General features: G+C 45.2%; 5 protein-coding genes and 1 pseudogene across 20 annotated transcripts in view; 5 read left to right on the top strand and 1 right to left on the bottom strand.

Annotated features, from left to right (window-relative positions):
- Positions 1–15,287, top strand: part of AQP10 (aquaporin 10) — a 29,850-nt gene extending 14,563 nt beyond the window's left edge. For 7 of the 8 annotated variants that reach the window (XM_056546507.1, XM_056546511.1, XM_056546512.1 and 4 more), the window contains 5 exons: positions 2,835–2,961; positions 3,245–3,382; positions 12,880–12,998; positions 13,538–13,755; positions 13,874–15,287. In XM_056546507.1, coding sequence (XP_056402482.1) covers positions 2,835–2,961; positions 3,245–3,382; positions 12,880–12,998; positions 13,538–13,755; positions 13,874–14,084 — 813 coding nt within the window. In that variant the 3' untranslated portion in view covers positions 14,085–15,287. The remainder of the gene's footprint in view (positions 1–2,834; positions 2,962–3,244; positions 3,383–12,879; positions 12,999–13,537; positions 13,756–13,873) is intronic. The other variant, XM_056546510.1, reaches the window with a different exon arrangement.
- Positions 15,288–21,880: 6,593 nt separating this feature from the next.
- IL6R (interleukin 6 receptor) lies at positions 21,881–45,776 on the top strand. Its single transcript, XM_056546506.1, has 10 exons — positions 21,881–22,857; positions 27,606–27,842; positions 28,101–28,224; positions 28,895–29,070; positions 30,623–30,783; positions 34,997–35,135; positions 41,345–41,364; positions 41,446–41,503; positions 41,905–42,007; positions 44,987–45,776. The coding sequence occupies exons 1-10, from the start codon at positions 22,758–22,760 to the stop codon at positions 45,159–45,161; spliced, it is 1,293 nt and encodes a 430-aa protein (XP_056402481.1). The 5' UTR covers positions 21,881–22,757; the 3' UTR covers positions 45,162–45,776.
- Positions 45,777–49,888: 4,112 nt separating this feature from the next.
- SHE (Src homology 2 domain containing E) lies at positions 49,889–75,830 on the bottom strand. 4 transcript variants are annotated; one of them, XM_056545908.1, is made up of 7 exons: positions 75,800–75,830; positions 72,065–72,957; positions 64,369–64,495; positions 61,267–61,551; positions 60,391–60,544; positions 60,173–60,292; positions 49,889–50,564 (listed from the first exon to the last, which is right to left on the bottom strand). In XM_056545908.1, exons 2-7 carry the CDS (start codon positions 72,479–72,481, stop codon positions 50,381–50,383), a joined length of 1,287 nt encoding a protein of 428 aa, XP_056401883.1. In that variant the 5' UTR covers positions 72,482–72,957; positions 75,800–75,830; the 3' UTR covers positions 49,889–50,380. The 4 variants fall into 4 exon arrangements, with proteins under 4 accessions (XP_056401883.1, XP_056401880.1, XP_056401881.1 ...); XM_056545905.1 differs by lacking the exon at positions 75,800–75,830 and adding an exon at positions 75,736–75,793; XM_056545906.1 differs by lacking the exon at positions 75,800–75,830 and adding an exon at positions 75,706–75,771.
- LOC130296047 (U2 spliceosomal RNA) lies at positions 53,744–53,873 on the top strand (annotated as a pseudogene).
- On the top strand, positions 67,339–119,201 carry TDRD10 (tudor domain containing 10). Of its 6 annotated transcripts, none has more exons than XM_056545900.1 (20): positions 67,339–67,509; positions 78,276–78,315; positions 80,174–80,223; positions 80,315–80,385; positions 89,179–89,305; positions 90,034–90,073; positions 90,149–90,204; positions 91,762–91,832; positions 101,938–102,091; positions 102,663–102,717; positions 102,880–102,983; positions 103,339–103,412; positions 106,523–106,676; positions 107,972–108,011; positions 110,386–110,440; positions 115,013–115,160; positions 115,229–115,377; positions 117,854–118,008; positions 118,094–118,161; positions 118,964–119,199. In XM_056545900.1, exons 1-20 carry the CDS (start codon positions 67,354–67,356, stop codon positions 119,003–119,005), a joined length of 1,809 nt encoding a protein of 602 aa, XP_056401875.1. In that variant the 5' UTR covers positions 67,339–67,353; the 3' UTR covers positions 119,006–119,199. The 6 variants fall into 6 exon arrangements, with proteins under 6 accessions (XP_056401875.1, XP_056401877.1, XP_056401876.1 ...); XM_056545902.1 differs by lacking the exon at positions 67,339–67,509 and adding an exon at positions 75,966–76,224 and having other exon boundaries at positions 102,880–102,932; positions 118,964–119,201; XM_056545898.1 differs by lacking the exon at positions 67,339–67,509 and adding an exon at positions 75,968–76,224 and having other exon boundaries at positions 118,964–119,198.
- A 23,912-nt stretch (positions 119,202–143,113) lies between these two features.
- Positions 143,114–144,179, top strand: part of CHRNB2 (cholinergic receptor nicotinic beta 2 subunit) — a gene marked incomplete in the record, with an annotated part of 38,373 nt that continues 37,307 nt past the window's right edge. Inside the window, 1 exon segment of the mRNA XM_056546579.1 lies at positions 143,114–143,316. Within this exon segment, the coding sequence (XP_056402554.1) occupies positions 143,232–143,316 (85 nt within the window).

Here is a 144,179-nt window from a genome sequence, read left to right on the forward strand (position 1 = left end):
TATAGAGGAGTGTGTGTGAGGACAGTACAGGAATAGTAGATATATATACAGTATGAGGTGTAGTATAGAGGAGTGTGTGAGGACAGTACAGGAATAGTAGATATATATATACAGTATGAGGTGTAGTATAGAGGAGTGTGTGTGAGGACAGTACAGGAATAGTAGATATATATACAGTATGAGGTGTAGTATAGAGGAGTGTGTGTAAGGATAGTACAGGAATAGTAGATATATATACAGGATGAGGTGTAGTATAGAGGAGTGTGTGTGTGTGTATATATATATATATATATACAGGATGAGGTGTAGTATAGAGGAGTGTGTGTGAGGACAGTACAGGAATAGTATATATATACAGGATGAGGTGTAGTGTAGAGGAGTGTGTGTGAGGACAGTACAGGAATAGTATATATATATATACACAGGATGAGGTGTAGTGTAGAGGAGTGTGTGAGGACAGTACAGGAATAGTAGATATATATATACAGTATGAGGTGTAGTATAGAGGAGTGTGTGTGAGGACAGTACAGGAATAGTATATATATATATATATATATATATACAGGATGAGGTGTAGTGTAGAGGAGTGTGTGAGGACAGTACAGGAATAGTAGATATATATATACAGTATGAGGTGTAGTATAGAGGAGTGTGTGTGAGGACAGTACAGGAATAGTAGATATATATACAGTATGAGGTGTAGTATAGAAGAGTGTGTGAGGACAGTACAGGAATAGTGTGTGTGTGTATATATATATATATATATATATACACAGGGTGAGGTGTAGTATAGAGGAGTGTTTGTAAGGATAGTACAGGAATAGTAGATATATACAGGATGAGGTGTAGTATAGAGGAGCATGTGTGAGGATGATACAGGAATAGTAGATATATACAGGATGAGGTGTAGTATAGAGGAGTGTGTGTGAGGACGATACAGGAATAGCAGATACAGGACAGAAGTGGTTTGGAGAGCTATAGTAGATACAGGACGGGTGATACACTTGTAGCTGTAATAAGAGTTATAAATCACGGGGCAGATGAATGTTATTATAATCAGATCCTCTTATCACTTTATTGCTACTGAGGATGTTAAACTCCAGATAAGTCACACAGCAGCCCGAGTCCAGGAACCACACGAGCCCTGGTGGACAGTCACATGGAATGACCGACTACCAATGCCTAGTCCTACAACTGGGACCAGTGCTCCCTGGGACTCTAGTGGTACCATCTCCATCATTTGCCCTGGTGATTAAGTAATCCCCCTGGTGGCTCGGTGGTGTAATCTCCTTGGTTATCCTTGGTGGTTCAGTGGTGTAATATCCCTGGTGGTGTCATTTCCATGATTATCCTTAGTGGTCCAGTGGTCTAATATGTCTAGTTATCCCTGGTGGTCCAATGGTGTAATCTCCCTGGTGGCCCAGTGGTGTAATCTTTTTGCTATACCTGGTGGCCCAATGGTGTAATCTGGTGATGCAGCAAATAATTTTTCTAACACCAGTGATCCACAATTACCCTGTCCCTGGTGACCTAGTGCTTATTTACCCCAGGCCTGATGGTGCATTGGTTTGGTGGTTTGGTATACAACCTTGGGCATCCATTAAAGTAAATTCAAATTCTTGTCCATGATTCAATGATGGCCTAGTGGTCTCTGTCCTGTCTCTGGTCCAGATCCAGAGGTCTTAGTGTCCAGGAGTGCAATATCTAGAGCAGTGTTTCCCAACCTTTTTCAGTGTGGGATGCACCTCTGAAACATTTTTTACTGTGGGGCACACATTCTGCCCCCCCCCCCAGTAGCTTGCCCCCTTATTTATTTCTCCCCTAGATAGTTTACCCCCTGCAGGTATTTTGACCTCCCCCCCCCCCCCCCCTCATAAGTAGGACATTGTTGAGGTGAGGGCAGGGTGGTCAGACATTGGTGAGGTGAGGGCAGGGTGGTCAGACATTGGTGAGGTGAGGGCAGGGTGGTCAGACATTGGTGTGGTGAGGGCAAGGTGGTCGGACATTGTTGAGGTGAGGGCAGGGTGGTCAGACATTGGTGAGGTGAGGGCAGGGTGGTCAGACATTGGTGAGGTGAGGGCAAGGTGGTCAGACATTGGTGAGGTGAGGACAAGGTGGTCGGACATTGGTGAGGTGAGGGGAAGGTGGTCGGACATTGGTGAGGGCAGGGTGGACGGACATTGGTGAGGTGAGGGCAGGGTGCTCGGACATTGGTGAGGTGAGGGCAGGGTGCTCGGACATTGGTGAGGTGAGGGCAGGGTGGCTGGACATTAGTAAAGACCTGGTCTGTGCTGGTCCTGGAGTATTACATTCCTCCCGGTTCTGCTCCGCAGGGTTTTGGTTGCACAACCTCTTGTGCCTTCAGGTTCTCTATTTGGGTTCACCGCCTTCGGCTTTCAGATCCTGTTTTTTTGTTTTTAGTCCGAATATTGTGCAATTTTCAATTCCTGAAAAAGTCGTAAATAGCCTAAAAGTGAGCGATCCCTCGAAAGATTACCCAACACCTCAACTGCACACTACACTGAGACCGGGGGAATTTGTAAAGTAGCGCACCCAAAAATGGGACCTGATATCACAAAAACAACAACATTGGGCCCCTTTCGCTCTGCTGGCATGCTCCATCAAACTCCCATATTTTTTCTCCGGCTTTTCTCGATCCTAAAATAACGGGCTTCACACTGCCGGAGACAACCGGCAATGTAAACGTAGCCTTAAATGTACTATACAGTGCGATTGCATTGTGGGTAATAGTGTGACTGTGGAGTATTGAGGCCTGTAGGCTTCCTCTGCCCTCGTCTGGTCTCCTCCATCACCATGTTCTTGTTGTCTTCCAGTTTATAACCACTGGGGCCGTGGCTCAGGCCGTCACCAGCTCCGAGACCAAAGGCAACTTCTTCTGTATGTACCTGGCTGGCGCCATTGCTGTGGTCATCGCCATATACGCGTCTGGGGGAGTGTCAGGTAGGGGATATTACAGAATGTTTATTCAGGCAGGTGACATTACTGACTGTTTATGTTGACAACCTACCTGAGGAGGACCAGTCACCGGTAGAAAATTTAAAGAACAGAAGCTCAAGTGATTGGGTTGGGGAACATTTTACCGTTGCACACTCCACTTCCCCTTCCCTTCTGGGATTTAGGCTTCAAGGGTTTAAGATTCATCAACCACTGGATGGGGCATGACCTCCGCTGGGGGGCATTTGTGTCCTGACCACTCATGGTACCATCTCATTCTTCATTACAGGCGGCCACCTCAACCCAGCATACTCCCTCAGCTTGTGCGTGCTTGGCAGATTCCCCTGGTGGAAATTACCCCTTTATGTTCTGATTCAGATGCTGGGGTCATTTACTGGGGCAGCCGCAACATATGCTCTATACTACGGTGAGAAGAATCCCCCATCATGTTCTTCATTCTCAGTTATATAACTGCTTATACATAGGGGGCAGTATTATAGTAGTTATATTCTTGTATATAGGGGCAGTATTATAGTAGTTATATTCTTGTATATAGGAGCAGTATTATAGTAGTTATATTCTTGTATATAGGGGCAGTATTATAGTAGTTATATTCTTGTATATAGGGGGCAGTATTATAGTAGTTATATTCTTGTATATAGGGGGCAATATTATAGTAGTTATATTCTTGTATATAGGAGCAGTATTATAGTAGTTATATTCTTGTATATAGGAGGCAGTATTATAGTAGTTATATTCTTGTATAAAGGAGGCAGTATTATAGTAGTTATATTCTTGTATAAAGGAGGCAATTTTTATTAGTAAAAAAAAAAAAACAGAAATATTACAGTACATTCGACCACAAAAACTAAATGAAAACAATAATCACGTATTATATATCATACACTTGCATTAAAGAGAAAATAAATAAATAACAACACAAAAACATCATGAAGGTGAATATTATTCTATATGTACATTCCTCCATAATGAACGATTTTTCCCATCCTTCCTGACCTCCAAACATTTGATCCACCTCAGTTCTGACATGATCAGGTCCACTGCTCTCCTATCATGGAAGGGTTCACTGTACATGGACACGCGGGTTCTGGTGTGCCAGTGATAGTATTTTATGACGGTGATGATCAGATATAACGTCTCCCGGTCAATGTCCCTCACACTAGATGTTACACCATATATAATTTCAGGGTATTTTAGGGTCTGTAGTCTCAGGATCTTAAGCTTCCTGGATATCGCCTGCCATATGTGTCGCCCTCCCCAACACTCCAATATAAAATGTGTCATGGTCTCCTCCTCCTGACACCCCAAGGGACACTTGCGATCTGACAGACTCAGATATCTTAAATTCCCCCTGACAAATAGTTTGCCGTGTAAGGACAGCCAGGCGATGTCATGAAATTTTTTCGGGAGCCTAACACTATTCAGGAGTCTCAGACTGTCCTGTAAGATGGCGGATGTACAGTCCTTCAGAGCTGGCTGTAAATAGAAGAACGTCCTACACACCATGACATACAGGTCCTTACGGGTCTTACACTCTATATAGGACTTCTCAATGCGCCATCTCTTCAGACATCTGAGCCCGTATTCCAGGTACGGGGGGAGGTAGTCACGCGTCCATCTCCCCCTCTTGAGACTGCCGCCTCGCACCCAAGACTCTGCAAAAGGCAATATCCAGTCCCTGATACTATTCGCCCACAGGGAGCTGTTGTTTGAGTCCATGCAACCAAAATTAACTTTTAGAAACATGGAGTCAAAGAACACCCTTGGATTCAGCATATCCAACCCACCCTCTCTCCTCTGTAGGTAGGTGATCCCTCTTTTTATTGGGTTCAACCTGTTCCCCCAAAACATCTGGAAGAACAGGCTAAAGAGCCGAGCGGAGAAACATTCTGGCAAAGGAAAAACGACAGAGACATACAAGAAGACGGGGACCAGGTAAGTCTTCAACATTGTAACCCTTTCTCTATAGGTCAGCCTCCAGTTCTTCCATCGCTGAACCTTTGCATTTCCGGCTTCCAACTTCTCTTCCCAATTTAGTTTGGCATTATCGTCCCTCCCAAATTTGACCCCTAGGATTTTAATATAGGAGGAGGCTCTCACAAATTGGGGCAGATCAAAGTCTGGATCAGAATCAGATATCCAGAGAGCTTGACTCTTCTCAAAGTTGACCAGAGACCCTGAGGCCTCCGAGTAACTTCTGATGGCCATAGACAACATCTCCACCTCACGAGGCTCAGATATCACTACAGTCACATCATCCGCATAGGCAACAACACTCAGGGGCAGGGAGTGGGGGACCGGCACCCCCTGAAAACCACACTCCTGCAGTGACCTCAGAAACGGATCTAAGGCAAATACATACAGCAGCGGACTCAGTGGGCAACCTTGTCTCACCCCCGCCTCAACCCTGAAGGTGTCACCCTGCCAACCATTGATCAGAGGAAAGCTCTCGGCCTCACAATACAAAGTCTTCAGCCAATCGATGAATTGTCCCGGAATACCGTACTTTGACAAAGTGGCCCATAGATACTCGTGATCTACTCTGTCAAAGGCTTTAGCCTGGTCAAGACTGACAACATATCTCCCACACCTCAGGGCTTTACATCTCTCAAACATCTCCCTTATGGAGATCACTGCCCCAGAGATGTTCCGCCCTTTTACTGTGCCATACTGACAGCCTGCCAACAGTGCCGGGGACAGACAAACTAACCTAGAAAACAGGATTTTTGCCAGAATCTTCCTGTCGACATTCAAGAGGGCAATTGGCCTCCAGTTCTTGATGTCACTCGGCTCTTTACCTTTAGACAGCAGAATCAGCGAGGACACTCTCATGGATGGAGGCATCAGGTGACTTTCTAGACAATTTGTGTAAACATCCACGAGGATTGGGGCCAAGAGGTCTCTGAATGTCTTATAGAATTCTGCTGTTATCCCATCCGGACCTGGTGCCTTCTTCAGATGTAACTTATCAATGGCCTCTTTGACCTCTGCCACCGTCAATTCTGCTGTCAAAGGAGAAAAGTCCAAATCATTAGTATCAGGGAGCGGAGTTGTCTCCAAGAATTGGGTCATCTTGTCTCTATCCAAAACCTTCCTCTGAAACAAGTCAGCATAGTACGATCTCACCACCCCCAGGATACCCTCCCGAGATTCCTGCAAAACACCCTGGGAGTCAGTGAGACCGGTGACAGATTTATTTGCCACCCGCTCCCGGCAATTCTCAAAGGGATCAGGAGACCCTAAGGACCCATAATCCCTTTCAAGAACCAGGGAGGTATACCTGCTGTACTGATACTGCCTTATCTCAGATTTCAGCTGGTCTATCCTTTGTTGGTCCCCACCCGCCGAATATAGTGACTCCAATTCTTTGCGCAGCTTGAGATACTGGCCATACTTACTCCTCCCCTTTTTAAAGGACAGTCTCTTTAAGAGGGTTCTGATCTCATCCTTGACATCCTCCCACCAGGCGGCCATATCATCATAGAAGTCCACCCGCTCTAGCTGACTCTGCATGAAGGAATGAACACATGTCTGAACATAGTCATCCTCCAACATACTAGAGTTGAGCTTCCATAGCCCCCTACCAATATCTGGGCGCTTAGTGGCTCCTAAACAGAAAACCAAGGCCATATGATCTGAATATGGGACAACTTTCTCACACATCTCACTAACCATTTCTGCAGGACTCACAAACGCCATGTCAATCCTACTGCTCCTGTCAGAACATGTGTATGTAAATTTTGGCTTTCTACCGCCCCGTGTAAAGACATCACTTAACCCGGACTGCAAGATCATGTTATTAAGGACTTTTGAGTCCCTGGCCACCGCTCTACCTGAGGACCTGTCACCTGAAGTCCTAGTGACATTGAAATCCCCGGCCATTATAACAGGGACAGCTGTAAACAGATATGGCTTGACATCATTAAACAACTGGACCCTTTCTGTCACTGTCTGCGGGCCATAGATATTTATGAGCCGGAGCCTTCTACCATGTATAGTGACCTCAAGGATCAGACACCTTCCCATGATGACCTCTGTCATCCTATGTATTGTCACATCCCTGGTGGTAAACAATATGGCCACCCCGGCATAAGGCTCCACAGCCAGTGACCAGAAAGAGGGACCAGACGTCCATTCCCTCTCAGCCTCACGTAGGTGCCCCAGTGTAGTCAGGCGTGTCTCCTGTAAGAAGATGACATCTCTGTCCAGATATCTAAGATGGTCATAAACTATGTGCCGTGTCCTCTTCACTTTAATACTGTTCACATTACTTGAAGCAAGTTTTAAAGTAAACCCAGCCATGATAAGATAGTACAAGAAGAGCAGAGACCTGACGCCCATCATCACAAGTCAGAATCTGAGTCCCGCTGTCCACCACCTGTCTCCATGTCTGACTCTGCATTAGCTTTTACAGTCTGGGGTTTTCTTTTTATTGGGGGTTGGTCCCTTGTGTCATCATCACATTCGTCCTCTATTCTTTTTAACTCTGTGTCTAAATCACCGTCAAACTCTGACAGAACCTCGTATCTGTTGGACACGACCATTACTCCTGCCCCATTGTTGACCTTTTTCTGACTGGTGGTATACTCTCTCTCTGGCCTGCGGGATGAGGTGTCTTTTTTCCTTCTTTTAATTTTCTGGGCCTTACTTTCCTCAGATGCAGATGGGGATACAGAAGAGGATACCCCCGGTTGCTGCTGGTCCTGTGGGACAACCTCCATTCCACCTTGTGTGTTTTCTAACTGCTGAGGTGTTGGTGCGGTGTTACCCAAGTCTGGCTGGACCTCCTGTCTTGTTAATATAGACCCAGATATCAAAATCTCCTCCTCTACAGCCTCTGCCCCCGCCACAAGGTCCTCATCAGGAAGCTCCCGGCAGATGTTGTGCCAGGCATTGGGACAGTCCCGGTGAGGGTGACCGATCTCACCACAGAGATTGCACCTGATGTTCTGGCAGTCAGCACTTAGGTGACCAGTTTCCCCACATAGATTACATTTTACCACTGTACATGTATTTGCCAGATGGCCAGGTTTACCACATTTAAAGCACTTTCTGGGCTGACCAGGGTAGAAACAAACGCCCTTTTCCCTCCCAATGAAGAAGGAGTTGGGCAGATGTTGTGTGATGTTCCCATGTTGGCGCAGCTTCACCAGGACCTTCCACCCTCCAGTCCAGATACCGTCATCATCTCTGTTCTTGGTGAGATCAGACACCAGGTCACAATGTCTGCGGAGCCACACCACAATGTCCTGGGGAGGAACAGCTTCATTCCAGAAGATGATGTTTATGATGACGGTATCTGGCTTGGATATGGGAATAAAACTGAATTTACTCCATCCATCCTTGTCTCTGGATCTGGGGAAGTTGGACCAGAACCTATCCAGATTAGACATGAGCTTAAAGCTGACATCATAGCCCTGTCTATCTGGTAGGTTTATTACTGCCAAGATGTCCGCTGGCACAAACCCCATCTGGTGGCACAGGAGCTCCCTCACCACAAACCTCCTATCCGGAAGGTCCTCCTTGGCACCTCTGTGCCGGAATCGCACAACATTCCTCCTTTTAAATGCCTGGCCAGTGTAATTGGCGCTGGAGGTGAAGGATGGAGCACCACGGCTCCAGGCATTTCTAGGAGGAACCTGGCGGGTACCTGCGTCCTGTCTTACAGGGTTGGGGTCTACTCTAGGGGGCCCTGCCACATTTGCTGTGCTTGTGGGTAAAGGGGGGAAATCCTGCACAGTATTTTGTACAATAACACCTGTCCCATCCACCTCTATATCATCATCAGACACAACACCCCACACAGATTGTGCACCCCCTCCAGCCACCGACCCCTCAGGAACATCACAGTCCGCACCCCCAGTCCGTGCCCCAACATTATCACAATCCACACCCCCAGTCCGTGCCCCAACATTAGTGCTCTGCTCCATCACCCCATCACCTTCATACACTGGTAAAAGTCCAATGTCCTGCTGATGTACTGGGACTTCTGGGACTTGTGGTGCCTCTGTTGGTCTCTGCTCCTGCTCAGGCCCAGCTGCAGGTTCCTGTGGCTGTTGTTCCTCGCCATACTTGCATATGTCCCCATCCTGGAAAGAGAACCGTGCCGGCTGTATGAGGGGTCTTGTCCCTTGCTGGGGCTCCTCCGGGGTGATGTCCGGTTCTATATCAGGTTTGGAGTCTGCTTCAAAGTTCAGCCTGTAGTTGGAGAATCGTTCCTGGTTCTTATACGTCTCTGCCAGTGGCCCCATCTTTACCAGTATACAGTCCATCTCCTTTACAATATCTGCGAGCTCAATGCTGAGTGTGTACAGTCTCTTATCATGTAGAGTCTTATACTGGGGATTTGCAGCCTTTAGCATATACACTGAGTCAATCTGCATGTGCAGCATACCCTTCAGGTGCTTGAGCTCCTCCATCCTCCTCACCAGAGCAGGGATCTCCTCCGCCAGCTGTAGCTCTGGTGCCCGGGCGGTCTCTTTGCCCTGCTGGTGGGGTTTGGGCAGTCTCTGAGGCTCCTTGAATGTATCAGACCCATGAGCAGCTGTATCAAGGTCTCTGGCCTGGGATCTGGTGCGGCCTGAGCGGGTCATGCTGGAGACCACATCTTGTTTCTGAAGGTTCTCTTGCAGTGTTTGTCTCTCCAGTGATGTCCTCCTGTGTCTCTGTGCTGGAGAGTGGAGCTGCACACCTGCTGCATATGATCCACTCTGCCCCAGCTCCTGTGCACCATCATGGCCTGGAATAGCAGACTCTGGGTCTCTTACAGAGGTTTCTTTCTTGGAGTCTCTTGGTTGTTCACCAAGCTGAGAGCCTTGGCCGGCCGACTGTATAATATCACACTCACATACACTTGCTGCTTCTTTCTTTACTTTACTCACATCCATGTCTTTACTTTCTTTCTTTGCACTTGCAGTGCTTCCATGCTGAGGACTTCTTTGTGGAAAATCCACTTTAGGATTTACCTCCATATCAGAAAGAGCATTGGAGTTTTCATCCAGTGTAGGCCGAGAAGCCTGGGCCTTGCTTGGGGAGCTTCCCCGCCCAGGGTGGCCCCGCCCTGGGCTTGCTCCAGACATGAGGAGAACCACAGACACACAACCTCACAGCTAGGAGGCAGTATTATAGTAGTTATATTCTTGTATAAAGGAGGCAGTATTATAGTAGTTATATTCTTGTATAAAGGAGGCAGTATTATAGTAGTTATATTCTTGTATATAGGAGCAGTATTATAGTAGTTATATTCTTGTATATAGGAGCAGTATTATAGTAGTTATATTCTTGTATATAGGAGCAGTATTATAGTAGTTATATTCTTGTATATAGGGAGCAGTATTATAGTAGTTATATTCTTGTATATAGGAGCAGTATTATAGTAGTTATTTTCTCTTATATAGGAGCAGTATTATAGTAGTTATATTCTTGTATATAGGAGCAGTATTATAGTAGTTATATTCTTGTATATAGGAGGCAGTATTATAGTAGTTATATTCTTGTTTAAAGGAGGAAGTATTATAGTAGTTATATTCTTGTATATAGGAGGCAGTATTATAGTAGTTATATTCTTGTATATAGGAGCAGTATTATAGTAGTTATATTCTTGTATATAGGAGCAGTATTCTAGTAGTTATATTCTTGTATATAGGAGCAGTATTCTAGTAGTTATATTCTTGTATATAGGAGCAGTATTATAGTAGATATATTCTTGTATATAGGAGCAGTATTATAGTAGTTATATTCTTGTATATAGGAGCAGTATTATAGTAGTTATATTCTTGTATATAGGAGCAGTATTATAGTAGTTATATTCTTGTATATAGGAGCAGTATTATAGTAGTTATATTCTTGTATATAGGAGGCAGTATTATAGTAGTTATATTCTTGTATATAGGAGCAGTATTATAGTAGTTATATTCTTGTATATAGGAGCAGTATTATAGTAGTTATATTCTTGTATATAGGAGGCAGTATTATAGTAGTTATATTCTTGTATATAGGAGGCAGTATTATAGTAGATATATTCTTGTATATAGGAGGCAGTATTATAGTAGTTATATTCTTGTATATAGGAGCAGTATTATAGTAGTTATATTCTTGTATATAGGGGGCAGTATTATAGTAGTTATTTTCTCTTATATAGGAGCAGTATTATAGTAGTTATATTCTTGTATATAGGAGCAGTATTATAGTAGTTATATTCTTGTATATAGGAGGCAGTATTATAGTAGTTATATTCTTGTATAAAGGAGGAAGTATTATAGTAGTTATATTCTTGTATATAGGAGGCAGTATTATAGTAGTTATATTCTTGTATATAGGAGGCAGTATTATAGTAGTTATATTCTTGTATATAGGAGCAGTATTATAGTAGTTATATTCTTGTATATAGGAGCAGTATTCTAGTAGTTATATTCTTGTATATAGGAGCAGTATTATAGTAGATATATTCTTGTATATAGGAGCAGTATTATAGTAGTTATATTCTTGTATATAGGAGCAGTATTATAGTAGTTATATTCTTGTATATAGGAGCAGTATTATAGTAGTTATATTCTTGTATATAGGAGCAGTATTATAGTAGTTATATTCTTGTATATAGGAGCAGTATTATAGTAGTTATATTCTTGTATATAGGAGCAGTATTATAGTAGTTATATTCTTGTATATAGGAGCAGTATTATAGTAGTTATATTCTTGTATATAGGAGCAGTATTATAGTAGTTATATTCTTGTATATAGGAGCAGTATTATAGTAGTTATATTCTTGTATATAGGAGGCAGTATTATAGTAGTTATATTCTTGTATATAGGAGGCAGTATTATAGTAGATATATTCTTGTATATAGGAGGCAGTATTATAGTAGTTATATTCTTGTATATAGGAGGCAGTATTATAGTAGTTATATTCTTGTATATAGGAGCAGTATTATAATAGTTATATTCTTGTATATAGGAGCAGTATTATAGTAGTTATATTCTTGTATATAGGAGCAGTATTATAGTAGTTATATTCTTGTATATAGGAGCAGTATTATAGTAGTTATATTCTTGTATATAGGAGGCAGTATTATAGTAGTTATATTCTTGTATATAGGAGGCAGTATTATAGTAGATATATTCTTGTATATAGGAGGCAGTATTATAGTAGTTATATTCTTGTATATAGGAGGCAGTATTATAGTAGTTATATTCTTGTATATAGGAGCAGTATTATAATAGTTATATTCTTGTATATAGGAGCAGTATTATAGTAGTTATATTCTTGTATATAGGAGCAGTATTATAGTAGTTATATTCTTGTATATAGGAGCAGTATTATAGTAGTTATATTCTTGTATATAGGAGGCAGGATTCTAGTATTTATATGAGTTTTCCTTTGTATAGGAGACTATGTTAGCGTCTCCTGTCTTAGCTTTCTCTTAGTGACTGTTCTTCTCTTATAGAACACGCCATTGAAGATTTGATGTAAAAACAGGAAGTGGTTTCCGTCTTCAGTTGGATATGAACTTTTTCTCTTCATTCACTATAATGCTTCCTCTGTAAATTTCTTGTTCTTTATTTCACAGGATGAGATTTATATTATGCAGAAATCGTGTACCCTATATTGTATACCCTATGGAGAAGAATTATCAAAAACCTGTCCAGAGGAAAACTTGTGGAGTTGCCCATAGCAACCAATCAGATCGTTTCTTTCATTTTTGAAAAGGCCTCTGAAAAATTAAAGAAGCGATCTGATTGGTTGCTATGGGCAACTCAGCAACTTTTCCTTTGGACAGGTTTTGATAAATCCCCCCTATATCTTTAGTTCCATTCACTGATGTCTTTTCCAGACAATAAGATTCTAAGACTTGTCCTGGAACATTTGGTAAATAAAATCCCCCACTTTTTCCTTTCTTACATCAGACGCCATTCATCATTACACCAATGGTAACCTAACTGTGTATGGACCCAGAGAAACGGCCTCCATATTCTCCACGTACCCGGCCCCATATCTAAGCATAAGGAATGGCTTTTTGGATCAGGTATCTTCCATCTATCCAGATTGTGTCTGGTTTTCTTCTTTCCTTCCAATGTCTTCTCTCTCTTGGTGTTACACAGGGAGACCCCCGGAATAGTCGGCTTATGCCCCATTACAATGTAGAATCAGAGAGTCAGGGAGACCATTTTAGTGTTTTTCTGTACAAAAAAATCAAGCAAAAATGCATAAGCCATATGTAAGAGGAGACAGGACCTCTACCATCCGCTAACTCTCTTCCTACAAGGATCATGATTAAGGCCACCCATCCTCAATACTTAGGAACAACCATTGGTGCCATGTTGTATGCCGTGGCTTGGAGTCTAGGTTGGCTCCCCAAAATAGTCAGGGGTGCAGGGAGATCAAGTACGCAAGTGTGATATCAATAGACTGTCCACACCAACAGGGTCCCCAAACCTGGGAAACATTGGCACCTACAGCCTTTTGAGCACTGATTCTACTTGTCATCTTATCCGTCTTCTGCTCCTCCTCTGTTCTTCACCATTTCTGTCATCTCCAGGGATGTGACTTCTGCCTTTCTTACAGGTGATGGGCACCGCCATGCTATTGATTGGGATCCTGGCCATCTGTGACTCTAAAAACAAACCTGTTCCTAAAGGACTAGAACCGGTTGTTGTCGGCATGTTGGTGTTTTCCATTGGTCTGTCAATGGGAGCCAATTGTGGATACCCCATCAACCCAAGCCGAGACCTGGGGCCACGAATCTTCACTTATGTGGCTGGATGGGGGGTGGATGTGTTTAGGTGAGTGGCTGACTGTTTGTCTATGGGGTTATATATTCCAGTCCAGCAGGAGATGGTCCACCACACTTCTTTTGGCAATCTGAGTGGTAACCTTGTCTTATACGTTTCTTTCATGCAGAGCTGGTAACAACTGGTGGTGGGTCCCCGTGGTGGCGCCATGTTTTGGAGGAGTTCTTGGTTCTTTGATCTACCAGCTTTTAGTAGAAATCCATCATCCTTTTAAGGACACCAAAAACGAGGAAGAAGTGAAGGATATCCCACCCGAAAAGGGGAAAGAAATTCCAATATTCACTATAAATATGGACCGTTCACTCTCACACCGGTTATAGATTTTCGGTGACTTCGAGCAGTGAAAGGATTCATTGTAAATCCCCTGGTGGTCTAGTGTTGATCAGGCCAATGGTAGGTTTAGGGTATGTTCACATTACGGAATTCCGTGAACAGAATTACGCGCTGAGAAAATAAACATCAGTGTGAAGGGGTTTCCAAGAGACCCGTTCACACTGCGGAATTTCAGCGGCGGACAATTCCGCTGCTGAAATTGTTCCGCGCAAAAACAAGAATTGTTTGCAATCGGATGTAAACAGGCCTGCAAGGGGCTCATTCCTCCCAGCATAAATTATAAAGAAAATTCCAACCAATGAAAACAATATAGTTTACACTATTGGAAAAAATGGGGGTGCCTAAAACGTAACTTTTACTCAAGTCGCTTAAAACCACACCAAAATCAAAGTGCATATAACAATGCCATCACCTTAAACCTTATGAAAAAATTTACCACATTTCATACCACTATTGAGTGGTTATTTGTATCCACAATAATAATTGCACATGTCCTACGCGTTTCTGCTCAGATGTTGAGCATCATCAGGGGACTAGCACAAACTGCATATGAATATTATAGTTATAATCTAAAAGTATGAAATATTGTTATAGTGGCACCCGATACACAGTGCCTCCTATAAAAAAAAGTTCTGCGCAAAGAAAGAACATGTTCATTCTTTGCGCGGAAGTCCACGAACACTGCATAGCCATCAATGGTGACGGCGCAGTGCCGTGCAGTCCTACCGCCGAAGTATTTTGGCAGTGGCCGCCAGAATTGAATCTCCGCTCCCGGAATTCTGCAAGCGGAGATTCCATTCACAATCTGTAGTGTGAACATACCCTTAGGGTGCTCCTGGAAGTCCTGTACTTAGAACCCTGGGCAATATCCAAGCCCGCCACCCCAAACACTGAGCCTGCCGCCCCAAACCCTGAGCCCACTGCCACATATACTGAGCCCTGCTGCCCCAAACACTGAGCCCGCTGCCCCCTGAGCCCACCGCCCCCAAATACTGAGCCCACTGCCCCCAAATACTTAGCTCGCCGCCCCCCAAACACCGAGCCTGCTTCTTGTTTCTGTGAGAAACCAGATTTCTCAAGGAACAATTACCAAATAATCATGTTGAGAACGAGAAAAACGCTTCAGACAGATCAGACATCATCCAGTATGTATATATGACACATAAGCTGCTTGTTTTATTTGTTGTGACTTTTCAAATCCATGATTTTTTTTATTAAAACTTTAAAATAAAAAAATAAAAATATATATATATATATAAAAAAAAAAAAACTTTTACCGTTTCTCATACCAACTGTCACGATGCCGGCTGGCAGGTAGTGGATCCTCTGTGCCAGAGAGGGATGGCGAGGACCGCGCTAGTGGACCGGTTCTAAGCCACTACAGGTTTTCACCAGAGCCCGCCGCAAAGCGGGATGGTCTTGCTGCGGCGGTAGTGACCAGGTCGTATCCACTAGCAACGGCTCACCTCTCTGGCTGCTGAAGATACTGAAGAAAGGCGAGGTACAAGGGAGTAGGCAGTAGCAAGGTCGGACGTAGCAGAAGGTCGGGGGCAGGCGGCAAGGTTCGTAGTCAGGGGAGATAGCAAAAGTACTGGTACACAGACTATTAAACACACAGGAACGCTTTCACTGGCACTAAGGCAACAAGATCCGGCAAGGAAGTGCAAGGGAGGAGACTAGATATAGCCAGGGAACAGGTGGGAACCAATTAAGCTAATTGGGCCAGGCACCAATCATTGGTGCACTGGCCCTTTAAGTCTCAGGGAGCTGGCGCGCGCGCGCCCTAGAGAGCGGAGCCGCGCGCGCCAGCACATGACAGCAGGGGACGGGAACGGGTAAGTGACCTGGGATGCGATTCGCGAGCGGGCGCGTCCCGCTGTGCGAATCGCATCCCCAACGGCCATGACAGAGCAGCGCTCCCGGTCAGCGGGACTGACCGGGGAGCTGCAGGGAAAGAGACGCCGTGAGCGCTCCGGGGAGGAGCGGGGACCCGGAGCGCTAGGCGTAACAGTACCCCCCCCCTTAGGTCTCCCCTTCTCTTTATCGGGTAACTGCCTCCCCTGGGATGAGGACACCGGGAAAGGATGGAGGGATTCCTCAACGGCAGGCAGAACCGCAGGAGTAGGAATGGGGAGAGAGGGCAGAGGGCGGGACCTGGCACGGGGCAGTGTGACACCAGGACGAGGGCCATGAGGGGACACAGAAGCTTGCCTGATGGAACTGGGAGGGGGGGAGGGGCATTTCCTGTTGCAGGCAGAGTCCTTAATGACCTTAGGGGGACCAGATACAGGAGGAACCACAGAGTTACGGCAAGGGTTACTGGGAACCGGTTTTAGACAGTTCTTGGAACAAGAGGACCCCCAACTCTTGATCTCCCCAGTGGACCAATCCAGGGTTGGGGAATGAAGTTGAAGCCAGGGAAGTCCAAGGAGAATTTCCGAGGTGCAATTGGGGAGGACCAAAAGTTCAATCCTCTCGTGGTGAGATCCGATGCTCATAAGAAGGGGCTCCGTGCGGAAACGTATGGTACAGTCCAACCTGGCTCCGTTGACCGCGGAAATGTGGAGTGGCTTGACAAGACGGGTCACCGGAATACGGAATTTATTCACAAAGGAGTCCCGAATAAAATTCCCAGAAGCTCCAGAGTCCAGGCAGGCCACGGCTGAGAGGGGAGAGCTGGCTGAAGTGGAAATCCGAACAGGTACCGTGAGACGTGGAGAAGCCGACTTGGCATCAAGAGACGCCACACCCACGAGAGCTGAGTGCGAGCGTGCGTTTCCCAGACGTGGAGGACGGATTGGGCAATCCACCAGAAAATGTTCAGTACTGGCACAGTACAGACAAAGATTCTCTTCCTTACGGCGATTCCTCTCTTCCAGGGTCAGGCGAGACCGATCCACTTGCATGGCCTCCTCGGCGGGAGGCCTAGGCGCAGATTGCAGTGGAGACTGTGGGAGAGGTGGCCAGAGATCTAAGTCTTTTTCCTGGCGGAGCTCTTGATGCCTCTCAGAAAAACGCATGTCAATGCGAGTGGCTAGATGAATGAGTTCATGCAGGCTAGCAGGAGTCTCTCGTGCGGCCAGAACATCTTTAATGTTGCTGGATAGGCCTTTTTTAAAGGTCGCGCAGAGAGCCTCATTATTCCAGGATAGTTCAGAAGCAAGAGTACGGAATTGTATGGCGTACTCGCCAACGGAGGAATTACCCTGGACCAGGTTCAGCAGGGCAGTCTCAGCAGAAGAGGCTCGGGCAGGTTCCTCAAAGACACTTCGAATTTCCGAGAAGAAGGAGTGAACAGAGGCAGTGACGGGGTCATTGCGGTCCCAGAGCGGTGTGGCCCATGACAGGGCTTTTCCAGACAGAAGGCTGACTACGAAAGCCACCTTAGACCTTTCAGTAGGAAACAGGTCCGACATCATCTCCAAGTGCAGAGAACATTGCGAAAGGAAGCCACGGCAAAACTTAGAGTCCCCATTAAATTTGTCCGGCAAAGACAGGCGGAGGCTAGGAGTGGCCACTCGCTGCGGAAGGGGTGCAGGAGCTGGCGGAGGAGATGATTGCTGAAGAAGTTGCGACTGAAGTTGGTGCACAATGGTGGACATTTCTGACATCTGGTGGGTTAGATGGGCGATCTGTCGGGCTTGCTGGGCGACCACCGTGGTGATATCAGAGGCAACTGGCAGGGGAACCTCAGCGGGATCCATGGCCGGATCTACTGTCACGATGCCGGCTGGCAGGTAGTGGATCCTCTGTGCCAGAGAGGGATGGCGAGGACCGCGCTAGTGGACCGGTTCTAAGCCACTACAGGTTTTCACCAGAGCCCGCCGCAAAGCGGGATGGTCTTGCTGCGGCGGTAGTGACCAGGTCGTATCCACTAGCAACGGCTCACCTCTCTGGCTGCTGAAGATACTGAAGAAAGGCGAGGTACAAGGGAGTAGGCAGTAGCAAGGTCGGACGTAGCAGAAGGTCGGGGGCAGGCGGCAAGGTTCGTAGTCAGGGGAGATAGCAAAAGTACTGGTACACAGACTATTAAACACACAGGAACGCTTTCACTGGCACTAAGGCAACAAGATCCGGCAAGGAAGTGCAAGGGAGGAGACTAGATATAGCCAGGGAACAGGTGGGAACCAATTAAGCTAATTGGGCCAGGCACCAATCATTGGTGCACTGGCCCTTTAAGTCTCAGGGAGCTGGCGCGCGCGCGCCCTAGAGAGCGGAGCCGCGCGCGCCAGCACATGACAGCAGGGGACGGGAACGGGTAAGTGACCTGGGATGCGATTCGCGAGCGGGCGCGTCCCGCTGTGCGAATCGCATCCCCAACGGCCATGACAGAGCAGCGCTCCCGGTCAGCGGGACTGACCGGGGAGCTGCAGGGAAAGAGACGCCGTGAGCGCTCCGGGGAGGAGCGGGGACCCGGAGCGCTAGGCGTAACACCAACAATGTAATAACCAACTCTAGACTGATATCACTGCTCTCTATATCCTGGTGATTGTGTGTATATGTGTGTGTATATGTGTGTATATATATATATATATGTATATGTGTATATATATATATATATATATATATATATATATATATATATATATATATCTCCTGGTGATCTGGTGTGTAGTACTGATCACTATAGTAACCTCTCACCAGTGATGTATATAGAGTGATATGACATTTTTCAAGAAAATGAAGTATTTCTCACAGAAAAGGATTGCAGTAACACATGATTTGCTATACACATGTTTATTCCCTTTGTGTGTATTGGAACTAAACCAAAAAAGGGAGGAAAAAAAGCAAATTGGACATAATGTCACCAAACTCCAAAAATGGGCTGGACAAAATTATTGGCCCCTTTCAAAATTGTGGAAAAATAAGATTGTTTCAAGCATGTGATGCTCCTTTAAACTTGCCTGGGGCAAGTAACTGGTGTGGGCAATTTAAAAATCCCACCTGAAAGCAGATAAAAAGGAGAGAAGTTCACTTAGTATTTGCATTGTGTGTGTGTGTGTGCCACACGAAGCATGGACAACAGGAAGAGGAGAAGAGAACTGTCTGAGGACTGGAGAACCAAAATTGTGGAAAAATATCAACAATCTCAAGGTTACAAGTCCATCTCCAGAGATCTAGATTTGTCTTTGTCCACAGTGCGCAACATTATCCAGAAGTTTACAACCCATGGCACTGTAGCTAATCTCCCTGGGCGTGGGCGGAAGAGAGAAATTGATGAAAGGTGTCAACGCAGGATAGTTCGGATGGTGGATAAGCAGCCCCAAACAAGTTCCAAAGATATTCAAGCTGTCCTGCAGGCTCAGGGGGCATCAGTGTCAGCACAAACTATCCGTCCACATTTAAATGAAATGAAACGCTATGGCAGGAGACCCAGGAGGACCCCACTATGGAGGAGACCCAGGAGGACCCCACTGCTGACAGAGACATAAAAAAGCAAGACTACATTTTGCCAAAATGAACTTGAGTAAGCCAAAATCCTTCTGGGAAAACGTCTTGTGGACAGATGAGCCCAAGATAGATCTTTTTGGTAAAGCCCATCATTCTACTGTTTACCGAAAACGGAATGAGACCTACAAAGAAAAGAGCACAGTACCTACAGTGACATATGGGGGAGGTCAGTGATGTTTTGAGTTGTTTTGCTGCCTCTGGCACTGGGGGCCTTGAATGTGTATAAGGCATCATGAAATCTGAGGATTACCAATGGATTTTTGGTCGCACTGTACAGCCCAGTGTCAGAAAGCTGGGTTTGCGTCCGAGATCTTGGGTCTTCCAGCAGGACAATGACCCCAAATATACGTCAAAAAGCACCAGAAATGGATGGCAACAAAGCGCTGGAGAGTTCTGAAGTGGCAGCAATGAGTCCAGATCCAAATCCCATTGAAAACCTGTGGAGAGATCTTATAATTACTGTTGGGAAAAGGCGCCGTCCAATAAGAGACCTGGAGCAGTTTGTAAAGGAAGAGTGGACCAACATTCCGGCTGAGAGGTGTAAGAAGCTTATTGATGGTTATAGGAAGCCACTGATTTCAGTTATTTTTTCCAGAGGGTGTGCAACCAAATATTAAGTTAAGGGTGCCAATAATTGTGTCCAGCCCATTTTTGGAGTTTGGTGACATTATGTCCAATTTGCTTTTTTTCCTCCTTTTTTTGGTTTAGTTCCAATAAACACAAAGGGAATAAACATGTGTATAGCAAAACCTGTGTTACTGCAATCCTTTCCTGTGAGAAATACTTAACTTTATAGAAAAATTTCTGGGGTGCCAACATTTACAGCCATGACTGTGTGTGTATGTGTGTGTATATATTAGTGATATCACTGTTCTCTATATCCTGGTGATCTGGTGTGTATACTGATCACTATAGTGACCTCTCCCTATACTCCCCTGAGCACTTCCCTCTTTCTACTGCTAATACATCTCCCTGTACACCCATGAGCACTTCCCTCTCTGCTAGTAATACCTCTCCCTGTACCCAAATTCCCCCTACTTCTAATAACTCTCTCTATACACCCATGAGCACGTATGTAATGATAGAAGAGGTTGGGTCCCTGGTGGGCTTACTCTTGGGCTGTGTGTTGAGCAATCCCCAATATATGATGACAGAAGAGGTCGGGTCCCTGGTGGGCTCCATCTGGGGCTGTGTGATGGGCAGCTCCGAGGATGTAATGATAAGAGTCTGGGTCTATAGAAACATAGAACATAAAATGTTTGGGAAGATTCAGCCCATCTATTCTGCCCAACAATATTATGAATAGTCTCTGGCCCTATCTTATATGAAGGACAGCCTTATGTATATTCTTATCTTATATGCAGGATAACCTTATGTCTATCCCTATCTTATAATGTATATTCTTATCTTATGTGCAGGATAACCTTATGTCTATCCCTATCTTATATGAAGGATAGCCTTGTGTCTATCCCTATCTTATATGGAGGATAACCTTATGTCTATCTCTATCTTACATGAAGGATAGCCTTATGTCTATCCCTATCTTAAATGGAGGATAGCCTTATACCTATCCTTATCTTATATGGAGGATAGCTTTATGCCTATCTTATATGAAGGATAACCTTATGTCTATCCCTATCTTATATATCTTATTGTATTGTGCACAGTACTCCGAGTGAGGTCCCACTAGTGCTCTGTACAGCGGCATGAGCATTTCCCCCTTTCTGCTGCTAATACCTCTCCCTATACACCCATGAGCATTTCCCCCTTTCTGCTGCTAATACCTATCCCTATACACCCATGAGCACTTCCCTCTTTCTACTGCTAAAACCTCAACCTATACACCCATGAGCACTTCCCTCTAATGCTAATACCTCTCCCTGTACACCCATGAGTACTTCCCTCTACTGCTAATACCTCTCCCTATACACACATGAAGACAGGAGGAAAATCAAACATTAAAAAAGGGGTTTGGAACGAGCGCTACTGCTGTTGAAGAAATAAATCAGGAGGCCACGGTAGTACAGGACAGTTTATTGAAGTTCAAGTAAAAGGACAACGCGTTTCGGCACTAGCAGGTGCCTTCCTCAGGTCCAAAAAACTATTGAAGCATAGCGTCCTGTAGCCTGTGTAGTGCTATGCTTCAATTGTTTTGTGTACCTGAGGAAAGCACCTGCTAGTGCCGAAATGCGTTGTCCTTTAACTTGAACTTCAATAAACTGTCCTGTGCTACCGTGGCGTCCTGATTTCTTTCTTCAACTGCAGTAGCGCTCGTTCCAAACCCCTTTTTTTTAATGTTTGATTTTCCTCCTGCCTCCATTGTTTCCGTACCCTTGTGGATACGGAAAGAGGAATTTGAGCTGCATAACAGCCCTTACCGCTCTCCACCCCGCACCCTACCCAAGTGACGTGCTGTCGTTGCTAATCACCACAGCAAGACATCACATCACTTTGGGGGCAGTGGGTACTTCATCGTCCAACTGCTTTCCTTTTCCACACGAGAGAGCGCCCCTCCTTTTTTACTTTCTTTTCACATATACATCCATGAGCACTTCCCTCTACTGCTAATACCTCTCCCTATTCACCCATGAGCACTTCCCTCTAGCTACTGCTAATACCTCTCCCTATACTCCCATGAGCACTTCCCTCTAGCTACTGCTAATACCTCTCCCTATTCACCCATGAGCACTTCCCTCTAGCTACTTCTAATACCTCTCCCTATTCACCCATGAACACTTCCCTCTAGCTACTGCTAATACCTCTCCCTATTCACCCATGAGCACTTCCCTCTAGCTACTGCTAATACCTCTCCCTATACTCCCATGAGCACTTCCCTCTAGCTACTGCTAATACCTCTCCCTATTCACCCATGAGCACTTCCCTCTCTACTGTATGTAATGACAGGAGAGGTTGGGTCCCTGGTGGGCTCCCTCAGTGGCGGTGAGATGAGCGGCTCCCTTAGTTTGTACTCCACCATTGCCGTCCCAGCACCCTGCAGCCCATTGCGTTATCTCCTGAGACCTTCACTGCTGTGGCTGTAGATGGTTCCTCAAATATTTTCCTGTTGATCTGATATTTATTCAGAAGAAAAGTGGGCGGACACGAGAGAGCAGAGTGACACAGGGCAGAGACACTACCACAGGAGACAGACATTACCAGTGGAGACAGTTCAGACACACCGAGGACAGAGACAGCTAGTCCAGAGCACCATGGGGGGCATCTGCAGGCGCTGGTGTCTCCTGATCCTTGTGGTCTCCTGCCGACCCTCCAGCTCCTCTAATGGTCCGGAAACCCTGTGCCCCAAGCCAGGTAACCTTTACCCCCTCACCTATGGGATATAGATCATGCTGGGAGTTGTAGTCCTATCTTAGCTGGTGACCAGTATAGTTTTACCTGAAGAGCTTACAATCTATTGGTTGAGGGTGAATGGATGCCTCGGTCTTGTGGTATTCCATGGCAGAACTCACACTAACCCAAAGAGCTGACAGTCACAGAGGACGCCCCCGTCTACATGGCTGGTTAGGAATGTGTTCAGCTGTTAGTCAGGATGTGACTGGTCACCTAGCTTTCTGAGATACCTGAACGGTGATACACACCCGACACGTTTTGTCCCTTGAAAGAGTTGGATGATCACTCAACTTATTGAGATAACACCTGACTAGGAGGACCTGACATTCAGGTCCCTGGGAAAGCTGGGTGACCATGTTTCGCTGTGTATAGGGGGCGCTGTGATGGGGCAAAGGCTTCTGTGTTTAAAGGCTTTGCATAGGGATTTTCCAGGAACTTGCTCAATGTGCAGGAGTTGTGAGTGCTATACATATGTAGATGTAGCAGAGCTGAATTAGTCACAGATCTCTCATATGCACAATGTGATAATGTACACTGAATTATGTATATGTACACAATGAAGCAGAGGCTATCTGCAGTCCTATGTAACACCACAAAGAACCTGTATCCTAGTACAGAAGGTTTACTTGCAGTCCTATGTAACACTACATATCCATTTTCTGAGCACACATCTTGCTGTAGATGTCACCTGCAGTCATATGTAACACTACAAATAACCTGTATATACCTGCAGTCCTATGTAACACCACAGATATCCCCTATATGAGTTCAGATGATGCAGTAGATTTACCATCAGTCCTATGTAACACCATGATATCCCTTTTCTGAGTCCAGATGATGCAGTAGATTTACCTGCAGTCCCGTGTAACACCATGATATTCCCTTAGTCCAGATCATGCAGTAGGATTACCGTCAGTCCTATGTAACAGCATATCCCCTTAATCCAGATGATGCAGTAGATTTACCTGCAGTCCCGTGTAACACCATGAAATCCCCTGAGTCCAGATGATGTAGTAGATTTACCGTCAGTCCTATGTAACACCATGATATTCCCTTAGTCCAGATCATGCTGTAGGATTACCGTCACTCCTATTTAACACCATAATATCCCCTATCCGAGTCCAGATGATGCAGTAGGTTTACCGTCAGTCCTATGTAACACCATATCCCCTTAATCCAGATGATGCAGTAGGTTTACCGTCAGTCCTATGTAACACCATGATATTCCCTTAGTCCAGATGATGCAGTAGATTTACCGTCAGTCCTATGTAACACCATATCCCCTTAATCCAGATGATGCAGTAGGTTTACCATCAGTCTTATGTAACACCATGATATTCCCTTAGTCCAGATGATGCAGAAGATTTACCGTCAGTCCTATGTAACACCATATCCCCTTAATCCAGATGATGCTGTAGGTTTACCGTCAGTCCTATGTAACACCATGATATCCCCTGAGTCCAGATGATGCAGTAGATTTACCGTCAGTCCTATGTAACACCATGATATCCCCTGAGTCCAGATGATGCAGTAGATTTACCGTCAGTCCTATGTAACACCATGATATCCCCTGAGTCCAGATGATGCAGTAGGATTACCGTCAGTCCTATGTAACACCATGATATCCCCTGAGTCCAGATGATGCAGTAGGATTACCGTCAGTCCTATGTAACACCATGATATCCCCTGAGTCCAGATGATGCAGTAGATTTACCGTCAGTCCTATGTAACACCATGATATCCCCTGAGTCCAGATGATGCAGTAGGATTACCGTCAGTCCTATGTAACACCATGATATCCCCTGAGTCCAGATGATGCAGTAGATTTACCGTCAGTCCTATGTAACACCATGATATCCCCTGAGTCCAGATGATGCAGTAGGATTACCGTCAGTCCTATGTAACACCATGATATTCCCTTAGTCCAGATGATGCAGTAGGATTACCGTCAGTCCTATGTAACACCATGATATTCCCTTAGTCCAGATGATGCAGTAGATTTACCATCAGTCCTATGTAACACCATGTTATCTCCCTACCCCAGTCCAGACCATCAGATGTTTACAGGGGATGGGACCTTATTGTGTAACGATACAAAGTCCAGAGTGCGGTCAGTGGAGCGGAGTGAGTGTCCGGCTGCTACCGAAAGAGAAGCAGATGAGCCAATGAGGCGTGCACCATCCACCGCCACTGCCGGGGGGCGCCCCTTCACCTGGAGTCAGCAGGATTAACACTCATTAGGGGTTATTATATGGTTTATATCGCGGCGCTGTGCCGTACCTAGCTATGGGCTGTTATACTCAGAGCAGCAGTTTGTACTTCAGTGCGGTCATCGTAGTCAGCCATCTTGAAGGTTATAGCGAGTCGTCTTTGGTCACCCAGTCACCTCTTTTATTCACAGTCCCTTCACGCTGAAGCTAATACCACACACCGGGGCAGTAACATCCACATGATGCAGATTCTGACTCCCATATTGAGGTTTACTGGGAGACAATCTGCAATGTGTGAACATCCCCAAGCCTCTGCAGGGAACTGAGTTGAATGTGAATACTAAGAGGGCCCCAGGGGACCACCTTGATCCTTAAAGGGGTTCTCCCGTGGAAAACTTTTTTTTTAAATCAACTGGTGCCAGAAAGTTAAACAGATTTGTAAATCACTTCTATCAAAAAATCTTAATCCTTCCAGTACTTTTTTAGGGGCTGTATACTAAAAAGAAATTCAAAAAAGAAATGCATTTCCTCTGATGTCATGACCACAGTGCTCTCTGCTGACCTCTGCTGTCCATTTTAGGAACTGTCCAGAGCAGCATATGTTTGCTATGGGGATTTTTTCCTGCTCTGGACACCAGTTGATTTAAAAAAAATATATATAAAAAAAAAGGTTTCCCCGGGAGTACCCCTTTAAGTCTTGTGGTCAGGTCTCCTCAGTGGCCCTGGACACGTGTGTGCTGAGCCGTTACACATTTATTCAGACTCTTCTATATCTAGAGTGGCAGTGATTTGCATAGACAGCGCGGTCCGGATGGCTTCCCGCCGCCAGCTCAGCGCCAGCTGCTGCAAAAACAGAAGTTGTGCAGCGCAGGCGAGCGGAGGACTTCCTCTGCCCCAGAACATTCCCAGCCCTGAAGATTGAGGTTCACATGGGGGGGGGGGGGGGGGGGGGTAATATTTTAAAGGATGCGCTCCACCTGCCACTATTACTATACAGGTTGTCACCCAGCTTATCCAAGACCCTGCACTAGTGGCATTAGAACAAGCTGTGCTCTTCCTGTGTCAGTCTACACTGGGGTTCTGGTATTTTATTCACAAACTATATGGCTGTAGAACAGTGTTCCCTAACTTGTGCCCCCCAAGCTGTTGCAGAACTACAACTCCCAGCATGCCCGGATAGCCAGGCATGCTGGGAGTTGTAGTTTTTCAGTAGTACGGATTGTGCTCTTCATATGTCAGTCTCTTGAGCTGTTGCAGAACTACAACTCCCAGCATGCCCAGACAGCCAAAAGCGAAGTAACATTAGCACAGGCTATGCTCTTTCTGTGTCAGTCACCAGCTGTTGCAAAACTACAACTCCCAGCATGCCCAGACAACCAGGCATGCTTGGAGTTGTAGCTTTTCAGTAGCACGGGCTGTGCCCTTTCTGAGTCAGTCTCTCCAGCTATTGAAAAACTACAACTCCCAGCATGCCCAGACAGCCAAAGGTGAAGTAACATTAAATTGGGCTATGTTCTTCCTATGTCAGTCTACAAGCTGTTGTAAAACTACAACTCCCAGCATGACCGGACAGCCAAAGGCTGTCCGGGCATGCTGGGAGTTGTAGTTTTGCAGTAGTACATGCTATGCTATTCCTGTGATTTCCCCCCCCCCCATCTGTTACAAAACTACAACTCCCAGCATGCCCAGATAACCAGGCATGCTTGGAGTTGTAGTTTTTCAGTAGCACGGGCTGTGCCCTTTCTGAGTCAGTCTCTCCAGCTATTGAAAAACTACAACTCCCAGCATGCCCAGACAGCCAAAGGTGAAGTAACATTAAATTGGGCTATGTTCTTCCTATGTCAGTCTACAAGCTGTTGTAAAACTACAACTCCCAGCATGACCGGACAGCCAAAGGCTGTCCGGGCATGCTGGGAGTTGTAGTTTTGCAGTAGTACATGCTATGCTATTCCTGTGATTTCCCCCCCCCCCCCATCTGTTACAAAACTACAACTCCCAGCATGCCCAGATAACCAGGCATGCTTGGAGTTGTAGTTTTTCAGTAGCACGGGCTGTGCCCTTTCTGAGTCAGTCTCTCCAGCTATTGAAAAACTACAACTCCCAGCATGCCCGGACAGCCAAAGGTGAAGTAACATTAAATTGGGCTATGTTCTTCCTATGTCAGTCTACAAGCTGTTGTAAAACTACAACTCCCAGCATGACCGGACAGCCAAAGGCTGTCCGGGCATGCTGGGAGTTGTAGTTTTGCAGTAGTACATGCTATGCTATTCCTGTGATTTCCCCCCCCCCCACCATCTGTTACAAAACTACAACTCCCAGCATGCTCGGACAAGTAGCTTAGCACAGGCTATGCTCTTTCTGTGTAAGTCTCTCCGGCTGTTTCAAAACTACAACTCCCAGCATGCATCCCTGTTGGACAGCCACAGACTGGTGAGCGCTCCTGTAGGTAGTAATGGCGTCCTATAACAATACATGTCACCTCGTTGTTCTTCCCTCCAGCGGCTCCTGAGGACGCCATCTTGGTCTCGCTCCACTCTGCTGTAAACCTGACCTGCGTAGGGTGTGAAGGTTCTGTGTCCTGGAGACATCGTAGCCCCCCGGGATCCCCGAGACATCTGGAGGGGACACAGAGCGGTGGCCATCTTGTTGTGGATCCTGTGACCTATGAGGATGAGGGAGGCTACACGTGTTATAAGGATGGGGCCCCTGTGTGTTCTGTGGAGCTGATGGTGAAAGGTGAGGAGCCTCCGGGGGTCATAAAACACTAAACTAGAGGGGGCGCCATCACTGTGACCCCTCACTGCCAGCCAGCAGGACTAAGTGGGGTCATGTGACACTGATCTGCAGGCCTGGCTCCATGAAGAGGGGGTGGGGCTTGTTGTGGCCTCCATATTGGCCCTCTGGGGTATTAGAGGCCACTCTTACACTTTGTTGTGATGATGGTTAATAACAGGATGGGGGGCACTTACTTATTGTGATGTGTGATATTCACAGATGAACTACAAGACAACGCGCCCCTCCTCTGCTACCACCGGTATCCCACCCATAACATTACCTGTGAGTGGACACCGTCCAAACTACTCCACCCATCATCCAACGTCACCCTCGTAGTATTGCGGTAAGTGCCCCCGAGTGACTCTGATAATATATCAAACGATAGACTTAGGTACAGCGGCTCAGGAGACAGTATCACACAGATAATGCATCACACGATGGAGAGGAGACAGTATCCCACATGGTTGGATTAGATACACAGCTCAGCAGACGGTATCACACATGATAGGATTAGATACACAGCTCAGTAGACTGTACCACATGATAGGATTGGATACACAGCTCAGCAGACAGTATCACATATGATAGGATTAGATACACAGCTCAGCAGACAGTATCACATATGATAGGATTAGATACACAGCTCAGCAGACAGTATCACATATGATAGGATTAGATACACAGCTCAGCAGACAGTACCACACATGATAGGATTAGATACACAGCCCAGCAGACAGTATCACATATGATAGGATTAGATACACAGCTCAGCAGACAGTATCACATATGATAGGATTAGATACACAGCTCAGCAGACAGTATCACATATGATAGGATTAGATACACAGCTCAGCAGACAGTACCACACATGATAGGATTAGATACACAGCCCGGCAGACAGGATCACATATGATGGGATTAGATACACAGCTCAGCAGACAGTATCACACGATAGTCTTAGATACAGCAGTACAGTGAGATACTCAGTGCTGATATGACGTTGTCTCCTGCAGAAACTTGAGGGACCCCACGTTCTACCCCTGCACCTACAGCGCCCCCCGCCAGACGTTCTCGTGCTCCTCGCTGTATACTGAAGGGGACGAAAGCAATCACGCCTTCTACCTGTGTGTGAACGGTCGCACCGACAGCACGCTGGCCGCCAACCTGGACGCTTATGGGAAAGATCTGTGTATGCTCACTCAGTATGGATGTGTCACATGACCAGGGGTGGGGGGTCACATATATAATATCATGAGGAGGGCCCCTGGTATCACTGTGTCCGGGTGACAAAACCATATACTGTACTATTTTCCACATTAGACTGACATCTTCATAATATTACCGCCATCTACATAATACTATATCCACGTAATACCATCACCTACATACTACTGCGATCTACATAATACTACATCCACGTAATACCACCACCTACATACTACTGCGATCTACATAATGCCGCCATCTACATAATACTACATCCACGTAATACCACCACCTACATACTACTGCGATCTGCATAATACTACATCCACGTAATACCATCACCTACATACTACTGCGATCTACATAATACCGCCATCTACATAATACTATATCCACGTAATACCACCACCTACATACTACTGCGATCTACATAATGCCGCCATCTACATAATACTACATCCACGTAATACCACCACCTACATACTACTGCGATCTGCATAATACTACATCCACGTAATACCATCACCTACATACTACTGCGATCTGCATAATACTACATCCACGTAATACCACCACCTACATACTACTGCGATCTACATAATGCCGCCATCTACATATTACATCCACGTAATACCACCACCTACATACTACTGCGATCTGCATAATACTACATCCACGTAATACCACCACCTACATACTACTGCGATCTACATAATACCGCCATCTACATAATACTTCATCCACGTAATACCATCAACTACACCTACATACTACTGCGATCTACATAATACCGCTATCTACGTAATACTACATCCACGTAATACCACCACCTACATACTACTGCGATCTACATAATACCGCTATCTACATAATGCTACATCCACGTAATACCACCACCTACATACTACTGCGATCTACATAATACCGCTATCTACATAATGCTACAATCACGTAATACCATCACCTACATACTACTGGGATCTACATAATACCGCCATCTACATAATACTACATCCACGTAATACCACCACCCACATACTACTGCAATCTACATAATACCGCCATCTACATAATACTACATCCACGTAATACCCCCACCTACATACTACTGTGATCTACATAATACCGCTGTCTACATAATACTACATCCACGTAATACCACCACCTACATACTACTGCGATCTACATAATACCGCCATCTACATAATACTACATCCACGTAATACCATCACTTACATACTACTGCGATCTACATAATGCCGCTATCTACATAATACTACATCCATGTAATACCACCACCTACATAATACCCCCATCTACATGATTCTACATCTTGAGGAGCTCACTGGAGAAACACTGTTCTATAGAGTTCTCTACATCCACCTAATACCGCCACCTACATAATACTACATCCACGTAATACCCCCATCTACATAATACCGCCACCTACATAATACTACATCCACATAATACCGCCATATGGTGCCTACTATATACTGCCTGTGTCACTTCTGACCCTTGTTCTTTCCCTCCAGTGCATGTCGAGCCCCCGCTGAATGTCCGGGTGACCCCGGTGCAGAACCATCCCAGGAGGCTGCGGGTGAGCTGGAGCCGGCCCCGGTTCTGGGAGGAGACGTTCTATCACCTGATCTACCAGGTTCTGTACGGAGTGGAGAACTCCCCGCACCCGTCCAACGTGAGTCACAACCTGTAAAGTTGTTATTGGTGAAAGTGAAACTGGAGGCGACCGCCCCCGCCATTACCGCCTGACAACGCCAAGAAACACGAAGACTCCAGTCACCTCCAGAGCTGCAGTCACAGCTACATCATTTGTCACCTCCAGAGCAACATCCACAATTCTGCCGATCAGCCTGCGCTCACCCTCAATCATCCCATAATGCACTGCATGCAGTCTGTGCAGTGGTGGGAAAATAACAGTGTACAGCCAAGAATGTGAAGCAAAGATGTGACAGCAGAATAGTGAGTGCAGCTCTGGAGGAGAAGACATTGGCCCTGATTTACTAAGAGTGTTGTGGAGGTTTCTTTGTGGGTTTTAATTCCCTACAATTTTTTCCACGGTATTTACTAAGGTTTCCCTACATTTTGCACTTTTTCCTACATTTTGCTTTTTTTACAACTGCTCTGGCATAGAATCTGACAAAACATGTTTACAATAGTATATCAGGGCCATTATATTACAGCAGAATAGTGAGTGCAGATCTGGAGGAGAAGACATTGGGGGAGATTTATCAAAACCTGTCCAGATGAAAAGTCAGATGGCTTCTTTCATTTTGCAGAGATCTGATTGGTTGTTATGGTCAACTGGGCAAATTTTCCTCTGGACGGGTTTTGATAAATCTCCCTGATAATGTTACAGCAGAATAGATAATAACACTTGGGGTACAGATAATGACACTTGGGGTACAGATAATGGCACGCTGACACTTGGGGTACAGATAATGGCACGCTGACACTTGGGGTACAGATAATGACACGCTGACACTTGGGGTACAGATAGTGACACGCTGACACTTGGGGTACAGATAATGACACGCTGACACTTGGGGTACAGATAGTGACACGCTGACACTTGGGGTACAGATAATGACACGCTGACACTTGGGGTACAGATAATGACACGCTGACACTTGGGGTACAGATAAGGATACGCTGACACTTGGGGTACAGATAATGACACGCTGACACTTGGGGTACAGATAATGGCACGCTGACACTTGGGGTACAGATAATGACACGCTGACACTTGGGGTACAGATAATGACACTTGGGGTACAGATAATGACACACTACACTTGGGGTACAGATAATGACACGCTGACACTTGGGGTACAGATAATGACACGCTGACACTTGGGGTACAGATAATGACACGCTGACACTTGGGGTACAGATAATGACACGCTGACACTTGGGGTACAGATAATGACACGCTGACACTTGGGGTACAGATAATGACACGCTGACACTTTGGGTACAGATAGTGACACGCTGACACTTGGGGTACAGATAATGATACGCTGACACTTGGGGTACAGATAAGGACACGCTGACACTTGGGGTACAGATAATGACACGCTGACACTTGGGGTACAGATAATGACACGCTGACACTTGGGGTACAGATAATGACACGCTGACACTTGGGGTACAGATAAGGACACACTGACACTTGGGGTACAGATAAGGACACACTGACACTTGGGGTACAGATAAGGACACACTGACACTTGGGGTACAGATAATGACATGCTGACACTTGGGGGTACAGATAATGACACGCTGACACTTGGGGTACAGATAAGGACACGCTGACACTTGGGGTACAGATAATGACACGCTGACACTTTGGGTACAGATAGTGACACGCTGACACTTGGGGTACAGATAATGATACGCTGACACTTGGGGTACAGATAAGGACACGCTGACACTTGGGGTACAGATAATGACACGCTGACACTTGGGGTACAGATAAGGACACGCTGACACTTGGGGTACAGATAAGGACACACTGACACTTGGGGTACAGATAATGACATGCTGACACTTGGGGGTACAGATAATGACACGCTGACACTTGGGGTACAGATAAGGACACGCTGACACTTGGGGTACAGATAATGACACGCTGACACTTGGGGTACAGATAATGACACGCTGACACTTGGGGTACAGATAATGACACGCTGACACTTGGGGTACAGATAATGACACACTGACACTTGGGGTACAGATAATGACACGCTGACACTTGGGGTACAGATAAGGATACGCTGACACTTGGGGTACAGATAATGACACGCTGACACTTGGGGTACAGATAATGGCACGCTGACACTTGGGGTACAGATAATGGCACGCTGACACTTGGGGTACAGATAATGACACGCTGACACTTGGGGTACAGATAATGACACGCTGACACTTGGGGTACAGATAATGACACGCTGACACTTGGGGTACAGATAATGACATGCTGACACTTGGGGTACAGATAATGACACGCTGACACTTGGGGTACAGATAATGACACGCTGACACTTGGGGTACAGATAAGGACACCCTGACACTTGGGGTACAGATAAGGACACACTGACACTTGGGGTACAGATAAGGACACACTGACACTTGGGGTACAGATAATGACATGCTGACACTTGGGGGTACAGATAATGACACGCTGACACTTGGGGTACAGATAAGGACACGCTGACACTTGGGGTACAGATAATGACACGCTGACACTTTGGGTACAGATAGTGACACGCTGACACTTGGGGTACAGATAATGATACGCTGACACTTGGGGTACAGATAAGGACACGCTGACACTTGGGGTACAGATAATGACACGCTGACACTTGGGGTACAGATAAGGACACACTGACACTTGGGGTACAGATAAGGACACACTGACACTTGGGGTACAGATAATGACATGCTGACACTTGGGGGTACAGATAATGACACGCTGACACTTGGGGTACAGATAAGGACACGCTGACACTTGGGGTACAGATAATGACACGCTGACACTTGGGGTACAGATAATGACACGCTGACACTTGGGGTACAGATAATGACACACTGACACTTGGGGTACAGATAATGACACACTGACACTTGGGGTACAGATAATGACACGCTGACACTTGGGGTACAGATAAGGATACGCTGACACTTGGGGTACAGATAATGACACGCTGACACTTGGGGTACAGATAATGGCACGCTGACACTTGGGGTACAGATAATGGCACGCTGACACTTGGGGTACAGATAATGACACGCTGACACTTGGGGTACAGATAATGACACGCTGACACTTGGGGTACAGATAATGACACGCTGACACTTGGGGTACAGATAATGACATGCTGACACTTGGGGGTACAGATAATGACACGCTGACACTTGGGGTACAGATAATGACACGCTGACACTTGGGGTACAGATAATGACACGCTGACACTTTGGGTACAGATAGTGACACGCTGACACTTGGGGTACAGATAATGATACACTGACACTTGGGGTACAGATAATGACACACTGACACTTGGGGTACAGATAATGACACGCTGACACTTGGGGTACAGATAAGGATACGCTGACACTTGGGGTACAGATAATGACACGCTGACACTTGGGGTACAGATAATGACACGCTGACACTTGGGGTACAGATAATGACACGCTGACACTTGGGGTACAGATAATGACACGCTGACACTTGGGGTACAGATAATGACATGCTGACACTTGGGGGTACAGATAATGACACGCTGACACTTGGGGTACAGATAATGACACGCTGACACTTGGGGTACAGATAATGATACGCTGACACTTGGGGTACAGATAATGACACGCTGACACTTGGGGGTACAGATAATGACACGCTGACACTTGGGGTACAGATAATGATACGCTGACACTTGGGGTACAGATAATGACACGCTGACACTTGGGGTACAGATAATGATACGCTGACACTTGGGGTACAGATAATGACACGCTAACAGTTGGGGTACAGGATCCTGCCACGCTGACACTTGGGGTACAGATAGTGACACGCTGACACTTGGGGTACAGATAATGACACGCTGACACTTGGGGTACAGATAGTGACACGCTGACACTTGGGGTACAGATAATGACACACTGACACTTGGGGTACAGATAGTGACACGCTACACTTGGGGTACAGATAGTGACACGCTGACACTTGGGGTACAGATAATGACACACTGACACTTGGGGTACAGATAGTGACACGCTGACACTTGGGGTACAGATAGTGACACACTGACACTTTGGGTACATATAATGACACGCTAACAGTTGGGGTACAGGATCCTGCCACGCTGACACTTTCTGTCACACAGGGAACGACCTCGGCGCAGAGCTTTCTTATTGAAGATGCTGTGATGGGGAGCAAACATCTCATCCGAGTGCGAGCAAGGGAGGAATTTCAGAAGAATTGGGGTTCCTGGAGTGAGGAGGCCGCGGGGACCCCCTGGTCAGGTGAGACCTTTTTCTGCACCCCTTTAATACTGCATCATCTACAGCCCCACAGACCTTAGCTCCATCTAGTGGTGGAGGCAGGAGATGCGCCGTCCTCTATTGCAGTGTTTCTCAGTCATGGTCCTCCAGCACCCCTACAGGTCATGTTTTCTGGATTTCCTTAGTCTTTCACAGGGGATATAATCCTGGTCAGTGAATCGGCGGTGGCGCTGCGCTCCTCCAGCAGATTATTATTGTACCGGGGAAGAGGACGAGTCAGTGGTGATGGCTGGGCAGGTGCTTCGAATAAGTGGAGGCTGGCTACTAACTTTCATGCAGCAGGCAAAGCGGCGCCCCCATCAAGAGGGCGCTCTAGGCGGCTGCCTATTTTGCCTGTAGGAAGAACTGGCCCTGAATCTGGACTGGCAGTGGGGTCTGCACTGTATTGTTATTTTTATTTTTGTTTTAAATCCAAAAAAATGTATTAAACATTTTTTCATAAAACATACATCATACAAAAACAAAGAAAAACATAAACACAGAAAACCCATCCCACCCACACAGAACCCCCCCCCCAGTGTCCATCCTTCACTGCAAAAAAAATAAATAAAATAATGTTAGAAACTATACAGTGCATTATAATAGATTATCCCACAGACCATAGACAGAGCATCACATGTGATGAAAGTACAACCAGTACGGGAGAGGGGGCAGCAACAAGAGGCACACCAAACCCCAACACAAAATAACAGGGACTCAGACAGAGAAAAACATACCAAGACAAATACAAAACGGGCACAGACAAGCTGAGAGCGATTAAGGAACAAAACACAGACAAAATCAAGGGTTAGACCCCCCCAGAAATACCTCTATTGGAGTCCTCTGCAAATAGGTGGAGGGCAATCGAGGGGTATATCCATGGACCCCATATGGACTCAAATTTACGCATGGCTTTTCTATTACGATACAGTGACCCCTCGACCTACAATGGCCCCGACATACGATAATTTCAACATACAATGGCCTCTCAGAGGCAGCATCAACATACGATGCTTTTTTATGTCAGGACCATCGCATTAATGGCTATCCGGCAGCGCAGACTGCTTCAGCTGCCACCGGATAGCCGTTTACGGTGCCCCGTGAGCTCCGGTGATGGTCACTCACCTATCCTCGGGGCTCCGGAACGTCCTCTGCATCGTCGGCGCTCTCCATCGACGTCATCGCGTCGCTGCGCACGCCGTCCCATCATCCAATAGGAGCGGCGTGTGTAGCGATGTGATGGCGGCGACGGAGAGTGAGGATGCCGAGGAAGCAGAGGCCTTGCCAGAGCGGCGGGGACACCTCGGGGACGCGGCAACTGCGATGGACGGCAACATCCAGGGCAGCGGTGACTAGCGTTGACGGTCCGGAGCGGCGGGGACAGGGGAGTACAACTTCCTCTAACAGTGGTCTACAACCTGCGGACCTCCAGATGTCCGGGCATGCTGGGTGTTGTAGTTTTGCAACATCTGGAGGTCCGCAGATTGTAGACCACTGTCCTATACTTTACATTGCACGGATCCCTCAACACGCGATGGTTTCAACAAACGATGGTTCATTTGGAACAGATTACCATCGTATGTTGAGGGACCACTGTATACCCCTTTTTCCAGTCTAATAACAGGGGCATTAAAACCATTTTAAAGGGGTACTCCGGCCCTAAGACATCTTATCCCCTATCCAAAGGATAGGGGATAAGATGCCTGATCGCGGGGGTCCCGCCGCTGGGGACCCCCGCAATCTTTCATGCAGCTCCCCACTATCATAAGCCTCTGGAGCAAACATTGTTCCTGTTCTGATGAGGTATCACAGCTCCGTCCCCGTGTGACATCACGTCCCCTCCCATAGGATTGCATTGAGGGGGCGAATCCCACACTCAGCCCACCGAGGCAGTCCCGCGTTGATCTCGAGAAAGGCTTCTATATCAATGTTGAGCATAAGGCCAACTGATGGGACTTGAAGCCAAAAGGGGTTCAGTCGCCACAGAGAACCCCGCAACCTAGGATGAGAATTCAAGCTGAGATTAGGGGAGTGATCAGAGAGACTACAGGGGAGATACTCCACCGATGTAACCAGAGGAAAGACCACCTCGTTGCCCAGCGCAAGATCAATGCATGACAGCGTACCATGAGAACTAGAGTAACAAGAGTATTACACCTTGGTAGGATTACGTCTCCCCCAAAGATCTGCCCTCCCCACCTCCTCCACAAACCTAGCCAGACCCATAGTAGGAGTCTTGGGAGGTCCCCGGGTACCAAACCTATCAAGTGTTGGATGTAAAAGATTGTTGAAATCCCCAACCACCAAGAGCGATGCATCAGGCAAGGAGGATAAATAAGATATCGCCCTGTGTAAGGCATCGCTCGAGTATGGGGGAGGGGGGGGGCATAGAGTGCAACCAGTACACACACAGTACAACTAAAGGAAAGGCAAACAGACCTACCCTCTGCATCAATAAGACTAGAAGTACAGGAAAGCAAAATATTCCTATGAATAAGAACACTTACACCCTGGGCATGTGAGGGAAAAAATGGCGTGAAAGGTGTGGCCAAACCAATGTTTGTTCAGCACATTTTGTATAATTTGTCAAGTGCGTCTCAGAGGACACAACACAGCAGGTTGGTAGGATTTAAGCGCCTGAAATATAGCGAGACGCTTAGTGGGAACGTTAAGGCCCCTCACATTCCGCGCCACTACATGTAAATCGGTAGCCATAAGGAAAGCAGGGAAGCATAAGTGAAAACACAGAGGGCGGAAACAGTAGCCGCCAGTGGTCCAGAGGGAAGAGAGACATAGAAAATAGAGCAGTGCATAAAGGCCAGAAGGAAGGACTCAAAACAAACACCCCCGACAGACAAGAAAAACCAAACAGTCGCAACTTGTGACCTGAGGGAAACAAACAGCCCATGTAGAGTGAGCAGGTAACGTGTAGACAGAAAAAACCTTCAGAAGCATGCTATGCTCGAGTCCGAGCAAATACAAACGAAATACAGTGACCCCCCCCCCCCCCGAACTACGATGGCCCCGACATACGATCGTTTCAACATACGATGGCCTTTCAGAGGCAGCACCAACATACGATGCTTTTGTATGTCGGGGCCATCGCATAAACGGCTATCCGGCAGCGCAGACTGCTTCAGTTGCCACCGGATAGCCGTTTACGGTGCCCTGTGTGGTCCGCTGACGATCACTTACCTGTCCTCAGGGCTCCGGCGCGTCCTCTTCGGGATCCCCTGCATCGTCGGTGCTCTCCTTCGTCGTCATCACGTCGCTGCGCACGCCGTCCCATCATCCAATAGGAGCGGCGTGCGTAGCGATGTGATTGCGGCGACGCAGAGCAAGGATGCCGGGGAAGCAGAGGCCTTACCGGAGCATTGGGAACACCCCGGGGATGCGGCGACAGCGATGGAGGGCGACATCCAGGGCAGCGGTGACGGTCCGGAGCGGCGGGGACACGTTAGTATAACCTCCGAAACCAGTGGTCTTCAACCTGCAGACCTTCAGATGTTGCAAAACTACAACTCCCAGCATGCCCGGACAGCCGTTGGCTGTCCGGGCATGCTGGGTGTTGTAGTTTTGCAACATCTGGAGGTCCGCAGGTTGTAGACCACTGTCCTATACTTTACATTGCACGGATCCCTCAACATACAATGGTTTCAACAAACGATGGTCCATTTGGAACAGATTACCATGGTATGTTGAGGGACCACTGTATATATGGGACATCTGGCAGCATATATATCAACTGAATATATGCAGTAAATAATAATAGAATAACATGGGCATAGGAGCACAATCAGGACCATAATGCCTAAATATGAGCCAAGGCACAAGTAGTCCTAATCAGATGAACAGGAACACAGTTAAACACAAAGTTCGCGCAGGAACCTCAGGTACGGGCACGCCGTATTTGCGCCTCATGAACATCCAGCCACTCCGCAGCCGCCACAGAGGGGTCAAACATATGGGTAGTTCCCAAGGCGACCACCCTGAGACGGGCAAGGTAAAGCATAGAGTACACCACAGTCAGTGCACACAGGCGTCACTTGATATTCACATATTTGGCTGTGCCTCTTTCGAACTTCGGCTGAAAAATCTGGAAAGTTAGAAACACGGCTGCCATTAATAGTAAGCGAATCCATGTCCCTGGCTTTGCGCAGGATGATATCTCTGTCTTTAAAGTGTAGCATAGAGGTGTCAAAGTACTCCCCAGGGTCACGACCCTCGGCTTTTCAGGGACGCCCACCAGGCGCACATTGTTCAGCCGTAGGCGGTTTTCCATGTCATCAGATTTTGGGGCAAGTGCAGTCAGATTATTAATCACACGATGCATCTCTCTCTTGATCCTTCAGATCTCCCACTCTTTTCTTAACCGCACCAATCCTCTCAGAAACCTTTTCCATATCATTGCGGATAAGGTTAATGTCCTCCCGCAACCCTCCCAACAACATTTTAACATTAGCGTTGCCCTTGGAGACAACCAAAAAATAAATCTTTCAGGGTAGGCTCAGCAGTAGCAGTTGGAGACAGCGAGGCACCCATAGCAGCAGACACCACCCCAGCAGAGGAGGGGTTAATGGTAGTAGGAAATTGTGCAGCCACAGCTTTCACTGCCCCAGCATATGAGACATCAGGGTGAGGCTCAGCAGGGTCTTTATAAAAGAGGGCAGCAGTGGTAGAGGAATCCCCAGGATATGCAGGACGATCCTGTATGCAGGGGGTTAACCCCAGACTGACCTGCGGTTTCAGGGCGCTCGGGCCTGCTCGGCACAGTATTCAGGGCGCTCGGCACAGTATTCAGGGCGCTCGGCACAGTATTCAGGGCGCTCGGCACAGTATTCAGGGCGCTCGGCACAGTATTCAGGGCGCTCGGCACAGTATTCAGGGCGCTCGGCACAGTATTCAGGGCGCTCGGGCCTGCTCGGCACAGTATTCAGGGCGCTCGGGTCTGCTCGGCACAGTATTCAGGGCGCTCGGGCCTGCTCGGCACAGTATTCAGGGCGCTCGGGCCTGCTCGGCACAGTATTCAGGGCGCTCGGGTCTGCTCGGCACAGTATTCAGGGCGCTCGGGTCTGCTCGGCACAGTATTCAGGGCGCTCGGGTCTGCTCGGCACAGTATTCAGGGCGCTCGGGTCTGCTCGGCACAGTATTCAGGGTCCTCGGGTCTGCTCGGCACAGTATTCAGGGCGCTCGGGCCTGCTCGGCACAGTATTCAGGGTCCTCGGGTCTGCTCGGCACAGTATTCAGGGCGCTCGGCACAGTATTCAGGGCGCTTGGGCCTGCTCGGCACAGTATTCAGGGTCCTCGGGTCTGCTCGGCACAGTATTCAGGGCGCTCGGCACAGTATTCAGGGCGCTCGGCACAGTATTCAGGGCGCTCGGCACAGTATTCAGGGCGCTCGGGCCTGCTCGGCACAGTATTCAGGGTCCTCGGGTCTGCTCGGCACAGTATTCAGGGCGCTCGGCACAGTATTCAGGGCGCTCGGCACAGTATTCAGGGCGCTCGGCACAGTATTCAGGGCGCTCGGGCCTGCTCGGCACAGTATTCAGGGCGCTCGGCACAGTATTCAGGGCGCTTGGGCCTGCTCGGCACAGTATTCAGGGCGCTCGGCACAGTATTCAGGGCGCTCGGGCCTGCTCGGCACAGTATTCAGCACTGCTCAGCACAGTAGAGGAGGCCACATCTGTAGAAGAGACAGAAGCCCCAGCCAGTCAGCACTGTCTCCTCCTCACTCCACTCATCTGCTCGGGCCCACTCCAGCTGATGAGTTACACGTGTGAAGCGCTGCAGGTGCTCCGCAACCCCCACCACCTCCACACAAGATGGTTCCGGCTCCCCCAGCATCTCGGCCTCACCGTCTTCCTGCGCCTGCTGTGTCCTGGCCTCCGCCCAGCCATCCTGACGCAGCGTTGCTCTGGCTAACTTTAGTAATTGGTAGGTGTCAAATAGGAAAAGATTTTAGGCCAGATGCCCAGCAGAGCTCCGGACCGCTCGTCCGCTCACATGCTGCGCCTCCTGCACTGTATTGTTACCTGCAGCCACAGCTAGAGGGCATCTAACACAGACTGTACAATCTATAAGTAGTCAGCTCCCACTAGTGGTGAGGGCAGGTAGACTGTATCCTTTATCAGACACACAGAGCGCCCCCTGTAGTCACATGATGGAAATAATCTGCACTTTTGTTTCCACAGAAGAAGCCACAACTACCTGGGTAAGTGTGAGATAAGGAGGAGGAGGAGGGTGAAGCCCTGACACCGAGGATATCTCATTCATATAAGACTTTATTGAGCAGGTACCCACAGAATACGATCCCCCAACATCTGAGGAGGAAGAGGACCCCATTGGTGAGGGTAAGAAGGAACGATAATAGGATTAGGGGCCTATATTCAGGACAATGATACTTGGGGTACAGGATGATAACACTTGGGGTACAGGATGATAACACTTGGGGTACAGGATGATAACACTTGGGGTACAGGATGATAACACTTGGGGTACAAGATGATGACACTTGGGGTACAGGATGATAACACTTGGGGTACAGGATGATAACACTTGGGGTACAGGATGATGACACTTGGGGTACAGGATGATGACACTTGGGGTACAGGATGATGACACTTGGGGTACAGGATCATGACACTTGGGGTACAGGATGATGACACTTGGGGTACAGGATCATGACACTTGGGGTACAGGATAGAGACATGCCTAATCTTGGGGTTCCGAACCCCTTCATGTTTCCTCACAGAGAAGACGTCGGCCCCTGTCGTTTCATTCCCCCGGATTTCGTGGCTCGCTCCTTGTGTCAGTCTTGGTCTCGTCCTTTTAATCTTCTTCGGGATATGGATCCGGTGAGACCCCACTAATGGGCCGGGAGGGGGGATGGGGGGTTATATAGGGATACCGGGTGATCTCTCCTGCAGGATTGACTGTCACTGATCTTACTATAATGATATAGCTTTGAATTATTTCCTTAACCCCTTAAGTACCCAGGGCGTACCTGTACGCCCGTGGGAATTCCGGTCCCCTCCACATGCCGGGTGGGAACCGGACAGGGATGCCTGCTGAAATCACCGTGCAAACCCCCGGGGGGGTCCTGAGACACTCCCCCAAGTCAATTCAGATCGGCGATTTGCGCTGATTCCGGGTCAGTAGGCTCCCCGGTGACACGTATAAAAAGGGTAATAGGTGCTGTCCGACACAGCATCTTTCACCCTTTAGCAGCAGGCGTGAGGTGGCACTGATGCCGCCTCACGATCGTCCCGATTCGTCGGCCGGTAACTGAGGGGGTGTCCCTAACAGCACCCGTTCTGCCCCTACTCCGAAGTGCGAGAGTGGGTGCCAGGAGTGTGTACCTGTAGTGGGGGCCCTGATTCCCGGCATAGTCGGCAGGATAAAGCGGAGACGGCGGCGGCAGGATGACAGGCAGGACGTGTGCAGCAGGAGGTTAGGCCGTTCCTCCTGCTGTTGACTAGCAACAACTCCCAGCATGCACAAAAAGGCATGCTGGGAGCTGTTGCTATGCAACAGCAGAAGGCACAGCTGCAACTCCCAGCATGCCCTTTAACCCCTTAAGGACGCAGGACGTAAATGTACGTCCTGGTGAGGTGGTACTTAACGCACCAGGACGTACATTTACGTCCTGAGCATAACCGCGGGCATCGGAGTGATGCCCGTGTCATGCGCGGCTGATCCCGGCTGCTGATCGCAGCCAGGGACCCGCCGGCAATGGCCGACGCCCGCGATCTCGCGGGCGTCCGCCATTAACCCCTCAGGTGCCGGGATCAATACAGATCCCGGCATCTGCGGCAGTTCGCGATTAAAATGAACGATCGGATCGCCCGCAGCGCTGCTGCGGGGATCCGATCATTCATAACGCCGCACAGAGGTCCCCTCTCCTTCCTCCGTGCAGCTCCCGGCATCTCCTGCTCTGGTCTGTGATCGAGCAGACCAGAGCAGAAGATGACCGATAATACTGATCTGTTCTATGTCCTATACATAGAACAGATCAGTATTAGCAATCATGGTATTGCTATGAATAGTCCCCTATGGGGACTATTCAAGTGTAAAAAAAATGTAAAAAAATGTAAAAGTAAAAGTAAAAAAAAAGTGAAAAATCCCCTCCCCCAATAAAAAAGTAAAACGTCCGTTTTTTCCTATTTTACCCCCAAAAAGCGTAAAAAACATTTTTTATAGACATATTTGGTATCACCGCGTGCGTAAATGTCCGAACTATTAAAATAAAATGTTAATGATCCCGTACGGTGAACGGCGTGAACGAAAAAAAATTTAAAAAGTCCAAAATTCCTACTTTTTTAATACATTTTATTAAAAAAAAAATTATAAAAAATTTATTAAAAGTTTTTTATATACAAATGTGGTATCAAAAAAAAGTACAGATCATGGCGCAAAAAATGAGCCCCCATACCGCCGCTTATACGGAAAAATAAAAAAGTTATAGGTCATCAAAATAAAGGGATTATAAACGTACTAATTTGGTTAAAAAGTTTGTGATTTTTTTTAAGCGCAACAATAATATAAAAGTATGTAATAATGGGTATCATTTTAATCGTATTGACCCTCAGAATAAAGAACACACGGCATTTTTACCATAAATTGTACGGCGTGAAAACGAAACCTTCCAAAATTAGCAAAATTGCGTTTTTCGTTTTAATTTCCCCACAAAAATAGTGTTTTTTGGTTGCGCCATACATTTTATGATATAATGAGTGATGTCATTACAAAGGACAACTGGTCGCGCAAAAAGCAAGCCCTCATACTAGTCTGTGGATGAAAATATAAAAGAGTTATGATTTTTAGAAGGCGAGGAGGAAAAAATGAAAACGTAAAAATTAAATTGTCTGAGTCCTTAAGGCCAAAATGGGCTGAGTCCTTAAGGGGTTAACTGGTGCCAGAAAGTTAGTGGTACTCCGGTGAAAACCTTTTTTCTTTTAAATCAACTGGTGGCAGAAAGTTAAACATATTTGTAAATTACTTCTATTAAAAAATCTTAATTCTTCCAGTACTTATTAGCTGCTGAATGCTACAGAGGAAATTCCTTTCTTTTTGGAACACTGATGACATCACAAGCACAGTGCTCTCTGCTGACATCTCTGTCGAATTGCTCAGTGGTTAGCATTGCTGCCTTGCAGTGCTGGGGACTTGGGTTCAAATCCCACTAAGGACAACAATAAACAAAGCATTATTATTATTTTATAACGTCAGCAGAGAGAACTGTGCTCGTGATGTCATCAGAGAGCATTCCAAAAAGAAAAGAATTTCCTCTGTTGTATTCAGCAGCTAATAAGTACAGGAAGGATTAAGATTTTTTTAATAGAAGTAATTTACAAATATGTTTAACTTTCTGCCACCAGTTGATTTAAAAGAAAAAAGGTTTTCACCGGAGTACCCCTTTAAACAGATTTGTAAATTACTTCTATTAAAAAAATCTTAATCCTTCCAGTACTTATTAGCTGCTGAATACTACAGAGGAAATTCTTTTCTTTTTGGAACACAGCTCTCTGCTGACATCTCTGTCCATTTTAAGAACTGTCCAGAGTAGGAGAAAATCCCTATAGAAAACATATGCAGCTCTGGACAGTTCCTAAAATGGACAGAGATGTCAGCAGAGAGCACTGTGCTCATGATGTCAGCAGAGAGCTCTGTGTTTTTTAATAGAAGTAATTGACAAATCTGTTTAACTTTCTGGCACCAGTTGATTTAAAAAAAAAAAAAAAAGGTTTCCACCGTAGTACCCCTTTAAGGTGAAAATGGACTGGATCTTTAAGGGGTTAAAGGGCCAGCACTCACTATCTGTGAATATTTTTCAGGTATCAGGAGATACAGATCCTAAAACTACAATGGGGTTTGGTGCGCTCTCTATTCCATTCCTCCTCCAAAGTCAAATCTCCACAGCCCCAGGCGAGCGCCTCCCTCCTTATGGCGCCCTGTTCTTCGCCGCCATCGGTAACGGTCACTGTTCCTCCATTGTTGGGTAAAGAGTGAAGAAAAAGAGAAAAACTTGACTATCAGGGATCCACTATGGCGGACTGCACGGACCAATCAGAGAGCACAGAAATGTTGATGTGCTGTAACCTGGCACGTGGCGCTGTAGATGACTTGTGTATATATACGGTTACAATTTCTCTGATCCTATGAGAATCTTTTGTAATATACTCGAAATATTGCTCAGGTAACCAAAAGGGGATAAACAGGAAGTTGGATGCGCAACCTGCAAATGATTCCCCCAGACAGATGGAACACCAGAGAGGTGGCTGATGTGGAGAAAAGGAGCCGATCACTGGGACATCTGCAGCCTGGAAGAACCTTGTGTTTAGGGCAGTGTGGCCCTTTAAGGCGGTGAATTCTATGGGGGACACTTATATTGTAGTGGACAGGAGTCACGTGACTCGGCAGCATCCTCAGGACCCCGTGGGAATTTTCGGGGAGTTTCCGTGAGGTTAAGGACCTGTTACTTCTGTCGCTATTTTCGGACTCTTGTTAATGGTTTCCAGGAATAAAGAGGAATCGCGACAATTGTCACATGATATATAATGTCACAGACAGGATATACTAGGAGAAGGCGCCCCCCAGAGGTACCTGGTGAGCCCCAAACTGTAATGGCATCCATGGGGTGTCTGCCTGTCCTATAAAGAAGTAATTGGGGGGGGGGATGTCTTTCAGAGCTCAACCCTTTATCACTTTTCCCCCAGCACCACAGTCATCTGTCTCTATATCCAGATCACGTCTCTTCCTCTTTATAACTTCTGCTTGTGGTGAAAGAAAACAAGAAGCCACGAGTACTCTACTAATCCTGTACTGCTATACCGCTACTACCCCACCAGTACTCTACTAATCCTGTACTGCTATACCGCTACCACCCCACCAGTACTCTACTAATCCTGTACTGCTATACCGCTACTACCCCACCAGTACTCTACTAATCCTGTACTGCTATACCGCTACTACCCCACCAGTACTCTACTAATCCTGTACTGCTATACCGCTACTACCCCACCAGTACTCTACTAATCCTGTACTGCTATACCGCTACTACCCCACCAGTACTCTACTAATCCTGTACTGCTATACCGCTACTACCCCACCAGTACTCTACTAATCCTGTACTACCATACCACTACCCCACCAGTACTCTACTAATCCTGTACTACTATACCGCTACTACCCCACCAGTACTCTACTAATCCTGTACTACTATACCGCTACTACCCCACCAGTACTCTACTAATCCTGTACTACTATACCGATACTACCCCACCAGTACGCTACTGGTGGAGAAGTATCGGTATAGTAGTACAGGATTAGTACTGTGTGAGGTAGTAGTAGAGTGCTGGTGGGGTAGTAGTGGTATAGCAGTACAGTATTAGTAGAGTACTGGGGGGGTAGTTGCGGTATAGTAGTACAGGATTAGTAGAGTACTGGGGGGGTAGTAGCGGTATAGAAGCACAGGATTAGTAGAGTACTGGTGGGGTAGTAGCGGTATAGAAGCACAGGATTAGTAGAGTACTGGTGGGGTAGTAGCGGTATAGTAGTACAGGATTAGAAGAGTACTAATCCTGTACTACTATACCAATACTTCTTCACCAGTACTCTACTAATCCTGTACTACTATACCGCTACTACCCCACCAGTACTCTACTAATCTTGTGCTACTATACCGCTACTACCCCACCAGTACTGTACTAATCCTGTACTACTATACCAATACTTCTTCACCAGTACTCTACTAATCCTGTACTGCTATACCGCTACTACCCCACCAGTACTCTACTAATCTTGTGCTACTATACCGCTACTACCCCACCAGTACTGTACTAATCCTGTACTACTATACCCATACTACTCCACCAGTACTCTACTAATCCTGTACTACTATACCGATACTTCACCAGTACTCTACTAATCCTGTACTGCTATACCGCTACTACCCCACCAGTACTCTACTAATCCTGTACTACTATAACGATACTTCTCCGCCAGTACTCTACTAATCCTGTACTGCTATACCGCTACTACCCCACCAGTACTCTACTAATCTTGTGCTACTATACCGCTACTACCCCACCAGTACTGTACTAATCCTGTACTACTATACCCATACTACTCCACCAGTACTCTACTAATCCTGTACTACTATACCGATACTTCACCAGTACTCTACTAATCCTGTACTGCTATACCGCTACTACCCCACCAGTACTCTACTAATCCTGTACTACTATACCGATACTTCTCCGCCAGTACTCTACTAATCCTGTACTGCTATACCGCTACTACCCCACCAGTACTCTACTAATCCTGTACTACTATACCGATACTTCACCAGTACTCTACTAATCCTGTACTGCTATACCGCTACTACCCCACCAGTACTCTACTAATCTTGTGCTACTATACCGCTACTACCCCACCAGTACTGTACTAATCCTGTACTACTATACCCATACTACTCCACCAGTACTCTACTAATCCTGTACTACTATACCGATACTTCACCAGTACTCTACTAATCCTGTACTGCTATACCGCTACTACCCCACCAGTACTCTACTAATCCTGTACTACCATACCACTACCCCACCAGTACTCTACTAATCCTGTACTACTATACCGCTACTACCCCACCAGTACTCTACTAATCCTGTACTACTATACCGCTACTACCCCACCAGTACTCTACTAATCCTGTACTACTATACCGATACTACCCCACCAGTACGCTACTGGTGGAGAAGTATCGGTATAGTAGTACAGGATTAGTACTGTGTGAGGTAGTAGTAGAGTGCTGGTGGGGTAGTAGTGGTATAGCAGTACAGTATTAGTAGAGTACTGGGGGGGTAGTTGCGGTATAGTAGTACAGGATTAGTAGAGTACTGGTGGGGTAGTAGCGGTATAGAAGCACAGGATTAGTAGAGTACTGGTGGGGTAGTAGCGGTATAGAAGCACAGGATTAGTAGAGTACTGGTGGGGTAGTAGCGGTATAGTAGTACAGGATTAGAAGAGTACTAATCCTGTACTACTATACCAATACTTCTTCACCAGTACTCTACTAATCCTGTACTACTATACCGCTACTACCCCACCAGTACTCTACTAATCTTGTGCTACTATACCGCTACTACCCCACCAGTACTGTACTAATCCTGTACTACTATACCAATACTTCTTCACCAGTACTCTACTAATCCTGTACTGCTATACCGCTACTACCCCACCAGTACTCTACTAATCTTGTGCTACTATACCGCTACTACCCCACCAGTACTGTACTAATCCTGTACTACTATACCCATACTACTCCACCAGTACTCTACTAATCCTGTACTACTATACCGATACTTCACCAGTACTCTACTAATCCTGTACTGCTATACCGCTACTACCCCACCAGTACTCTACTAATCCTGTACTACTATAACGATACTTCTCCGCCAGTACTCTACTAATCCTGTACTGCTATACCGCTACTACCCCACCAGTACTCTACTAATCTTGTGCTACTATACCGCTACTACCCCACCAGTACTGTACTAATCCTGTACTACTATACCCATACTACTCCACCAGTACTCTACTAATCCTGTACTACTATACCGATACTTCACCAGTACTCTACTAATCCTGTACTGCTATACCGCTACTACCCCACCAGTACTCTACTAATCCTGTACTACTATACCGATACTTCACCAGTACTCTACTAATCCTGTACTGCTATACCGCTACTACCCCACCAGTACTCTACTAATCTTGTGCTACTATACCGCTACTACCCCACCAGTACTGTACTAATCCTGTACTACTATACCCATACTACTCCACCAGTACTCTACTAATCCTGTACTACTATACCGATACTTCACCAGTACTCTACTAATCCTGTACTGCTATACCGCTACTACCCCACCAGTACTCTACTAATCCTGTACTACTATACCGATACTTCTCCGCCAGTACTCTACTAATCCTGTACTGCTATACCGCTACTACCCCACCAGTACTCTACTAATCCTGTACTACTATACCGATACTTCACCAGTACTCTACTAATCCTGTACTGCTATACCGCTACTACCCCACCAGTACTCTACTAATCTTGTGCTACTATACCGCTACTACCCCACCAGTACTGTACTAATCCTGTACTACTATACCCATACTACTCCACCAGTACTCTACTAATCCTGTACTACTATACCGATACTTCACCAGTACTCTACTAATCCTGTACTGCTATACCGCTACTACCCCACCAGTACTCTACTAATCCTGTACTACTATACCGATACTTCTCCACCAGTACTCTACTAATCCTGTACTGCTATACCGCTACTACCCCACCAGTACTCTACTAATCCTGTACTACTATAACGATACTTCTCCACCAGTACTCTACTAATCCTGTACTACTATACCGCTACTACCCCACCAGTACTCTAATCTTGTGCTACTATACCGCTACTACCCCACCAGTACTCTACTAATCCTGTACTGCTATACCGCTACTACCCCACCAGTACTGTACTAATCCTGTACTACTATACCGATACTTCTCCACCAGTACTCTACTAATCCTGTACTGCTATACCGCTACTACCCCACCAGTACTCTACTAATCTTGTGCTACGCTGAGCAGCGGAGTACCCCTTTAAATTTACTATATAATGAATTCAATAAAGTGTAGAACTTCACCAAATCCTGGGCGGCTTCAACAGAGACAATAAATGTACAAACTCTTTATTAGCCATTAGTCTACATGTATAATACAAGCGGCTACAGGGTGGAGAGTGGCGCCATCTGGTGGGGACTCAGCTGCACTACAGGCTCTTTATTCTTACAGTGACTTTTACCTTCTTATTGTTTGTAGATAACGGATTCGGGAGCCGCACGTTGGTCATGTACAGACATTTCAATCTCTATCACACTTCCTATTCTTTCCATTGCTCATCACGTCCTCTGATCCTTCTCTAACTTACTTTTCATCTCTTTGGAGTCTTTCTTACCTCGAGTTATTGGAGGGGAAATATGCAATAAAAAGCAGATTGTGCTGAAAAGAGGGGGGGAGGGGCAGCCATTGTGTCCCCGCAGGATGGATAAAACACAACGTGACATGTTGAGTCCCAACATAAGGAGCCGCAATCTGTACGAGCAAGCCACGTGGTGAAGGGGGGCAGAGCGGATGGCAGGAGGAGGCGGTGAGGGGTTCACTGGACCCTCGGCACGGGGTATAACAGGCTCATGTGTTCGGCCCCCTTGAAGGGTAACTTCTGGCTGGAGTAGTAGTGGATCACCTCCGGGATGCTGCAGAAGACGCCGCTCGTTTGGTTCAGGGTGAACTTGTTGTCTTTGGTTTGGGCCACAATGATATGGACACATCCTTGGCTGGTCCTAGAGGGGAGAGGTGAAAGGTTACTGAGGGTGCGTTCGATTGGGGAACAATAGGGTCACTTTATAGGAGCAGAGCCTGCACCCCAACCCATAATGCTCCAAGATGTAGTATTACTATATAGAGAGTATAGAGCTGAGCCTATATCCTACCCATAATGCTCCAAGATGTAGTATTACTTTATATAGAGTATAGAGCTGATCCTATATCCATCCCATAATGCTCCATGATGTAATATTACTATATAGAGAGTATAGAGCAGATCCTATATCCATCCCATAATGCTCCATGATGTAGTATTACTATAGATAGAGAGTATAGAGCAGATCCTATATCCATCCCATAATGCTCCATGATGTAATATTACTATATAGAGAATATAGAGCAGATCCTATATCCATCCCATAATGCTCCATGATGTAGTATTACTTTATATAGAGTATAGAGCTGATCCTATATCCATCCCATAATGCTCCATGATGTAATATTACTATATAGAGAGTATAGAGCAGATCCTATATCCATCCCATAATGCTCCATGATGTAGTATTACTATATATAGAGAGTATAGAGCAGATCCTATATCCATCCCATAATGCTCCATGATGTAATATTACTATATAGAGAATATAGAGCAGATCCTATATCCATCCCATAATGCTCCATGATGTAGTATTACTTTATATAGAGTATAGAGCTGATCCTATATCCATCCCATAATGCTCCATTATGTAATATTACTATATAGAGAGTATAGAGCAGATCCTATATCCATCCCATAATGCTCCATGATGTAGTATTACTATATATAGAGAGTATAGAGCAGATCCTATATCCATCCCATAATGCTCCATGATGTAATATTACTATATAGAGAATATAGAGCAGATCCTATATCCATCCCATAATGCTCCATGATGTAGTATTACTATATAGAGCTGATCCTATATCCATCCCATAATGCTCCACGATGTAGTATTACTATATAGAGTATAGAGCTGATCCTATATCCATCCCATAATGCTCCATTATGTAATATTACTATATAGAGAGTATAGAGCTGATCCTATATCCATCCCATAATGCTTCACAATGTAATATTACTATATAGAGAGTCTAGAGCTGATCCTATATCCATCCCATAATGCTTCATGATGTAATATTACTATATAGAGAGTATAGAGCTGATCCTATATCCATCCCATAATGCTTCACAATGTAATATTACTATATAGAGAGTATAGAGCTGATCCTATATCCATCCCATAATGCTCCATGATGTAATATTACTATATAGAGAGTATAGAGCTGATCCTATATCCATCCCATAATGCTCCATGATGTAATATTACTATATATAGAGAGTATAGAGCTGATCCTATATCCATCCCATAATGCTTCACAATGTAATATTACTATATAGAGAGTATAGAGCTGATCCTATATCCATCCCATAATGCTCCATGATGTAATATTACTATATAGAGAGTATAGAGCTGATCCTATATCCATCCCATAATGCTCCATGATGTAATATTACTATATATAGAGAGTATAGAGCTGATCCTATATCCATCCCATAATGCTTCACAATGTAATATTACTATATAGAGAGTATAGAGCTGATCCTATATCCATCCCATAATGCTTCACAATGTAATATTACTATATAGAGAGTATAGAGCAGATCCTATATCCATCCCATAATGCTCCATGATGTAGTATTACTATATAGAGCTGATCCTATATCCATCCCATAATGCTCCATGATGTAGTATTACTATATAGAGAGTATAGAGCTGATCCTATATCCATCCCATAATGCTCCATGATGTAGTATTACTATATGGAGAGTATAGAGCTGATCCTACATCCATCCCATAATGCTCCATGATGTAGTATTACTTTATATAGAGTATAGAGCTGATCCTATATCCATCCCATAATGCTCCATGATGTAATATTACTATATAGAGAGTATAGAGCAGATCCTATATCCATCCCATAATGCTCCATGATGTAGTATTACTATATATAGAGAGTATAGAGCAGATCCTATATCCATCCCATAATGCTTCACAATGTAATATTACTATATAGAGAGTATAGAGCAGATCCTATATCCATCCCATAATGCTCCATGATGTAGTATTACTATATAGAGCTGATCCTATATCCATCCCATAATGCTCCATGATGTAGTATTACTATATAGAGAGTATAGAGCTGATCCTATATCCATCCCATAATGCTCCATGATGTAATATTACTATATAGAGAGTATAGAGCTGATCCTATATCCATCCCATAATGCTCCATGATGTAGTATTACTTTATATAGAGTATAGAGCTGATCCTATATCCATCCCATAATGCTCCATGATGTAATATTACTATATGGAGAGTATAGAGCTGATCCTACATCCATCCCATAATGCTCCATGATGTAATATTACTATATAGAGAGTATAGAGCAGATCCTATATCCATCCCATAATGCTCCATGATGTAATATTACTATATAGAGTATAGAGCTGATCCTATATCCATCCCATAATGCTCCATGATGTAATATTACTATATAGAGAGTATAGAGCTGATCCTATATCCATCCCATAATGCTCCATGATGTAGTATTACTATATAGAGCTGATCCTATATCCATCCCATAATGCTCCATACATAGTAGGTGCCAGCGGTCAGGATTACAGATAATGATCACAGAATGTAGTAATGAAATAGGATAATACAGGATACAGCACAACCTTTATCCTCACTGGAGCAGTAGTATTAAAACTAAATGTAAAATGACCCCTTATAATAAAACACAATTTTGACCCAATGTATCTGAAATCTCCGGTTACCCAACAATGTCAGGTCTCAGCCTAAACAAAGAAACTTATGCAAATCACCAGACTGACTCTGTAAATCATGGAGTACACAAACGGGTTAGTGTACACAACTAATAGAAAGGAGAATTACACAGTAAAATGTAAGGAGGAGAGTCCAAATTATAGGAACAATACACAAAAGTCCCAACGAGTTTCTCACTGGAAGGTATTAGGATCCTCAGGGGACATTTGTGTAGTAAACGTATAGTGTGTGTAAATTGGAGCTATCACACCATACAGTACAGTAATAGATACATGTAAGCATAGTCAGTGGTACATTAAAGGGGTACTTCGCTTCTCGGCCTTTTGGCTAAGATCAAGTGTAGTATCTGTTCTTATCAGTTTCATGCCGGTGGGCAGTAACGCCAGTGTGGGGCTGGTGAGAATGGGTGCTGCATAGTAGGGGCAGGTGTACCATGGCGTTCCGGGGCTGGTTCTGAGGAATCAGCTCGACTGCTGCCCCGATGTGACCTGTTTCCTCCGAGTCTCGCCATGAGGCTGAGACGGTCTAGAGCCGAGGTACCTTAGTGCCTCGGGAGTGATGACCCTGAGGAGCCGAGACTCACTGGGAGGATGGACTCACTGAGTTGAAACACGGGCACCATGATCTCTGCACCTCTTGATTCCCGGTCTTCTGGCCAGGATCGGAGACATTTTTATAGATGCGGCCGGATGTCCGGGCAGTATATCCGCACATTCACTTATTTCTTTCTTTTTGTCACTGTCACTTTTTGCGTGTTGTGTGTCCACAGGATTGTCAGGATGCGGTAGCCCTTCTGGGTGTCCCTCCTAGTGGTCTAGGGGAGGTGTGTGCGGCCATTAGGTTTCTCACCTCCCTGCAAACACCTCAGGTACTCCTGCTTTGGCAGGGTACCAACCGTTATCGGCTCTGCGGGCAGATACCTTGGCTAACGCCAAGGGGTATGCTGAGAGCATTTGTGGTCCCTAGCAGCTTCGGCGAAAAGGGACATCGAACCTGGAACCTCGCAGGTACCTTTTGGTCCGGAGGCGAAGGGTAAGGTTTGTTGGGGGGCCTTTCTCCTGTCGGTGAGGGGCTTGCGATAGACCGCATCCTCTGAGCAAGTTTTTTTTAGTGTAACACGTTTGCACTTTTTCTTGCACTTTGGGCGATTCGAGAGCAGGTTCCTCGGCTCTTAGATATAAAAAAAAAAAAAAAAAAAAAAAAAAAAAATTAAAAGGGTACTCCGCCCCTAGACATCTTATCCCCTATTCAAAACTGGGGACCCCCTGATCTTCCTGCTGCACCCGGCGTTTGTTTTGTTTTTTTAGAGCGTCAGAGGCTTGTGACATCACAGCCCCTTCCATAGACTTACATTGAGGGGGCGTGGCCCTATGTCACGAGCGGGGTGTGACTGACATCACGAGCCCCCGCCCTGCATTGCCAGTCATCCGGCACGGAGCGAAGTTCGCACCATGCACAGGAGGTCTGGGGTGCCGCAGCCGAGATGGGGGGTCCTGAACAGCGGGACCCCCGCGATCAGACATCTTATCCCCTATCCTTCGGATAGGGTATAAGATATCTAGGGGTGGAGAACACCTTTAAGTAGATACCAGACACTAGATGGAAATATACCAAGGAGTAAAGGATTAAATATAAGTAATAGGTGATAATACAGATAATTCCCGGCACCCAATAGAGCCACTCACTGTCTCCCAAGTCCGTGATGTGGATTCAGGAGGTCCTGTGTATGGAGCGCATGTTTTATATGCGTGCGCTGTAGCGTAACTTTAGCGTCACGGCACACCAACCAGCGTCAGAAGATGTGCGCCACATCCGGGAGCAGTCCTAATGACGTCATGTTTGTTTGGTATGTTATAGTCACGATAGGGCCGCGCCGTGTGAATACAAAAGACAGATGACTATAGGCTGATCTCATGCCGCGCCAGGTAAAGAACACCGAGCATACAAGACATCAGCCGATCTGATGCTGCGCAGGGTAAAGAACGCCGAGCATACAAGACATCAGCTGATCTGATGCTGCGCAGGGTAAAGAACGCCGAGCATACAAGACATCAGCTGATCTGATGCTGCGCAGGGTAAAGAACACCGAGCATACAAGACATCAGCTGATCTGATGCTGCGCAGGGTAAAGAACGCCGAGCATACAAGACATCAGCCCAGCTGATGCTGCGCAGGGTAAAGAACGCTGAGCATACAAGAGATCAGCTGATCAGATGCTGAGAAGGGTAAAGAACGCCGAGCATACAAGACATCAGCTGATCTGATGCTGCGCAGGGTAAAGAACGCTGAGCATACAAGACATCAGCTGATCTGATGCTGTGCAGGGTAAAGAACGCCGAGCATACAAGACATCAGGTGATCTGATGCTGCGCAGGGTAAAGAACGCCGAGCATACAAGACATCAGCCGATCTGATGCTGCGCAGGGTAAAGAACGCCGAGCATACAAGACATCAGCCGATCTGATGCTGCGCAGGGTAAAGAACGCCGAGCATACAAGACATCAGCTGATCTGATGCTGCGCAGGGTAAAGAACGCCGAGCATACAAGACATCAGCTGATCTGATGCTGCGCAGGGTAAAGAACACCGAGCATACAAGACATCAGCCGATCTGATGCTGCGCAGGGTAAAGAACGCCGAGCATACAAGACATGAGCCGATCTGATGCTGCGCAGGGTAAAGAACGCCGAGCATACAAGACATCAGCTGATCTGATGCTGCGCAGGGTAAAGAACGCCGAGCATACAAGACATCAGCCGATCTGATGCTGCGCAGGGTAAAGAACGCCGAGCATACAAGACATCAGCTGATCTGATGCTGCGCAGGGTAAAGAACGCCGAGCATACAAGACATCAGCCGATCTGATGCTGCGCAGGGTAAAGAACGCCGAGCATACAAGACATCAGCCGATCTGATGCTGCGCAGGGTAAAGAACGCCGAGCATACAAGACATCAGCCGATCTGATGCTGCGCAGGGTAAAGAACGCCGAGCATACAAGACATCAGCTGATCTGATGCTGCGCAGGGTAAAGAACACCGAGCATACAAGACATCAGCTGATCTGATGCTGCGCAGGGTAAAGAACGCCGAGCATACAAGACATCAGCTGATCTGATGCTGCGCAGGGTAAAGAACGCCGAGCATACAAGACATCAGCTGATCTGATGCTGCGCAGGGTAAAGAACGCCGAGCATACAAGACATCAGGTGATCTGATGCTGCGCAGGGTAAAGAACGCCGAGCATACAAGACATCAGCCCAGCTGATGCTGCGCAGGGTAAAGAACGCTGAGCATACAAGAGATCAGCTGATCAGATGCTGAGAAGGGTAAAGAACGCCGAGCATACAAGACATCAGCTGATCTGATGCTGCGCAGGGTAAAGAACGCAGAGCATACAAGAGATCAGCTGATCTGATGCTGAGCAGGGTAAAGAACGCCGAGCATACAAGACATTAGGTGATCTGATGCTGCGCAGGGTAAAGAACGCTGAGCATACAAGAGATCAGCTGATCAGATGCTGAGAAGGGTAAAGAACGCCGAGCATACAAGACATCAGCTGATCTGATGCTGCGCAGGGTAAAGAACGCTGAGCATACAAGACATCAGCTGATCTGATGCTGCGCAGGGTAAAGAACGCCGAGCATACAAGACATCAGCCGATCTGATGCTGCGCAGGGTAAAGAACGCCGAGCATACAAGACATGAGCCGATCTGATGCTGCGCAGGGTAAAGAACGCCGAGCATACAAGACATCAGCTGATCTGATGCTGCGCAGGGTAAAGAACGCCGAGCATACAAGACATCAGCCGATCTGATGCTGCGCAGGGTAAAGAACGCCGAGCATACAAGACATCAGCTGATCTGATGCTGCGCAGGGTAAAGAACGCCGAGCATACAAGACATCAGCCGATCTGATGCTGCGCAGGGTAAAGAACGCCGAGCATACAAGACATCAGCCGATCTGATGCTGCGCAGGGTAAAGAACGCCGAGCATACAAGACATCAGCCGATCTGATGCTGCGCAGGGTAAAGAACGCCGAGCATACAAGACATCAGCTGATCTGATGCTGCGCAGGGTAAAGAACACCGAGCATACAAGACATCAGCTGATCTGATGCTGCGCAGGGTAAAGAACGCCGAGCATACAAGACATCAGCTGATCTGATGCTGCGCAGGGTAAAGAACGCCGAGCATACAAGACATCAGCTGATCTGATGCTGCGCAGGGTAAAGAACGCCGAGCATACAAGACATCAGGTGATCTGATGCTGCGCAGGGTAAAGAACGCCGAGCATACAAGACATCAGCCCAGCTGATGCTGCGCAGGGTAAAGAACGCTGAGCATACAAGAGATCAGCTGATCAGATGCTGAGAAGGGTAAAGAACGCCGAGCATACAAGACATCAGCTGATCTGATGCTGCGCAGGGTAAAGAACGCAGAGCATACAAGAGATCAGCTGATCTGATGCTGAGCAGGGTAAAGAACGCCGAGCATACAAGACATTAGGTGATCTGATGCTGCGCAGGGTAAAGAACGCTGAGCATACAAGAGATCAGCTGATCAGATGCTGAGAAGGGTAAAGAACGCCGAGCATACAAGACATCAGCTGATCTGATGCTGCGCAGGGTAAAGAACGCTGAGCATACAAGACATCAGCTGATCTGATGCTGCGCAGGGTAAAGAACGCTGAGCATACAAGACATCAGCCCATCTGATGCGCAGGGTAAAGAACACCGAGCATACAAGACATCAGCTGATCTGATGCTGAGCAGGGTAAAGAACACCGAGCATACAAGAGATCAGCTGATCAGATGCTGAGCAGGGTAAAGAACGCCGAGCATACAAGAGATCAGCTGATCAGATGCTGAGCAGGGTAAAGAACGCCGAGCATACAAGACATCAGCTGATCTGATGCTGCGCAGGGTAAAGAACGCAGAGCATACAAGAGATCAGCTGATCTGATGCTGAGCAGGGTAAAGAACGCCGAGCATACAAGACATTAGGTGATCTGATGCTGCGCAGGGTAAAGAACGCCGAGCATACAAGAGATCAGCTGATCAGATGCTGAGCAGGGTAAAGAACGCCAAGCATACAAGACATCAGCTGATCTGATGCTGCGCAGGGTAAAGAACACCGAGCATACAAGACATCAGCCGATCTGATGCTGCGCAGGGTAAAGAACGCCGAGCATACAAGACATCAGCCCAGCTGATGCTGCGCAGGGTAAAGAACACCGAGCATACAAGACATCAGCTGATCTGATGCTGCGCAGGGTAAAGAACGCTGAGCATACAAGACATCAGCTGATCTGATGCTGCGCAGGGTAAAGAACGCCGAGCATACAAGACATCAGCTGATCTGTATCTCAGGTTGTCCTAGTGAATACAGATAATTCCAATCCTTGGATGTTTAACCCCTAGATAAAGTGATTTACAACCAGGGTGCCTCCAGCTGCTGTAAAACTACAACTTCCAGCATGCCCAGACATCATTTTATTCACACTTTGAAAGTCCCCAAAGTTATAAGCAATGTATCCACTGATTACACAATGCCATGGCGTAGCACTGATCAGTAATATCGGCGCTCAGTTTGTACAGTCTGCCAGACTGTAGAAGACGATACATGGAGGGCAGCACAGAAGTAAGGAGGAGACCTACAGCCACAATCTTAAAGGGGTACCCCACTGCCCCAGCGTTCCGAACTTTTAATTCCGAACGCTGGGTGCGAGCTACAGGGGTCACCAGGCCCCTCGTGACGTCACGCCACGCCCCCTCAATGCAAGTCTATGGGAGGGGGCGTGGCAGCCCCAAACCCACCAGCACCTATAATTTGCACCTGTCTAAAGGGTTAAACGATGTCATCAGCGTCATCGCCGATACCCATCATTAGCAGGGAGTCCTGACTGCTTATGGCAGCTGAAACTCACTGGCTATTAAGAGAGCGCAGCTCCTGAGCTCACCTCAAATCCCCCAAAGAACACGACCTACATTTACGTCATGTATGCTGTAAGGGTTAAAGAAGCCCTCCGGATATTTTATTTGCTTATATGGTTCAGCATATACTATTATAGAATAATGTAGAGCTTCTTGTGCTCACCCGTTTCAGCTGGTGAGGCAGGGAGGGGTTTCAGCCATCTTGATTCTACTTTAGAACATAAATGATTTCCTAATGCTGTCTACAATTCCCATGAATCCTTTGGCTTTGCAGAGAGAGGGGGATGTAAACACAGCCTCAGGGGAGGTGTATAACTACTATATATACTGATCCCATTGAGATAGCTGCAGTATACAGATAGAGCTGGAGGGGAGGTGTATAACTACTATATATACTGATCCCATAGAGATAGCAGCAGTATACAGATAGATCTGGAGGGGAGGTGTATAACTACTATATATACTGATCCCATAGAGATAGCAGCAGTATACAGATAGATCTGGAGGGGAGGTGTATAACTACTATATATACTGATCCCATAGAGATAGCAGCAGTATACAGATAGATCTGGAGGGGAGGTGTATAACTACTATATATACTGATTCCACAGAAATAGCAGCAGTATACAGATAGAGCTGGAGGGGAGGTGTATAACTACTATATATCCTGATCCCATAGAGATAGCAGCAGTATACAGATAGAGCTGGAGTGGAGGGATATAACTACTATATATCCTGATCCCATAGAGATAGCAGCAGTATACAGATAGAGCTGGAGGGGAGGGATAAAACTACTATACCTACTTTAATGCAATGGAGTATTTGCTGTTCCCGGATTCGCTGTTGCGCAGGAGGTAGCTGGCCTCCCGACAGGACTGGAGTCGGCTCTCTGCTTCCGCTCGGGTCACTGCGCCGTGATACCAACTGCGCCCATGAGAAGGGTAAAACGTGGTATAAATTACAGGCCATAAAGTAGACCCCCAACCACCACTGCTGCCCCGGCCCCCGCAGCACTCACTCACCTCTGCTTCTCCAGGGGCAGCGTGGGATCCACCTTGTCGTTCTGATCCGGCTGCGTCTGCTTCAGGACTTTGGCGGTCCAGCTCTTCTGGCGCTGGTGCAGCCGCCCGGCCTCCTCCTTGGCTCCGGGGGTCCGCTCACTGGTTTCAAACTGGACTGCAAGAGAAGTGGATCAGGTGCACGGATCAGTACTGTACATATAGTGCGGACCCCCGACTCATCTGTCACAGGGGTTTCCCTATGTCCCTGTATTCCTCTGTTTCCCAATCAGGGTGCCTCCAGCTGTTGCAAAATTACAACTCCCAGCATGCCCGGACAGCCTAAGGCTTACACTCACACTCACTCCTGCACAGAGCTCACACTTACCGGACTCCCCTGCAGAGCTTACACCCACCGGACTATACCCTCCCCCCCCGCCGCAGAGCTTACACCCACCGGACTCCAACGCCCCCCGCCGCAGAGCTTACACCCACCGGACTCCAACGCCCCCCCCCCCCCGCCGCAGAGCTTACACTCACCGGACTCCACACCCCCCCCCCATCCCCAGAGCTCACACTCACCGGACTCCCCTGCAGAGCTCACACTCACCGGACTCCCCTGCAGAGCTCACACTCACCGAACTCCCCTGCAGAGCTTACACTCACCGGACTCTACCCCCCCCCATCCCCAGAGCTCACACTCACCGGACTCCCCTGCAGAGCTCACACTCACCAGACTTCCCCCCCATCCACAGAGCTCACACTCACCAGACTTCCCCCCCATCCACAGAGCTCACACTCGCCTGACTCCCCAACCCCCCGCAGAGCTTACACTCACACTCACCGGGCTCCTGCACAGAGCTCACACTCACCGGACTCCCCTGCAGAGCTCACACTCACCGGAGAGCGCCCTCACGATATGCTCCTTCTTCCACTCCCAGGGCTGCTCATACTCCTCTGCGGGGCGCTCGTCGTTCTCCGGTCGGGTCCCCTCCACTGGCCGCTGCAGGTTCTCTTCCTCACTGGTCTGGGATTCGGGGGGCTCATAGGGGGTGTCGTACAGCTGGGGGGGCTTCCCCGGGGGCTCCTGGGATCCTCGCCTCTTCACCTCCGGCTTGCCCCCCTCCAGTTCCATCAGGAGGAGCTCAGTGATCAGCTGATCCCTGGATCCCTGCCGCCGGATCTCTGAAATATAAGGGGACACAGAATCATGGGAAAATGGACAACACAGCTGCTGCAGAACCTCTTTTAGGAAAGGATGGCTGAGCCAGTCCCTATAATACTGCACAGAACAGTGTTCTCCAACCTGTGTCTCTCCAGCTGACGTAGTACTACATCTCCCAGCATGCCCGGACAGCTTTTACAGAACTACAACTCCCAGCATGCCCGGACAGCTTTTACAGAACTACAACTCCCAGCATGCCCGGACAGCTTTTACAGTACTACATCTCCCAGCATGCCCGGTCAGCTTTTACAGAACTACGACTCCCAGCATGCCCGGACAGCTTTTGCAGAACTACAACTCCCAGCATGCCCGGACAGCTTTTACAGAACTACAACTCCCAGCATGCCCGGTCAGCTTTTACAGAACTACGACTCCCAGCATGCCCGGACAGCTTTTACAAGAGATATAGTTATAGATATAGTTTGCAGCCTGTAGGTGGCGCTGTGTATACACCTAAATAATAAGATAACACAAGACCCTATAACCAGACTGACCCTACACCCCCCACCCAGCAGTCTCCGCCCTTTCTCGTGCCCCCTGCTACATGGACAGGGTCTGGATTGTCTTGGCGCCATGGCAACGGAGCCCATCCTGTTTGCCGCCACTATATCCTTCCTGTTGGAGCCGAGCCGCTCGCCATCGGATGCCGTCCTGAGAGGCAGGAAGCGGCCGGGGGAAGTCACACCCAGGCGCGCAGAGTTTGGAAAATACCTTTAATGAACGGTCTGGGATCCAAATCCCCAGCGCGACGCCATGTAAAGCTACACGGCTTATAATGAGGCAGTGATGACATCACTGAGCGGTAGTCATGTGACCACCTATACATTAGATACCTAGGGGAAACGGCGGACATGACCCTGGTCACTCACTGTCCGATGTGTGTCATTCAAATCCTTCCTCATGACACCAAAATGGATAAAAGGAGGAGGGGTACAGGAGTGACCCCGACCTCAAACATGTGACCAACATATAAGGATTACATGGGGGGTGTAGTCTATCTACTCATGAAGGGGGGGGGGGGGGGTGTAGTCTACTCATGGTGGGGGGGGGGGGGTGTAGTCTGCTCATGGTGGGGGGGGTGTAGTCTACTCATAGTGGGGGGGGGGGGTGTAGTCTACTCATGGTGGTGGGGGGGTGTATTCTGCTCATGGTGGGGGGGGGGGTGTATTCTACTCATAGTGGGGGGGGATGTAGTCTACTCATGGTGGGGGGGGTGTAGTCTACTCATGGTGGGGGGGGGTGTAGTCTACTCATGGTGGGGGGGGGGTGTAGTCTACTCATGGTGGGGGGGGGGTGTAGTCTACTCATGGTGGGGGGGGGTGTAGTCTACTCATGGTGGGGGGGGGGTGTAGTCTACTCATGGTGGGGGGGGGGTGTAGTGTACTCATGGTGGGGGGGGGGTGGTCTACCCATGGTGGGGGGGTATAGTCTACCCATGGTGGGGGGGGGGGGTGTAGTCTACTCATGGTGGGGGGGGTGTAGTCTACTCATGGTGGGGGGGTGTAGTCTACTCATGGTGGGGGGGGGTGTAGTCTACCCATGGTGGGGGGGGTATAGTCTACCCATGGTGGGGGGGGGGGTGTAGTCTACCCATGGTGGGGGGGGTATAGTCTACCCATGGTGGGGGGGGGGGTGTAGTCTACCCATGGTGGGGGGGGGGCAGGAAGTCGAGGTTTCCTCCTGGAGGCAGAGATTGGAGGATACAGAGCCTAAAGCTATCACTGGGTCATGAACTTAACCCTCAGCCTCAACTGTCCGCAACTCCATGTGATGGAGGGGGTGGGGGGGGGAGGAATACAAACATGACTGCCATGAAGGGGTTAATGTGTATATCCTTCCTGACAACTTGTTTGTTTCACCAATAACTTTTTCCCAGGGGGCTACCCACCCCCCACTAAAAAGAGTCACACACATATATATATATATATATATATATATATATATATATATATATAGCGCGGTGATGTCACTACTGTAATATATATAATTATATATAGAGCGGTGATGTCACTACTGTAATATATATATATCATTATATGTATAGAGCGGTGATGTCACTACTGTAATATATATATCATTATATGTATAGAGCGGTGATGTCACTACTGTAATATATATATATATATATATCATTATATGTATAGAGCGATGATGTCACTACTGTAATATATATATCATTATATGTATAGAGCGGTGATGTCACTACTGTAATATATATATCATTATATGTATAGAGCAGTGATGTCACTACTGTAATATATATATCATTATATGTATAGAGCGGTGATGTCACTACTGTAATATGTATATCATTATATGTATAGAGCAGTGATGTCACTACTGTAATATATATATAGAATTATATGTATAGAGCGGTGATGTCACTACTGTAATATATATATCATTATATGTATAGAGCGGTGATGTCACTACTGTAATATATATATCATTATATGTATAGAGCGGTGATGTCACTACTGTAATATATATATATCATTATATGTATAGAGCGATGATGTCACTACTGTAATATATATATATATCATTATATGTATAGAGCGGTGATGTCACTACAGTAATATATATATCATTATATGTATAGAGCAGTGATGTCACTACTGTAATATGTATATATATCATTATATGTATAGAGCGGTGATGTCACTACTGTAATATATATATATCATTATATGTATAGAGCGGTGATGTCACTACTGTAATATATATATCATTATATGTATAGAGCGGTGATGTCACTGCTGTAATATATCGCTCACCGGTTATCATCTGCTGGGCGTCATATGGTTCCATGTAGCCGTCATTTTCGCCAACCCTCTCGGCATCCCGCTGACCTTTGGTGCGCTTAGCATCGTAGGGGTCGGAATAATCCTCTAAGATAATGATCTGGATGGACAGGACGCAAAATGAAAGTTATAATAATTAGGAATTAATAAAAAAGGAGATTTTTATGCTTACCGTAAAATCTCTTTCTCTATCGGCTCCATTGGGGGACACAGACCATGGGTATATGCTGCTGTCTCTAGGAGGCTTGACACTATGGCAACAAGAAAAGTCAGCTCCTCCCAGCAGGGTATACCCGCCCACAGGCACCTGAGGTAATCAGTTTTAGTCCCAGAGCAATAGGAGAAGACCAACAGGTCAAGAGAAAACCACAAACTGTCCGAGCAACCAGAAGAAAAGGTAACTGAACACACCCTCGGACAGATAACTGAAATAGGAAAACCAGAAAAAGGGTGGGAGTGGTGTCCCCCAATGGATCCTTCGAGAAAGATTTTACGGTAAGCATAAAAATCTCCTTTTCTCTATTGGCTCCATTGGGGGACACAGACCATGGGACGTACCAAAGCCGTCCCTTGGGTGGGTAAGGAAATCAGTCAGGTGGACAGCTGGACCACCGCCGCCTGCAACGCCTTACGGCCCAGAGGAGCATCAGCTGATGCAAAGGTATGAATCTGGTAGGACCTTGTAAAAAAGTGCAAAGACGACCACGTGGACGCTTTACGGAACTGCGTGGCCAAAGCCACGGAGCAGAGTGCCCAGGATGCCCCGAAAAACTGGTGGAATGAGCCAAAACCCTGAAGGGTGGGATCTTCCCCTTGCAGCGGCAAGCTTCTGAAATAGCAAACCGGATCCAACCAAAAATGGTGGCTGTAGAAGCAGGTTGTCCTGTACGATAACCTTCCGGAAAAAACAAAAAAAGAAGTCACACTGCTGAAAGGAAAAGGTGACAGAGATAAGTCCGAACAGCCCTCATCACAACAAGTTTGTGGGGCAAACACTTCCTGGTATGAGAAAGGGCCGGTCAAAAGGACGGCAGGACGATGTCCTCATTGAGATGAAAAAGTCGAAACCATCTCAAGTAAGAAGGACGGACCTGGACGTAAAACAACTTTTCCTGGTAAACAACCAGGAAGGGAGAACGGCAGGAGAGAGCTGCCAGCTCTGACCCCCTCCTAACAGAGGAAGAGCAATAAGGAACGCCACTTTCCAGGGAAGGAGGCGAAGAGGAATGTCCCTGAGACGTTCAAAAGGAGCGCCTAAGACCAAGTGTAAGTCCCAAGGGGAAGAAGGGGACCGATAAGGAGGGGCAGCGTGTGCCACTCCCTGAAGCAGGTCTGGACATGAGAATTGAACGCCAGAGGATGTTGGAAAAGGGAGCACTTAAGGGAGCAGAAAGCCAACCCTTGGGCCAGCCCGACTGCAAAAGGTAAAAGGGTCGGCAAAGGAAAACCACGACCTGAGAAAAAAAGGCTGAGGCTCACACCAACGAAAATAAGACCACCATGTATGGTGGTAAATCTTTGCAGAGGAAGGCTTTAGAGCACTCAGCATGGTGCGAACCACTTGGGAAGAGAAGCCGCGGGTCCTTAGAACCGTGGTCTCAACCGCCAACCCGTCAAAACGGTAAATTGGGGTGGCACAGGGGACCTGAGATAGGAGGTCTGGACGAGAGGGAAGGCGCAGCGGTAAGTAGTTCAGGGGCCTGACCGCGACGACGTACCACGCCCGCCGGGGCCAGTCTGGTCCACGAGAATGGCGGGGACGCCCTCTGCTGTGAGTTTCCTCAGGACCCTGGGAATGAGAGGAAACATATAAAAGGTAGGGCAAAGCCCAACCAAGAAACAGATAAGATAGGGCAAAGGCCGACCAAGAGAGAGGAACGCTTCAGTTGTGACGGGACGCGCAGAGGTCCATGTCTGGAGGTTGCAGGTCACTGCAAACTCTTCCGAATGTAGGGACCACTTGCCTTGGACGGCTGAGAAAGACCACTTCCCAGTTGAGTATACCCGGAATGAAAATCGCTGAGATGGCCGGAAACCTGAGTTCCGCCCAAGAGGGAATTTCCCAAAGAAGCAAGCAAAGATAGAAATGCCTTAGTCCCAACATGTTGATGGGGAAAAGGACTTCTCGGGGGACCAAGGCCCTAGACCGGCCGTTCCTTGAAAATACCTCCCCAGCCCGACAGACTGGCAGGAGGGGGCAGGAAGGAGCGCCCCTGAAGAAGCAGGGGAAAACGAAACCACCATAGAAGGGACGACAAGACTGTCGAGATAGAATGATCTTATGATCAAGAGACAATGGAGACCTGTCCCACCGGAATACAATCACCGGTTGATGAGGTAGGGGATGAAACTGGGCGAATGGCACGGCCTCCACGGCTGCCACCAACCGACCCATGACATCCATGCAAAAGCGAATGGAAACTGGAGCAGGGTGCCGAAGTCATCGGACTCCTGACAAGAAAGTCAGCAGATTGTCCGGCGGAGTCGAAAGCGGGCAAACTGGAGCCCCAGGAGAGAGGTTGGACTTGTCCTGATTGACCATCCAACCGAAGAGAGACAAGGTCCGGAGGTCGAGACTAAGACTCTCCAGATTCTGGGCCCTGGTTTGAGCTCTGATCAGGATGTCGTCCAAGTAAGGAATCCCTGAAACAACTCTTGTCCATAAAAGGGGTTTGGGGTTTCCCCGAAAATAGTACCTACCCCGAAAATAGGCCCTAGCCGGATTATCGGGGTGGGCTGCAAGACCCAGACCAGTGGTCTCCAACCTGCGGACCTCCAGATGTTGCAAGTGTTTGCAACATCTGGAGGTCCGCAGGTTGAAGACCACTGACCTAGACAATGCCCGGGCTGCAAATATTAAAAAGCAATCTTTAACTTACCTTCGTCCTCCGTTCCCCCGTTGCTAAGGAACTGGCCTCGCTGTCCTCCACTGTTCTCGCTCGCCGGCCGGCTTCTTACATGACAGTCGGCTTGGCCTATCATCGGCCGAGGCGGGACATCGCTGCGGCCGGTGATAGGCTGAAGGCTCTGAGACGTCACAACACCAGGAAGCAGCAAGAACAGCGGAGGGACCATGAGGCCGGTGCCTTAGCAACGGGGGAACGGAGGACGAAGGTAAGTTAAAGATTGCTTTTTAATATTTGCAGCCCGGGCACAGGAATAGATGCAGCGAAGCGGCTGATAATTATTTGGCAGGGGGGGGGGGGGGTTTGAGAGAAGCTGACCTCGCGGGTGTTAAGTGATCAGTACCCCGATGTGGGGATTGTGGGGTGCAGCGCTGAGCTGATAAACCGGCGGGGGTGGGGGGTTAGGGACGTTGGGGGGCATTTACACCCCCCCCCCCCCATTATCATCATGTGATATGTGCAGCTTGTGCATATCACATGATGATAATGGGGGGGGGGGGGGGGGGGGGGTAAATACCGTGGAACCGCCATGTTGTTCAATGTGCTCATTGCTTATTTATAGATAAATAAGCCCTACCCTGAAAATTAGCCCTAGTGTGTTTTTTGGGGCAAAAATTTATATAAGATCCGGTCCTATTTTCGGAGAAACACGGTATCACAAGCGCCAGGACCTTGGTAAGGCCCGAGGGGAAGTGGCCAGACCGAAGTGGAGAGCCACAATAGAAAAGACCGTCCGGAACTACAAGGCAGAGGTACCGCTGACGACCGGGAAATATTGGAATGTGGAGGAAGGCATCCTTGATTTCCACAAAGGAAGAAAAACTCCCCTTGACCCATGGACGCCAGCGCCGAACGGAGAGACTGTATTCAGAATGGGAAAGCAGAAGATGCTGGGTGAGAGGATTGGGAACCAAGATTGGGCGAACAGAAACGCCTTACTTGGGGACCACAAAGAGGTTGGAATAAAAACCTGGAAAAAAGTGTCCCTGAAGGACACTAACAAGGACAATAACTCCCTGGATGAAAGGGAACTGGAGCGTGCCCCGAACTGCCTTCGCTAGAGAGGGGGACCGGGAAGAAAAAAGCAATCCCATGGAAGGGAGGCAAATTCGACCCTGTATCCGTTGAGTACCACATCCCTGACCCAGGAATCCTGAACGTGCGTGGCCCAGGCATCCCGGAAGGGTAAGAGGCGATACACCATCCGAGAAAAGTCGGCGGGTGGGGGCGACCATTCAAGCCGAGGTAGGCCTACGGCCGGAATGGTTAGCAGACCTCCGGGAGAGACGGGTCAGGAAAGAAGGAGCCCTCTTCCAGTAAAGGCGCCTGGCTGGACCCTTTGTTGGTACCAAGGGTACGCAAGACCGGAAGGAGGAGGACTTACGATAAAGTGGTTCTGCGAGCCTTACCCAGAGGCAATAAGGAGCTCTTTCCGCCCGAGCAATGAGGTCTTTGGTGAAGGGATACAACGCTTGAACCTTCTTGTCAGGGTGCCACCAGGCGGATTCCAGCAAGGCGTCAAATTCAGCTTGAGAGCTGAAAGTCTTGGGGGCCGGACAGGCACAAAAAAAAGGAGACTTCTGGAGCCACCTCCGAAGTTCCTGGGTCCTTTAGATGGGAGGTTTCTCTTATGGCCAAAACCAATGAGTACACCACATCAGGCATATCCGTGCGGTCCTCAGAGTCGGAGGCCGAATCAGAAACCTCATCCACAAGTTCTCCAGGAGAATGGGAACGAGGTGAAGCAGCCCTGGAAGGGGTCGGGCACGATGAAAGGGAACTGTTGGAGCCACGTCCGAAGTTCCTGGGTCCTCTAGATGGAAGGTGTCTCTTATGGCCGAAACCAATGAGTGCACCATGTACGACATATCCGTGCGGTCCTTTGAGTCAGAGGCCGATCGGAAACTTCATCCACAAGTTCTCCAGGTGAATGTGAACGCGTGAGGTGGCCCTTGCTACAAGTGGGAGCAACGGGGAGATGCCTGAGAGGGGCGCGCCCGTGCCTGCCCAAAGACTCGGGGGATGAGACAGATGAAACACCCCTATGACGCTGCGAGAATGTCAGTATAGGGGGAAAACGGGACCCTCCGGAGGGCCAGTGTAGGGAGGGCCTCTCCAAGGCAGTCACCACATACCGTGAGACCTGAGTCAAGTCAGATATAGACTGGGAGAGGGAGGGAACCCAGGCTGGAGGGGCGGCTGAACCCACCGGATCTGGAAGAGCAACCGGGATAGAAATAGCAGGGGGGTTTGGGAGAGCAGTGGTGTAGGCCGAACAAGTGGTTCAGCAGAACTGGACATTTTTTAAGTTACAACCTTTGTTCCCTAAGGCAGCTGTGAGTAGCATTTTGCAATGTCCATGAGAACTGTGGCTGAGATGAGAAAACCTCTGAACCAATAGCCAGAGGGGGCCGTGCTAAACCCAAGGGCTCTGTGATTGGCCCTGCAACAAAAAACCCTATGCGCGCGCACAGCGCTGATTTGTGCTTAGTTCGCGCCCTTATGCAGGCTTCGGCGGCTCTGGGTGGGTGGAGTCAACGAACACCGAAGTAAAATACAGCCGGGACCTTAAAGGAGTACTCCGGCGCGCACTTTTTTCCTTTTATCCCGTCCGGGCTGCAAAATAAAAGAAAACACACTTTCTCTTACCTGCCAACGAGCCCCCGGAGCTCCGGTACAGGTGTTCGGTCCCCGGGCTGTATTCTTCTTACTTCCTGTTAGCCCGGCACGTCACACGGAGCTTCAGCCTATCACCGGCCGAGGCAGGACATCGCTGCGGCCGGTGATAGGCTGAAGCTCCGTGTGACGTGCCGGGCTAACAGGAAGTAAGAAGAATACAGCCCGGGGACCGAACACCTGTACCGGAGTGTACCGGAGCTCCGGGGCTCGTTGGCAGGTAAGCGAAAGTGTGTTTTCTTTTATTTTGCAGCCCGGACGGGATAAAAGGAAAAAAGTGCGCGCCGAGTACTCCTTTAATGGCGCCCGCTCCCGAGCGCATATGCGAAAGTATATGCGCCGCGGGAAAAGGGAGGGAGTGGGCGGGACTTACTGTTGGCAGCCGCGCTGCCGAAATTAAAGTAAAGTATGGCCCGGTCCTTAAAAGGTGCCCGCTCCAGAGCACATATGCGAAAGCATATGCGCCTGCGGGGAAAGGGAGGGAGCGGGCGGGACTTACTGCTGGCAGCCACGCTGCCGAGATGAAGTAAAGTAAAGCCCCGACCTTAATGGTGCCTGCTCCCAGCCCCGAGCGCAAATGCAAAAGCATATGCGCCTGCGGGGAAAGGGACAGTGCGGGCGAGGCTTACTGTCGGCAGCCGCGCTGCTGAAGTGAAAGTAAGAACGGGCGCCGAGCGCCCGCAATGAAGATAAGCGCCGCGGCTGTCTTCAGCAGTCGCGTTACAGTCAAACACCATACACACATGTCCAGTGAAACACCAGACACACTGCTCAGCCCCAGATATAATAAAAATTCCCCCGTAAAGGCAAGGAGCGAAATCCCTCCTGACCAGCCCCAATAGCCCACATATAGAAGAGTGGGCCAGAAACTAGGGGTCTCCAGAGGTTGAAAGTCCGCTCCTGTGATAGAAAAAAGGGGAAAAAATACTCACCTCAGTCAGAAGAACTTACCTCATGAAGTCTTCCTATGAAGTCTTCAGCCAGCATTGTCCCCTGCAGCAAGCCAAGCTCAAAGCGAGGCGAACAGGGAGGTAGGGGGACCCGGACCCATGAGGTAAAACCCCAGGCGCTGACCGTTGGCGAGAGGGGGTTAACAGTACATCCAAGATGCCTGCCCCCTCAATTGCAATGGGGAAACAGGGAACCGCAGTTCCTGAGTCCCCACCTGAAAACAGTAAATAAAAGGGAATAAAAAATCATGTCCCTAAACTTAAAAAAAAAAAAAAAATTATATAAAAAAAAAAAAAGAGACCTGGCCTGGGGAGAACTCCAGACCATGTCTACCTCCTTAAGACACTAAGCTAAAACTGATTACCTCAGGTGCCTGTGGGCGGGTATACCCTGCTGGGAGGAGCCAACTTTTCTTGTTGCCATAGTGTCAAGCCTCCTAGAGACAGCAGCATATACCCATGGTCTGTGTCCCCAATGGAGCCTATAGAGAAAATTATATTATATTATTAACTATTATATTTCTTCACAACCACGCGGCCATTTCAGCACCTGACCACTAGAGGCAGTGAGTATAATCAAGAAAAATCAATGAGTATAATCAAGAAAAATCAGGACATGTTTATGTATATACCAATGGTCTTCAAACTGACGACCCCCAGATGTTGCAAAACTACAACTCTCCAGCCAACGGCCGTCCAGGTATGCTGGGAGTTGTAGTTCTGCAACAGCTGGAGGCACCATAGTTAAGAAACTATCTTAGAGACCAGTTAAAAGTTTTAATTCCGACACATTTCTTTCCCATACAGTAGATTCCTCAGGTGACAGCAGTCTTATGGTATATTTGTAACAACTAAGGTAAATAAAATAAAAAAAATAAACACGAGCTGTCTGGGCATGCTGGGAGTTGTAGCCTTGCAACAGCTGGAGGCACCCTGGTTGGGAAACACTTTCTTAAACTTTTGATCCCAAAGCATTTCTTTCCCATTCAGTAGATTCCTCAGGGAACAGCAGTCTGATATTATATGCAATAACTAGGGTACAAGAAAACAATAAGTTGTCTAGGAATGCTGGGAGTTGTAGTTCTGCAACATCAGGAGGTCCACATTTTGTAGACCTAGGGTCTACTATCTACTCACCGTTTCCTCCTTGATGCCCTTCTCTTGGTCTTGCCCGGCCTCCTCGGAGTCTTGGGTGTTCCCCCCATTCTTCTCCTGCAAGCTGGGGTCCACCTTGATGAGGCGGTTGATGTACGTGCTGTGTCCCTTAGGGGCCCGGAGGACCCCCACCTCATCTTTTGAGTTCTTCCTACTCCTGCCCTGTAAGAAGCTCTGGATCCCCTCCCTGGAGAGCCGGCTGACATCTTTGGCCCCCTTGCTCTGACTGTCGGACGAAGAGTTCTTTCGGGTCTTCACTGAGGGATTTTGGGGGTCATTGCAGGAGTTTTTGCGGGAAGCCCCCACTTTGGGGAGGGTCCTGGCCCCAGGAAGGCCAGGCTTGGCTCTGTCCGAGACATTCTTCAACGACAAAGGGAGATCCTTGAACCACTTTGCCATGACCGTGGTCACTAATGGAAGGAATATTCCCACAAGCCAAGGGCCACAGGGGCCCCAAATCAAGGACTTGCACTATCCAGGTGTTCCCAGTATCCAGTGACTTATCCCCACTTCCCGGGCCCCCACCGCTGCCAGGGTCTCCAAGTTTATTTTAGAGTTGGGCTCAGGTCCTCCTGGGGGTGGTGTCTGTCCCAGTCTTGTCTCTGTAGTGGGTGGTTGACCCCGATGTCTTCTGGCAGAGGGTATTTTGATAGTTTTTTGGGTCCTCTGTAGGACACGTTGTGGCCAGCGGGCACACAGGGATGGTCTCCAGGCTTGTGTGTCTTGGTGGTGGTCTTTATCAGCTCTCGTTGTCTAGTGGTCCCTGGGATCTGAGGAGGTTTCTCCTGGAGCTCAGCACAAAGCAGAGGGCAGACGGGCGGTCCGGGACCATCAGCTACAGGGAACAATGGCCGGGGGTAGAGGTCTGCGCGACGCTGGAAACAGATATGAGAGTGATTAGAAGTCACGTCAGACAGCACTGCCGAAAACAGGCTCTCCCCAGGGAAGGAAGTGCATTTCCTTCATGGTTCAATGGAAGGCGGTCTCTACTGCGGGACTGAGCTCCAAAGTGGTCTCTACTGCGGGACTGAGCTCCAAAGTGGTCTCTACTGCGGGACTGAGCTCCAAAGTGGTCTCTACTGCGGGACTGAGCTCCAAAGTGGTCTCTACTGCGGGACTGAGCTCCAAAGCCGTCTCCACTACGGGACTGAGCCCCTAAGTGGTCTTCACTGCGGGACTGAGCCCCAAAGCCGTCTCTACTGCGGGACTGAGCCCCAAAGCGGTCTCCACTACGGGACTGAGCCCCTAAGCGGTCTCTACTGCGGGACTGAGCTCCAAAGCCGTCTCCACTACGGGACTGAGCCCCAAAACGGTCTCCACTACGGGACTGAGCCCCAAAGTGGTCTCCACTACGGGACTGAGCCCCAAAGTGGTCTCCACTGCGGGACTGAGCCCCAAAGTGGCCTCCGCTGCGGGACTGAGCCCCAAAGTGGTCTCTACTGCGGGACTGAGCCCCAAAGTGGCCTCCACTGCGGGACTGAGCTTTAAAGTGGCCTCCGCTGCGGGACTGAGCCCCAAAGTGGTCTCTACTGCGGACTGAGCCCCAAAGTGGCCTCCACTGCGGGACTGAGCTTCAAAGTGGCCTCCGCTGCGGGACTGAGCCCCAAAGTGGTCTCTACTGCTGGACTGAGCTCCAAAGTGGTCTCTACTGCGGACTGAGCCACAAAGAGGTCTCTACTGTGGGACTGAGCTCCAAAGCAGTCTCCACTGCGGGACTGAGCCCCTAAGTGGCCTCTACTGTGGGACTGAGCCCCAAAGAGGTCTCCACTGCGGGACTGAGCCCCTAAGTGGCCTCCACTGCGGGACTGAGCCACAAAGTGGTCTCTACTGCGGACTGAGCCCCAAAGTGGCCTCCACTGCGGGACTGAGCTTCAAAGTGGCCTCCGCTGCGGGACTGAGCTTCAAAGTGGCCTCCGCTGCGGGACTGAGCCCCAAAGTGGTCTCTACTGCGGACTGAGCCCCAAAGAGGCCTCTACTGTGGGACTGAGCTCCAAAGTGGCCTCTACTGCGGGACTGAGCTCCAAAGCGGTCTCCACTGCGGGACTGAGCTCCAAAGTGGTCTCTACTGCGGACTGAGCCCCAAAGAGGCCTCTACTGTGGGACTGAGCCCCTAAGTGGCCTCCACTGCGGGACTGAGCACCAAAGTGGTCTCTACTGCGGACTGAGCCCCAAAGTGGTCTCTACTGCGGACTGAGCCCCAAAGTGGTCTCTACTGCGGACTGAGCCCCAAAGCGGCCTCCACTGCGGGACTGAGGTCCAAAGTGGTCTCCACCTCACACCCTTCATATAACACACTCCCTCCATATAACATCCCTATATCATCACTATACAGGACTACACTATCACCATGTAACACTCCCACATGCTCCATTTACAACCTCCGTATAACACTCCAACCCTATAACTACCTCACCCCCTCCATATAACACTCCAATCCTATAACTACCTCGCCCCCTCCATATAACACTCCAACCCTATAACTACCTCGCCCCCTCCATATAACACTCCAACCCTATAACTACCTCGCCCCCTCCATATAACACTCCAACCCTATAACTACCTCGCCCCCTCCATATAACACTCCAACCCTATAACTACCTCGCCCCCTCCATATAACACTCCAACCCTATAACTACCTCGCCCCCTCCATATAACACTCCAACCCTATAACTACCTCGCCCCCTCCATATAACACTCCAACCCTATAACTACCTCGCCCCCTCCATATAACACTCCAACCCTATAACTACCTCACCCCCTCCATATAACACTCCAACCCTATAACTACCTCGCCCCCTCCATATAACACTCCAACCCTATAACTACCTCGCCCCCTCCATATAACACTCCAACCCTATAACTACCTCGCCCCCTCCATATAACACTCCAACCCTATAACTACCTCGCCCCCTCCATATAACACTCCAACCCTATAACTACCTCGCCCCCTCCATATAACACTCCAACCCTATAACTACCTCGCCCCCTCCATATAACACTCCAACCCTATAACTACCTCACCCCCTCCATATAACACTCCAACCCTATAACTACCTCGCCCCCTCCATATAACACTCCAACCCTATAACTACCTCGCCCCCTCCATATAACACTCCAACCCTATAACTACCTCGCCCCCTCCATATAACACTCCAACCCTATAACTACCTCGCCCCCTCCATATAACACTCCAACCCTATAACTACCTCGCCCCCTCCATATAACACTCCAACCCTATAACTACCTCGCCCCCTCCATATAACACTCCAACCCTATAACTACCTCGCCCCCTCCATATAAAACACAACCCTATAACTACCTCGCCCCCTCCATATAACACTCCAACCCTATAACTACCTCGCCCCCTCCATATAACACTCCAACCCTATAACTACCTCACCCCCTCCATATAACACTCCAACCCTATAACTACCTCGCCCCCTCCATATAACACTCCAACCCTATAACTACCTCACCCCCTCCATATAACACTCCAACCCTATAACTACCTCACCCCCTCCATATAACACTCCAACCCTATAACTACCTCGCCCCCTCCATATAACACTCCAACCCTATAACTACCTCACCCCCTCCATATAACACTCCAACCCTATAACTACCTCACCCCCTCCATATAACCCCTCATGTACTATTTATCCTCCGTCTTCCATCATCCACAATCGACTCCCCCCCCGTAGAATGGACCCGTCCTACCCCCTATTCCCTCATTGGCGTAAGCTCTTGCCCCGCCCCCGCCGGTCAGGTGACTCCGCCTCTAGTGATTGATTGGTCTCAGTTTCGCGCGCAGACACTTGGCTGTAGAGGCGGCTGCGGTGTGAGGTGTCCGCGGGGAGGCATCCAGGTACTTGTAGTTCTCCTCACCGGATCAGGGCGCTGCAGTCAATATATTGTCACGGCCCATGTGGACCTGCTGAGAGTTGTAGTCCGCTGAGGATTTCCATAATACAATGCAGGGATTCATCTGTAGGCCCCGCCCTGGTCTGCTGAGCATTGTAGTCCCCCTCGTGACGCCACTTGTTCTCAGGATACTAATGTGTGAGAAGTTTCCTTCTGGACAGGACTTAACCCCTTCCCTTACAGGTGTAATTGGGTTTTTACTCTTATTTAACCCATTCCAGGTGTAGTTTTTTTTTTTTTTTACTCTTTAACCCCTTCCCTTCCAGGTGTAGGATTTTTTTTTTACTCTTTAACCCCTTGCATTCCAGGTGTAATTGGGGTTTTACTCCTTATTTAACCCATTCCAGGTGTAATTGGATTTTTACTTATTTAACCCCTTCCCTCCCAGGTGAAGTTGGATTTTTCTCTTATTTTCCTCTTCGCCTTCTAGGATCCGAAAAGCCTTAATTTCTCCATCTTTAGCCGCACAGAGTTTATCTTATTGGGGGAGAATAGAAATAAATTTAAAAAATACAAAAAATTTTATAAAATTTGCGCGTTTCTCTATGGTGGTTGGTACATTTTGACAGGTATCCTGCTGTCCCTGCAAACCATTGGCTGTTCCGGGCATGCTGGGAGTTGTAGTTTTGCAGTAGATTGACAAGGCCATAGGCCAGTGTTTTCCAATCAGGGTGCCTCCAGCTGTTGCAAAACTACAACTCCTAGCATGGCCGGACAGCCTCCCCTAATACAGAAGCCTTGGGGTAATGTCTGACATGTACAGTAGACATCGGCTGAACGTTCATTACACGTGGACGCTCGGTTCGGCTGAGCGTGTACATAATGGCGGTGGGTATTTGGTTTGGGGGATTGTAACCACATGGATGCCAGCTCCTACACATATATGCAAAAATTACGACCATTTCTAAATAATTTGGTGTTTTGATCAGCAGCCGGGGACACGCCGGCAATGGCGGGCATCAGCGAATCGCACTGATGTCCGCCATTAACCCCTCAGATGCCGTGATGATTGACTGCTGCGATGCTTCGGGTCCGACGGCTGATCTGATTGACTACAAAGATCACATCAGCCAAGATGGCGGCCGGAGGTCTCCTCACCCGCCTTTGGCGAATCCTGAACGGCGTAAACGTAACGCAAGTTCCAAAATTGCCGATTTTTCGTTCAAATCGGGTCCCAGAAAAAAAAAATAAAGTGATCAAAAAGTCTCACAAATGTAAAAGTTGATAGTATCGATCAAAACTACAGATCACGGCCCAAAAAAAATGAGCCACATGCAGCCACGTATACGGAAAACAAAAAAACGTATAGGGGTCACAATAGGGCGATTTTACACGGGGATCATTTTAGTCGTGTTGACCCACAGAATAAGGAGAACCTGTCAGTTTTATCATATAACTTGTTAGTTAACCCTATAACAAAAGTTCCTAAATTGCGGGTTTCCTATCAATTTCCCACCGTAAATATGTTTTTTTGGTTGCGCCGTAGATTTTACGGTAAAATGAAAGGTGTCGTTAGAAAGCACAGATTGGTGGCACAAAAAAGCAACGGCTCCTCATATGGGTCTGTAGGGAGAAAATAAAAAAATAAAAAATAAATAGATCCGGCTCCTTGCGGGCGAGGAGGAAAAAACGAAAACGCAAAAGTGAAAATTTCCGGTGTCCGCAATGCCAAAATGGGCTTTGTCCCTAAGGGGTTAATGTGGGACTCATTGTGAGACCGGCCAATCAAAACTTTTCACTTTTAGTTGCTGCGTATAAAATCGGACTGCTGTTCCCTGAGGAATCTACTGAATGGGAAAGAAATGCGTTGGGATCAAAAGTATTGACAAGTCTTTAAGGAAGTGTCTCCCAACTGGTGTGTTCCTCCAGCTGTTGCAAAACTACAACTCCCAGCATACCCGGACAGCCGTTGGCTGTCCGGGTATGCTGGGAGTTGTAGTTTTGCAATGTAGTGTGAATGGGCCCCTATACAGAAGCCTTGGTGTTATATCTGACACATTTAGTAGACGCCGCCTAAACATTCATTACACCCTATTCACCTCATACACGCGCACGCTCGGTCCGGCTGAGCGTGCACGTATTCATAATGGAGAAGATTATTTGTTTTGGTCATTGTAACCCCACTGATGCCAGGTCTTATATCCAGAGATTCCTGGTGCGGGGCCCCTCCCTGTGTGGGATCAGGGGCCCAAAGTGTATGAAGCTTTAGTCACTGACGTATAGACAGCGTCCTATGGAACACCCCCGATCTGACCGATTCTTGTATCCACAGGGAGAAGACATGGAAAGGAGCTGGAGTCCCGGGAAAGGAGGTTCGTACCTGTCTCTATATACTTAGCGATTGAAGAGATGCGCAAAAAAAAAAGGAACGGAATATGGGGGCTGTCTAAGTGCTGTTAAAGGGGTATTCCGGGGAACTAAGCCCATAGCCCATCATTTACCTCTGATCGACCGATTTGTCTAAATATCACTTATTAGCTATACAGTTTCCCCTCTTTTGTTGTCACTTAAAGGGGTATTCCAGGGGGGGAAAAACCTTTTTTATTAAATTTTTTTTTATCAACTGACTCCAGAAAGTTAAACAGATTTCTAAATTACTTCTATAAAAAAAAAAAAAAAAAAATCTTAATCCTTCCAAGAATTATCAGCTGCTGAAGTTGAGTTGTTCTTTTCCGTCTGGCAACAGTGCTCTCTGCTGACATCTCTGCTTGTCTCGGGAACTGCACAGAGTAGAAGAGGTTTGCTATGGGGATTTGCTTCTACTCAGGACAGCTCCCCAGACAGGTGTCATCAGAGAGCACTGAGACAGAAAAGAAGAACTCTACTTCAGCAGCTCATAAGTACTGAAAGGATTAAGATTTTTTTTTTTTAATAGAAGTCATTTACAAATCTGTTAACAGTTGATATATAAAAACTTTTTTTTATTTATTTATTCTGGAATACCCCATTTAAATGCAGGGAGTGAGGAGAAAAAAAAAATCAGGTCATCCAGCCATCCACTCTGTCTCTGTCCAAGTCCCTCTCTGAAAGCAGCCCCCACCCTGAGAGACAGTGCTCTCTTTAGTGGTGGGAGTTGTAACATAGTTTTGAAGGTTGAAAAAAAGACAAGAGTCCATCGAGTTCATCCTAAAACCCTACTGTGTTGATCCAGAGGAAGCTTTATTCTCCAAGCAATAGCCCCAGGGGCCACGGTTGCATCTCTTTTCGGATCCTCGCTATCCGCGCGTGTCTTCTATATACTGATAGACTGTAAGCTCTGAGTACAAGGTTTATTCATATCTTTAGGTTGTAAACTCTGTGGCATTCTGGGCATGCTGGGAGTTGTACTTTTGCAACAGCTGGAGGCACCCTGGTTGGGAAACACTATAACCCTGTGATTGCTAACCTGTTGCAAAAATACAACTCCCAGCATGCCAGGACAACCAACAGCTGTCCGGGCATGCTGGGAGTTGTAGTTTTGCAACAGCTGAAGGCTCCCTGCTTGGGAAACACTGCCTATAGACCCAAGATTGCCAGCCTGTTGCAAAACTACAACTCCCAGCATGCCTGGACAGCTGTTGGCTGTCCGGGCATGCTGGAAGTTGTAGTTTTGCAACAGCTGGAGGCACCCTGGTTGGGAAACACTGTAGCCCTGTGATTGCCAACCTGTTGCAAAACTACAACTCCCAGCATGCCAAGACAACCAACAGCTGTCAGGGCATGCTGGGAGTTGTAGTTCTGCAACAGCTGAAGGCTGCCTATAGACCCAAGATTGCCAACCTGTTGCAAAACTACAACTCCCAGCATGCCCTGACAGCTGTTGGTTGTCTTGGCATGCTGGGAGCTGTTTTGAAACAGCTGAATGCTGCCTATAGACCAGAGATCGCTGACCTGTTGAAAAACTACAACTCCCAGCATGCCAGGACAAACAACAGCTGTCAGGGCATGCTGGGAGTTGTAGTTTTGCAACAGCTGAAGGCTCCCTGGTTGGGAAACACTGCCTATAGACCCAAGATTGCCAACTTGTTGCAAAACTACAACTCCCAGCATGCCCGGACAGCCGTTGGCTGTCCGGGCATGCTGTAAGTTGTAGTTTTGCAACAACTGGAGGCACCTTGTTTGCAAAAGACCCCCAGGAGACATCTCCTGTGTTTCCGTTGTCTTATAATCTCTTTTCTTCTCGCCCTACAGGTCGGGATCCTGAGGTTTACGTCGGGAACCTTCCTTATGATGTGACGGAGGTAACGCTGACGGTTACTGAGCCTCCGGTAAAATCCATAAGGTTTATAGTGTTAATATTTTTATTTATTATTATTTTTTATTTACTTACAGGATGAAATTTTGATGTTATTTAAAGACTTTAACCCCATACACGCCCAGAAGCTGAAGAAGGACCTGAGATGGTACGGTGGTCGCGTCCGGTGTGATATAATAAGGCCCCTCCCCCTCTATGGCGTCCTAGACGTCTACAGACAGCGCTGCCCTCATCTCTACGCATCTTTCCCTTTCAGGCCGTGTTCACACAATGGAATTTCCAGTTGCGACGGAAAAATTCCGTACGGAACTTCCGTTTCAGTAGAGGTCCATTGTTTTCAAAAGGATTCTGCTGCTCCGCGCCCACCGCGAAATTCAGATTCCGGCTCCTGCATGAAGGCTTCACCAATCAATTGTTCGGAATCTGCTTGGAAATGCGTTGGCGTCTGTGGATACTGCGCATTTCTGAGCGCTCCTGGTGCCGGAATGTTCTGCCATCATCTGCAGAATGTCCACATGTGGTGAAAATGCCACAGTGTGAGCAAAGCCTTAAAGGGGTACTCCGCCCCTAGACATCTTATCCTCTATCCAAAGGATAGAGGATAAGATGTCTGATAGCGGGGGTCCCACCCTCACGATCTCCCTGCTGTACCAGGCGTTTATTTAGAGCATTGGGTGCAGCACCAGAGGCTCGTGACGGCCGCCACGCCCCCTCCCATAGACTTGCATTGAGGGGGCGTGGCCATGACGGCCGCTGGGACCCCCCTGCGATATCCTGCACGGCAACATGAGGTTCAGAATGCTGAGTTCGGTGTCTGTGGTCGAAGCATCAGGCCACAACCCCTTCATTCATGTCTATGGGAGGGGGCGTGACATCATGAGGGGGCGTGGTGTGACATCACACCCGGTCCCATAGACATGAATGGAGGGGGCGTGACATCATGAGGGGGCGTGGTGTGATGTCCACTATTATATGTCCGCCATCTACTGTACAAGACCTGATCTGTGGTTTATTATCACTATTATATGTCCGCCATCTACTGTACATGACCCTGATCTGTGGTTTATTATCACTATTATATGTCCGCCATCTACTGTATATGATCTGATCTGTGGTTTATTATTATCACTATTATATGTCCGCCATCTACTGTACATGACCCTGATCTGTGGTTTATTATTATCACTATTATATGTCCGCCATCTACTGTACATGACCCTGATCTGTGGTTTATTATTATCACTATTATATGTCCGCCATCTACTGTACATGACCTGATCTGTGGTTTATTATCACTATTATATGTCCGCCATCTACTGTACATGACCTGATCTGTGGTTTATTATCACTATTATATGTCCGCCATCTACTGTACATGATCTGATCTGTGGTTTATTATCACTATTATATGTCCGCCATCTACTGTACATGATCTGATCTGTGGTTTATTATCACTATTATATGTCCGCCATCTACTGTACATGACCCTGATCTGTGGTTTATTATCACTATTATATGTCCGCCATCTACTGTACATGATCCTGATCTGTGGTTTATTATCACTATTATATGTCCGCCATCTACTGTACATGACCCTGATCTGTGGTTTATTATTATCACTATTATATGTCCGCCATCTACTGTACATGACCTGATCTGTGGTTTATCACTATTATATGTCCGCCATCTACTGTACATGACCCTGATCTGTGGTTTATTATCACTATTATATGTCCGCCATCTACTGTACATGATCTGATCTGTGGTTTATTATCACTATTATATGTCCGCCATCTACTGTACATGACCTGATCTGTGGTTTATTATTATCCACTATATGTCCGCCATCTACTGTACATGACCTGATCTGTGGTTTATTATTATCACTATTATATGTCCGCCATCTACTGTACATGACCTGATCTGTGGTTTATTATTATCACTATTATATGTCCGCCATCTACTGTACATGACCCTGATCTGTCGTTTATTATCCCTATTATATGTCCGCCATCTACTGTACATGACCTGATCTGTGGTTTATTATCACTATTATATGTCCGCCATCTACTGTACATGACCCTGATCTGTGGTTTATTATCACTATATGTCCGCCATCTACTGTACATGACCCTGATCTGTGGTTTATTATCCCTATTATATGTCCGCCATCTACTGTACATGACCCTGATCTGTGGTTTATTATCACTATTATATGTCCGCCATCTACTGTACATGACCCTGATCTGTGGTTTATTATCACTATTATATGTCCGCCATCTACTGTACATGACCCTGATCTGTGGTTTATTACCCCTATTATATGTCCGCCATCTACTGTACATGACCCTGATCTGTGGTTTATTATCACTATTATATGTCCGCCATCTACTGTACATGACCCTGATCTGTGGTTTATTATCACTATTATATGTCCGCCATCTACTGTACATGACCCTGATCTGTGGTTTATTATCACTATTATATGTCCGCCATCTACTGTACATGACCTGATCTGTGGTTTATTATCACTATTATATGTCCGCCATCTACTGTACATGACCCTGATCTGTGGTTTATTATCACTATTATATGTCCGCCATCTACTGTACATGACCTGATCTGTGGTTTATTATTATCACTATTATATGTCCGCCATCTACTGTACATGACTCTGATCTGTGGTTTATTATTATCACTATTATATGTCCGCCATCTACTGTACATGACCTGATCTGTGGTTTATTATTATCACTATTATATGTCCGCCATCTACTGTACATGACCTGATCTGTGGTTTATTATCACTATTATATGTCCGCCATCTACTGTACATGACCTGATCTGTGGTTTATCACTATTATATGTCCGCCATCTACTGTACATGACCCTGATCTGTGGTTTATTATTATCACTATTATATGTCCGCCATCTACTGTACATGACTGATCTGTGGTTTATTATCACTATTATATGTCCGCCATCTACTGTACATGATCTGATCTGTGGTTTATTATCACTATTATATGTCCGCCATCTACTGTACATGACCTGATCTGTGGTTTATTATTATCCACTATATGTCCGCCATCTACTGTACATGACCTGATCTGTGGTTTATTATCACTATTATATGTCCGCCATCTACTGTACATGACCTGATCTGTGGTTTATTATTATCACTATTATATGTCCGCCATCTACTGTACATGACCCTGATCTGTGGTTTATTATCACTATTATATGTCCGCCATCTACTGTACATGACCTGATCTGTGGTTTATTATCACTATTATATGTCCGCTATCTACTGTACATGACCTGATCTGTGGTTTATTATCACTATTATATGTCCGCTATCTACTGTACATGACCTGATCTGTGGTTTATTATTATCACTATTATATGTCCGCCATCTACTGTACATGATGTGATCTGTGGTTTATTATCACTATTATATGTCCGCCATCTACTGTACATGACCTGATCTGTAGTTTATTATCACTATTATATGTCCGCCATCTACTGTACATGACCTGATCTGTGGTTTATTATTATCACTATTATATGTCCGCCATCTACTGTACATGACCCTGATCTGTGGTTTATTATCACTATTATATGTCCGCCATCTACTGTACAAGACCTGATCTGTGGTTTATTATTATCACTATTATATGTCCGCCATCTACTGTACATGACCTGATCTGTGGTTTATTATCACTATTATATGTCCGCCATCTACTGTACAAGACCTGATCTGTGGTTTATTATTATCCCTATTATATGTCCGCCATCTACTGTACATGACCTGATCTGTGGTTTATTATCACTATTATATGTCCACCATCTACTGTACATGACCCTGATCTGTGGTTTATTATCACTATTATATGTCCGCCATCTACTGTACATGACCCTGATCTGTGGTTTATTATCACTATTATATGTCCGCCATCTACTGTACATGACCCTGGTCTGTGGTTTATTATTATCACTATTATATGTCCGCCATCTACTGTACATGACCTGATCTGTGGTTTATTATCACTATTATATGTCCGCCATCTACTGTACATGACCCTGATCTGTGGTTTATTATCACTATTATATGTCCGCCATCTACTGTACATGACCTGATCTGTGGTTTATTATTATCACTATTATATGTCCGCCATCTACTGTACATGACTCTGATCTGTGGTTTATTATTATCACTATTATATGTCCGCCATCTACTGTACATGACCTGATCTGTGGTTTATTATTATCACTATTATATGTCCGCCATCTACTGTACATGACCTGATCTGTGGTTTATTATCACTATTATATGTCCGCCATCTACTGTACATGACCCTGATCTGTGGTTTATTATTATCACTATTATATGTCCGCCATCTACTGTACATGACCCTGATCTGTGGTTTATTATTATCCACTATTATATGTCCGCCATCTACTGTACATGATCTGATCTGTGGTTTATTATCACTATTATATGTCCGCCATCTACTGTACATGACCTGATCTGTGGTTTATTATTACCACTATTATATGTCCGCCATCTACTGTACATGACCCTGATCTGTGGTTTATCACTATTATATGTCCGCCATCTACTGTACATGACCCTGATCTGTGGTTTATTATCACTATTATATGTCCGCCATCTACTGTACATGACCCTGGTCTGTGGTTTATCACTATTATATGTCCGCCATCTACTGTACATGACCTGATCTGTGGTTTATCACTATTATATGTCCGCCATCTACTGTACATGACCTGATCTGTGGTTTATTATTATCACTATTATATGTCCGCCATCTACTGTACATGACCTGATCTGTGGTTTATTATTATCACTATTATATGTCCGCCATCTACTGTACATGACCTGATCTGTGGTTTATTATCACTATTATATGTCCGCCATCTACTGTACATGACCTGATCTGTGGTTTATTATCACTATTATATGTCCGCCATCTACTGTACATGACCTGATCTGTGGTTTATTATTATCACTATTATATGTCCGCCATCTACTGTACATGACCTGATCTGTGGTTTATTATCACTATTATATGTCCGCCATCGACTGTACATGACCTGATCTGTGGTTTATTATCACTATTATATGTCCGCCATCTACTGTACATGACCCTGATCTGTGGTTTATTATTATCACTATTATATGTCCGCCATCTACTGTACATGACCCTGATCTGTCGTTTATTATCCCTATTATATGTCCGCCATCTACTGTACATGACCTGATCTGTGGTTTATTATCACTATTATATGTCCGCCATCTACTGTACATGACCCTGATCTGTGGTTTATTATCACTATATGTCCGCCATCTACTGTACATGACCCTGATCTGTGGTTTATTATCCCTATTATATGTCCGCCATCTACTGTACATGACCCTGATCTGTGGTTTATTATCACTATTATATGTCCGCCATCTACTGTACATGACCCTGATCTGTGGTTTATTATCACTATTATATGTCCGCCATCTACTGTACATGACCCTGATCTGTGGTTTATTACCCCTATTATATGTCCGCCATCTACTGTACATGACCCTGATCTGTGGTTTATTATCACTATTATATGTCCGCCATCTACTGTACATGACCCTGATCTGTGGTTTATTATCACTATTATATGTCCGCCATCTACTGTACATGACCCTGATCTGTGGTTTATTATCACTATTATATGTCCGCCATCTACTGTACATGACCTGATCTGTGGTTTATTATCACTATTATATGTCCGCCATCTACTGTACATGACCCTGATCTGTGGTTTATTATCACTATTATATGTCCGCCATCTACTGTACATGACCTGATCTGTGGTTTATTATTATCACTATTATATGTCCGCCATCTACTGTACATGACTCTGATCTGTGGTTTATTATTATCACTATTATATGTCCGCCATCTACTGTACATGACCTGATCTGTGGTTTATTATTATCACTATTATATGTCCGCCATCTACTGTACATGACCTGATCTGTGGTTTATTATCACTATTATATGTCCGCCATCTACTGTACATGACCTGATCTGTGGTTTATCACTATTATATGTCCGCCATCTACTGTACATGACCCTGATCTGTGGTTTATTATTATCACTATTATATGTCCGCCATCTACTGTACATGACTGATCTGTGGTTTATTATCACTATTATATGTCCGCCATCTACTGTACATGATCTGATCTGTGGTTTATTATCACTATTATATGTCCGCCATCTACTGTACATGACCTGATCTGTGGTTTATTATTATCCACTATATGTCCGCCATCTACTGTACATGACCTGATCTGTGGTTTATTATCACTATTATATGTCCGCCATCTACTGTACATGACCTGATCTGTGGTTTATTATTATCACTATTATATGTCCGCCATCTACTGTACATGACCCTGATCTGTGGTTTATTATCACTATTATATGTCCGCCATCTACTGTACATGACCTGATCTGTGGTTTATTATCACTATTATATGTCCGCTATCTACTGTACATGACCTGATCTGTGGTTTATTATCACTATTATATGTCCGCTATCTACTGTACATGACCTGATCTGTGGTTTATTATTATCACTATTATATGTCCGCCATCTACTGTACATGATGTGATCTGTGGTTTATTATCACTATTATATGTCCGCCATCTACTGTACATGACCTGATCTGTAGTTTATTATCACTATTATATGTCCGCCATCTACTGTACATGACCTGATCTGTGGTTTATTATTATCACTATTATATGTCCGCCATCTACTGTACATGACCCTGATCTGTGGTTTATTATCACTATTATATGTCCGCCATCTACTGTACAAGACCTGATCTGTGGTTTATTATTATCACTATTATATGTCCGCCATCTACTGTACATGACCTGATCTGTGGTTTATTATCACTATTATATGTCCGCCATCTACTGTACAAGACCTGATCTGTGGTTTATTATTATCCCTATTATATGTCCGCCATCTACTGTACATGACCTGATCTGTGGTTTATTATCACTATTATATGTCCACCATCTACTGTACATGACCCTGATCTGTGGTTTATTATCACTATTATATGTCCGCCATCTACTGTACATGACCCTGATCTGTGGTTTATTATCACTATTATATGTCCGCCATCTACTGTACATGACCCTGGTCTGTGGTTTATTATTATCACTATTATATGTCCGCCATCTACTGTACATGACCTGATCTGTGGTTTATTATCACTATTATATGTCCGCCATCTACTGTACATGACCCTGATCTGTGGTTTATTATCACTATTATATGTCCGCCATCTACTGTACATGACCTGATCTGTGGTTTATTATTATCACTATTATATGTCCGCCATCTACTGTACATGACTCTGATCTGTGGTTTATTATTATCACTATTATATGTCCGCCATCTACTGTACATGACCTGATCTGTGGTTTATTATTATCACTATTATATGTCCGCCATCTACTGTACATGACCTGATCTGTGGTTTATTATCACTATTATATGTCCGCCATCTACTGTACATGACCCTGATCTGTGGTTTATTATTATCACTATTATATGTCCGCCATCTACTGTACATGACCCTGATCTGTGGTTTATTATTATCCACTATTATATGTCCGCCATCTACTGTACATGATCTGATCTGTGGTTTATTATCACTATTATATGTCCGCCATCTACTGTACATGACCTGATCTGTGGTTTATTATTACCACTATTATATGTCCGCCATCTACTGTACATGACCCTGATCTGTGGTTTATCACTATTATATGTCCGCCATCTACTGTACATGACCCTGATCTGTGGTTTATTATCACTATTATATGTCCGCCATCTACTGTACATGACCCTGGTCTGTGGTTTATCACTATTATATGTCCGCCATCTACTGTACATGACCTGATCTGTGGTTTATCACTATTATATGTCCGCCATCTACTGTACATGACCTGATCTGTGGTTTATTATTATCACTATTATATGTCCGCCATCTACTGTACATGACCTGATCTGTGGTTTATTATTATCACTATTATATGTCCGCCATCTACTGTACATGACCTGATCTGTGGTTTATTATCACTATTATATGTCCGCCATCTACTGTACATGACCTGATCTGTGGTTTATTATCACTATTATATGTCCGCCATCTACTGTACATGACCTGATCTGTGGTTTATTATTATCACTATTATATGTCCGCCATCTACTGTACATGACCTGATCTGTGGTTTATTATCACTATTATATGTCCGCCATCGACTGTACATGACCTGATCTGTGGTTTATTATCACTATTATATGTCCGCCATCTACTGTACATGACCCTGATCTGTGGTTTATTATCACTATTATATGTCCGCCATCTACTGTACATGACCTGATCTGTGGTTTATTATCACTATTATATGTCCGCCATCTACTGTACATGATCCTGATCTGTGGTTTATTATCACTATTATATGTCCGCCATCTACTGTACAAGACCTGATCTGTGGTTTATTATTATCACTATTATATGTCCGCCATCTACTGTACATGATGTGATCTGTGGTTTATTATCACTATTATATGTCCGCCATCTACTGTACATGACCTGATCTGTGGTTTATTATCACTATTATATGTCCGCCATCTACTGTACAAGACCTGATCTGTGGTTTATTATCACTATTATATGTCCGCCATCTACTGTACATGACCCTGATCTGTGGTTTATTATCACTATTATATGTCCGCCATCTACTGTACATGACCCTGATCTGTGGTTTATTATTATCACTATATGTCCGCCATCTACTGTACATGTTCCGCTCTGCGTTTTACACCAATCTGTTTGTCGTCTTAGTTTCGCCTTCGTCCAGATGTCCTCGGAGGAGAACGCGTTTCGAGCCATCGACAAACTCCACCTGACTGTGCTGAGGGGGCGCCAGCTGAAGGTCTCTGCCCCTGTGAAGAGTTTAGGTTTTGCTCAGGTAATGGTCATGACGACCCCTATATGTATATGTCGCACTTTTGGGTTTAACATATCGGGACATAATAATATTTAAAACATCTTTATAGGGTCTTTTAAAGGGATACTCCGCCCCTAGACATCTTATCCCCTTATCCTGCCACTGGGGGACCCCCACGATCTCCCTGCAGCACCCGGCGTTCGTTTAGAGCGTCGGGTGCAGCGTCGGAGGCTCGTGAATTCATGGCCATGCCCCCTCAATGCAAGTTAATGGGAGGGGGCGTGACGGCAGTCACGCCCCCTCCCATATACTTGCATTGAGGGGGCGTGGGCGTGAATTCACGAGCAGGGAGTGGCCGTGATGTTACGAGCCTCCGGTGCTTTACCCAACGCTGAAAACGAACGCTAGGTGCAGCAGGGATATCGCAGGGGTCCCCATTGGAAGGACCCCCGTGATCAGACATCTAGGGGCGGAGTACCCCTTTAATTTGATCATTCGCTTGCTGTTACCATATGTTATGCATAAGCAAAGCACTGATCGGTACAATCGGCAATCCATTTGTACAGCCTGTGAGGGCAGACTATACAAGAAGTTCCCCGGAGCAGGTGATGAGCGCTCTGGCTGCCATCTTGTCTCATCGGACCCCCACTGTCTGATGCATGTCCCCCAACTACTTTAAATGCCGCAATCATCTATTGGCTGATGTCCACCTACCTTGCACATTGTCTCATTCGTTGTCATCATTCCAGCAGGTGACGCCCAACGGCTCAGGGGACCCCCATGACACAGGTACAAGAGAGATGGGGAGTATATAGATGATAATGGAGAGGAGTGACATCATCATCGTGTTGTTATATGTTACAGACCGTATCGGCACTGATCGTCTGTTCATCAGTAATCTGCCCTGCGATGTCACTGAGGTAAGATACAGCGTATCTCAGCGTGGTACGCATTGGTTATGACCTTCACCGAAGTATCTAATCCGCACCCTTGGCTCGAGAAATGGGACATAGAAACACCCGATCGTGTATACCGAGGCAGGTGTACGCCACCGCCATACTGTACAAGCACCAATAGTACCACCGTATAATGGTCAGATACCAGAGAATAAGGCACTGATCAGTCACAGGGAGTATACGCTACTATTATAGATGACCTGTGACCTTTACCCCCCTCCTATCCCAATAAAACTACAGTTCTGGAAGAACATGATGTTAAAATCTTCATTGTGCTGTAACTCTGTGTCCTACACCAGTGTTTCCCATCCAGGGTGCCTCCAGCTGTTGCAAAACTACAACTCCCAGCATGCCCAGACAGCCAACGGCTGTCTGGGCATGCTGAAAGTTGTAGTTTTGCAAAAGCTGGAGGCAATCTGTTTGGAAAACACAGTCTTAGAGACGTCAAAAGTTTTGATCCCGACGCATTTTTTTATTTTACAGTAGATTCCTCAGGGAACATTAACCTTTGCTACAAGAGCAGTCTGATGAAATGAATAGCAATTATGGTACAAGAAAACTACAAGGCAATTTGATGCATGGACTACGCATATGGCGTCACATGATCTCGTTTTCTTGAAACTAGTTGTTACATATACCATCGGACTGCTGTCCCCTGAAGAATCCACAGTATTGGAAAGAAATGCATCGGAATCAAAACTTTTTACACGTCTCTAAGACAGTGTTTCCCAACCAGCGGGCCTCCAGTTGTTGCAAAACTACAGCTCCCAGAATGCCTTGACAGCAACGGCACCCTGGTTGGGAGACACCGTCTTAGGGACGTGTCAAAAGATCTTATCCCGACGCATTTCTTTCCCGTACAGTAGATTCCTCAGGGGACACAACTGCAGTCTGATGGAATATATAACAATAAGGGTACAAGAAAACAGGGAGTCTGCTACCACCAGTCTGCTGTCCCCTGAGGAATCTACTGAAAGGGAAAGAAATACGTTGGAATCAAATCTTTTGAATAGGGGAGGGGCTTTTTTTCTATTTTTTTATTTTTTTTTAACTCCACAGGGGACTATTAATAACAACCATTTGATTGCTGGTATTGTTCAGTGTTGTGCATAGCCATAACACAGATTAGTTATATCGGCGATCAATATGTACAACCTGCCTGAGACAGACTGTACGAGAAAGCCCACAAAGAACGGCACGAAGGTGAGTAGGAGACCATCAGCCTCCATCTTGACTCATTAGCCCTCTACAATCGTGCTATGAGGGGTCCGATGAGTACACCCAAACCCCCGGCAACTGTCCTTTTATGCCTTAGATGCTGTTATTATGGGTTAAGTGCCGGGCATCAGCTTGATCATTGGAAAAGGAGACCTGACTGATGTCCTGTCCGGGCCTGGGGTCATATGCCTGTATGTATTAGGGCGAGCCTGTTACCAAGTAGAGAAGCTTTGTTGCTATGGACAACGTATTAATTTAGGAACGTTTAGGAGCAATGACCCCCCCCCCTGCTCTCTGTTTCAGGACGACCTCCGTGAACTATTCCAAGACTTCAAGCTGGAAAGAATAAAAATAATCTACAGAGAAAACTACAGGTATTGTAATAAAAATATACAGAGAACTACAGGTATTGTAATAAAAATAATATACAGAGAAAACTACAGGTATTGTAATAATAATAATAATATACAGAGAACTACAGGTATTGTAATAATAATAATATACAGAGAACTACAGGTATTGTAATAATAATAATATACAGAGAAAACTACAGGTATTGTAATAATAATATACAGAGAAAACTACAGGTATTGTAATAATAATATACAGAGAAAACTACAGGTATTGTAATAATAATAATATACAGAGAACTACAGGTATTGTAATAATAATAATATACAGAGAACTACAGGTATTGTAATAATAATAAAATACAGAGAAAACTACAGGTATTGTAATAATAAAAATATACAGAGAAAACTACAGGTATTGTAATAATAATAATAATATACAGAGAAAACTACAGGTATTGTAATAATAATAATATACAGAGAAAACTACAGGTATTGTAATAATAATAATAATATACAGAGAAAACTACAGGTATTGTAATAAAAATAATAATATACAGAGAAAACTACAGGTATTGTAATAATAAAAATATACAGAGAAAACTACAGGTATTGTAATAAAAATAATAATATACAGAGAACTACAGGTATTGTAATAATAAAAATATACAGAGAAAACTACAGGTATTGTAATAATAATAATATACAGAGAAAACTACAGGTATTGTAATAAAAATAATAATATACAGAGAACTACAGGTATTGTAATAATAATAATAATATACAGAGAAAACTACAGGTATTGTAATAATAATATACAGAGAAAACTACAGGTATTGTAATAATAATAATATACAGAGAAAACTACAGGTATTGTAATAATAATAATATACAGAGAAAACTACAGGTATTGTAATAATAATAATATACAGAGAAAACTACAGGTATTGTAGTAATAATAATAATAATAATATACAGAGAAAACTACAGGTATTGTAATAATAATAATAATAATAATATACAGAGAAAACTACAGGTATTGTAATAATAATAATATACAGGGAAAACTACAGGTATTGTAATAATAATAATATACAGGGAAAACTACAGGTATTGTAATAATAATAATATACAGAGAAAACTACAGGTATTGTAGTAATAATAATAATAATAATATACAGAGAAAACTACAGGTATTGTAATAATAATAATAATAATAATATACAGAGAAAACTACAGGTATTGTAATAATAATAATACACAGGGAAAACTGCAGGTATTGTAATAATAATAATATACAGGGAAAACTACAGGTATTGTAATAATAATAATATACAGAGAAAACTACAGGTATTGTAATAATAATAATAATATACAGAGAAAACTACAGGTATTGTAATAATAATAATATACAGAGAACTACAGGTATTGTAATAATAATAATAATATACAGAGAAAACTACAGGTATTGTAATAAAAATAATATACAGAGAAAACTACAGGTATTGTAATAATAATAATATACAGAGAACTACAGGTATTGTAATAATAATATACAGAGAACTACAGGTATTGTAATAATAATAATAATATACAGAGAAAACTACAGGTATTGTAATAATAATATACAGAGAAAACTACAGGTATTGTAATAATAATATACAGAGAAAACTACAGGTATTGTAATAATAATAATAATATACAGAGAAAACTACAGGTATTGTAATAATAATATACAGAGAAAACTACAGGTATTGTAATAATAATAATATACAGAGAAAACTACAGGTATTGTAATAATAATAATATACAGAGAAAACTACAGGTATTGTAGTAATAATAATAATATACAGAGAAAACTACAGGTATTGTAATAATAATAATAATATACAGGGAAAACTACAGGTATTGTAATAATAATAATAATATACAGAGAAAACTACAGGTATTGTAATAATAATAATATACAGAGAAAACTACAGGTATTGTAATAATAATAATATACAGAGAAAACTACAGGTATTGTAATAATAATAATATACAGGGAAAACTACAGGTATTGTAGTAATAATAATAATATACAGGGAAAACTACAGGTATTGTAATAATAATAATAATATACAGAGAAAACTACAGGTATTGTAATAATAATAATAATATACAGAGAAAACTACAGGTATTGTAATAATAATAATATACAGAGAAAACTACAGGTATTGTAATAATAATAATATACAGAGAAAACTACAGGTATTGTAATAATAATAATATACAGAGAAAACTACAGGTATTGTAATAATAATAATATACAGAGAAAACTACAGGTATTGTAATAATAATAATATACAGAGAAAACTACAGGTATTGTAATAATAATAATATACAGAGAAAACTACAGGTATTGTAATAATAATAATATACAGAGAACTACAGGTATTGTAATAATAATAATAATATACAGAGAAAACTACAGGTATTGTAATAATAATAATAATATACAGAGAAAACTACAGGTATTGTAATAATAATAATATACAGGGAAAACTACAGGTATTGTAATAATAATAATATACAGAGAAAACTACAGGTATTGTAATAATAATAATAATATACAGAGAAAACTACAGGTATTGTAATAATAATAATAATATACAGAGAAAACTACAGGTATTGTAATAATAATATACAGAGAAAACTACAGGTATTGTAATAATAATAATATACAGAGAACTACAGGTATTGTAATAATAATAATAATATACAGAGAAAACTACAGGTATTGTAATAATAATAATAATATACAGAGAAAACTACAGGTATTGTAATAATAATAATATACAGGGAAAACTACAGGTATTGTAATAATAATAATATACAGAGAAAACTACAGGTATTGTAATAATAATAATAATATACAGAGAAAACTACAGGTATTGTAATAATAATAATAATATACAGAGAAAACTACAGGTATTGTAGTAATAATAATAATATACAGAGAAAACTACAGGTATTGTAATAATAATAATATACAGGGAAAACTACAGGTATTGTAATAATAATAATATACAGAGAAAACTACAGGTATTGTAATAATAATAATAATATACAGAGAAAACTACAGGTATTGTAGTAATAATAATAATATACAGAGAAAACTACAGGTATTGTAATAATAATAATATACAGGGAAAACTACAGGTATTGTAATAATAATAATATACAGAGAAAACTACAGGTATTGTAATAATAATAATATACAGAGAAAACTACAGGTATTGTAATAATAATAATAATATACAGAGAAAACTACAGGTATTGTAGTAATAATAATAATATACAGAGAAAACTACAGGTATTGTAATAATAATAATATACAGGGAAAACTACAGGTATTGTAATAATAATAATATACAGAGAAAACTACAGGTATTGTAATAATAATAATATACAGAGAAAACTACAGGTATTGTAATAATAATAATAATATACAGAGAAAACTACAGGTATTGTAGTAATAATAATAATATACAGAGAAAACTACAGGTATTGTAATAATAATAATATACAGGGAAAACTACAGGTATTGTAATAATAATAATATACAGAGAAAACTACAGGTATTGTAATAATAATAATAATATACAGAGAAAACTACAGGTATTGTAGTAATAATAATAATATACAGGGAAAACTACAGGTATTGTAATAATAATAATATACAGGGAAAACTACAGGTATTGTAATAATAATATACAGGGAAAACTACAGGTATTGTAATAATAATAATATACAGAGAAAACTACAGGTATTGTAGTAATAATAATAATAATATACAGAGAAAACTACAGGTATTGTAGTAATAATAATAATAATATACAGAGAAAACTACAGGTATTGTAGTAATAATAATAATAATAATATACAGGGAAAACTACAGGTATTGTAATAATAATAATAATAATAATAATAATAATAATAATATACAGAGAAAACTACAGGTATTGTAATAATAATAATATACAGAGAAAACTACAGGTATTGTAATAATAATAATAAACAGAGAAAACTACAGGTATTGTAATAATAATAATATACAGAGAAAACTACAGGTATTGTAATAATAATAATATACAGAGAAAACTACAGATATTGTAATAATAATAATAATATACAGAGAAAACTACAGGTATTGTAATAAAAATATACAGAGAAAACTACAGGTATTGTAATAATAATAATATACAGAGAAAACTACAGGTATTGTAATAATAATAATATACAGAGAAAACTACAGGTATTGTAATAATAATAATAATATACAGAGAAAACTACAGGTATTGTAATAAAAATATACAGAGAAAACTACAGGTATTGTAATAATAATAATATACAGAGAAAACTACAGGTATTGTAATAATAATAATATACAGAGAAAACTACAGGTATTGTAATAATAATAATATACAGAGAAAACTACAGGTATTGTAATAATAATAATATACAGAGAAAACTACAGGTATTGTAATAATAATAATATACAGAGAAAACTACAGGTATTGTAATAATAATAATATACAGAGAAAACTACAGGTATTGTAATAATAATAATATACAGAGAAAACTACAGGTATTGTAATAATAATAATAATATACAGAGAAAACTACAGGTATTGTAATAATAATAATATACAGGGAAAACTACAGGTATTGTAATAATAATAATAATATACAGAGAAAACTACAGGTATTGTAATAATAATAATAATATACAGAGAAAACTACAGGTATTGTAATAATAATATACAGGGAAAACTACAGGTATTGTAATAATAATAATATACAGAGAAAACTACAGGTATTGTAATAATAATAATAATATACAGAGAAAACTACAGGTATTGTAATAATAATAATAATAATATACAGGGAAAACTACAGGTATTGTAATAATAATAATATACAGAGAAAACTACAGGTATTGTAATAATAATATACAGAGAAAACTACAGGTATTGTAATAATAATAATAATATACAGAGAAAACTACAGGTATTGTAATAATAATAATATACAGAGAAAACTACAGGTATTGTAATAATAATAATATACAGAGAAAACTACAGGTATTGTAATAATAATAATATACAGAGAAAACTACAGGTATTGTAATAATAATAATATACAGGGAAAACTACAGGTATTGTAATAATAATAATATACAGGGAAAACTACAGGTATTGTAATAATAATAATATACAGAGAAAACTACAGGTATTGTAATAATAATAATATACAGAGAAAACTACAGGTATTGTAATAATAATAATATACAGAGAAAACTACAGGTATTGTAATAATAATAATAATATACAGAGAAAACTACAGGTATTGTAATAATAATAATATACAGAGAAAACTACAGGTATTGTAATAATAATAATATACAGGGAAAACTACAGGTATTGTAATAATAATAATATACAGAGAAAACTACAGGTATTGTAATAATAATATACAGGGAAAACTACAGGTATTGTAATAATAATAATATACAGAGAAAACTACAGGTATTGTAGTAATAATAATAATAATATACAGAGAAAACTACAGGTATTGTAGTAATAATAATAATAATATACAGAGAAAACTACAGGTATTGTAGTAATAATAATAATAATAATATACAGGGAAAACTACAGGTATTGTAATAATAATAATAATAATAATAATAATAATATACAGAGAAAACTACAGGTATTGTAATAATAATAATAAACAGAGAAAACTACAGGTATTGTAATAATAATAATATACAGAGAAAACTACAGATATTGTAATAATAATAATAATATACAGAGAAAACTACAGGTATTGTAATAAAAATATACAGAGAAAACTACAGGTATTGTAATAATAATAATATACAGAGAAAACTACAGGTATTGTAATAATAATAATATACAGAGAAAACTACAGGTATTGTAATAATAATAATAATATACAGAGAAAACTACAGGTATTGTAATAAAAATATACAGAGAAAACTACAGGTATTGTAATAATAATAATATACAGAGAAAACTACAGGTATTGTAATAATAATAATATACAGAGAAAACTACAGGTATTGTAATAATAATAATATACAGAGAAAACTACAGGTATTGTAATAATAATAATATACAGAGAAAACTACAGGTATTGTAATAATAATAATATACAGAGAAAACTACAGGTATTGTAATAATAATATACAGGGAAAACTACAGGTATTGTAATAATAATAATATACAGAGAAAACTACAGGTATTGTAATAATAATAATAATATACAGAGAAAACTACAGGTATTGTAATAATAATAATAATAATATACAGAGAAAACTACAGGTATTGTAATAATAATAATATACAGAGAAAACTACAGGTATTGTAATAATAATAATATACAGAGAAAACTACAGGTATTGTAATAATAATAATATACAGAGAAAACTACAGGTATTGTAATAATAATATACAGGGAAAACTACAGGTATTGTAATAATAATAATATACAGAGAAAACTACAGGTATTGTAATAATAATAATAATATACAGAGAAAACTACAGGTATTGTAATAATAATAATAATAATATACAGAGAAAACTACAGGTATTGTAATAATAATAATATACAGAGAAAACTACAGGTATTGTAATAATAATAATAATATACAGAGAAAACTACAGGTATTGTAATAATAATATACAGGGAAAACTACAGGTATTGTAATAATAATAATATACAGGGAAAACTACAGGTATTGTAATAATAATAATAATATACAGAGAAAACTACAGGTATTGTAATAATAATAATAATAATATACAGAGAAAACTACAGGTATTGTAATAATAATAATATACAGAGAAAACTACAGGTATTGTAATAATAATAATATACAGAGAAAACTACAGGTATTGTAATAATAATAATATACAGGGAAAACTACAGGTATTGTAATAATAATAATAATATACAGAGAAAACTACAGGTATTGTAATAATAATAATATACAGGGAAAACTACAGGTATTGTAATAATAATAATATACAGAGAAAACTACAGGTATTGTAATAATAATAATATACAGGGAAAACTACAGGTATTGTAATAATAATAATATACAGAGAAAACTACAGGTATTGTAATAATAATAATAATATACAGAGAAAACTACAGGTATTGTAATAATAATAATATACAGAGAAAACTACAGGTATTGTAATAATAATAATATACAGGGAAAACTACAGGTATTGTAATAATAATAATATACAGAGAAAACTACAGGTATTGTAATAATAATAATATACAGGGAAAACTACAGGTATTGTAATAATAATAATATACAGAGAAAACTACAGGTATTGTAATAATAATAATAATATACAGAGAAAACTACAGGTATTGTAATAATAATAATATACAGAGAAAACTACAGGTATTGTAATAATAATAATAATATACAGAGAAAACTACAGGTATTGTAATAATAATAATATACAGAGAAAACTACAGGTATTGTAATAATAATAATATACAGGGAAAACTACAGGTATTGTAATAATAATAATATACAGAGAAAACTACAGGTATTGTAATAATAATAATAATATACAGAGAAAACTACAGGTATTGTAATAATAATAATATACAGAGAAAACTACAGGTATTGTAATAATAATAATAATAATAATATACAGAGAAAACTACAGGTATTGTAATAATAATAATATACAGAGAAAACTACAGGTATTGTAATAATAATAATAATATACAGAGAAAACTACAGGTATTGTAGTAATAATAATAATAATATACAGAGAAAACTACAGGTATTGTAATAATAATAATAATATACAGAGAAAACTACAGGTATTGTAATAATAATAATAATAATAATATACAGAGAAAACTACAGGTATTGTAATAATAATAATAATAATATACAGAGAAAACTACAGGTATTGTAATAATAATAATAATAATATACAGAGAAAACTACAGGTATTGTAATAATAATAATAATAATATACAGAGAAAACTACAGGTATTGTAATAATAATAATAATAATATACAGAGAAAACTACAGGTATTGTAGTAATAATAATAATAATATACAGAGAAAACTACAGGTATTGTAATAATAATAATAATATACAGAGAAAACTACAGGTATTGTAATAATAATAATAATAATATACAGAGAAAACTACAGGTATTGTAATAATAATAATAATAATATACAGAGAAAACTACAGGTATTGTAATAATAATAATAATATACAGAGAAAACTACAGGTATTGTAATAATAATAATAATACAGAGAAAACTACAGGTATTGTAATAATAATAATATACAGGGAAAACTACAGGTATTGTAATAATAATAATAATATACAGAGAAAACTACAGGTATTGTAATAATAATAATATACAGAGAAAACTACAGGTATTGTAATAATAATAATATACAGAGAAAACTACAGGTATTGTAATAATAATAATATACAGAGAAAACTACAGGTATTGTAGAATAGATTGCACACGTTGCGAGAAATCATCATTTGGGTTACTTCAGCAATAACTGCGGTACTGACCGGGGAGGCGGGCACATTATAGTTATTAGTGGGTGGGGGAGGCGGGCACAGCATAGTTATTAGCGGGCGGGGGGAGGCGGGCACAGCATAGTTATTAGCGGGTGGGGGAGGCGGGCACAGCATAGTTATTAGTGGGCGGGGGAGGGGGGCACAGCATAGTTATTAGCGGGCGGGGGAGGCGGGCACAGCATAGTTATTAGCAGGCGGAGGCGGGCACAGCATAGTTATTAGTGGGCGGGGGGAGGCGGGCACAGCATAGTTATTAGTGGGCGGGGGAGGGGGGCACAGCATAGTTATTAGCGGGCGGGGGAGGCGGGCACAGCATAGTTATTAGCGGGCGGGGGAGGCGGGCACAGCATAGTTATTAGCGGGCGGGGGAGGCGGGCACAGCATAGTTATTAGTGGGCGAGGGAGGCGGGCACAGCATAGTTATTAGCGGGCGGGGGAGGCGGGCACAGCATAGTTATTAGCGGGCGGGGGAGGCGGGCACAGCATAGTTATTAGCGGGCGGGGGAGGCGGGCACAGCATAGTTATTAGTGGACGGGGGGAGGCGGGCACAGCATAGTTATTAGTGGACGGGGGGAGGCGGGCACAGCATAGTTATTAGTGGACGGGGGGAGGCGGGCACAGCATAGTTATTAGTGGACGGGGGAGGCGGGCACAGCATAGTTATTAGTGGGCGGGGGAGGCGGGCACAGCATAGTTATTAGTGGGCGGGGGAGGCGGGCACAGCATAGTTATTAGTGGGCGGGGGAGGCGGGCACAGCATAGTTATTAGTGGGTGGGGGAGGCGGGCACAGTATAGTTATTAGTGGGCGGGGGAGGCGGGCACAGTATAGTTATTAGTGGGCGAGGAGGCGGGCACAGCATAGTTATTAGTGGGCGGGGGAGGCGGGCACAGCATAGTTATTAGTGGGCGGGGGAGGCGGGCACAGCATAGTTATTAGTGGGCGGGGGCACAGCATAGTTATTAGTGGGCGGGGGAGGCGGGCACAGCATAGTTATTAGTGGGCGGGGGAGGCGGGCACAGCATAGTTATTAGTGGGCGGGGGGCACAGCATAGTTATTAGTGGGCGGGGGAGGCGGGCACAGCATAGTTATTAGTGGGCGGGGGAGGCGGGCACAGCATAGTTATTAGTGGGCGGGGGAGGCGGGCACAGCATAGTTATTAGTGGGCGGGGGAGGCGGGCACAGCATAGTTATTAGTGGGTGGGGGAGGCGGGCACAGTATAGTTATTAGTGGGCGGGGGAGGCGGGCACAGTATAGTTATTAGTGGGCGGGGGAGGCGGGCACAGCATAGTTATTAGTGGGCGGGGGCACAGCATAGTTATTAGTGGGCGGGGGAGGCGGGCACAGCATAGTTATTAGTGGGCGGGGGAGGCGGGCACAGCATGGTTATTAGTGGGCGGGGGCACAGCATACCGTAGTTATGGCAGTAATCCACCTTATCATCATCCTCAGTCTTCACTTTTTTCAGCTTTGCCTTTGTGACGCTGTGCAGCGTGCAGGACGCTCGGATGGTGATCTACCAAATGCACGGCGTAATGTACAGGGATCGGCGCATTTCCTGCAAAGCCTTCAGCCCAAAAAATAAAGATTCAAGCATCTCTGAAGATTCTGAAGAAGTGTCGGTAACAATGTTTGGTTCTATTCCTTCAGTATAAAATAATTATAAAGTAATATCTTGTCTGTTTTAGATCCATTATTGTTCTTTACTCTACATTCCGTGTTTCTAAGATCGTTTTAGAGAAATGTCAAAAGTTTTTTAATCCCGACACATCTCTTTCCCATAAAGTAAATTCCTCAGGGGAACCTACTTTTGCACAACAGCAGTCTGATGGAATACATAACCATTAGTGTTCATGAAAACAATGAGGCAGTATGATGTATGCACATGGCTTATGGAGTCACATCATCTTGATTTCTTGTACCCTAGTTGATAGATATACCATCAGACTTTTGTCCCCTGAGGAAGCTACTGGGAAAGAAATACGTTGTGATCAAACTTTTGATATGTCTTTAGGACAGTGTTTCTCAACCAACTTGTCTCCAGCTGTTGCAAAACTACAACTTTCAGCATGCCCGGACAGCCTTTGGCTGTCCGGGCATGCTGGGAGTTGTAGTTTTGCAATGGCTGGAGGCACCCTGGTTGGTAAACTCTTCCTTAAAGCTCCCATTTAGATCTCATCACTTGTGTTCCAGGTCAGCTCTATTAAGTCTGATCCACGCCACAGAGAGGCACCTGACAGCCCTTCTGGTAAGGGACGCCCAATGGTTGATGTTTACTGATGTCATGTGATGTTTGTGATTTCCCCCCCCCCCCCCCCCCCCCCCAAAATTCTAATCCAGGTTTTTGGAGGATAAAGATGATGTGATGCTCCAGAGTTGCACTCCCTGATATTCTCTTTGTCTCCTTCAGGGCAAGAAGAGAACGAAATGTACATGGACTACCTCCAGAAAGATGGCGCCAAGGTAACGCCCCAGAATCCGACACCGCAACACCGTGACCTGTGGTCATCAGGGGTAAGGAGGGACCAATGCATCGGCCCCAGTGAGATAGAACATTAATTCCTGAAAACAGCGCCACACCTGTCCTCAGGTGTTGTGCGGAATTCCAGCTCCATTCCATTGGATTGAATGGAGCCGAGTTGTAATACCTCACGCAACCTGAGGACAGGGGTGACGCTATTTTTTTATTTTTAGAAAACATCAGCTCTTTTTCTTCTATTTTGGGATAAACCCTTTAATGTCCGGATATCGCCACATACCGATAAGCCGTATGGCGGCCATACTCGTCGGCTCTAAGGCTAAAATAGCTGATACCAGAGAACAGCAGCGTTCTGCACTGCAGCCGCCTATTAACTCTTTGTGATTTCAGGACAAATTTATCTTGAGGAGGCTTGGAGGATGCGGAACAGCGTCTGTGCACCAGGAACCTCACGAGGACCTACGGTATGGCTGTGATATGTGTGTGTATATAATATATATAGTCAACACTGGGACCCCACCTCTTCCATCATGGCTGAGCCGGGAGGCCCCGTTATATGACCGTCCGCTCCCGCGTTCAGCCAAGGTCTGTATGGTCAGGCGGTAATGTGATGACGCTCACTATCTGCAGGCCTGTAGTGAGTTTATATGGTGACTGCATAGATCAGTGTTTCCCAACCAGAACGCCTCCAGCTGTTACAGAACTACAACTCCCAGCCTGTCCAGACTGCCTTTAGCGTTCCTAGTTCTTACATATTCTATCAGACTGCGGTTTTGGTAACTGTTCATGTCCCCTGAGGAATCTACTGTATAGGAAAGAAATGCGTCGGGAATCAAAACTTTTGACAGGTCTCTTAGGGCGCATTCACGTCGCAATTTTGTATACAAAACCGTATACATGTAGAAAATCATATACATTGACTTACAATACTAAAACATACAACTTGATGTATCCGGTTGTGTACATTTATTTTTTTATTTTTTACGTGTACAATTCTGCGTTTTTTTTTTTTTTTTGCACGGTTCTGTACTGTTTTTTTACAGCAGCATGTCTCAGAAGTGAGATCTGGTGTAATCAATCCCTCAGTTCTACTGTACTACTACTCCCCAACATGGAACAGACTGTTCCATGATGGGAGTAGTAGTTCCCCCCGCGGCTGCTGTGGGGGTGGGGTGGGGTCTGTGGGCAGCTGTCAAAATACTTTTTCACGGTTATAAAAGCCGTATATGATTTTTATAATGCACAATTTTGCATTACGGTTTGGTCCGTTTTTTATTTCCCGGTTTGGGAGGAAAAAATTATACAAAACTGTATTGCAAAATCATGATGTAGCCTTAGTGTTTCCCAGCCAGGGTCTACAGCTTTTGCAAAACTACAACTCCCAGCATGCCCGGACAGCCTCTGGCTGTCCGGGCATGCTGGGAGTTGTAGTTTTGCAACAGCTTGAAACACTGGCACAGACGATGACATGAGGTTCACACCTATAGACTAAGATTATCTGTTTTATGACCCATCACAGCCCATTGTTTGGGATTGCTGGGTCTTGTGGTGCTGGTTTTGAAGGTTTTGTGTAACTAGAAGCTGTGCCGGGAGGGGAACATTCCGGGCCCTAAATAAAATGCAGCCATTATTTTCTGTATAAAAGGCCCGGAACATGTGAAAGCGAGATGATCTGCGATTTCCCAGCATCCCCCAGTTGCCGCAGTAATAGATTTTATTGCAACAACAGCGAATAATTCCTCCGATTCTATAATGTGACTGGAAATTGTATCTACGGTTATAATGGGATGTATCTCCCAGAAGCCTCCACTAGAGGGAGCTGTATACACATCACATCCAGATCAAGGTCATAGCAGTATGCAGGCCATATGGCTGGACAGTATACAGGTCATATGGCTGGACAGTATACGCGTCATATGGCTGGACAGTATACAGGTCACCTGGCTGGAGAGTATACAGGTCATATGGCTGGAGAGTATACAGGTCATATGGCTGGAGAGTATACAGGTCATATGGCTGGACAGTATACACGTCATATGGCTGGACAGTATACAGGTCATATGGCTGGACAGTATACAGGTCATATGGCTGGAGAGTATACAGGTCATATGGCTGGAGAGTATACAGGTCATATGGCTGGAGAGTATACAGGTCATATGGCTGGAGAGTATACAGGTCCTATGGCTGGACAGTATACAGGTCCTATGGCTGGACAGTATACAGGTCATATGGCTGGACAGTATACAGGTCATATGGCTGGACAGTATACAGGTCATATGGCTGGACAGTATACAGGTCATATGGCTGGACACTATACAGGTCCTATGGCTGGACACTATACAGGTCCTATGGCTGGACACTATACAGGTCCTATGGCTGGACACTATACAGGTCCTATGGCTGGACAGTATACGCGTCATATGGCTGGACAGTATACGCGTCATATGGCTGGACAGTATACGCGTCATATGGCTGGACAGTATACGCGTCCTATGGCTGGACAGTATACAGGTCCTATGGCTGGACAGTATACAGGTCCTATGGCTGGACAGTATACAGGTCATATGGCTGGACAGTATACAGGTCATATGGCTGGACAGTATACAGGTCATATGGCTGGACAGTATACAGGTCATATGGCTGGACAGTATACAGGTCATATGGCTGGACAGTATACAGGTCATATGGCTGGACAGTATACAGGTCATATGGCTGGACAGTATACACGTCCTATGGCTGGACAGTATACAGGTCATCTGGCTGGACAGTATACAGGTCACCTGGCTGGACAGTATACAGGTCCTATGGCTGGACAGTATGCAGGTCATATGGCTGGACAGTATACAGGTCTTATGGCTGGACAGTATACAGGTCATATGGCTGGACAGTATACAGGTCATATGGCTGGACAGTATACAGGTCATATGGCTGGACAGTATACACGTCCTATGGCTGGACAGTATACACGTCCTATGGCTGGACAGTATACAGGTCATATGGCTGGACAGTATACAGGTCATATGGCTGGACAGTATACAGGTCACCTGGCTGGACAGTATACAGGTCCTATGGCTGGACAGTATGCAGGTCCTATGGCTGGACAGTATACAGGTCTTATGGCTGGACAGTATACAGGTCCTATGGCTGGACAGTATACAGGTCATATGGCTGGACAGTATACAGGTCCTATGGCTGGACAGTATACAGGTCATATGGCTGGACAGTATACGCGTCATAGGGCTGGACAGTATACAGGTCCTATGGCTAAACAGTATGCAGGTCATATGGCTGGACAGTATACAGGTCTTATGGCTGGACAGTATACAGGTCCTATGGCTGGACAGTATACAGGTCATATGGCTGGACAGTATACAGGTCCTATGGCTGGACAGTATACAGGTCCTATGGCTGGACTGTATACACGTCATAGGGCTGGACTGTATACACGTCATAGGGCTGGACTGTATACACGTCATAGGGCTGGACTGTATACACGTCATAGGGCTGGACAGTATACACGTCATAGGGCTGGACACATCTGGATGTCCCTTTTTGTTATAACTTTCTATTATAGACCCGACAGTGTAGCAGTGGATGCCGGTGATGATGCCGTCCGGGCCGGTGAGCCCCGTAATGGTTCCGTGTATATAGGATCTCATCTGAACCAATCATCAGTGACCACAGACCCGAGACTGTCTGAGAGAGTGGCGGATCCTTTACCTGAGCTGGTAATGTATACCCCCCCTCCTCCTCTGTTATATAAGGTTTGTGTCCCCCCCTGCTCTATTATATAAGGTTTGTGTGTCCCCCCCGCTCTGTTATATAAGGTGTGTGTCCCCCTCCTCCTCTGTTATATAAGGTTTGTGTCCCCCTCCTCCTCTGTTATATAAGGTTTGTGTCCCCCCCGCTCTGTTATATAAGGTTTGTATCCCCCTCCTCCTCTGTTATATAAGGTTTGTGTCCCCCTCCTCCTCTGTTATATAAGGTTTGTATCCCCCTCCTCCTCTGTTATATAAGGTTTGTATCCCCCTCCTCCTCTGTTATATAAGGTTTGTATCCCCCTCCTCCTCTGTTATATAAGGTTTGTATCCCCCTCCTCCTCTGTTATATAAGGTTTGTATCCCCCTCCTCCTCTGTTATATAAGGTTTGTATCCCCCTCCTCCTCTGTTATATAAGGTTTGTATCCCCCTCCTCCTCTGTTATATAAGGTTTGTGTCCCCCTCCTCCTCTGTTATATAAAGTTTGTGTCCCCCCCCCCCGCTCTGTTATATAAGGTTTGTGTCCCCCTCCTCCTCTGTTATATAAGGTTTGTATCCCCCTCCTCCTCTGTTATATAAGGTTTGTGTCCCCCTCCTCCTCTGTTATATAAGGTTTGTATCCCCCTCCTCTGTTATATAAGGTTTGTATCCCCCTCCTCCTCTGTTATATAAGGTTTTTGTCTCACCCCCCGCTCTGTTATATAAGGTTTGTGTCCCCCTCCTCCTCTGTTATATAAGGTTTGTATCCCCCCCTCCTCTGTTATATAAGGTGTGTCCCCCCCCTCCTCTATTATATAAGGTTTGTGTCCCCCCCTCCTCTGTTATATAAGGTTTGTATCCCCCTCCTCCTCTGTTATATAAGGTTTGTGTCCCCCTCCTCCTCTGTTATATAAGGTTTGTATCCCCCCCCTCCTCTGTTATATAAGGTTTGTGTCCCCCCCGCTCTGTTATATAAGGTTTGTATCCCCCTCCTCCTCTGTTATATAAGGTTTGTGTCCCCCTCCTCCTCTGTTATATAAGGTTTGTATCCCCCCCCTCCTCTGTTATATAAGGTTTGTGTCCCCCCCTCCTCTATTATATAAGGTTTGTGTCCCCCCCTCCTCTGTTATATAAGGTTTGTATCCCCCCCTCCTCCTCTGTTATATAAGGATTGTATCCCCCTCCTCCTCTGTTATATAAGGTTTGTGTCCCCCCCCCCCTCCTCCTCTGTTATGTCTGTAAGGTCTGTGTTCAGGTGTCAGACCTGTCATTCATTCTGTTACAGACCCCTGTCAGTGCCCCGGACCTTCAGGACAGTCAGACAGGTAGGTCTGTAGGCCCTTTGGCTTAATAGGGTCCTTCCTGTCTCGTAAATTCAGATTCCCGGACCCCTCCGGCCTGTTTGTATGTGCAAGAGATGGCAATGAAGCCAAAAGCAGCCAAAGTGAAGAAGTTACGGAACGTGCACAACTCCAATTGACTTTAAAAGGAATTGTGCAAATGGCAGATCCCCATGAGCTCCTCTCGGAGTTATTTAAACATTGGCGCACAGGGCTACAACTATACTGTGAGAGTTATGCATGTTGAGTAACTGTAGGCACTGGTGTGTGACTGTAGACGGAGAAGGGTTGTGACTGTAGACGGAGGAGGGTTGTGACTGTAGACGGAGGAGGGTTGTGACTGTAGACGGAGGAGGGTTGTGACTGTAGACGGAGGAGGGTTGTGACTGTAGACGGAGGAGGGTTGTGACTGTAGACGGAGGAGGGTTGTGACTGTAGACGGAGGAGGGTTGTGACTGTAGACGGAGGAGGGTTGTGACTGTAGACGGAGGAGGGTTGTGACTGTAGACGGAGGAGGGTTGTGACTGTAGACGGAGGAGGGTTGTGACTGTAGACGGAGGAGGGTTGTGGCTGTAGGCGGAGGAGGCGCGTGTGGCCGTAGGCGGAGGAGGCGCGTGTGGCCGTAGGCGGAGGAGGCGCGTGTGGCCGTAGGCGGAGGAGGCGCGTGTGGCCGTAGGCGGAGGAGGCGCGTGTGGCTGTAGGCGGAGGAGGCGCGTGTGGCTGTAGGCGGAGGAGGCGCGTGTGGCTGTAGGCGGAGGAGGCGCGTGTGGCTGTAGGCGGAGGAGGCGCGTGTGGCTGTAGGCGGAGGAGGCGCGTGTGACTGTAGACGGAGGAGGTGTTAAATATAACCGGAACACTAAATTATAACCTGGTCTGACCATGGAGAGAGTGAGCCCTTTTGTATTTAAAAACCTTAATTTATTGTAATCTTCTTGACATAAAGGCAGTCCTTAGCATAAGTAAATAATGTAGGAGGGTTATGTAGGCCTGTCCATAAATCATGTCTCACCAGCTGGGATTTCTTTATCCAGCGTGGTGGATCCATCTTGAAATGTTCATCAAAATGGCCGCCTCTGTTAGCTTCCTCTAGCTGTCATTCTTGTGCTGGAGGGCTGTGCAGGACGTCCTTGGAGACCCTCATCTGTTCCTCCTTCTGGCTTTCTCTGGAGCCACTTATATGCTCAATTGATGGGTGTGTCCATCATGATTGAAGGCGTGTCCTTTATAAATGTGGGCGTGTTTATCCTGATTGATCATGTGTCTACTATCCATAAATATACAAATATATGGTTTTAATAAAAGTAAATATCTGGCCTTGTTCTTCCCCACTTGAAATAGAATGGCAATATGTCATAGATCCATATCTACAGTGACCCCCTCGACCTACGATGGCCCCGACATACGATCATTTCAACATGTGATCACTCTTAGAGGCAGCATCAACATATGATGTTTTTGTATGTCGGGGCCATCGCATAAACGGCTATCCGACAGCGCACACTGCTTCAGCTGCCCCCGGATAGCCGTTTACGGTGCCCCGTGTGGTCCGCTGACGATCACTTACCTGTCCTTGTGGCTCTGGCGCGTTCTCTTCGGGATCCCCTGCATCGCCGGCGCTCTCCATTGTTGTCATCACCTCGCTGCGCACGCCGTCCCGTCATCCAATAGGAGCGCCGTGCGTAACAACGTGATGGCGGCGACTGAGAGCGAGGATGCCGGGGAAGCAGAGGCCTTGCCGGAGCGTCGGGGACGCGGTGACAGCGATGGACGGCGACATCCAGGGCAGCGGTGATGAGCGGTGACGGTCCGGTGCGGCGGGGACAGGTGAGTACAACTTCCTCTAACAGTGGTCTTCAACCTGCGGACCTCCAGATGTTGCAAAACTACAACACCCAGCATGCCCGGACAGCCGTTGGCTGTCCGGGCATGCTGGGTGTTGTAGTTTTGCAACATCTGGAGGTCCGTAGGTTGTAGACCACTGTCCTATACTTTACATTGCACGGATCCCTCAACATACAATGGTTTCAACAAACAATGGTCCGTTAGGAACATATTACTATTGTATGTTGCGGGACCACTGTATGTATGTGTATGTGTATATATATATATATATATATATATATATATATATATATATACTGTGATCTTCTGCTGGTGAGCTTGTTATTTCAACACATGGTTAACACAAAATTGATATATATATATAATGATATTGTGTGACTGTAGGTGAAGGCGTATACATCTCATCCCGGATCAATGACCCCCATATAAGCAGACCCTTCCCCCCCCGCAGCAGTCACGGACCCCATAACATATAACATAAGCCATTAACAGGGTTTCTGTCTGTTCTGTTCATCAGTATTAGAAGAAGTCACCGCTGCCAGGAACCGGCTCCTAATCCCGGTGGAGATGAGGTGCGTCTGTCATACTGGTCAGAGGATTAGATACGTCTCTGTGCTACATTAACAGAAAAAAATTACCTTTTTAACCTATTGATTTCCAATACCCGGGGATCTCGTGATCAAAGACCATCAGCTGGCTCCAGAAAGTTAAACAGATTTGTAAATTACTTCTATTAAAATCCTTTCAGTACTTATGAGCTTCTGAAGTTAAGGTTGTTCTTTTCCGTCTAAGTGCTCTCTGATGACACCTGTCTCGGGAAACGCCCAGTTTAGAAGCAAATCCCCATAGCAAAACTCTTCTAAACTGGGCATTTCCCGAGACAGGTGTCATCAGAGAGGATTTAGACAGAAAAGAACAACCTTAACTTCAGAAGCTCATAAGTACTGAAAGGATTAAGATTTTTTAATAGAAGTAATTTACAAATCTGTTTAACTTTCTGGAGCCAGTTGATATATGTATAAAAAAAAAGTTTTTTCCTGGAATACCCCTTTTAAACGTTTTTAATCTAAATACATGTGACTGTAACAGAACTTTTTTTGGAAAGTTTTGAAGATTTTTTTTTATATTGTAATTTTTTAGTACCTACATGCAGCTAGAGGCACCTTGGTTGGGAAGACCATGTCTTAGAGACGTCAAAAGTTTCGATCCCGCCGCATTTCTTTCCCAAACAGTAGATTCCTCAGGGGACATGAACCTTTGCCACAACAGCAGTCTGATGGAATACAGCTGTATGCACTATGCATATGGCATCACATTATCTACTTGTTGTTTTTTTTGTACCCTTGTGTTTACATATACCATCAGACTGCTGTTGTGGTAAAGGTTCGTGTCCACTGAGGAATCAACTATATGGGAAAGAAATGCGTCAGAATCAATACTTTTGACATGTCTAAGAAGTGTTTCCCAACCAGGGTGCCTCCAGCTGTTGCAAAACTACAACTCCCAGTATGCCCAGACAGAATTTGGCCTTCCTAGTTGTTACGTATAACATCAGAACTTCTGTTTTGGCGAAGGTTCATGTCCCCTGAAGAATCTGGTAATGAAATGTGTCGGGATCAAACTTTTTATTATTTTTTTTTTTATATCAGAAAATTTTTATTGAAAGTTTTTTTCTTTAAACACAAATAAAAATTTGTAACAAACATACAAACAACCCCCCCCCCCCACCCCATCAACATCCTTCCCCCAAACTAACAGTCCGTCTCATCCCCACCTACCGAAAATACCAGGCAGTTACAGAACAGGAAAACTGTAAAGTAAAGCATTCAATCAAGGAAAGTGGGTGTGCAAGACATGGCCTCCCAGTAGGAGACCTCGATGGAACAAAAACATATAGAAGCCCGCCAGGCGCCACGGCAGAAGACCTCCAATACAGAGACCAAATGGAAAGCACGCACACAAGCCAATCACATACCATACACATCATCCCAGCTTCATACGGGGAACCCAAAACTAAACATCTACGTCCCATTTCTAACAGGGTCAAGTTTACGCACCCAGGGACCCAAATACCGTGAAATTTAATTTCTACCTTTCGTTTAATATAAATTCCCTTCTCCAGTCTGACTATAAATTTAACTCTGGAAATCTGACCCATCAGGGGGAGTGGGTCTAATCCAGCAATCAACCTCCAGGCTTGATACAGAACCCTTAGGACGCCAATCTCGACTTAAAGGGGTAGTCCAGTGGTGAAAAACGTATCCCCTAAGTTTGAGATCGCGGGGAGGGTTCGACCGCTGGGGCCCCTAGCGATCTCTCTGTACGGGGGCCAGGCTCTCCGGCCAGATAGCGGGTGTCGACCTCCGCACGAAGCGGCGGCCGACACGCCCCCTCAATACATCTCTATGGCAGAGCCGGAGATTGCCGAAGGCAGCGCTTCGGCTCTGCCATAGAGTTGTATTGAGGGGGCGTGTCGGCCGCCGCTTCGTGCAGGGGTCAACACCCGCTATCTGGCCGGAGAGCCTGGCCCCCGTACAGAGAGATCGCAGGGGGCCCCAGCGGTCGGATCCCCCGCGATCTCAAACTTTTCCCCTATCCTTAGGATAGGGGATAAGTTGTTCACCACTGGACTACTCCTTTTAAGAAGGCTCCTGTCCATAACCAGTGAGACCCAGCAGACACACCTTAGGGCAGTGGTCTTCAACCTGCGGACCTCCAGATGTTGTAAAACTACAACTCCCAGCATGCCGTTGGCTGTCCGGGCATGCTGAGAGTTGTAGTTTTGCAACATCTGGAGGTCCGCAGGTTGATGACCACTGCCTTAGGGAGTCTAGATAGAGTTAACCCATACACCGTCCGGATAAGATGAAGCACCTCCCTCCAATTAGCATCTATAAGGGGGCAGTGCCACATCATATGCACCAGGAGGGCCTCCAACTTACCACATCGCGGACATGCAGAATCAGATCTGACCCCAATCCTGTGCAAGAACACTGGCGTTTTATATACAGTGACCCCCCGACATACGATCATTTCAACATGCGATGGCCTCTCAAAGGCAGCATCAACATGCGATGCTTTTGTATGTCGGGGCCATCGCATAAACGGCTATCCTCCAGCGCAGACTGCTTCAGCTGCCCCCGGATAGCCGTTTACGGTGCCCCGTATGGTCCGCTGGCGATCACTTACCTGTCCTCGGGGCTCCGGCGCGTCCTCTTCGGGATCCCCTGCATCGTCGGCGCCCTCATCACGTCGCTGTGCACGCCGTTCCGTCATCCAATAGGACCGGCGTGATGACGGCGACTGAGAGTGAGGATGCCGGGGAAGCAGAGGCCTTGCCGGAGCATCGGGGACAGCGATGAAAGGCGACATCCAGGGCAGCGGTGACGGTCTGGAGCGGCGGGGACACGTGAGTATAACCTCCAATACCAGTGGTCTTCAACCTGCGGACCTCCAGATGTTGCAAAACGACAACTCCCAGCATGCCCAGACAGCCGTTGGCTGTCCGGGCATGCTGGGTGTTGTCGTTTTGCAACATCTGGAGGTCCCCAGGTTTTAGACCACTGTCCTATACTTAACATTGCACGGATCCCTCAACATACGATGGTTTCAACCAACGATGGTCCATTTGGAACGGATTCCCATGGTATGTTGAGGGACCACTGTACTCTATGTAGGAGAAAGAGCTGGGACAACTAAGATAGGTATGGAGTCAGCGCCAGCACAGTGGACCACTCCTCATCAGTCATAACTCCAAGATCCCTCTTCCATTTGCCACAAACAGTTAAAGGGAATTTGTCATGATGGACGCTCCACAATTCTCCATACAACCACGAGATAATCCCCGCTGACCCCCAATTTGTAACCACCGAATCCACAACCCTATTAGAACGAATGACCATCGCTAGGGACCTACACTGCGTCTCGTATACATGGCGAACTGTATATAGCTATAAAAGGAAGAGCGCGGCAAGGAAATGTCCTCCCACAGGTCCCCAAATAATGGGACTGCACCCTGGACCACAATTGGCTCCAAGCTACACAGTCCCTTCTGCTCCCAATAGCCGGCATCCGTAAAAGAGTCAAAATCAGGCAAGCCAGGGTTACGCCACAGTGGTGTGAACTCAGTGCCACCAGTTTATAGTGCCAATAGTTTATGCGCGTGACCCCACAGCTTGCACAAAAGATGGGTAGCGGGTAGGGGTGTGAATCGCCAAGAATTTAGCCATACGATTAGAATCGCGATACTGGTGTGGCGATTCGATATATTGCGATACCGTCTAGGTGACGATACATCGCCATATATCCCGATTCTGTCTCAAAAACAATGTCTTTTACACTTTTATTAAAACAGTTTTTTTTTTTTTTTTTAACACTTTATTAGACTTTTAGGAGGAATCATTAGATTCCTCAGACAGATGAATAGAGTTCTATTGAACTCCATTGATCTGCGGTCCATTGATAGAGCCTAGTCCAGCCAGGATCTATCAATGATAGAGCCACGGGACACCAGGGAACAGAGGTAAGTCCTCCGGCTACCTCTATAGGGGATCGCCCGCCCGTGATCACGCTGTGGGGGGGGGGGGGCGATCCACCCCACTAGCCCACCAGGGAGCATTCACAGATCCCTTTAGAAGCCGCTGTCAGCTTTGACAGCGGCGATCTAAAGGGTTAATAGCCAGCCGCAGCGATCGCGAAATGCTGGCTATTAGCGGCGGAGCCCGCTCCGTACACCCAGAGCGCCGCTGCGTCAGATCCGGGCTCCACAAATGTGGACTTTGTATCTCCTGACGCCTGGGACATGCTGTTCCGGGCGTCAGGAGATACAAATTCCACATCCCTAAAAGGATCGATTCAAAAATATTTTGAATCTATTCAGTATCGCCAAATGAAAAATCGCGATAATCGCGCAAATCGATTTTTTTTTTCTTACATCCCTAGTAGCGGGAGAGGAGTCAGGAGGCCTAGTAAGAGCACCAATCACGAGCATATGGATCAGGACCTGACCTCCATGCCATAAACCATCCCCCCATAGGACCTAACGTGCCACCATGTTGGCGGTCCGGGCATGCTGGACGTTGTAGTTTTGCAAACACTGTTCTGTTTATAAGATATTGTCTTCTTCCTGTTCTGTGATGACGCAGGGGACCCTTCTTGGCTGAGATGCTGAGGGGATGTTTTGGGGACCTGAGTTGGCTTGAGGACCTTACAGATACGCGCGGAGAACTGAGTCTCCTTGTGACCAGCACTTACCCGGACACTGACTACTTCTGGGCCACGCGCCTCACGCAGGTAGCCGCTTATATCCCCGAGGGGCTTTATATTTGTATGGAGTGCTGCAATGTCCTCTGTCCTTACAGGAAACCTACCTCACCTTATCCAACATCTGCATGAGCCTGGCGCAGGCGCAACCACAGCTGCCATGTCTGATGAAGGGTGACGTCCAGAGGGGGGCGCGGTGCATGGGGTGCTGTGCCCTGACAGACGGAGAGCAAGGGACCTGGAGCAGGTTGGTGGGGACATATAGCCTGCAGACATTGCCCCTGTCCCAGTGCTTGTGGGGAATGATTAATATGGTGCACATAGGAACTACAGGCTAAAGAGGTTACCACAGCTCATTGCATCTAAAAACAGCTCCCCACCTGTCTTTAGGTTGTGTGTGGTATCACAACTTGGCTCCATTCACTTCCATAGAACTGAGCAGCAAAACCTCTGCAACCTGAGTACAAGGGTGGCCCTGTTTTTGGAAGAAATCAGCTCTGTTAGGAAATGTTGTCAGCTGTAATTCACTGACCCTGTTAGATGCTGTTTTTTTTTCTGAAGTGTCAGAGGGGTTACCAAGTCCCTAAAGTGCTTCCTCGCTCCCCCTCCCATTCCTGCTTGATTGACAGTCAGTTGGAAGCCGAGCCCTATTTCCTTATCCTGTTCCTGTGATTGTCAGGCAAATTGTGCGCATATGTGAGATTTGGAAACAGGGATCGGCTTTTAGCTGTCAATAAAACAAGGATGGGAGGGGTGGAGAGACAAGGTGTTTCAGTCCTTAGCATTTCGGGGGATTTTTTTAGACTGTGGACCTTTTTTGTTATCTGCGTGTGCTTCCATAATGTAGAAAAAAGGCTTTTATTCTTTGGTGCCAAGGGTCAAAGGGGAGTTCTCAAGTCCCTGAAGTGCTGAGGACTAGCACTCCCTTTGCCTCCTCCCAATCCCTGTCCCCGTTTGATACATAGTCAGCTGGACGTCAAGCCCTGTTTCCAAATCTCATTCTTACACATTGTGCACAGGTGTGGATTTGTAAACTGGGATCTGCTTCCATCTGACTGTCAAACAGGGCATAGAAATAAGGGACAGTGTGGAGACACTTCAGGGACTTGGGGACACCTCTTTGTACCACAGAATGAAAGCATTGTTCTACATTATGGAGCATAGAAAGATAAATGAAAGGCCCCAAGTGTCCAAAGGGTTTTCCCAAGCCCCTTAAGTGTTGAGAACTCTTCTTGCTACCCCTCTGATCCTTGTGTGATTGACAGTCAGCTGAAAGCCAAGCCCTGTTTCCAAATAGACAAAAGGAAAGGAAAATCCAGCCTCCGCAGGTGCAATAAACCTTAAAGGGTACCTCTCATCAAAAAAACTTTTGATATATTATAGATTAATGTATGCAGAATAACTTTACATTTGCATGTTATTAAAAAATCTGCTTCTTTCTATTTAATTTTCCACTTTGAAGAAATGACCACTAGGGGTCTCCCTACCAGTCCTGGCAGCAAGCATTTCAGACTCGTGCTGGAGTCCTAAACACTACGAGCTGCCAGTCTGCTTTGTTCACAAAGGAGAACACTCAGAGCTGCCAGCCTGCTTTGTTCACAGCCTGTTTGGCTGTGAACAAAGCAGGCTTGCAGCTCTGAGTGTTTAGGACTCCAGCATGAGTCAGAAATGCTTGCTGACAGGACTGATCGGGAAAAATACAATAGAAAGAAGCACATTTTTCATTAACATGCTATTGGAAAGTTATTCAACATTCATTAATCTAAAATATATCAAAAGTTTATTTGATGGGAGGTCCCCTTTAACATTTACTTCATACCATTAAAATCAAAAACATGGTTGAAGGGGAGACATGTCACTCTAAAAACCTTTCCTTTTGTCTGCATGGTACAGGGACGGGCGGGTCCCTGCATCCGTGCTTCCACACCATTGCCCCTTCGTGTCTGGAGCCTGTGCATTTCAGTGTTGAGCTGGTCTATTTTTCTATTTATCTCTACCTGCCTGTTTCCAAATGTTACACCTGGGCATAATTTGTATGCGTAGTGTAGTAATAGGATTGGGAAACAGGTCTCAGCTTCCAGCTGTCTGCCAATCAAGCAGGGACAGGGATGGTAAGGGAAGAGAGGAGGCTTGCTAGTCCTCAGCACTTCAGGGACTCGGGAGTACCTCTTTAAGACTTGGGACCTTTTGAGATAGAGTGTATATATATATATATATATATATATATATATATATATATATTCTCTATCTAATTATTTTATTTTTTTGGTGCCAAGGGTTAAAGAGGCGTTTCCAAGTCCCTGAAGTGCTGAGGGACTGGACTCTTATATCACTGTTCCTGTTTGATTGACAGCTGGAAGCCAAGCCCTGTTTCCAAATCTTACACCTTGACACAATTAGTATGTGTAGAGCACAAATAAAATTAGGAAACAGGGCTCGGCTTCCAGGTTAATCAAGCAGGGACGGAAGAGGAAAGAGGCATTCAAGCCCTCGGCACTTAAGGAGCTTGGGAACACCTCTTTGACACTTGCCCCTTCATATATCTGTCAAGTTGTAATTCCACACACAACCTGAGGACAGGAGGGAGTGGTGGTGGTGTTTTAGAAGAAATTGGCTCTGTTTTTCTATTCCTGGATAACCCCTATAAAGCTCTGTAAAGTATTCATACCCAATTCCCTTTCCTATTCATCATCATGTAACCTTGCTCTTTGCTGGCTTTGCAGGTGTTGGGTGGCTGACGTGGCGGCAGGCCTTGCCGTGGTCTTCTTTGTGGATTACGGAGTGACGAACGTGGTCCCCATCAGCACTCTGCGGCCCCTGGATGATGACCAGTACTGGAGCGTTCCCCCCATGGCTCTACCGTTTCTTCTGCTAGAAGGTGACACGACGCATCTGTTCCCATCTCTTTCGTGTACAAAGTGTCTGCGTCTGACTAGCGTCCCCCTATTATTATTTTTTTTTAGGAAGTGACGTGGATGAGTTGGTGGGAACCGTCTTCAGGGGGCGGGTCTGTGGCACTTGCACTAGACAGGTAATTGTGATGTCTGTAGTTGTATACATACTCCCTTAGGGCCCATTCACACTGCTTAAAGGGGCACTCAGTAAGAAAAAAAAATGTTTTCCAATCAACCAGTGGCAGAAAGTTCTACAGATTTGTTAATTACTTCTATATAAGAATCTTAATCCTTCCAGTACTTATCAGCTGCTGTATGCTCCACATGAAGTTGTTTAGTTTTTTTCAGTATGACCACAGTGCTCTCTGCTGACACCTCTGTCCGTGTCAGGAACTGTCCAGAGCAGGAGAAGTTTGCTGCTGGAATTTGTTCTTGCTTTGGGCCGTTCCTGTCCACGCATGCTGGGAGTTGTACATGCCAAAATTTTTGATTCCGACACACTTCTTTCCCACACAGTAGATTCCTCAGGGGACATGAACCTTTGCCACAACAGCAAATACAATTGTTGGAATACATAACAATTGGGGTACAAGGAAACAATGAGGCAGTATGATGGTTACATTACATTATCTTATTGTTAACTTAATTGTTACATTTATTATCAGACTGCTGTTGTGGTGAAGGTTCATGTCCCCTGAGGAATCTACTGTATGGGAAAGAAATGTGTCGGGATCAAAACTTTTTACATGTCTCTAAGACAATGTTTCCCAAGCAGGGTGCCTCCAGATGTTGTGAAACTACAACACCCAGCATGCCCGGACAGCCTTCGGCTGTCCGGGCATGCTGGGAGTTGTAGTTTTGCAACAGCTGGAGGCACACTGGTTGAGTTTTTGTTTCCTCATTGTCCGGTTCTCACCTTTTTGTGTATTTATTCGGCAGCGACACATCCTGAAGTTCTGTCCGTATCCTAAGGACGACTGATCCCGCACCCCTTGGACCTCCTTCTTGTTTTGCGCACAGTATGTAGTTGCCCTCTGTATTCGTTTCTTTTCAGGATGACTGATTGAATGTTACGGTGATACATTTTATTTTCTGGTTGTTACATTGATATTTGAATTTGTCCGGATCCGTTCATGTAATAAATTGACTTAGTGTTTCCGGCGTCTTCTGTTCTCCATTATAGACAGGTCAGAAGAAAACCGTCTAACTGCATGCTATCCAGCTTTCCCAGTCTCCTGAAGATAATTTTTGTCTGGTAAAGGGGCCATATTGGAGTTCATCAGCAGACTGGGAAAGCTGGGGGAGTACTGAGCCTTGCACTGTGCACTGCATGCAACCCAGCTTTTCCAGTCTGCTGAAGAGAATATCTGGTAAAGCGGCCATATTGGAGTACATCAGACTGAGAAAGCTGGAGGAGTACTATGAGCCCTGCACTGTGTACGGAGTACCACCCTGCTTTCCCAGTCTGCTGAAGAGAATATTTGTCTGGTAAAGCGGTCATATTAGTACTCCCCCAGCTTTCCAAGTCTGCTTAAGAGCTCTAATATGACCAGACAAATATTCTCTTCAGCAGACTGGGAAAGCAGGGTGGTACTCCGTATACAGTGCAGGGCTCATAGTACTCCTCCAGCTTTCCCAGTCTGCTTAAGAGCTCTATGAGGCCTGTACTGCGTACCACCCTGCTTTCCCAGTCTGCTGAAGAGAATATTTGTCTGGTACAGTGGCCATATTGGAGCTCTTCAGCAGACTGGGAATGTTAAGGGGAGTAATACAAGGCCTGTACTGTGTGCCATCAAGCTTTTCTAGTCTCTTAAAGAGAATATCTGGTAAAGCAGCCATATTAAAGCTCTTCAGCAGACTGGGAAAGCTGGAGAAGTACTATGAGCCCTGCACTGTATACTGAGTGGCACCCTGCTTTCCCAGTCTGCTGAAGAGAATATTTGTCTGGTAAAGCGGTCATATTAGAGCTCTTAAGCAGACTTGGAAAGCTGGGGGAGTACTACAAGGCCTGTACTGCGTACCACCCTGCTTTCCCAGTCTGCTGAAGAGTATTTATCTGGTAAAGCAGTCATATTAGAGCTCTTCAGCAGACTGGGAATGCTGGGTGGCAAGCAGTACACAGTGCAGGGCTCATGGTTCTTCCCCAGCTTTCCCAGTCTCCTGAAGAGAATGAGGGTGATTTATTCAAATCTGATCAAATTCTTCACTATCACGGTGCTAGGACGAGAGATCCAGCAGGGAAGGTGAGCGCGTCTCTGGCTACACCCGACTTCCTCAGAGATCAGAACCCATCCCACCCCAAACCTCCTATGGGGGGCTAAAAATCACCCACCTATCCCATTTTTTTTTTTTTAAAGATAAAATAATGGAAACAAAAACAAACATGTTATCGCTGTGTGTATATTAAACAAATGAATACAAAGTGATCGAGAAGTCCCATCAAAACAAAAATGGTCGAGATAAAAACTAAAAATGACAAAAATATAGGGAAAAATAAGTGTTTTATAGGGGTCAGAAGAGGAGGCTTTTGAGAATAAAAATTTTCGTACAGAAACTTATAATTTTTTTTTAAAGTAAAATAAAACAACCTATATAATGTGGGGATTGATTTGATTGTATGGACCTACAGAATACAGTAAAAATTACACGTTATCTTTAAAGTGCACGGCGTCGAAACCGAAGCCCCCAAAATTTACGAAATGGCGTGTATTTTTTTGTCTTTTTTTTCAATGTCCCATTCTGTAGAGATTGCTCTGAGCAGATGCACACGGTGCACACATTACGGCCCCATTGATTTCAGAGGTACAGGGACACACATGGGGGACCCCCGATCCCGACAGCGTGTCTGCTCCTGGACCCCTCTTTGATGTCACTGGAGAGGGACAGCTCAGCACCTCCTGACCTAGAACACGTTCTCCAGACTGGGGGTCTCCTTGGTTAGGGGACATCTCAGCACCTCCTGACCTAGAACACATTCTCCAGACTGGGGGTCTCCTTGGTTAGGGGACATCTCAGCACCTTCTGACCTAGAACGCGTTCTCCAGACTGGGGGTCTCCTTGGTTAGGGGACATCTCAGCACCTCCTGACCTAGAACACGTTCTCCAGACTGGGGGTCTCCTTGGTTAGGGGACATCTCAGCACCTTCTGACCTAGAACGCGTTCTCCAGACTGGGGGTCTCCTTGGTTAGGGGACATCTCAGCACCTCCTGACCTAGAACACGTTTTCTGGATCGGGGTTTCTCCTTGCTCAGGGTTTTTATCATACGTCTTATTATTCCAGATTATGGGGTCTTATTGTCTTGTAGGATTCCGTGAGCGGAGATCTGGTAGAGGAATGTCGCCGTCTTCAGAAGCCCCCGCAGAACATGTGAGATCAGGTCATTGTAGTGTAAATCCTTGGGGGGATCGCTGGCTGGAGCTCGGATTCTGCTCCTGATGGGGGGGTGGGGGGGATACGTGACATCTTCATCTTCACACAGTAATCAAGGGAATATCCGAACTCGCTGCATTTAGGAATTAGTCATCCAGCAAAGGTTACAGCGCGAGGATAGACTGAAGACGCGACATCTTATTTCTTACCACTTAGGTCTGTGCTTTCAGCTGTTGCAAAACTACAACTCCCAGCATGCCCGGACAGCCTTTGGCTGTCCGGGCATGCTGGGAGTTGTAGTTTAGCAACAACTGTTAGGGGAGACACCATCTGAGAGACATGTCAAAAGTTTTGATCCCAACACCTTTCTTTACCATAAAGTACATTCTTCAGGGGACAGCAGTCTGATGGTGTATGGAACAACTGAAGTTCATGTTCCCTGAGGAATCTACTGTATGGGAAAGAAATACGTCGGGATCAGAACTTTTGACATGTCTTTTGAGACAGGGTGTCCGGGCATGCTGGGGGTTGTATTTTTGCAAAAGCTGGAGTCACACTAGTTGGGAAACACTATAGCCCTGTGATTGCCAACCTGTTGCACAACTACAACTCCCAGCATTCCAGGACAACCAACAGCTGTCTGGGCATGCTGGGAGTTGTAGTTTTGCAACAGCTGTAGTCACCCTGGTTGGAAAACACTGTCTTAGAGACATGTTAAAAGTTTTGACCCCTACGCATTTCTTTCCCATACAGTAGATTCCTCAGGGAGACATGAACCTTTACCCCAGTCTGATGGTATATGTAACAATAAGGACAGCTTAAGGTTGTCCAGGCCTTGTTCAGAGTTGTAGTTTTGCAACAGCTGGAAGCGCCCTGGTTGGGAGACACCATCTGAAGGACATGTCAAAAGTTTTGATTCTGATGCATTTCTTTCCCATACAGTAGTTTCTTCAGGGGACAGCAGTCTGATGGTATATGTAACAACTAGCGCACATGAAAACGAAGCAGATAATGTGACGCCATATGCGTAGTGCATGCATCATACTTTCTCGTTGTTTCCTTGTACCCTAATTGTTATACATTCCATCAGACTGCTGTTGTGGTGAAGGTTCATGTCCCCTGAGGAATCTACTTTATGGGAAAGAAATGCATCGGGATCAGAACTTTTAACATGTCTCTAAGACAGTGTCTCCCAACCAGGGTGCATTCTGGGAGTTTTAGTTTTGCAATAGCTGGAAGCACCTTGATTGGGAAACACTGACTTGGGGCCAGTTGCCAAATGTGTAGATTCCTCCTTCAATCTGCGTCTCTTTTGTTGCAACACTACAGCTCCCAACACGATCTGCATGATGGGATTGTAGTACTGCCACAGGTTGGGGAACATTTAGAGCAAATTTTTTTTTTACAAAAACAGCGCCCTGTTAGGTTGTGTGTGGTATTGCAGTTCGGTCCTGTTGAATATAAACCTACAGTAATGCATTAGATGCAAGATTATTGCAAAAAAAAGTATCAAATCTTTGTTAGATCACAAAGTAAAAATAATGTAATAAAACATGAAGACTACGGCGTCCGGAGCGCAGGGAGCGTATAGAAGGGAGGGTGTATATGATGCCGCTACATAAGTGTCTATGGAGAATGAGGTGTATGGGACCTTGAAGGAATGAAAAATAAATGGGGCTCCCAGCAGACCTATTTACAATTATATGGGAACTCACATCATCACATGATGTCTTCCCCGCTGTCTCATAGATCTGCAGCCGTCCAGATCTCTATAGAGAAACATGACCTGGTCAGATGGATCCAGATCTCTATAGAGAAACATGGCCTGGTCAGATGGATCCAGATCTCTATAGAGAAACATGGTCTGGTCAGATGGATCCAGATCTCTATAGAGAAACATGGCCTGGTCAGATGGATCCAGATCTCTATAGAGAAACATGTCCTGGTCAGATGGATCCAGATCTCTATAGAGAAACATGGCCTGGTCAGATGGATCCAGATCTCTATAGAGAAACATGTCCTGGTCAGATGGATCCAGATCTCTATAGAGAAACATGTCCTGGTCAGATGGATCTAGATCTCTATAGAGAAACTAAGTTTGAAGTGTACGGGTGCCAGATCCGATTGGGAGGAGCAAAATCCGTCTGCTCCCGTATCCCAGCCGGGTCAGGCCGATACCCCATTAACTTCAATGAGCCGACCAGAGTCGAACGCTTACTCCGGTCGGCTCATTTTTGCCCCGTATGCATTTTTCCCATCGGACCTAAAACCGTGCTATACCATGGTTTTAGGTCCGGTTAGAGAGCCGTATACGGTGCAAAAATGAGCCGACCAGACTCAGCGTTAGACTCCAGTCGGCTCATTGAAGTGAATGGGGTTCGGGCCGAATCTGGCTGGGATACGGGAGCAGCCGGATTTCGTTCTTCCCAACCGGATTCGGCACCCGTACACTATAAACGTAGTGTGAACTGGCTCACAGATGGATCCACATCGTTCTGGCACCATGCTCATGGGAGGGGCAGGTTTTGGCACAAGCAGCATGAATCCACGAATCCTCCTTTCAGGTGTGAACAGGTTCAGCTGGTGAAGGAGACATCATGTCGGGGGGAATGTTTGGTGCAAACAGCAATGTGTCTGACCACGTTCATCCCTCCATGGTGGCCGTCAGCATGACCATGCACCATACACGTGGGTCATGTAGTCAGGATTGGTTCCAGGTTTTTCTTGCCTCCACAGTCCTTAGATCCCATGATCTTAAACCCAATTCTGTCCTGACCTCTTGGTGACATCGGACGAAATGTGAGATCATGACACAATGACCTTAAAGGGGTACTCCGCCCCTAGACATCTTATCCCCTATGCAAAGGATAGGGGATAAGATGTCAGATAGTGGGAGTCCTGCTGCTGGGGACCCCCGGGATCTTGGCTGCAGCACTGTCACGCCCCCTCCCATAGACTTGCATTGAGGGGCAGGGCGTGATGTCACATGGGGGCGGAGTCGTGACGTCACGCTCTTCCACTCGCGTGGTCGGGATCCGAAGCCTCCAGTGTTGCTGGAAGCCTTTGAGGTGGGTACTGCAGCCGAGATTCCGGGGATGCCCAGCAGCGGGACCCCTGCGATCTGACATCTTATCCCCTATCCTTTGGATAGAGGATAAGATGTCTAGGGGCGGAGTACCCCTTTAATGTTCTCCATCATATCTGTAATATCAGTCATTACTGAATACGGGATCTAAAGGCAACTCTAACTGTGACCTGAGAAGCCTCGACAGCTTCTGAGGGTCCATCAGTCGAAGGGTCTGTCAGTCAGAGGGTCCGTCAGTCGGAAGGTCCGTCAGTCACAGGGTCCATAAGTCGGAGGGTCCGTCAGTCACAGGGTCCATCAGTCGGAGGGTCCGTCAGTCACAGGGTCCATCAGTCGGAGGGTCCGTCAGTCACAGGGTCCATCAGTCGGAGGGTCCGTCAGTCACAGGGTCCATCAGTCGGAGGGTCCGTCAGTCACAGGGTCCATCAGTCGGAGGGTCCGTCAGTCACAGGGTCCATCAGTCGGAGGGTCCGTCAGTCACAGGGTCCATCAGTCGGAGGGTCCGTCAGTCACTGGGTCCATCAGTCGGAGGGTCTGTCAGTCACAGGGTCCATCAGTCGGAGGGTCTGTCAGTCACAGGGTCCATCAGTCGGAGGGTCTGTCAGTCACAGGGTCCATCAGTCGGAAGGTCTGTCAGTCACTGGGTCCATCAGTCGGAGGGTCCGTCAGTCACTGGGTTTAGGGCTGTAAATTAGATTGGAAACTGAGCGTGGACCAAGGTGATTGTTGAATTATAAATTCTCTTGCTCATCCTGTGCGGTCTCCACCATAGGCTGATTAGTGGACAGAGGAGACCTGACGACTAATGGAGATCGGGGAGAGTCCTGAGCTGGAAAGGAGGGAGGTATATGTGACAAGATGTATCCAGAAGATGGAGGAACCAAACCAACACCTGTATACAAGAGTAAGGGGTAGACTCAATGATCAGTGATGTCACCGCTGATCTCTAGTGATGTATAGGATGTATTCTCAGTGATGTCACCGCTGATCTCTAGTGATGGATAGGCTGTATTCTCAGTGATGTCACTGCTGATCTCTAGTGATGGATAGGCTGTATTCTCAGTGATGTCACCGCTGATCTCTAGTGATGGATATTCTGTATTCTCAGTGATGTCACCGCTGATCTCTAGTATATGGATAGGCTGTATTCTCAGTGATGTCACCGCTGATCTCTAGTGATGGATAGGATGTATTCTCAGTGATGTCACCGCTGATCTCTAGTGATGGATAGGCTGTATTCTCAGTGATGTCACCGCTGATCTCTAGTGATGGATAGGATGTATTCTCAGTGATGTCACCGCTGATCTCTAGTGATGGATAGGCTGTATTCTCAGTGATGTCACCGCTGATCTCTAGTGATGGATAGGCTGTATTCTCAGTGATGTCACCGCTGATCTCTAGTGATGGATAGGCTGTATTCTCAGTGATGTCACAGCTGATCTCTAGTGATGGATAGGCTGTATTCTCAGTGATGTCACCGCTGATCTCTAGTGATGGATAGGCTGTATTCTCAGTGATGTCACAGCTGATCTCTAGTGATGGATAGGATGTATTCTCAGTGATGTCACCGCTGATCTCTAGTGATGGATAGACTGTATTGTCAGTGATGTCACCGCTGATCTCTAGTGATGGATAGGCTGTATTCTCAGTGATGTCACCGCTGATCTCTAGTGATGGATAGGCTGTATTCTCAGTGATGTCACTGCTGATCTCTAGTGATGGATAGGCTGTATTCTCAGTGATGTCACCGCTGATCTCTAGTGATGGATAGGCTGTATTCTCAGTGATGTCACCGCTGATCTCTAGTGATGGATAGGCTGTATTCTCAGTGATGTCACCGCTGATCTCTAGTGATAGATAGGCTGTATTCTCAGTGATGTCAGCGCTGATCTCTATTGATGGATAGGCTGTATTCTCAGTGATGTCACCGCTGATCTCTAGTGATGGATAGGATGTATTCTCAGTGATGTCACCGCTGATCTCTAGTGATGGATAGGCTGTATTCTCAGTGATGTCACCGCTGATCTCTAGTGATGGATAGGCTGTATTCTCAGTGATGTCACCGCTGATCTCTAGTAATGAATAGACTGTATTCTCAGTGATGTCACCGCTGATCTCTAGTGATGGATAGGCTGTATTCTCAGTGATGTCACTGCTGATCTCTAGTGATGGATAGGCTGTATTCTCAGTGATGTCACCGCTGATCTCTAGTGATGGATAGGCTGTATTCTCAGTGATGTCACCGCTGATCTCTAGTGATGGATAGGCTGTATTCTCAGTGATGTCAGCGCTGATCTCTAGTGATGGATAGGCTGTATTCTCAGTGATGTCAGCGCTGATCTCTAGTGATGGATAGGATGTATTCTCAGTGATGTCACCGCTGATCTCTAGTGATGGATAGGCTGTATTCTCAGTGATGTCACCGCTGATCTCTAGTGATGGATCGGCTGTATTCTCAGTGATGTCACCGCTGATCTCTAGTAATGGATAGACTGTATTCTCAGTGATGTCACCACTGATCTCTAGTGATGGATAGGCTGTATTCTCAGTGATGTCACCGCTGATCTCTAGTGATGGATAGGATGTATTCTCAGTGATGTCACCGCTGATCTCTAGTGATGGATAGGCTGTATTCTCAGTGATGGATTCTTCTGTGATGGATTCTGTGCAGATCTCTCACCATCTCCTTGTCACATGGTCGCTATAGGGTTAATTAAAATATCCTAAATGTATAGGTCACAGGTCACCTGTAGACATGGGGGGGCGTCCTATATTATTAAGTCTGCTAATATAGAGCCACTCGTCCTTGACCCCTGACCCCTAATCACATGGTCTCATAGTGGTCGGGGGTCGCGCTGTATAATGAAGGGTTATTGTATAATACATAGAGATCCAGCGGGAGGCGCTGTGTGACCTCCAGCCTCCACAAGGTGATCGGTGTGAGGAGGATTGAGGTCAGTCATCGGCTGCCATCACCGGAGCTGTCACTCACAGGCAGCCGAGCGCACACTCAGGGGAGAGAGCAAGGTCATGGCATTTCAAGAGAAGTGGTACTGTGCACGGTGTCTATATACAGGACAGGAGAAGTGGTGCTGTGCACTGTGTCTATATACAGGACAGGAGAAGTGGTACTGTGCACGGTGTCTATATACAGGACAGGAGAAGTGGTACTGTGCACGGTGTCTATATACAGGACAGGAGAAGTGGTGCTGTGCACTGTGTCTATATACAGGACAGGAGAAGTGGTACTGTGCACGGTGTCTATATACAGGACAGGAGAAGTGGTACTGTGCACGGTGTCTATATACAGGACAGGAGAAGTGGTGCTGTGCACTGTGTCTATATACAGGACAGGAGAAGTGGTACTGTGCACGGTGTCTATATACAGGACAGGAGAAGTGGTACTGTGCACGGTGTCTATATACAGGACAGGAGAAGTGGTGCTGTGCACTGTGTCTATATACAGGACAGGAGAAGTGGTGCTGTGCACTGTGTCTATATACAGGACAGGAGAAGTGGTACTGTGCACGGTGTCTATATACAGGACAGGAGAAGTGGTGCTGTGCACTGTGTCTATATACAGGACAGGAGAAGTGGTGCTGTGCACGGTGTCTATATACAGGACAGGAGAAGTGGTACTGTGCACGGTGTCTATACAGGACAGGAGAAGTGGTACTGTGCACTGTGTCTATACAGGACAGGAGAAGTGGTGCTGTGCACTGTGTCTATATACAGGACAGGAGAAGTGGTACTGTGCACGGTGTCTATACAGGACAGGAGAAGTGGTGCTGTGCACGGTGTCTATATACAGCACAGGAGAAGTGGTGCTGTGCACTGAGTATATATAAAGGACAGGAGAAGTGGTACTGTGCACTGAGTATATATAAAGGACAGGAGAAGTGGTGCTGTGCACTGTGTATATATACAGGACAGGAGAAGTGGTACTGTGCACTGAGTATATATAAAGGACAGGAGAAGTGGTACTGTGCACTGAGTATATATAAAGGACAGGAGAAGTGGTGCTGTGCACTGTCTATATACAGGACAGGAGAAGTGGTGCTGTGCACTGTGTCTATATACAGGACAGGAGAAGTGGTACTGTGCACTGAGTATATATACAGGACAGGAGAAGTGGTGCTGTGCACGGTGTATATATACAGGACAGGAGAAGTGGTGCTGTGCACGGTGTATATATACAGGAAAGGAGAAGTGGTGCTGTGCACGGTGTATATATATAGGAGAGGAGAAGTGGTACTGTGCACTGAGTATATATAAAGGACAGGAGAAGTGGTACTGTGCACGGTGTATATATACAGGACAGGAGAGGTGGTGCTGTGCACGGTGTATATATACAGGAGAGGAGAAGTGGTACTGTGCACTGTGTATATATACAGGACAGGAGAAGTGGTACTGTGCACTGTGTATATATACAGGACAGGAGAAGTGGTGCTGTGCACTGTGTATATATACAGGACAGGAGAAGTGGTACTGTGCACCGTGTATATATACAGGTCAGGAGAAGTGGTACTGTGCACGGTGTATACAGGTCAGGAGAAGTGGTACTGTGCACGGTGTGTATATACAGGACAGGAGAAGTGGTTCTGTGCACGGCGTATATATATGCAGGACAGAAGTGGTACTGTGCACTGTCTATATATACAGGACAGGAGAAGTGGTATTGTGCAGTCTATATATACAGGACAGGAGAAGTGGTACTGTGCACAGTGTATATATACAGGACAGGAGAAGTGGTACTGTGCACAGTGTATATATACAGGACAGGAGAAGTGGTACTGTGCAGTGTCCATAAAGGAAATAAATGACGGGATGTTGTGGTAATGACCGGTCCCACTTGTTCTTATGTTTTCCCCATATATCACATGTAGTCAGGCAATGGACAGGACAGATGACCTCTGACCCTGGTGATCAATGTCGTCCTATAGGATAAAGCCCGGACTGTACGGGGGTCACTGGTATTATGACTGGACAGATCAGCACCAATCACCATTGTGCACTTTGGATCAGCATGTGAACAGGATCCTATAGATGTCCTGATGTATAAGCCGGTGGCGCCCCCTGTGATGTAATTCTAAGAGGTGACTTGTAGGAGGATTTCTCTCGGTAACATCAGGCGGATGAATATTTAATCCCTTATAATTCACACGATCGATAGAGCGGAGGCGAATACAGACGTCATCGGGGATTAATGATCAATAGGGATCAGTGGGACCAGATTATCTGCTGAACACGGAAGGTTCTAGATGTTTCCTCATATATAATGGGCCTCGGGGGTAAACAATGGAACCAGCGATCATATGGGTGTCAGAGGAGACATGTCTTTCCATAACGGGGAACTCCGCCACCAGAAAGTTGTCTTTAAAATTAGTCCCCCAAGACATGTAACTTACTAATATAGTGTTACCACACACTGTACTGGGCTCAGCATGTTTGAGTGATTCGCCACTGGCAGGAAGTTGTGAAGTCCTCACATCATCAGTGTGGTGTTGTCCCTAGCCCCTCAGCTCCCTCCTTTCTCCTGACAGGAAGTTGTGTGGTCCTCTTGTTATCAGTGTGGTTTTGTCTTAGCAGCTCCCTGACTCCTCCCTTTCTCCTGACAGGAAGTTGTGTAGGCCTCTCATTGTCAGTGTGGTGTTGTCTTTGCAGTTCCTGTCTCCTCCCTCTCTCCTGACAGAAAGTTGTCTTACCCTCTCATTGTCAGTGTGGTGTTGTCTCAGTAGCTCCCAGCTCCTCCCTCTCTCTTCTGACAATAAGTTGTCTAGCCCTTTTATTATCAATGTGGTGTTGTCTCAGCAGCTCCTCGGCTCCTCCCTCTCTCTCTTCTGACAAGAATTTGTCTAGCCCTTTTATAATTAGTGTGGTGGTGTCTTCAGCTCCTTGGCTTCCCCCTCTCTCCCATCATCACCCTGTCTCAGGAGACCTGGCTGCTTCTTGTCTATGCGCTCAAGCCCCACCCCCTGAGTGATGTCATCACCTCTGACCATCCCTTTCACCCTACATTACCATCTCCCTATCATATATATACATGTATAAATATATATATCTTTATTGGGACATTTAGGAAAGCTTGAGATCTGGTTACAGCTGCCTTGTGCCAAACTATATGACAGGCAGAGGAGCAGACAGGGGATGAATACAGCTGGTGGTGCATCCTCGTTGAATGTGCCATAGTCTGCTGTGGAATAACATGTTCTGCAGCAGCTCTTGGGAGGTCGATCTAGCAGTAGTGCAATGACTGCCATGGGGCCCCAGCAATATTCAGCTATGAGCTAGAGGGCGATAGTGAGGAGCGTGACTTCTGTAGCGATTGGCTTAGAGCAGTAGTTTTGCAACAGGTAAAGACACCCGGATGGCTAACATTGGCTTAGAGAAACGTATGGGTGCATCTGTAGTATATTAGGTGTCATAGGGGAGGTGCTTTGTTTTTCTGCACAGAGCTGATGTTTCGTTTCAATGGGGGAGATTTATCAAAACCTGTGCAGAGGAAGAGTTGCCTATAGCAACCAATCTGTTTGCTTCTTTCATTTTAAAAAGGGCCTGTCCAAAATGAAAGAAGCGATCTGATTGGTTGCTATGGGCAACTGGTCAACTTTTCATCAAGTTTTGATAAATCTCCCTGACTGTGCGGCAGTGTCCTCTGTGTCGTCCGCCCCGCTCGGGGGATGACCTGGGGGAGGGGGGGGCACATCTAATCATCACCATAGGATATGAAGTCCCCGACCGCCCGTGCTCTATAAGATCTCGCTCTGCCAACGCCGTCCACGCCAATTACCACAAAGCTTTGAAGTGATTCTCAGTGAAGCGGAGAAGAGAGGGAAGCGATTCATGTTCTCATTAAACTGCGCGGGAGCCCCTCACATCTCCGCACTATGTCTATTATGAGACGGCGGCGCACATGAGAGGACTGGCGCAAAAAGCAATTTGGATTAGTGCGGGGGAGGGGAGCGGAGACATGGAGTGATTACCGATACGGGGGGTGATGGACGGCGTCGGCTCTGCTGCATCTACACGCCGGGACAATTATATGGCTTATTGATCAGCATGTCGGACAACTCTGCTACACCGCGCAGCAGAGGTGATTTGTCAGGGCACTCATTAACTGCTCGGCTACTGGGATACATCCCCCGCCTATATATCACAGGCTAATGTATCCACTGCTGTGATACACCCCTCACCTATATATCATGTATCCCCTGCTGTGATACACCCCCCCCCCCCGCCTATATATCACAGGCTAATGTATCCACTGCTGTGATACACCCCTCACCTATATATCATGTATCCCCTGCTGTGATACACCCCCCGCCTATATATATATATATCACAGCCAAATGTATCCACTGCTGTGATACACCCCTCACCTATATATCATGTATCCCCTGCTGTGATACACCCCTCACCTATATATATATCACAGCCAAATGTATCCACTGCTGTGATACACCCCTCACCTATATATCATGTATCCCCTGCTGTGATACACCCCCCGCCTATATATATATCACAGCCAAATGTATCCACTGATGTGATACACCCCTCACCTATATATCGCAGGTCTGATGTATCCAATATTGTGACACACCTCACCTATTTCTTAGATGTCAACTCGCATGTGGTTTCTTTTCAGCCTATGTGCATGTATCATATTTCTTTTTACCATTTAATTTATTAACTTATGTCTGTTTTCTCATTTTTTCTCTTTTTTCCATACATGGGTCATTTCTTATTTTCAGACATTATTCCTATGGGTAGTTAGTATTAGTATTTGTATTTATTCACCTTCCTGATACTTGAAGTTTACATCTGATGTCTTTATACTGCCCCTTTTTTACTTGTAAGGGGTTAATTCCTGCCGGTCACATGACCTGTGACCGGCCGCAATTACCTCACTGCCTATTTAAGCCGACCTGTAACATGCATTTGTTGTATGACTAAGAGCGCCTATAGCGCTTGAAACGCGTTACTTGTTCCTTCCTTGTCCTATGGATTAAACCTGATTTTATCTGCATTGAGCTGGATCCGATCTCCTTCATTTTCTTGTTATTGGCTGGTGCCGTCCAGCACCTGGATCCGCGCTCTGCTGTCTGGGGCGGGGTGAGCTGGCTTTCACCTTGTTTGCCACACCTCACCTATACATCATGTATCCCCTGCTGTGATACACCCCCGCCTGTATATCACAGCTTAATGTATCCACTGCTGTGATACACCCACCACTTATCTATCATGTATCCTGTGCTGATACAACCATCTATATATCATGTATCCTCTGCTGTGATACACGCCCCCCCCACCCCCCCGCATTTATAACACAGGCTAATGTATCCACTGATGAGATACACCCCTCACCTATATGGCAGGTCTGATGTGTCCAATACTGTAACACACACCTCACCTATATATCATGTATCTCCTGCTGTGATAGACCCCTCAGCTATATATCATGTATCCCCCTGCTGTGATACACCCCCCTATCTATGTATCACAGGCCTGATGTATCCCCTGCTGTAATACACCCCTCACCTATAAAGTCATGTATCCCCTGCTGTGATACACCCCTCACCTATAAAGTCATGTATCCCCTGCTGTGATACACCCCTCACCTATGTATAACAGGCCTGGTGTTTTCCCTGTTGTGATACATCTTATACCCCATGACGTATCCGCAGTCACCTGACAATCTACATCTTGAAGAGCAGAGTGTCTGACCTTTTATGAAGCTAGAAGTAGAGTTGTTGCCTATATGCGGTGTTTCTGCACCATCAGAAGAGACCCGGTGTCCTGGGTCTGAAGGGAGAAGCCCCGGTGTGCGGAGTCTGAAGGGAGAAACCCTGGTGTGCTCAGTCTGAAGGGAGAAGCTCAGTCTGAAGGGAGAAGCCCCCATGTGTTCAATCTGAAGGGAGAAGCTCCAGTCCTGGTGGACCCTAAAAGTTAAGGCCACTAAAGAGTCTTCAAAGTAAATCTCATACTGGATCTAGCCAGTGGCCAGTTGTGAGGAAAGACTGACAGTAGATGCTTCCCAGCAGCTTAAGAAACTGTTGACCTGTGCACCAATCTCGGCATATGCTGACTACAGTAAGCCCAATAGTGAAAGGCTTCGGAGTGGTCCTGACCTAGGTCCAAGATGGCCATGAGAGAGTAATTGCCCACACATCAGGAGAATTATTGGCCTGTAATAGAAATGTAATTGATCTTCTCCTCAGATCTCATGTGAATCACCAGTCTCCTCGTGCACCAGACTTGGGTAATAGAACAACGATGGCCGGTTTGTTTGAGGTCAGTATATGGAGCATATTGGCCTAGACATAGTAATGGAAAGCCAAATACATAATCCTAGTACCCAGAGGACCTAGGGCCCAGATATGAAAAGCTGGGATTAGTAGAGGCTCCCAACCTCATGACTGGTCTAGACAAAGATGGAGACGTACCAAAAGTCAAAGATATGATGGACCACAGAAGAAGGGCAACAGCGAGATGAACAACCGGAGAGAGTAAAAAGGTGGCACGCTGAGGGACATCAACTTGGCAGAGCAGAGAACACTGACACTCTCTGGAACACAACTACCTCAGGGGGATGGACTGACTTCTAATAGGAGTCCTAAATTGTCAAGCGAAGTTACTGACAGAAGTGTCTCACCTATATCAGGGAAACATGCACTACCCTGTACCATTCCCAAAACCATGGTGCTTGTGTCTTAACCAATTGTTGGGGGTGCATAACAATACTGTACTTTCCCCAGTACGTCTTCTCCTCTCAGCACCTGTTGTTTGAATGGAATAGGTGGTCTCCTCCTTAACGACGCAGAACGTATCGGGTCGGTCCCGGTGGCCATCAACGGCCGGGACCCGCGGCTTATAATGGACATCACCAATCGCGGTGATGCCCGGTATTAAAGGAGTACTCCGGTGCACACTTTTTTCATCTTATCCCGTCCGGGCTGCAAAATAAAAGAAAACACACTTTAGCTTACCTGCCAACGAGCCCCCGGAGCTCCGGTACAGGTGTTCGGTCCCCGGGCTGTATTCTTCTTACTTCCTGTTAGCCCGGCACGTCACACGGAGCTTCAGCCTATCATCGGCCGCAGCGATGTCCTGCCTCGGCCGGTGATAGGCTGAAGCTCCGTGTGACGTGCCGGGCTAACAGGAAGTAAGAAGAATACAGCCAGGGGACCGAACACCTGTACCGGAGCTCCGGGGGCTCGTTGGCAAGTAAGATAAAGTGTGTTCTCTTTTATTTTGCAGCCCGGACGGGATAAAATGAAAAAAGTGTGCACCGGAGTACTACTCTAAGCCTTCAGACGCGGCAATCAAAGTTGACGGCCGCGTCTGAAGTGAAACCGAAAGCATCCCGGCAGCTGAGTCGGGCTGTTCGGGACCATCCCGAACAGCTTGCATGACAACAGGAGGATCCCTACCTGCCTCCTGTGTGTCCGATCGCCTAATGACTGCTCCGTGCCCGAGATCCAGGCAGGAGCAGTCGAGCGACGATAACACTGATCAATGCCATGTTAATGCATGGCAGTGATCAGTGTAGGAAATCAGTGTGTGAGATGTTATAGTGTCCTATGGGGGCTATAACATTGCAAAACAAAAGTGAAAAAAAAGTGTTAATAAATGTGATTAACCCCTTCCCTAATAAAAGTCAAAACCACACCCCTTTTCCCCCCAAAAAAAACTATATAGCTGCGTGCGTAAATGTCCAAACTATAAAAATATATTGTTAATTAAACCGCACAGTCAATGGTGTACATGTAAAAAAAAAATCCAAAATAGCGTATTTTTGGTAACTTCATTAAAAAATGAATAAAAAGCGATCAAAAAGTCCAATCAAAACAAAAATGGTACCGATAAAAACTTCAGATCACAGCGCAAAAAAATTAGCCTCATACATCCCCATATGCGGAAAAATGAAAAAGTTATAGGTGTCTGAAGATGACATTTTTAAACGTATACATTTTCCTGCATGTAGTTATGATTTTTTCCAGAAGTACAACAAAATCAAACCTATATAAGTAGGGGACCGTATGGACCTACAGAATAATAATAAGGTGTCATTTTTACTGAAAAATGCACTGCGTAGAAACAGAAGCCCCCAAAAGTTACTAAATGGCGTTTTTTTTCTTCAATTTTGTCGTACAATGTTTTATTTTCCGTTTCGCCATGGATTTTTGGGTAAAATGACTAATGTCACTGCAAAGGAGAATTGGTGGCGCAAAAAATAAGCCATAATATGGATTTTTTAGATGGAAAATTGAAAGGGTTATTTTTAAAAGGTAAGGAGAAAAAAACGAAAATTCAAAAACTGAAAAACGCTGAGTCCTTAAGGGGTTAATCTGATGGTGCCCCTATGTGTCAAAAGCGAAAAATGTATGCTGCAGACCTGGATGGGGGGGGCATTGAAGGAAGTGACGTACAATGGTGGCTACATTACTTGGCTGCGAATCAGAAGCCAAAGAAGCTGCCCCTACAAGATGGAGACCTTGAGTAGAACCATCCTGCCAGATGGGCTAAAAATTGCAAAAGAGAGATGGGAACCGGCTTGGCATGAAGTCATGCAACAGCTGAACTCCCAGTGTTCAAAATCAATCAGTAGGGTGCACGGGGGCCGTTACATCCAAACATATTGGCACGTTTCACATTTGTTAGTTGGGCATCTAAACCTGTTCCACATGACCTTTTTGCTCAGAAATGTCTGAGGATGGAGATTGCTGGGAGACTGTCAGACCTCTGTCTTTAATAAGACCTTGACCAAGAGACGGAGGCCATCGCCAAGAGACGGAGGCCATCGCCAAGATACCGAGCGTCTTCCTGGCGAGACCATCACCAAGAGACTCCAAGCGTCTTCCTGGCGCTCTATTTCGGCACATCGCGGATCGGGTTGACAGGTTGCTGGGTGGGGCTGGAGAGGACCCAACAGTCATGATACATATTGGCACCAATGGCAAAGTAAGAGGAAGGTGGAGTGTCCTTTAAAAATGATTTCAGGGACATAGGCCGCAAGCTTATAGCAAGGACCTCCAAGGTAAGATTTTCTGAAATATTACCTGTACCACGAGCCACACCAGAGAGGCAGCAGGAGATCAGGGAGGTAAACAAGAGGTTCAGAAGCTGGTGTAGGAAGAAGGGGTTTGGGTTCATGGAGAACTGGGCCGACTTCGCTGTCAGTTACCGGCTCTACCGTAGGGATTGGGCTGCACCTCAATGGGGAGGGTGCAGCTGTGCTTGTGGAGAAGTTGGCTAGAAGGGTGGAGGAGTGTTTAAACTAGGGACTGGGGGGTAGGGACTTATTAATGTACCTGGGGGTGGAGCGGAGGGAGGGGTTAGAATAGTTTAATAGGGATAGGCTTCATAGAAGAAAGGAAAAAAAAAAAACACACCATTGAATTGCATGTTGACTAATGCCAGAAGTCTGTCCAATAAAACAGATGAACTGGAGTGATTTATGTCTGAGGAAAATTATGACATAGTGGGTATAACAGAGACTTGGTTGGACGATAGCTGTGACTGGGCGGTCAACATACAGGGTTATAGTCTGTTCAGGAAGGATCGGACAAAACGGAAAGGGGGAGGAGTCTGTTTATGTAAAGTCCAGTCACTACGGGAAGATATACGGGAGGGAAACGATAATCTGAAGTCATTATGGGTAAAAATATATGGAGATAAAAATAAAAAAATTCTGATAGGGGTTATAAGCTATAAGCCACCAAACATAATGGAAGAGGCAGAAGATCAATTATTGAGGCAAATAAACAGCAAATCAGAACAACGTGATAATAATGGAGACTCAATCCCATAAAGGAAACAGGTTTCTGACTATAGCTAAAGACAATTATCTGTCCCAAATGGTGCAGGGCCCAACCAGAGGGGGCGCCCTACTAGACTTAATATTAACCAACAGACCTGACAGAGTAATTAATGTGCAAGTAGATGGACACCTAGGAAATAGTGACCATAATATAATACATTATAACTTGTTCTTCAATAAGGGAATCTCTCGAGGGGCCACAAAGACAATGAACTTTAGGAAGGCGAAGTTCTATCAACTCAGAGAAGCCCTGAACAATATAAAATGGGATAATGTCCTCAAAAACAAGAATACTGACACTAAATGGGAGACTTTTAAAAATATCTTAAATTCTCACTGTAAGATGTATAAACCTTATGGGAATAAAAGGGTCAGAAATAAAAGAAAACCAATATGGATGAATAAGAACGTTAAGGGGCAATAAATTACAAAAATAAAGCATTTAAACTACTAAAAGAGGACAACAGTGAAGAAGCATTAAAAAGCTATAAAATTTTAAAATATGTAAAAAAAAAAAAAAATGAAAAGCCACAAAAATAGAGACAGAAAGACTCATTGCCAAAGAGTAAAACTAACCCCAAAATGTTCTTTAACTATATAATAGCAAAAAGGTCAAAATGAAAGTGTAGGCCCTACATGATGAGGAAGAAATTATAAACTGGGATCAGGAAAAAGCAAATATACTAAACAAATTCTTCTCCACTGAAATGGAGGAAAATGAAATGCCAGGTGAAATACAGCGAGATAAGGTAAACCCCCAGTACAGGTCACCTGTCTAACTCAGGAAGAAGTACAGGTCACCTGTCTAACTCAGGAAGAAGTACAGTGCTGCCTACAAAAAATCTAAATAGACAAATCAACAGGTCCAGATGGCATTCACCCTCGTGTTCTAAAGGAATTAAGTAATGTAATAGACAGACCCCTATTTTTAATATTCCGGGACTCTATAGTGACAGGGACTGTTCCCCAGGACTGGCACATGGCAAATGTGGTGCCAATATTTAAAAAGGGGTCAAAAGGTGACCCCGGGAATTATAGACCTGTTAGTTTAACCTCCATTGTACGTAAATTGTTTGAGGGTTTTCTAAGAGAAGCTATTTTGGAGTATCTTGATAAAAATAAATGTATGACACCATATCACATGGCTTTATGAGGGATCGGTCCTGTCACCTGATCAGCTTTTATGAGGAGGTGAGCTCCAGACTGGACCAGGGGCAATCCTTGGATGTCGTATATCTGGCTTTTTCCAAAGCATTTGATACGGTTCCACATAAAAGGTTGGTGCATAAAATGAGAAGAATTAGGCTGGGGGAGAATGTGTGCAAGCGGGTAAGTAACTGGCTCAGTTATAGGAAACAGAGGGTGGTTATTAATTGTACTTATTCTGATTGGGTGGCTGTTACTAGTGGAGTACCACAGGGGTCCGTCTTGGGTCCTGTTCTATTTAATATATTCATTAATGACCTTGAAGAGGGGTTGAATAGTAAAGAAGCAATCTTTGCAGATGATACTAAACTCTGTAAAGCGGTAAACACAATAGAGGACAGGGCACTATGAATAGTAAATAACACAATAGAGGACAGTGAACTGTTTCAAATGGATCTGGATAGGTTGGACGTTTGGGATGGGAAGTGGCAGATGAGGTTCAACACTGATAAATGTAAGGTAATGCACATGGGGAAGAAAAATCCAGGCTGGGATTATGTATTAAAGGGGTATTCCAGGCAAAAACTTTTTATATATATCAACTGGCTCCGGCAAATTAAACAGATTTGTAAATTACTTCTATTAAAAAATCTTAATCCTTCCAATAGTTATTAGCTTCTGAAGTTTTCTAACTGCTCAATGATGATGTCACGTCCCGGGAGCTGTGCATGATGGGAGAATATCCCCATAGGAACTGCTCAGCTCCCGGGACGTGAGACATCAGAAAGCAGTTAGACAGAAAACAGCAACTCAACTTCAGAAGCTAATAACTATTAGAAGGATTAAGATTATTTAATAGAAGTAATTTACAAATCTGTTTATCTTTCCGCAGCCAGTCGATTTATAAAAAAAAGTTTTGGCCTGGAATACCCCTTTAAATGGGAGAACACTTGGGACGACTGACGTGGAAAAGGACTTGGGAGTCTTAGTTAACAGTAAATTTAGCTGCTGCCAAGGCAAATAAAATCATGGGGGGGGAGGGCATCAATAGGGGCATAGATGCCAACGACAAGGAAATAATTCTACCGCTGTACAAATCACTAGTCAGACCACACATAGAATACTGTGTACAGTACTGGCCAGACCCCACATAGAATACTGTGTACAGTACTGGTCAGACCACACACAGAATACTGTGTACAGTACTGGTCAGACCACACATGGAATACTGTGTACAGTACTGGTCAGACCACACACGGAATACTGTGTACAGTACTAGTCAGACCACACATGGAATACTGTGTACAGTACTAGTCAGACCACACATGGAATACTGTGTACAGCACTGGTCAGACCACACATGGAATACTGTGTACAGCACTGGTCAGACCACACATGGAATACTGTGTACAGCACTGGTCAGACCACACACGGAATACTGTGTACAGTACTGGTCAGACCACACACGGAATACTGTGTACAGTACTGGTCAGACCACACACGGAATACTGTGTACAGTACTGGTCAGACCACACACGGAATACTGTGTACAGTACTGGTCAGACTACACATGGAATACTGTGTACAGTACTGGTCAGACTACACATGGAATACTGTGTACAGTACTGGTCAGACCATACATGGAATACTGTGTACAGTACTGGGCACCAGTGTACAAGAAAGATATAGTGGAGCTGGAGAGGGTTCAAAGACGGGCAACCAGGGTAATACGGGGAATGGGAGGACTACAGTACTCAGAAAGATTATCAGAATTAGGGTTATTTAGTTTAGAAAAAAGAAGGATTAGGGGCGACCTAATAACTATGTATAAATATATCAGGGACCGTACAGAGATCTCTCCATGATCTATTTATACCCAGGACTGTATATATAACAAGGAGGTGACTTAATAATATATATATAATATATCAGGACCGTACAGAGATCTCTCCATGATGTATTTATACCCAGGACTGTATATATAACAAGGAGGTGACTTAATAATATATATATAATATATCAGGACAGTACAGGGATCTCTCCATGATCTATTTATACCCAGGACTGTATATATAACAAGGAGGTGACCTAATAATATATATAATATATCAGGATAGTACAGAGATCTCTCCATGATCTATTTATACCCAGGACTGTATATATAACAAGGAGGAGACCTAATAATATATATAATATATCAGGACCGTACAGAGATCTCTCCATGATCTATTTATACCCAGGACTGTATATATAACAAGGAGGTGACCTAATAATATATATAATATATCAGGACAGTACAGAGATCTCTCCATGATGTATTTATACCCAAGACTGTATATATAACAAGGGGGCGACCTAATAATATATATAATATATCAGGACAGTACAGAGATCTCTCCATGATGTATTTATACCCAGGACTGTATATATAACAAGGGGGCATCCTCTACGTCTAGAGGAAAGAAGGTTTCTACACCAGCACAGACTTAGTATATATATAGCAGAGTATACAGTATATACATAGTATATATAGCAGAGTATACAGTATATACATAGTATATATAGCAGAGTATATAGTATATATATAGCAGAGTATACAGTATATACATAGTATACATTATTATACATAGTATATATAGCAGAGTATATAGTATATATAGCAGAGTATACAGTATTATACATAGTATATATATATAGCTCAGTATACAGTATTATACATAGTATATATAGCAGAGTATACAGTATTATACATAGTATATATAGCTCAGTATACAGTATTATACATAGTATATATAGCAGAGTATACAGTATTATACATAGTATATATAGCTCAGTATTATACATAGTATATATAGCAGAGTATACAGTATTATACATAATATATATAGCTCAGTATTATACATAGTATATAGCAGAGTATATATATATTTAGCTCAGTATACAGAGAAAGGCTACTGAGCCGAAACGTTGCATTTTATACCCTGATGCAATAAAGCTGCTTTTACTGCAATTGATCCGGACCTGGTGATTGGTGCTGTGTCCTTGAGAGAGGAAGTATTCAGTATATAGCAGAGTATATATATATATATTTAGCTCAGTATACAGTATATACATTATATACATAGTATATATAGCAGAGTATACAGTATATACATAGTATATATAGCAGAGTATACAGTATATACAGCAGAGTATACAGTATATACATAGTATATATAGCTCAGTATACAGTATATACATAGTATATATAGCAGAGTATACAGTATATACATAGTATATATAGCAGAGTATACAGTATTATACATAGTATATATAGCAGAGTATACAGTATTATACATAGTATATATATATAGCTCAGTATACATTATTATACATAGTATATATAGCAGAGTATACAGTATTATACATAGTATATATAGCAGAGTATACAGTATTATACATAGTATATATAGCAGAGTATACAGTATATACAGCAGAGTATACAGTATATACATAGTATATATAGCTCAGTATACAGTATATACATAGTATATATAGCAGAGTATACAGTATATACATAGTATATATAGCTCAGTATACAGTATATACATAGTATATATAGCAGAGTATACAGTATATACATAGTATATATAGCAGAGTATACAGTATATACATAGTATATATAGCTCAGTATACAGTATATACATAGAATATATAGCTCAGTATACAGTATATACATAGTATATATAGCAGAGTATACAGTATATACATAGTATATATAGAAGAGTATACAGTATATACAGCAGAGTATACAGTATATACATAGTATATATAGCTCAGTATACAGTATATACATAGTATATATAGCAGAGTATACAGTATATACATAGTATATATAGCTCAGTATACAGTATATACATAGTATATATAGCTCAGTATACAGTATATACATAGTATATATAGCAGAGTATACAGTATATACATAGTATATATAGCAGAATATACAGTATATACATAGTATATATAGCAGAGTATACAGTATATACATAGTATATATAGCAGAGTATACAGTATATACATAGTATATATAGCAGAGTATACAGTATTATACATAGTATATATAGCAGAGTATACAGTATTATACATAGTATATATAGCAGAGTATACAGTATTATACATAGTATATAGCAGAGTATACAGTATATATATATCACAGTATATACATAGTATATATAGCAGAGTATACAGTATATACATAGTATATATAGCAGAGTACACAGTATTATACATAGTATATAGCAGAGTATACAGTATATATATATATATATATATATATCACAGTATATTCATAGTATATATAGCTCAGTATACAGTATTATACATAGTATATATAGCAGAGTATACAGTATATACATAGTATATATAGCAGAGTATACATTATTATACATAGTATATATAGCAGAGTATACAGTATATACATAGTATATATAGCAGAGTATACAGTATATACATAGTATATATAGCAGAGTACACAGTATTATACATAGTATATAGCAGAGTACACAGTATTATACATAGTATATAGCAGAGTATACAGTATATACATATCTCAGTCTACAGTATATACATAGTAAAGTATACAGAGCCGAGTGTATCTTCCGCCCCTCCGCTGTGCTCTGGGCTCCGGCCGCGGCCTCCCCTCCTCCTCCCCCCCGGAGTCTGCGCACTGGGCTCCGGGCTCTCTCAGCGGTCAGTACCGGGCAGCGGGCGTGATGATCCCCGGGCAGGTTGCAGACTAGTCCCGGCATGGGAGCTGTGGGGCCGCGGACACTGAGGATGACGGCTCCGCTCCACCTCGTCCTGCACCTCAGCCTGTTCAGCCTCGTCACCAGTGAGTACCGGAGCATCATCACCGGGGGCCACACTGACCACCACCGGGGCCCGAGCATCATCACCGGGGGCCACACTGACCACCACCGGGGCCCGAGCATCATCACCGGGGGCCACACTGACCATAACCGGGGCCCGAGCATCATCACCGGGGGCCACACTGACCACAACCGGGGCCCGAGCATCATCACCGGGGGCCACACTGACCACCACCGGGGCCCGAGCATCATCACCGGGGGCCACACTGACCACCACCGGGGCCCGAGCATCATCACCGGGGGCCACACTGACCACAACCGGGGCCCGAGCATCATCACCGGGGGCCACACTGACCACCACCGGGGCCCGAGCATCATCACCGGGGGCCACACTGACCACAACCGGGGCCCGAGCATCATCACCGGGGGCCACACTGACCACAACCGGGGCCCGAGCATCATCACCGGGGGCCACACTGACCACAACCGGGGCCCGAGCATCATCACCGGGGGCCACACTGACCACAACCGGGGCCCGAGCATCATCACCGGGGGCCACACTGACCACAACCGGGGCCCCAGCATCATCACCGGGGGCCACACTGACCACCACCGGGGCCCGAGCATCATCACCGGGGACCACACTGACCACCACCGGGGCCCGAGCATCATCACCGGGGGCCACACTGACCACAACCGGGGCCCGAGCATCATCACCGGGGGCCACACTGACCACCACCGGGGCCCGAGCATCATCACCGGGGGCCACACTGACCACAACCGGGGCCCGAGCATCATCACCGGGGACCACACTGACCACAACCGGGGCCCGAGCATCATCACCGGGGACCACACTGACCACAACCGGGGCCCGAGCATCATCACC

Source organism: Hyla sarda, chromosome 11 (assembly GCF_029499605.1).
Source record: "Hyla sarda isolate aHylSar1 chromosome 11, aHylSar1.hap1, whole genome shotgun sequence".
Lineage (NCBI taxonomy): Eukaryota > Metazoa > Chordata > Amphibia > Anura > Hylidae > Hyla > Hyla sarda.

What these genes read in the sequence shown, in the direction of transcription:
- IL6R (XM_056546506.1), top strand. Translation starts at nt 22,758, where the DNA reads ATGGGGGGCATCTGCAGGCGCTGGTGTCTCCTGATCCTTGTGGTCTCC. An exon ending in AAGAAGCCACAACTACCTGG is followed by an intron (nt 41,365 to 41,445) that starts GTAAGTGTGAGA and finishes TTTATTGAGCAG; the next exon opens with GTACCCACAGAATACGATCC. An exon ending in AGAGGACCCCATTGGTGAGG is followed by an intron (nt 41,504 to 41,904) that starts GTAAGAAGGAAC and finishes GTTTCCTCACAG; the next exon opens with AGAAGACGTCGGCCCCTGTC.
- SHE (XM_056545908.1), bottom strand. Translation starts at nt 72,481, where the DNA reads ATGGCAAAGTGGTTCAAGGATCTCCCTTTGTCGTTGAAGAATGTCTCG. An exon ending in CGCCCAGCAGATGATAACCG is followed by an intron (nt 61,552 to 64,368) that starts GTGAGCGATATA and finishes CTTATATTTCAG; the next exon opens with AGATCCGGCGGCAGGGATCC. An exon ending in AAATACTCCATTGCATTAAA is followed by an intron (nt 50,565 to 60,172) that starts GTAGGTATAGTA and finishes TCTCCCCTCTAG; the next exon opens with GACCAGCCAAGGATGTGTCC.
- TDRD10 (XM_056545898.1), top strand. Translation starts at nt 76,054, where the DNA reads ATGCAGGGATTCATCTGTAGGCCCCGCCCTGGTCTGCTGAGCATTGTA. An exon ending in TGCCCTGCGATGTCACTGAG is followed by an intron (nt 90,205 to 91,761) that starts GTAAGATACAGC and finishes TCTCTGTTTCAG; the next exon opens with GACGACCTCCGTGAACTATT. An exon ending in ACCGTTTCTTCTGCTAGAAG is followed by an intron (nt 118,009 to 118,093) that starts GTGACACGACGC and finishes ATTTTTTTTTAG; the next exon opens with GAAGTGACGTGGATGAGTTG.